Below are 130,759 nucleotides of genomic sequence, written 5' to 3' on the forward strand. Positions count from 1 at the left end.
ATCTGTTGTGTTTTTTTTTAAAAGAAGTATCCTTTTAGGTCTCCAGACTTGATTTCTACTACAGCATTATTCAATCTCCCACACATTAAGCTTGAACCAAAAGAAATACAATCATAATATTATCTAGAAAATTAAAAATAATTAATACAATGTCAGTGTTGTCAGGGTTTTTCCAGCTCAAATCAAAACAGTTAAAAGTTTCAGATCAGAATCATCAAATCATTTTGTTTTCATGAAAAGGTTGAGTAATGAACCCTATTCCACGGATAGGTGCATATGGACAGCACATTATTATAATTAATTCAGTTATTTATTGGATTCTTTTTAAAATTAAAATAGCAACATGAAATTTCTTGTACAGGCAAGACAATTCAACTCACTTGTACTTACATCAAAGCCTGTTGGACACTAATTTCAAACAGCAATGGCCTTCATTTACAGAGGTACACAAACATCTACTGAGTGGTCAGTGTTTTATTAGATAATGATGAGAAGGAAAAGACTTAACATTATTACATTACAACAGATTTCATCAAAATTTCTGTAATACTAAAATCTCAAGTTTTTTGTTTCTTGAAAACAAGCAGGTGATTGTCACAGTACAATCTGTATTTTAGCTATTTGGCTGTTTAACAGCAAGACAAAAAACAACATTGGCTCTATCAGCAAATGAAATGCAAAATGTTCATGTGATTGTACATTGAAATACAAATTTTTACAGCAAATAGTATAGCTTCCAGTGCTCATTAATCACATGTCCTTGCATTCCCACATTAGACAAAGATCCTCCAGTTACACAAGCTGGTGCATTCTGGAATTAATGCTTTTCATATTTACACACACATGGTCAACTTTGGACTATGTTTTAGGATAACTCATCACTCCCTTAAATATTTTTGATGATGAAGTACACACTTTCCTGGTTAAGCAGGTTATTAAATTGGAAGTAAACGTAACATACATTGTAACACTTTTCTCAAACTTCATTGCGACTGTTCTTAATTGCCCCCTCGTGTTTCATCATTCAAAAGTGGTGTGGTTTAATGTACATGGTATTAATAATTGCTTCCAACACTGGTCAGTTATTAATACAGACAGATACACCCTTCCCTACAATTAAACAGGGCTGATTAATAACGGTGTAATACATTTACTTGGAGCCGAGGTGACTTGAAGAACACATATACACAGCAGAGTCTTGGAACAACCCAATGGATTTCTGATGGATGAAAGCCAATGCTGTTAGCACAAGCCAACCAGGTCACCAATAACAAGGCTCATTTCTAATCCAGAACGGTTGTAGCCCTTAGACCTTGTCTTAAAAGCTGAAGACAACTTTCTACAAAAAAATCAACTCCAAGAGAAAAATATATCAAAATTACCCAACTGCAGTAAAATTTCTGCTTGATGATTGCAAACATGAAGCTATTTGTAGTGATTGAAAGTTGAAGTTATTATAGGCTGAACTGCATTAACTGCTCATATAGGTATAGACAATCTTCATTACTCAGTAAGATAACAAATTGCACTCTCAAATACAACATTCTTAGAATCAATTGTGATATTTTTCAAAAAAATAACACTCGAGGCAATAATAGGAAGACATCACACTAGATCAAAATGCTTGATTTATCATTTTATGTTTACTCAAAGAATATTTTATCAACTCTGAATATCAATTTTAACCATCGCTTTTGAGGCCCTCATTTCTTTCATACCCCCTTACCCTTCATATATTGATTATGACACCATTTTTGTATGACTTGATACTCAGTGTCATGTGTAAAAAATTTGTGACAGACTATTTATGCCAATTGAAAAATTGTGATAGGAATCAAGTATAGAATGTACTGCCTTTCTTGGAGAAATCAAAAGTACCAACAGTAACCATCACTGAACTATCCAGGATGTAAGGTTTAGGGCCAAGGTGACACGTGCTTTCCATCAAATTCCCGACAATGTTTTGTTCACTGGTAAATACAACCGCAAATTCCGTGCACAAACTTGACATGTTGCTTTCAAATCACATTTTACTAAAAACACAAGTGACTTTTAGTGACCGATTCCCAATATTCTGATACTGCATTAAGTATGGAAGAAACAAATCTTAGTGCAAATTTTAGTATAACTACACAGATGCTTAAATCAACAGGAGAATTCACCATTTAAGGGAGCACCTGCAAACTTTCAAACCATCTTGTGTTCTGTGGTGGATCATTGGAAGGGCACTAATAATCAACTTGAAATCCTATCAACAGATGCAATTGTACAACAGTGCAACAATTTAAAACGTACAATATTCACAGCACCAAGTCTAAAACTATTACGCATTGGCTTGTCATTGGTAGTGCAATGTTACTATTCACCATGAAAAGAATGAAAATTTCTACTACATCCAGAAGCTGCTTTGAGCTATCTCTCAGACATGAAATATACAGTCCATGCTTCATTTTACTCTGTAAAAAAAATCAAGTAATATACATGACTGTTTCCGTGGTGGTAATCAGCTGTTTCCTATTGTTGGTAATTTCCGTACTGTGCCTGTGAGAAAGAAAAAAAAATTACATCAATAAATTGGCAATAAAATTGACCAAGTAAATACATTTACATGGAATTAACCATAATATTTGATTTAATCACTTGAAGCTGATCTTTTTTTAATACACTTTCATTGTATACTCTAAACATCATAAAGTAGGTGACAATCCAAACAAAAAATTTTGTAGAGCATATTCCAATGCCTATCAAATACTCCTGTAAATCTTTAACAAGAACACAAACCACCGATTCTATCTTTTGTTCCATGTGGCATGATTAGTGTAGGAGCGACACGATTAGTAGAGCAGTTACCACAACACTCTCACAGCGGTAGCAGTTTGGGTTTGAATCCAGCACGTCTGGAAGGAGTTTGCACATTTCCCCCATGACCTCTTTGTGTTTTCTCTGGGTGCTCCCGTTTACTCCACATTCCAAAGACGTACAGGGTTAGAATGTTAATTGGATGTATTTGGGCAGCATACCATGCTGTATCTCTCAGAATAATATTCAGCAAATTTTAGCATTTGAAAAAAAGCACAGCACAGCCATTGTAGCCTTGTACCAGTGCCAAAAAAACATTCTATTCCAAATCATGTTTAAAAAATTTGCATTATAAATAAAGCAGTAAATTCTTCTTCTTCTTTGGCTTGGCTTCGCGGACGAAGATTTATGGAGGGGGTAAAAGTCCACGTCAGCTGCAGGCTCGTTTGTAGACAACAGGCAAATAGTGCCTTTGGAAGACTACACAAAAGAGTCTGGAAAAACAACCAACTGAAAAACCTCACAAAGATAAGCGTATACAGAGCCGTTGTCATACCCACACTCCTGTTCGGCTCCGAATCATGGGTCCTCTACCGGCATCACCTACGGCTCCTAGAACGCTTCCACCAGCGTTGTCTCCGCTCCATCCTCAACATCCATTGGAGCGCTTTCATCCCTAACGTCGAAGTACTCGAGATGGCAGAGATCGACAGCATCGAGTCCACGCTACTGAAGATCCAGCTGCGCTGGATGGGTCACGTCTCCAGAATGGAGGACCATCGCCTTCCCAAGATCGTGTTATATGGCGAGCTCTCCACTGGCCACCGTGACAGAGGTGCACCAAAGAAAAGGTACAAGGACTGCCTAAAGAAATCTCTTGGTGCCTGCCACATTGACCACCGCCAGTGGGCTGATATCGCCTCAAACCGTGCATCTTGGCGCCTCACAGTTTGGCGGGCAGCAACCTCCTTTGAAGAAGACCGCAGAGCCCACCTCACTGACAAAAGGCAAAGGAGGAAAAACCCAACACCCAACCCCAACCAACCAATTTTCCCCTGCAGCCGCTGCAACCGTGCCTGCCTGTCCCGCATCGGACTTGAAAGCAGTAAATTAATAATGATAAAAATAACATGAAGTTCTGGGAGTCTAGAAGAACTTCTTCATTAAACGGGATAACATGATCATAGTAAACAGCCCAGTTTGATTAAACAAGGACAAGAGGAAATAGTAGTCACTGTTCCAGATCATTCTTCAGTGGCCCCTGCTGCAAGATCATGTTCTCAAATAAGAGAGGAGGATCTAGTGTCTCTGTGATTGACTCTTATGAAATAACCAGCGACACTCTCAACATCCAAAATAATAGAGAAAAACCATTTCCTCTCACCTATATTTTTAAATGACTATGCGGATAAAGTCATCAAGGCTGAGTTTTGTGGCCCTTAGAAGGCACTAGAGGGATCCATTCACAATCACTGAACCTTCCTCAGTGATGAAGTGCAAATTTGCTAATTAGATAATGGTTTGCAATAAAGAATCAACCATATTGTTATCAGGTGAAATTCACAGGTGCATCTCTTACAGTAGGCTTGTGGAAAGAATTGTATCTTTTAGTGCAATTCAGTAACTTCATAGTTGTACTTATTGACACTAATTTACTTTTTTTCATATTGAGATTACTTTAAACAAAATTAAACACTTTCAAACTGATTTGGTAGAATTCAAACTTATGTTCTCTATATTATTAAACCAGATTTCAGAAAGCATTGATATAAAAATTCAACTTCGGTCAAACGTGCTAAATGCATTATTGTTTCCTAATTATGAAGTTCAATTCCACTGAAGTCAATATAACCAACTTTCAGAAATAGTACAACTTGAATGGACATGCAAATGAAAACAAACTTCTACTTACCACAACATGGAAATAGTACTTAAACCACAAATGTCTCAAAAACACATCACCACTAAGTTTAAAAAAAATCAAATACTGGTGTAGTGGGATATATTTCATTGATGTACCAAATACTACAGGAGAGTATGGAAAAAAAGGGATGGGATAGATCTAAGATGAAATGGGAAAAGGATATTAATTTTATTTTTTCCGAGGATGACTGGTTAGATATCTGTCATGATGGTGTTACTAGATTGATAAATGTTTGTTAAGCAATGGTTAATTACAATTTTTTACATCAATTGTATTTAACACCTGAAAAGTTTTTAAAAATATGGTTTTAGTGAATCAGAGTCTTGCTTTAGATGTGGTAATTCGGTTTGAACTTTTTTTCATGCTGTTTGATTATGTGTACATATACAATCTTTTTGGAAAGCAATTCAATTGTTTTTGGAACATTTGTATAAGATTAAAATACTTTTAGACCTGACAATATTTTTATTGGGTAAATTGAAGCCTTTGAAAGATTTGGAATTAGATAAAGCTTTTGTATATTTAGCTTTATCTGTAGCAAAAAAATGTATAGCAAGTACATGAAAAAATGCTAATGTGATTGATATTAATAGATGACATAATGAGATGAAAACTTGTTTGGTAATGGAAAAAATTACTTATGTTTTACATGATAATTATTCTTTTTTTCTTAATAAGTGGTCTTTATATTCAGAATATTTACATTTAAATTTGTTTTGATTAGACTTTAGTAAATATTTTTTAGTTTATATCTTAGTTTTCTTTCTTTTTGGCTCTCCTAAAGAGAGCTGGCTGAGAGGGGGAGGGGTTTATTTTTTCTTTTTTTTTCATTTTCATATATATATATATATAAAAAGAATTATTGTTCACAATATGTACTTTTTCTACTGAATGTAATAACCTTGTTGAACGAATAAATAAAGTTGTGGAAGTTGGTGTAGTACTGTATTAATATTTCTAGCTTTCTAGTTCATCATATGACTGTGCAGAACATTTAAATAATGATTGTTGTTAATGGCAATGTAAATCTTTCCATATGCTTGATCAAAAGGTTCATAGTTAAAATTATTTTTTATTAGTTTTGAAATATTAACTGTTTCTCTATCCATATATGATGCCTGATCTGTTGATTATTTTCAGATTTCCAGCATCTATGATTTTTAGTTATTAAAAATTATTTCTTTATAATTTAATTGATTGTTGCTACTTCTCTTCCAGAAAAAGCCACCCTTGATGCAATTCGCCTCCTCTCACTGACAGAATTTACATTTTTAAAAATCATGTTCTCACTCAATGGTACATGTTTCATTTCTTGACTTTGATAAAGTATTAACGATGAAAAACTGGCAACCTGAAATATTAACTACACTTCTTTCTCCATGGACATGGCGGAGTTTTTCCAGCAATGTTTTTTTTTCTTCTCCTACTTTCTACCATCTACAGCTTTATGCTTTACATCAACTCCCAACTGCTGTCCTGAGCACTGTTCCCCTCTAAGCTGTGCGCGTGTGCACACGCAAACACACGCAAACACACACACACACACACACACACACACACACACACACACACACACACACACACACACACACTCACTCTGCAACCAGCATACAAAGGAAATTAATGTGTGCACAAAAGGTCAGTTACCCAAAATAATGTAGTCATTAACAATTATATTTTGTAGAGTACAAATCAAACTTGTATTGTATAAAACATGCCAATATAGTTTTATCAGCCATGAGAGGCAGGTTGTGCCAAAATTATCTTGAAACAATTGCAAGTGCGCACAGGAAAAAAAATTGCACAAAAGATTTTTCCACAGACTAACTACTAAAAACATTCGAGGAAACATGGTCCTGACGTACAAATGACCTAACTATACATTTTAATCTCATCTCTTGTAAACATCAAGAACTTATTCTTTCCACTTGCAAGAATTTGCAATTTTTAAATCACTCATGCAGAAATTGTCTCCCTCAACTTCTATCATTTAACCAAAGGGCTGTCAGGAATTCTGCTTGCAACTTCATAACCTACCAGCTAGGTTGAATGCTCCCAACTGTGCTTTCCATTCAGGTAATTTCTCTCAGGGTTTAAAGTCCCAGCCTATCCAACCTTTCCTTATAATTCAATCCCAGTAAAATTCTCTTCTATGCACATGGTTGCAAAATGTGTTTTCTCCAAAATATCTCAACTCAAGAAGCAAATTGCTTGAATTGAAGTCCCAATTAATATCATTTTTCCATTACATTTATTCGGAACCTTGATTATTTCCAAGTGAAATCATGCAAATATTTTATGCATTTCTCTTTCTTCATAGAAATTAGAAGGAACCCTCAATCAAAACATGGAACCTTCAATCCCTATAATGGACCAAGAGCACCAAACAGTATTTGTTCCCAAATCGCGGTATCTGTAGAGAAAGTGACAGGTTTGGGTAGGGTATGGGAATTGATTCCTGAATTAATCTGAAGATAATGCAAAGTTGAGGAAGATGTTCCCCTTTTGATTTCCTCCCAATTAAAAATGTAAAACGCATGGCTAGAAATCTCCATGTTTCAGAAAGTTGATTACTAAGGAAGAAGAACTTCAAGTCAGGAATATAAAAATTTAAATAGGTGCATCCATTGAAATTGTGATCAGCTCCTCTTTGATCAATGAGAATAGTATTTGGACAATTTGTTAATAATGGATACAAATAAATCAAAAAGAATCCTTGCTTGGTTGCTCTCATATCCTAGAATGACAAAACCTTTTCATACAGCATTTTATGTTCACTGCTGTGTATTTCAATGGACGAAATTGCACTTGATAGATAATGCTTTGGCACTTGCTCTAGCATTGTCATTTCACCACCACAGTTATTTAAAAAGACTACGTTCTAAAGAATATCCTGTTTTTATGACAAAGAAACAGCAGATCTTCAAATGCTTTTTTCTCATTAATTCCTCATGTTCAAATCCAATCAATCATACAATTACAACAAGTCGACATAATGTGTTAAAGAATCTGACTTGAATCCAGGGAGGGATTGCTTTCAAGATATCTTTAATTCTACACACCACTGAGTGCTCTTCAAATGATGATTCACAATGAATTTTTGCAAAGAAAATGTGGGAAACATTTGCAGAGAGACAATTTTAAGTACCACTCTCCTAAGGAAGAGAGATACATTTCTGGGGGTGGGGGGGGGGGTGGAATCAAATCACTGGGGCATTAATACCTCTTCTACTTAGTCCCAGAGTTTTCAATAATCAATGGTAAAGGTTGTGATAAACAGAAAATGTTGTCTCTGTATGCTTGCCATAAAAAAATTGGATGTTTCCAAAATCAACAGTAATATCTTAAGAATATGTTGGGTTAGGGACTTGTACCCTTCAGCATCCAACCACGCAAATTTAAATTTTACCCAGAGTAGATGGCATCAGTTATGTGTGTGTGAGTGAGTGAGTGTGTGTGTATGTGTGAGTGAGAGAGAGAAATTGTGGTATCATAAAGTTGGAGAGCAGTTTTTCATATCATGCACTCTCTCATGCCTAACTCATGCCCAGCTTCAGGCATGCATTTAATAATCACACACCACACATTTCCACCTCACTGTAAATTGCTGATCAAAGGTCCCCAATATTACTGCCATGGAACAGTGTCACTGGAACAAATTAAGAATATCAAAGATAAACTGAGCCTCACAGCCATGCAGCAAATCCTAAAAAGCAGCACAAGTAGAAGGAGCACCAGGAAACTGGTTCCCTACTCAGTATCCACAGCCTCATCTCCTATCTGGATGGAGAATGGAGCCTGCAAAATTATAGTCCCTAATGCACACCAACTAATTCTCTCCATTTCATATGTTACCACCTATCTGGTATAATCAGACAAAGATGCCCAGATGACATCTAAAAATCTCTCGTATCCTGCATATCCTTTTTGCATGGATTTTCTTTTCTTTTTAAAATATTTCTATTGATTTGGTTGAGAGAATTATTATGTTACCTCCATAACTTTTATATAATGCAATACAGAATGCGAATCATATGAATATAAGTGATTTATACATTGTCTTGTACACATTGCTCGAATAAAAAGGAAATTCCCTTATGAAAACTTCACCTTATAATTTGTGGTCAAATTATGGCATATTCATTGTTGGTTATCTAATTGGACTAAAAAGACCCTCCACCCCTATTCTAATCCTTGCACAGATTTTTAACATTCTTACAAATACTTAAATGGATTGCTAAAACATCTCTGTATTTCTTGATAAAAGACTCAACATTTAAATAACTTAGACCTCTGCACAAATACCCTCTAAGCATCAAATATTCACATTGTTTCTTATGCACAGGCCATTGTAGCAACCACCTTATTAAAAAAAAGGAACAGGATCCACTTTGGAATCCCCATGAATCATTGCAACAGAAGTTCAGAAAAAAATTAGGATTTAGATCAGTTTTTATAAACTATCAAAAGGGTTTTTGCATTTTTTTTGTTTGATTTTAACAATAAAATTGTTGATTAAATGGCTGTCCTGATCCTCAAGACCAAGATGGGTGTCAGATAAGATCTGATACTATTTATTGTCATGTAATAAAACATAAATGTAATATTGCAAAAAAATGCCTTTAGTCTGCATAAGGCAGACAAAGACACCATTAGCAATGCCTGGTGCCCCTCACAGAGTCACAGAAAGAGAAGGAAAAGAGAGCCCTCCTCCCCCCTACCCCCACAGAGTCACTTAGCATGGATTTGCCTCCAGTGCTTCTCACGGCCTCACAAGACTAGTCATTACTTTCAATCAACAGTATGACTGACCATTGGTAACCTGAGCCCAGATCTAAGCCTCTGACACAATGAGGAAGGCTTCAGCATCCAGAGCCCTTCGAGTGCTATGGATCAGATTTCAAAACTGCCACCTTCACTTTCATCTAAAAGGGATCTAACCTGGTTAAAACCACATTTTGCACAGTTATTGGAACTGAGATACTAAAAGTGGCACTGCGGGTCTAAAAACTTACAGGGACAACCAAATTATCCATGTGAACAGTGAGGGACCAAACTGTCTCTGATATTCTGGCACAGTCTCACTGAAGGTTTAGCTGAAAGGATTACAGATTGGACCACGATCCCAAAACAACGGTGGTTCTCCATAATTTTGCAACTGCAAATAGGTTCAACAAAAAAAAAGACAACATAAAGCTGGTGACTCAACAAGACAAGTTGTGAATACAGGTTGGAGAGCCTCGAATAGCAATCTTACACAATATCTCCAGAACTGGAAGGCAGGAAAAGAAGAACTATTTTGCTCTGTGACTATTTAATCAGTAGTTCTTCTTACCAACCAGCAGATGACAGAAAAATTGGAAAGCAAGGATCAACTCCCTCCCCAGTTTCAACATACTACAGCAATAAGAATACAGATTACAAGTCAATCCAAAACAGATTGCTAAGTAGGTCCCTGAGTAACGTGCAAGAGAATGCACAATGAAAATAACTTCTGTCGGCCACAAGAAAGAGTCAGAGTATTTAAGAAAATATATAATGCCTTATTATATCTGTTCCTTTGAACCCACTTGCTGACTGAAATAATTCTTAATTAGGTTTCATTTAATTATAAATAATTTGGTCTTTCAGAAAACTAGCAATGCACCAAAATCCTAAAGTTTAGTACTCAGAATTATCTACAATATTCCAACATATCTAGAATGATTTTATTCTATTCCTTTATCCATAATAATTTTTTATTAACCACCTTGCCAACTTGCCCTTAAATAATCTGCAGATAAAATTCTCACTGGTCATTTTCAAAAGTATGCCTTTTATAATCACACAATTCTAGAAATTTAGAGAGCCCTGTCATATTCCTGGACGTGCATAAACAATAGCTGACCTGTCTGGACAAGTAAAAATCGAGTACGGTATAAAGGGAAAAGGAAACCCTGCTGCAACTGTGAAATGAAACGCACAGTAGCTGCTCAAATTACTCAACGGATCAGACAGCATCAATGCAGCAAGTGAAAATGATGAATGTCAAGTTCAAGTTTATCATCATCTGATTGCACAAGTACAACCCGACAAAACAGCATTCTCCAGTCCTCAGTGCAAACCATGCAGACACACGATGAGACATAACACATATACAGACAAACAGTACATATGCAGGACAAAAATATATTCAAAATAAATAAATATTCTAATAAATAGTGGTGTTTCAGATAGTTAACTTGAGCAGTTCCAACATTCTCACTGCCCGTGGGAAGAAGCTGTTTCTCAGTCTGGTAGTGCTGACCCTGGGACTCCTTTATCTCTTTCCCAACCGGAGCAACTAAAAGATGCAGGATGGCAGGTGACCTCAACAATTTTGCGGTAGATTATATCAAAGTTGGGAAGGTGGGGTAAGAGCAGAAGACCCCAGTGATCCTCTTTGCCATTCTTACAGTCCTGTAGATTTACCTCCGATCCGATCTTCTACAACAACTACACCGCGATACAGCCGGCCTCGATAGAGATCCTGTAGCAGGTTGACCTGACGGAGGCCAGTAGTCTTGACCGCTTCAGTCACACAGGAAGGGCAGTCACTGTTCTGCCTTCCTGAACAGTGAGGAGATGTTGCGTGTCCATAGTAGGTCACTTGTGGAATGGGCTCTTAGGAATTTGGTGCTCTCTACTCTCTCCACTACTGAGTTATTGATGGTATTCCTGAAGTCCACAATCATCCACTTCATTTTGTCCACTTTGACACTCAGGTTGTTATTCTCACACCGTAAAATGAGATATCCCATCTCTTCTCTGCGGTGCAACTCATTGTTGTTGCTAATGAGGCCTACGACTGTGGTGTCAGCTGCAAACTTGTCGACTCTGTTGAAGCTGGATCTGGAGATGAAATTGTGAGTCAGTGGAGCGGGCCGAGCACCCAAACCTGAGGTGCATCAGTGCTCAGTGTGACGGTGCTCGACATTCTGCTACCAACCCGAACAGACTTTGGTCTTTCCATTCGGAAGTCCAGAATCCAGTAAACAGAGAGGGGTGTTGAGTCCCAGCAAGGACAGCTTCTGCACCAGCCTCTGGGGAATGATCATATTAAACACCGAGCAGAATTCGATGAACAGCAGCCTGGCGTAATAGGTGTCATTCTCCAGGTGTGTCAGGATGAAATGGAGAGACAAGGCTATAGCATCATTAGTTGAAAGGTTTCTTCTGAAGGTGAATTGAAATGAGTCCAGTATCTTTGGGAGGTATGCTTCAATGCGTTCCATTGCCAGACACTCAAAGTATTTCATAATGGTGAAGGGTCAGTGGCACGTGGCAGTAGTTATTGAGGACTGTTACTGATGCCCTCTTTGGTACTAGCATCATGGTAACTGTCTCGAAACCTGCAGGGACAATGGGACTGCCGCAGTGAGGTGATGAAGATGTCTGTAAAGACCTCCGTCAATTGGTCTGCATAGTCCTTCAGTTCCCGAGCAGGTTACAAGAATGTTACTTATGAATTATCTGTTATCAGACACAAATACAAAAGACTGGTTGGTCTCGATGAGCTACACTCTGCCTTGATGCAAGATCCATTATTGCTCCTCAAGCTAGTGCCATGGCTTTGTTGGAAAAAGAAGGCTGAAGAAATTTTCTGTTCTTATGTCAGATTTTTAGTACCTATAATTTTTTTTTGTTTTTAAAATATCACTGACCCAATAATGTTAACTGACCTGTTGACAATTGTAAGCATTTTCTAGCCTTTTTTCAGACTTTCAGCATCCGCAGTTTATTTGTCTTTTGTTTAATTTCTAACAATATCACAGTATTGTTTTTAAAATATTTGGGGCAGGAGGTGGGAAAATGCTCCACCCCCAATGCCATCACTGACCTCTCTCTGTTTGTCGCAATCTTTAATCTACTTCCATAATTGACCACACACCCAACCACAAATTACTTTCCTCCATCTGGCAATGCTTCCCCTGTTAACCCCACAACACATCTACCACAAAAAAGGCTGCCGCTGCTGATCATCAGAACTGGTTGAGCACTCAAAAGAAAGTGACTTGTACATAAAAGTTATTTAGCAGTCTGCTTTATTTTCTAGTACTGTTCTCTAAACCAAATACCACCAAATCTCCAAGCTCTTGTTGTACTAAGCAATTCCTCGGTAAATGCATTTGTACAATGACAAGCAATTTTTCTTTTTATCACTTTTAATAGCTTTATCCTTGAAGTTGGATGAATACCAAAGAATAACTGCATACATTATCTGTGGACAAGTAGCAAAACCCATTCTTTATAATAGGATTGCCATGAAAAGAGCTATTTAAAAAAAAGTTGGAGAACAAGGGACTGGTGTGACCTTGAAGCCATAATCTCCACTGAGGGAATGCTAATAAAATGTGTGGAGAAAAAAATGAAAGGAGAAACCTAGGAACAACTAAAATAAATATATCAAATTATTAAATTTTCATGACCTTATCTAAGATTAAAAAATGGCCAAATTGTCATTTACAAGATTAAGATAGATTCAGTCATTAGTTGCAGTCTCCAAAACATACAAATTCTACAAACTCTTAATTAGTCTTAGCATGTTGGTTGGTAAGAATGTACTTTTAAACACCTTAGAAATAAGCTTCAACATCCGAACCTGACTTGGAATGGGATTCAACCCAAAAGGACTTCATACTCCCAATCAGTTTTCCCATTTACAATGCCATGCATTTTGCACCCACTCTCCTTCCAATTATCCCCTTTGATTATAGAAGAAAAGCATGCAGTTTTGGCTTCATGTAAAGGTTATTCTGGACCTCAGACAATGGATTTTAGTCTTGGTGCTTTTGTTAAACAGGAAAGTAAAACAAAGAGATAGAGCCCCTCATCCTTAAATTTCAGAACATTTTCAACGGGTTTAATTTTTATGAAAGAGGGACTGATCCAGAGTAAATGAATAGTCAGCAAAAAAGAATAAAAATCAAAATAAGTGGGGCTCTCAAGAAATTTGGTCAACTGCACATAGGGGTCATCCCAATGAGCTCTTTCAATTCATTCAGATGTTTGTTGTTTCCAATAAACATAGTATATCCAAAGAGGATAACCATCATAATTCTCTAAAAATATATTTGTAAAATCATCTGATAAAGGATGTAGCAAACATAAATTAGATGATGGATGTGAAAGTATACATTCTTCCAAGAAAGAATTGCACATGGCGCTTTTTAAAACATCGAGGTGTTTCAAAACGCTTCATAACTAAAGAGCCACTGTTCAAGTGTACTTCCGGTTGCATTATAGGAAATGCAGCAGCCAATGTACACACAGCATATTTCCATAAGCAGCACCAAATATAACCACCAAAATAATCATTTTTTAATATTGAATGAAGCTAAAGCACATGGATAATGTTCCTGCTCTCTAAAAAGTGATATTAGATCTTATCTGGGTGGGCTGATGGGGCTTTGAAATAATCCCCTTCTGAAAAAGAGCATGCTTAGTACCATCATGAATGTCCATCTAGATTTTTATACTCAAGTCAGCACAGGACAGTTAGCGTAATAGTTAACAAAGTGCTATTATAGTGCCAGCAACCTGGGTTTGAAACCGGCACTGTCTGCAAGCAATTTGTACGTTTTCCCTCGTGTCTGCATGGGTTATTCTCCAGGTACTTCAGTTTCCTCCCACATACCAAAGTTGTATGGGGTTGGTAGGTTAATTGGTCCCATGGGCGTATTTGGGTGATGCAGACATGTGGGCCAGGGGGGGGGGGAAGATCTGTTACCGTGCTATATCTCTAAATTAAATAAATTTTACCGTCTGGAGTGAAAGTAGTTCCTACAATGTTTTTCTTCCAGCTAGAACGCTAATAGTTGAAAATGATATCAGAATCAGAACATTTTGGTGGTTGCAATCATAATTCAATTATATGTAGCATTATCACTAAAAAGAACAGACAGAATAGGGGTAAAATTCTCATATGATGAAAGGCCAGTTGGGCTCTGCTGTACATGATATAGCCAAAATGGACTGGGAACAGAACCCAAACTAAATCAGTATTATACAATGAAAGCAAGGAAATGAGAGTTAAGGTTCGGAGCTAAGAGATATTCTTACAAAGCATCCAGATTTACAGATCCCTGGAATATTCATGGAAGAATTAAGGATCCTGCAGACATTGCTGCTTATATAATGAAAGTAAAGAAAATGCTAGAATAAAAGTCAAGATTAGAGAGGAAAGGGGATATGAGGAAAAAGTCAAGTGAATTCAGAGAAACTTAAAAGTCATAAAAATAGAGGTTAAATAAATAATCTATCAGAAACTCATGTGTGGAGGTGAAATACCTGGATTTTGTACTTAATAAATACTTGGTCTGCCTTCACACACACAAAAGAAATTGACAGCACATTAAGGAAATGTAGCTAAGGAAGTGAAATATAATATTTGAGGGGATAAACAAAATGACAGAAAATATTCAAGGTGTTATCATTGTTAAAAGTAGCTAAATTAATACATTTATGCAAACACCCCAGACTGTGAGAATCAAGAAGGAAATACTAAAGATTATTATTTTCTATCCTCTCTAGAGGTATAGTGCCAAAGGACTGTCAACCAAGTAAGATTGTTTTAAAAAGGAGTAAGGTATGTAGAGAAGGCTTAACCTAATATTGGAAAAATCATTGCGGATCAGTGTTAATTTAAAAAGCACAGACTAATCATGAAGAGTTAGAATTGATCAAGAAAGGGAAGCTTCTATTAAACTAGACTGAATAAGAAATGATGAATGAGAAACAAGTGTTTGATATGGTTTACATGGATTTACCATGGTTTTGATTACATCCCACACAGTACACTAGACGCAGGATTCAAAAGAAAATCATACATTTGGTTCCACAACTGGCTCTTTGGGTTCATAAATAGGTTCATTCCTTTTTTGTGATATATGGTCAATGATCTAAGATTTAAAAAGGAGGGTTCTTGATTAAGCTTGTGGATAATACAAAAATGTCCATCTTGTGACGGCAACATGGCCAAGAGAGCAAATGAGTGGAAAAATAGAATTCAATCTAGAAAAGGATGGGAAGAAGAAAAAAGCTAAGATATTATAAAGGTAATTGGTATGAGAAGAAGGGAAATAAGGAGAATGTTCGTGAAAAAAGAAGAACATGCATTAATAGTGCTGTAACTGAAGCAGTTGTGAATCAAGAGCTGGAAAGTTGGATTAAGAGGAAGACTTCTCTGGATGCCAAGGACACAATGGTTTAAAATAGCTTTGTTTTGCTCTTAAGCTTTTTATTCAGATGTTTGAAGTATCCAGATGTTCAGGGGTTCTTTTAAGTTATTTTCCTCCTGATTTATTTTGCAAGAACTCAGCCATGTTTTGATGCCCAAACATGGCAGGAGTACAGGGTCACAAATGACTCCACTGAGCTAAAAGTAGTTGCTCTTGGTGGTTCACAGAAAAATGATTATTGAGATTGAGTGAAATCAATTGAGGAAAATGGGAGAGTTAAACAAGAAAGTCTGCAGATGCTGGGGTGGAGTGTAATACACAGAGAAAGTACCAGAGAAACTCAGCAGGTCACATAGCATCCATCGAAAATAAAGGGTAACTAATGTTTCATGCCGAAAATGTCAGTTATCTTTGTTTCCTATAAAGGCTGCATGAGTATTTTTCCACCACTTTAGTGAAGAAATGGGAAGGACGACAATCGTCTGGATTTGATGATCTGCCCAATTAATGCTATTTCGCAAACTACAAACTGCTTTCAAACCGTTTCATCATCTTGATCAGCAGGTGTTTATCACTGTTCATAACAAAATCTATAAATGACCGTGGTCAGCAATACAGCCAGGTTGAAGCAAAGAAGGGACGTTGTGGCATAAGAACATTCCTCCTGAACATACTTAACTGTGGAATAGTTTAAGACAGGACATCAAAAGGGAATGATTTCTTGAGAGTTGGAGAACCTTCAAGGGTATCTGGACAGTCACCCTATGAACCCACTAAAGACGCTGTCTCTGATACCCGAGATTGTGCTGCTCTCACCTGTATGCAGTACCTCCAAAGCTGTGCCAGAGGTTCGTTTCTGACTTGAAGTCATGGTGCTGGCTGTGTTGATTTGCAGTCCCACACTCACGTCTAGTACCTCAGATGGATTATTGCACTGAGCACAAAGAGAAAGAACAACTGAGGAAATGCATCTTCCAGAGTGTGGGAACAAATCATCAAAGTGATTGATTTTTTTCACCACTCCTCAGTATAAACAAATATCTTGTAGAGAGGAAAACGCCTCATGACCACAACATCACATCAACAGGATTATGCTTTGAGCTCTTAAGAGGATTGTCAGACAAACACTGCAGTGACGCAGACAAATACATTGTGGAATAAATCATCAAATGGAAGGTGTCAACATTAAACAGGGAGCGCTGTTAGGTTTAAGAGGGAATGTTTGAGTGATCCTGCTTTTTTTAAAATGATATATCTGCTGACTATCTTTGGAGATTTGCATTTACCTCTGTGAAGAACTAGGTAAGGAAATAATAAGTTCTCTTTTTTCATGATGAACATGACAATTCTTTTGGTTTAAAAGTGAAAATTTGGGTCAAGAATCACTCCTCTTAAAATTTATGAAATTCTAAAGGAAAATGTGTATCCCGGAGCACTATACATTAAAATCTATATCAATTAGTTTGTCTAAAATATTTTTTTTTTCCAGAAGCATTTTACAGTGCATTTAAAAGAAGTGCACCAATTTTCAATGACTCAGTCTTTATCATCTGAAAATTCTTTCTCAAACACAGACAAATTTAGAGTCCGAAAATTAAAGCAAAGATTTACATATTTAAACAAAGGTGAGATGAGATTTTAAATAACAATAAGGAGGTCTTATTTCGCATTAAAAATAATAATTTTACCAAGGCAATTCAATAATGACTACAGTAATTTACCACTCAATTTCCAATGAAAAATGAGATGCAAAACAAACTTAAAAACTGCAGTATATGAAGGCTTAATGAGAACATAGGTTAAAGGTACAATCCTAATTCAAAACAGAAGTACACATTTGTTGATCTTCTTGATAATAAATACCTCTTAAATGTATTTCATTTGCTTAGACATTTTAAAGACATTTGAATAATTACCACCCTGCCTGATCACGTTACAATTCTGTAGTCTTCCGCCAAAAAGCTCTGTAGCTTGACAAAAATGATTCACCTTCTGACTCTTTTTCCATAAATCACAATTTTCCCCAGGGCCCTGCACTCTCTCTGCACCCACTCTCTTCTTTTTTTCCAAATCAGTTGCTTTCTCTATTCATCATTCAAAATATATCCAACACTCAGCTGAATCACAAAATATCATTTTCCAAGCTATTAAATGATCAATCAATACACCTTTCTTTCAACTATTCCAGAATTATGCTCTTTGTTTGTCCAAATGTCAACTACCTAACATCCATACATCCCAAACACTTTATTTTCTTGACTCAGACCGTTACCTGCTGAGACTTTTGACAGATTTCTTTAGCTCCAATGCTTTTTACAAGAATCTCCATTTCATGTTTGTATATTATTATTAATAATTCCCTTACTTGGTTAACATTTACAATATTTTTACATATCTAGAAAGTAGGCCCTTTGTATCTCTTATATTCTTTAGCAGGATACAATGAAGTGCAAGGAGAATTTTACACCTTAAAATAATTATTCCTACCACATCTATTCCCACCTTGATTCCCATATTTTTTACAAGAATAAGGTCAATAGCATACATACAAAAGTCTTTCCAATAGTATGTTGTTGCAATGGAGATCCATTGTAGAATCTGGAATGAGCCAAATGCACAATCTATTGCCTCTCAATAAGCCATGGGAAAAAAAAATTAAAGTGCTTAGATAGATTTTGAGGGAGAGGTAGCTAGTTAGTCTACCTTTCAACCATTAAAATCATATCCATTATTTTTTTTTGTTTCTTCCACATCTTCTCCTCCAGCAACTGTGTGTGTTACGAGAAGAAGAAATTCCAACTGCATCCTTGCTATAATTTACATACATTAAAATTGTGGCTGAAACAATGGCCTTGGTTCATTTCAAGAGGAAGCATATTTTGAATAGATTCATTTTAATCCCTCACCAAACAATTATACTCAAGGACTTGAAAAAGCAAAGGACTGCAGATGCTGTAAATCTGAAATAAAAACAGAAAATACTGCAACTTTTCAAAGGTCAGGCCTCATTTGTGGGGAGAAAAGCAGTTAATATTTTGCATTCATAATTTTTCCATCAAAGACCATTAGGTTTCTCTGTAACTTAAAATATTTTTCCATCTTTTTCCAGTTCCAATAAAAGGTATTTCACCTGAAAAGTTATATCTTGTCCTCTCAAACACAAATGTTACCTGACCTGAGTATTTTTAATTTTTAAAAAAATTCATGTTCCAGGATTGACTGAAAATATTTCCATTCCTGGAGTAAAACTTAGCTCAGTTATTTAGTAGACCACCCTCCATCTTCCACAATCCAATAGAATAAATACTTCTGAAGCCATTCTACTCTTCATCTTTTTATTCTTGTTTCCATAAATGAGATCTGTATGCTCTGCTCCTGCAGTATGTGGTGGGGGGAGGTGGGGGGGAAATAAAGACTCACCATGCCCCTTTAAATTACTTGGGATCTCAGAAATATGGAGCTTCTTATTGAGTGTGTTCTGTTCCTAACAAACCTACAGATGTCTAGAAACTAAAATCACCAGTTTATGTCAGCTTCCTTTAAAACTGCAGGTGGAATGCATCATTTGGACCTTGATCTACCTTTGAACAATACATTTTTAAAATGAAAGCAAGAAACCCTCAAGAATCAAAACATTCATGGCGTTTACATAATTCAAAATCTCAGCATAAGTGGTCAATGTGTTTCTGTAAAGAGAGAACCATAACAGTACATCAAGAAAAACTGACAATGTTACAACAAAGGAAACAGTTCAACACTTCTTTTAAAAATATGTAATGTATTAAATATATCAAACATTAGATAATTAAAACAAATATGAAGTCGACAACTGGAATGATCACGAGAATCTGACTGTGTAATTTAAAGAAACAACCACTGAACAGCAACCATTTCATTACCTCCCCCCACAACTTTTCAAAACCAGTGTCGTAGCCAATAAAATCACACGTTAAGTGCAGTATTATTTAAAGCTGTGTGTCAAAAATTTCCAGAACAAAATGTAATTGCAATCAGCTCTGGATCTACCAGATTCTTCTGATCATAATTCGTCATGTGCCTAAGATGCAGTTGCTGAATACAGAATGTTTTTAGAGCTTTGCTTGGGAAATGTTATCTTGTCCCAAGGAATGTCCATTGGTGACTACTCCTGGGACAACCCCGTTTTTCTAGAGGTTCTAGCTGCAAAGAAACACTATTTAAAGCCGGCCTGCAAGAGTAGAGCCCAACAAAGTTTAACACTGGTATATTTAAAATCCTTTACTTAGACTAATCTCTAAACCAGTACAGCAGCCCCCATCCTCCTCAACACCCTAGACCCAATCTCTGGTCATTATCCCACTTATCGCATTATCTAATCCCCAGATATCCTAACTGCTCCCCCCCAACTCCTCGGGTTTAGATCTCTGGCCTTCCCTATTCCATAATCAGGGCATGAGACTTGATCCAAGAGGCTAGTTGGAGATCCAAGGTTGAGGTCCCAGCCAACATATACTGTGTGCAAAGGATATACACTGGAGAGTAATGTTGAGTACCTTGAGCATTCCTGAACCTTGCAGTGACAGGCCCTCAATCAAATCAAGCATGTCATTTAAAAAATTTTTAAAAATTAAATTTAGACATATAGTACAGTAACAGGCTATTTCGGCCCATGAGTCCGTGCCGCCCAATTTGCACCCCATTAACCTATACTCCTGGAGAAAAACCATACATAGGAGAACATACAAACTCCTTACAGACTGCCCGGGATTTGAACCATGGTCCAGTCCCAATCACTGGCACTTTATAGGTGTGGCGCCAATCATTACACCAACTGTGTAGCAGTGACTCTTTTGTTTGTTCTTAATGGAGTAGATCAATTCCTACGTTCACCATTTCCCCCCCCCCAAGAAAATTTAAACTAGTATTAAATGGATTTAGTTCCAATACCTTTAATTATATTCTATGTTCTTAAATCTCCCAAGAAACTCCAATAAACACTGACGAGCCACAAAGTAATCTTATTTTTATATGTTTTTATCTGGTTTTGAAAACAGATAAAATATTTGAACAGAAATTGTAAGGAAAAAGGATGTTGCAAAATTTTGAGTGCATTTTGCTTTTGTGTGCTTTTATTTTTGAAGTAAAACATTTTTAAAAACTGTTGAGGAAAAAATAAATCACAGATAGTCTATCTTGCCTGTTCATATCCATAAGGCCTCTGTTGCTGAGCTGAGGGCCCTGGCTGAGCGGTCCTATAACTTCCATATTGCTGACCTTGTCCCTGCTGGTAACCTGGATATTGAGAAGAAGCTCCCTGTGTTGCACCTGTAATTTTACAGCAGGTTTTCGTTAAGACAGATGGTTCAGCATAATTTTTAAATTTCTTTTAAAAATAAGAAATGTCACGTTAAATTGCATATAACAGAAATATTCAAACATCAACTGTTAACAAATCTTTTCCCGCAGATCAAATTAATCTGTGAAAATAAGCATAACCGTACATCTCATTTTCACAAGTTATCCATTTGTCATATCCAGAGGATTCACTGCTAAATGAGATCCTATTATGAGATGCCATATTGAAATGGAAGATACCTTGTGTGGTTGAATAGAGATTTAGATTTTAAAAAATCAGTTTATTGAAGTAAACCAGTCACAAAATAGCTGACCCGAACAAGGGTGCTATAATCATTCTCAAATTGAAGATATGGATTAGGTGCAGAGGTAAGCAGTCAGCCGCTCAACCTTGTTCCACCACTTGATACGATTTCATTACAGCAAAGAAGGAGTCTATGTCGACTCTCAGAATATTCCTACCAATCCAACCCCCCCACCCCCCCCCCCCACTTATTTCCCTATCCACTATCCTTTTGCACATGCCCATCAATTCCCTGATTCTCCTACCTCCTGGCTATGTGAGAGGCAGCTTACTGTAGTCCATGTCTTTGAATATGATAGGAAATAGAAGGGGAAACCCAAGCTGGAACAGGGAGAATAGGCAAACTCCAGAGGTTAAGATTGAACCAGAGTTTGATGCAGCTATTCAATGGCAGTCCTAACTGCTATTCCAAGATTATGGCTAATCAAGCTATTTTTGCAATTCCACCTGCCTTAGGGACTCATTTAAAGACTTATTTGTGCACTTTATTGATTTTTTAAAATTCTCTCTGTATTGCAGTCAGTTTGTTTACATTTATTATCTGTTTACAGTTCTTCGTTTTATTTTTTTTGCACTACCAATAAGTTGTAATTCTGCATCACCTGCAGAAAAGAAAAGAATCTCAAGGTTCTATGTACTAACAATAAATCTGAAAAAATTGAACATTCTACTTCTTCCGTTTGAAGAGTTCAAAATACTCATAACTATCTAAGAGAGAGGAGAGAAAAGAAAACCCTTTTAAGTCTAAGGGAATGCCTAATTAAGGTAGAGGTGAAATACATACATGGTGAATTCCAATCCTTCAGTCTTCCTTAAGCCTATTTTCGGCCCATATCTCCCTAAACATCCATGTACCTGTCTGAATGTGTTTTTTTTCCCCAATTCTACTAGTACTTCTAGAAACTCATTTCACCGAATCTTCAGACATATTAGATCCACCTTCAAATCACTGCACTTTCTCTCGAACATCTTGAACCTTATTTTCCAACTTATCCATTCTTTGTGAAATGTTATTCATCATCTTCAATGCATTATCCACATTAACTGTCAAATCTGTTTTAACTTGCTTCAGACAACAATTTAAAATCATTTTACAAAGGAAAATTAATTTTTATTTGAAGTTCATCTGAACTTGACGCATCTTCTTTACTTTCATACTCTTCAGAAGCTTCTTCCACTAGGCTTCTATCTCCTTCATGTTCTGATGTTGAGATGCCGGACTACCCCTTTAAAAGAACGAGGTTTTTCTTTTCAACATTCTTTTCTATTGTTCCGTGTATGCCCAACTTCTCCAGTGCCATCTTTACGAGTCGACATGAAGGCAGCTCCGGAGGAAGGTCCCTCTCCTGGGTCCTCACCGGCAGATCCAGAGAATACCTTAGTGGCCTACTTCGACGCTAAGGTAGGCCCAGTTTCTTTTTTCTTCTTCTACTCTTCGGACTTCTTAGTAGGAGTTAGTTTAGGCATTTTTTTTTTCTTTCTTAGGTGACATACTCAATTGTACTAATTTTAAAGTAATTTTCTTTTTAAAAAAATTTCTAAATTGGTACTTTTTAAAAAACTAATCTCACAGGAGTCATGAAGTTGCATGTCATCCCTCACAGCATCATGTAACGCAAGATATGGATTACTTAATTATAATTTTTTTTACATCAGTTATATATTAGACCACATAAATTGAATAGATGGAAAGTGAATACATCGGATCAATGCTTGAGATGTGGTGAAGATATTGGAATTTTTATTCATTCCAATTTTTGTCATCTTCTTATTCTATACCTCATTGGTTTCTATTTGCATCTTTTAGTGATATTTAAAATATCTCTATAGTGTAGCAACCTGCCTTAATGCCCATCAACCAGCAGCACTTAGATCAACAGTGACTGTCTTTTGAAAGGCTGGTGATGAAGTATATCAGATCCTGTCTGAGCGATGACATGGATACATTCCAGTTCACCTATTATAGTAACAAATCTAAGGTGGATGCCATCTCACTGGCTGTACACAAAGCCCTGGAGCACCTGGACAGCAAAGATGCATATATCAGGATGCCCTTTATCGACTACTATTTGACATTTAACACCATGATTCCCTCAAAACTGATCAATAAACTCTAAAACTTGGGAGTTAACACCCCACTGTGTAATTGGATCATAGATTTCCTCACCTCCAGGCCGCAATCAGTGAAGTTTGCCAGAACCAGGCACCACAGGGTTGTGTTCTTAGCCTCCTGCTCTACTCACTTTACACCTATGACTGTGTGGCTCGTTACAACAACACAATCTACAAATCTGCTGACGATACGTCAGTAGTGGGTTGTATAAAGGAAGGGAATGAGTCAGCAAACAGGATGGAGATTGAAAACTTGGCTGAATGGTGCGCCAACAACAACCTTGCACTCAATGTCACCAAAGCTAAGGAGCTGACTTCAGGAAAGCCAGAGATATATAATCCAGTGATCATTGGGGGATCAGAGATGGTGAGGGTGAGCAAATTTAAGTTCTTGGGAGTCACTATCTCGGAAGATCTTTCCTGGACCCAACACACCAAAGGCATCGTGAAGAAAGCACGTCAGTGCCTCTACTTCCTCAGGAGTTTGCGGAGGTTTGGTATAACACCAGAAACCCTGGCAAATTTCTACAGAGGTGTGGTTGAAAGTGTGCTGACTGGCTGCATCATGGTCTGGTATGGAAACACCAATACCCCTGAATGTAAAGCCCTCCAAAAGGTAGTGGACAGCCCAGGACATTACAGGCAAAACCCTCCCCACTATTCAGCACATCAGAGAGGAGCAGCAATCATCAAAGCCCTCACCACCCAGTGCACATTCTGTTCTCGCTGCTGCCATCAGGAAAGAGGTATGGGTGCCACAAGACTCACACCATCAGATTCAGGAACAGCTGCTACCCCTCCACCATCAGACTCCTCAACGACAAACTCAATCAGAGACTCATTTAAGGACTCTTAACTTGTGCTCTTCATTGATTTTCTTTTTTATTCTCTCTATATTGCACAGTTGTTTACAGTTTTTTGTTTGTTTACATGTTTTACGCTATGCACAGTTTTGTTTTTGCACTAACAATTAGTGGAAATACTGCCATGCCGCCAGGAAAAAGGAATCTCAGGGTTGTATGTGGTGGTCATGTGTGTACTCTGACAATTAATCTGAATCTAAATGTTCCAGATAGCTTTCAGGTAGTTTGCATCACACAGGTACATAAGTATTAAATTAAGTTATCCCAATGTGCAATTAAATAAAAAATGATACTAAATATAAAAGGATAGATAAATAAATTCAGTTAGTGATGATAAAAAAAAACAATTCTGACAACACAATACTGCAGACAGATCTTTTCTTAGTCCTGGAGTAGTTTCTGGTTAGGGCAATACAGGGAAGCTCAAGAGCCTTTTTCTATTTGAAGTTTGGATTTTAGAACCGAAACTCAATATATCCAAGAATAAATTTCAACAGTGAATTCATACAATTAAGGTATCATTATTAATTTTGCTAATTTCTTGTACTGTAAACCAAAAGGCTTGCTTCTTATTTTATAGCCTTTCCTAATCAAGACTTTAGTTCTCTTCCAATTTTTATCTGGGTAGAAGCTTGACTGTTATATGTTCCATGTGAAATTGATAGCGTAGTGGATGGACCTTAATACAACCTACATGATTGGTTACATGTCCCCCTTCAGTTGCATCTCAAAGTGATAATCACAAGATCTGAAAATGAGGATGAAAATAGTCAATCCTGGATCAGACGTCCTGAACAACTCCACAATCACTTTTTTTCAATTTATTATTATTATTTTTTAATTATTTTTTTAGACATTCAGCAAGGTAACGGGCCTTCTGGCCCATGAACCCGTGCCATCCCAATTAATCTACACCCCCGTTCATTTTTGGAGGGTGGAAGGAAACCGAAGCACCCAGAGGAAACTCTTTACAGAGAGCGGCAGATTCAAACCCATGTCACTGGTGCTGTAATAGCGCCGTGCTAACCGCTATGCTAACCGCACTGTAGCATCCAACTGGTGAAACACTAATAGCACTCACACCCATAAGCTCTCTGTTAAATGATTCAACTAAATCAGTAAAGAGAAAACCACTCCATGTACAGCCACTACTCAGCATTATGAAAATAAAATAAACAGTATACTGAGCTATCATTTGGAATATTCAATGTTGTGGTTTTGGATGAAATTTCCAAACAGTTCAAAATTTTAAAAAAACCACTGCCATTGCAAGGAAAATATGTAAGTTCATTATCCATTGTTTAAACAGAAACAGTTTATTTGAGTAATTCCAATTTCTTTAGTTTTAGTATTTATCCAGTCGTAGAATTACAGAAAATTTATAGTGAGGGTCTTTGGTGCAACAAGGTTTATCTATCACAGGAGCTGTAGTTCTATTTCCACATTTCCACTCTGTTCCATATCCCTTACACATTTCCTTTAACCTTTTGCTCTCAACTGGTGATATCTTTCTACTTGAGTCACTAGTTCTACCAGTGAATTTTCACAGCATGCTATCGTAGAAATTTCATAATACATAACTACATATAGGTCCATGTGTTCTACATGTCTCAATCAGTTTAAACAGTTTCTACCCATTTCAGGTTAACTATAAATGTTCTATTCAACATTTTAAAATCACTTTCTGATTTGTACTACTTTGTTATTATAAAGTCCTGGTATCTAGACACAAGGTCTAATTTATTGCTCATTTCTGTCCCCAAGAAAGAACCACCTTCTCAAACCAATGCGATGAAATTTGAATGGCTACTAAACAACTGCTAGCTAGGTAGTGAGTCACAAGGATTTGACCAAATGATCATAATTAAACAACAATATGCAAAAGTTTTTCAAGCCAACAAGATGTAGCTTAAACAAGAATGACTCTCCTATTATTTCAAAGAGGTAATTATCTGAATTCAGACTTCATTGAAAGTCAGGTGTTTACAGAGAAACTGTCACCAATTGATAGAACTAACAGTTACTTTCATTCAGTAGGTAATAACATCATGACTTGTTTTAGGAGCTCTGGTTTATAAAATCATAACAAAATTAATATTAAATCTCCATTCTTTAAGAATGACTATAGTTCAAAATCAAATTAGAATGGGGAAAATAATGGGGAAATACCAGGAACATGATGAGTTGAATGGTTTCTGCTTATGCCGAATCATTCTCTAATACAGGAAAATCCCTGGTATCCAGCACCTATGCATATGTTCCGGTTGCTTGGGATTGCATGGTTGCGTGAATGGCAAACTAATGGTGAGGTGCGCCAATTTTAAACGTACTTTATTTTCCTAAAACCTATTTATTTTCTGCTATTTTTTTGCCAGGTGCTTGAATTCCGGATATGAGTTTTACTGTACACAGAACAGAACCACATACAACAATAGAGTACAGCACAGGAACTGGCCTTTCAGCCCCATGATGCCTGTGCTGAACACAATGTCAAATTAAACATCTTCTGCCTGCACATGATACATTCCTCTCTACTCCCTGCATATTCACATGCCAATCTTAAAACCTCTCAAACACAACTATATCTGCTTGCACTATTAACCCTCATGGCTGCCAGTTCCAGGCAGCTCCCACTTTCTATGTGAAAAACTTCCCCCACAGATAATTTATATTGAGAAGAGGAAAGCTTTAATGATACTGACTGTTTGCCTCATCTATGCCCTCATAATTTTACGTATCTCTATTAGATCTCCCCCTTAGCTTCTGATGCCCCAGAAAAAAACAACCCAAGTTTGTCTAGCCTCTTGCCATATCTCACATCTTTCAATTCAGACAGCATCCCGGTAAATCTCCTCCATATCCTCTACACTTTTCCTGCAATGAGGCAGCTTTGTAAAGGGTTACAGACCGCTAGCCAGAATAACACCATTCCACCACTCCCCTTTCTCATCTATGGGAAAGCCAATTCTGAATTCAAATGATCGATTAACCATGGATATCACGCATCTTTACCCTCTAAATCAGCCTATCACAGGGTAACTTGTTAAATGCCTTTCCTGACGACCATGCAGACAACATCAACTACCCTTTCCTCATCAACCACTTTTGTTGCCTCCTCAAAAAAACGATGACATTTTAAATTATGACCGAGTCCACACAAAACCAGGCTGACTGTCCTTAATCTGATCATGCCTTTACAAATGCACATAAATCCTATTCTGAAGTATCCTCTCCATCAGCTTCCATACCACTGATGTGATGCTCACTGGCCTATAATTTCATGGATAATTCCAATTTTCCTTCTTCAACAAAGGGATCGTGTCTGTTGCTAATGAGCAATATCTTTATCAAACCCCCAGAAATCTCCTTCCTTCCCTCTTTCAATTAGCTGGTGTATATATCCCATGATCTCCTGGGGCCATAATTTCCCTTCAAAAGATCCAGCACCATTTCATTCCGGATCTCAAAATGCCCCGTCACAAGGACCTTCTCCACACTGTTCTCACCCTCTTCCATTTCTTTCTCTGTATATCGATGCACTCCCTCTAATTCCAAGTTTAAATACCCTCCTTTGTCCTGAGTGGTCCTATCCTCCCCCTAGTTTCTTGTTTTTAATGGTAGTTATAACACCAAATTATATTCTTTATATGCCAATTGCAGAACATTTAAAAAGGAGTAACAGATAATGATGAATTTCCACTCACTGCAAGAAATAAATGAGATACTTACTCCCATATTTCTGAGTCAAATAGAGCTTTATTTAGGCAAGTGTTGTGCAGCTTTTTACAAAACTTAAATCTGCACAGCCACAGAAGTTGCAGTATCAAGGAATCGACCATAAAAAAACATGTGGGGGGGGGGGGGGGGAGTGGGGTAGGGCCAGCAGGATAAGGAGAGGATGAAGGAGAATTTGCAAGAGCTAAGAAGGGCTGGATGCTGCCACAAGGATTTAAATTTAAAGTAGATGTATATCTACATGATGTGGGTTGTTAGCAACAAACTCAGCTAAATCTTCTTTAACTTGCAATGAAACAGGTCTCAACCATATTGTGATAATAAGCTGCTCTGCAAGAATGGTCCGTCACCTTAAGAAACTTTCACAATTCATTTTGTTATTACTTTCTCCCACTCACCATATCCTTGCTGTTGTCCTGGATAGCTCTGTTGGGTGGGATACTGCTGCTGGGAGTAAGTCTGTTGCTGGGTCGGTCCCTGCTGGTAAGCAGTTTGCTGTTGGGCATATTGAGCATTTCCTGGATAAACGATAGAACAGGCTATTAACCCTCATTGTTCTTACTTTGAAAGTAGTACAACATGTCAATTCAAAACCTGCAATGTACCTATGTTTTCATTCCAAACCAAACTCCGATGTAATACTATGGTTGCTGCAGTTTCTCCCCTTTGGGAAGTTAGGCATTATCGAGTAAGAATGGTATTTGACACAAAAACATGGTGGAAACAGCCAGTCATGCAGCATTTGTGGGGAGAGAAACCAAACCAATGTTTCAGGTTAGGAACCTTTGATTAAATCCTTTTGTGCTCAAGACATTAATACCTCTACACTGGAGAAGCTAGATGCATATCGATAGACACTTTGTGGAATACAACTTTTCAGTCTGCAAGGGCCACCTGGAACTTCCAGTCATCTGTCACTTTAGTTACTTGTCCCACTCAATTCGGACCTCCACATCTTTGATCTTCTACACAGGTCCAGCAAGGGCTAACATAAGCTTGTAGAAAGCATCCCACCTTTTGTTCAGACACATTACAGCCCTCAAGATTTAACAATTTCAGGTAACCACTCTTATCTTTCCTGTTGTCTAGAACTGCCAGTTTTGTTTTTTTTTAAAATTGTTATAATGACAGCTTTGGTCTGTATCCCCTCACTTACATTCCTTGTGTTCATTCCACCCCTCCTCACATTTGCAAATTAAAATTTGCTCATTTTACTCACTTTAATAGTTCTGAACCCTAATAAAATACCTCTTCTGTTTTTCTCTCCACCCTCGGTGGGGAGGTGTTGGTGATCAGCGGCGGCCAGCATTTTTTTTTGGTGAGAATTAAACATTTAATTTGCCATGTGTGGTGGTACACCACCGGCCTACTTCAGGGGGCAACCTCTGTACCTGCAGGAGTGTAAGGAGACAGGACGACAACTGGCCTCCTGCCAATCAGTCGGCCTGAATGGATCAAGCCCCCACCTGGCCGGGTGTCAATCACCCTCCGAGATATAAGCCTGCGCCGGCCTCCCGAGGCCTCACTCAGAGTTGCTGCAGCCACAGTCAACCTGGCTCTGTGCAAGTCTTTGTGAATTAAAGCCGGTTGTACAGTCTTTATCTTTGTGTGTGTCTGATTCTGGCTAACAGCGCACCTCACATCTAGCATTTTGTTTCTCTTTTGGATTTCAAGCACCTATTGTTTTGTTTTGCTTCAAACATTATATCAGATCACTTGACTGCTGTCAATACTCATTTACACAACACAGTGACAATGCTGCTTCCTATTCAATTTTTCTCTAATTTCTGAGCAAGTTATTTTACCTCTAGCAGGACTGGAAATTTGGGTTGGATTTTAGCTTACGGGAAGTTGGGAAGCCAAGAAGAAATTACGCAGCTTCATTTTCCCCCTCACGTTTCCTGCCTATGGGTAGTCTGACAGATTGTATGGAACCTATCAAAATAAACCAGGAGCACAGCTGTAAGTGAGGAAAGCAAGATAGAGGTATACAAGATTATGAGAGGCATAGATAGAATGGACAGCCAGCAATAATTGCAAATTCCAGAGGGCTTCTGCTTAAGGTGAGTAGAGGGAAATTAATGGGAGACATTGAGTAATTTTTTTTATATAATAGAGTGATAGGTGCCAAGTGTGGTGATGGAGGCTGGTGCAATAGGGACATTTTAAAAACTCTTAATCAGTACATGGATGTATTAAAAATCGAGGGTTATGGGTGTGAGATCAGGAAGGATTAGGTTGTCGTGATGCAAATTTATATAGGTAGGGACAACATCATGGCTCTGTACTATGCTGTAATGTTCCATGTTCAATGAAATGCCTTTCAGCTGAATATAACTAAAAGACAAAAATGCAGTCTAGTCCGACTGCAATCAAATTCAATCTGGCTCCAAAAAGTGTAAGAGCTGCATTCCAATCTTTCCGAACCTTCTAGTGTCTAATTCTTTTCCCATTTACCATTTTTACATTCCCTACATTATAAAACATTAAATGTCATGCAGAGTTCACCAAAACATGACTGATTGTTTTTGTCTTTATTACATTATCAGTTAATGAAAGTAATGTTTAACAGGACTAGATCATCGCACAAGAGGATTAAGTAATTATGCAGATGGAAAAGGCCAATTCCCTTGCTGACGTCTGTCCATGGTCTCATGCGCTGCCAGACTGAGGCCGCTCACAAATTGGCGGAGCAACCCCTCATGTTCCGTCTGGACCCCTCCAACCAGATGGCAGTAACAGCAACTTCTCCAGTTTCCATTCACCAACACCAGCACCACCCCCACCAACCAACCCCCACCCCCACCATCACTCCTTTCCTGGATCTTTTCTCTCAGTCTCCTTTACCCCAGGTCTGAATTCACAGAGCCAAAATCCTCTTTCCCTCCAGTAATTTTCACCTTTTCTCTCTCCTTTTTTGAATATTTTAGTTTTGATTTTTTTCAAAAATTATACCCACTAACATTTTATTTAGACAATATATTAAACATTTTCTCACAAACACAACAAGCAAACAAAAAACAGTCCCTCCCTTCCATGCATACAGATCCATTCACCGTCCAAGCTTACACATATTTTAACTATATAGAGTACAGTTTTTGTGTATTAGATATGTATATATAAAATAGTTACAGTAATATAAAGGAACAAAGATGGGTATAAAGGTATCTGGGCCACTATGCGGTCCAGGTATGGCTCCCAGACCTTTACAAAAGAGTCATATTTATTCTTTATATTTATTTTTTTTTTCCTCTCTTATATAAAAAAAAATTAAATTTCAGATAAATGAAGATATCTGATACAAATCAGAAATCTTCATTTACCTGAAATTTTTTCAGATAAATGAAGATATCTGGTACAAATCAGAAATCTTCATTTACCTGAAATTTTTTCAGAGCCGAACTGCCCGCGGACCTCGGAGCCACCATTTTTTTTTGGGGGTGATAATTAAACATTTTTTTTAATGCTTAAAAAAAACCTTCCCTTGTTGTTTGCCGTTGTTTAAACACTGTTACAAGTGATTTACTGTTGCTACTGGACTCTTTTCAAAAAAATGGCCAGTCTTCAGAAAATAAATTTATCCGACATAGGTCCGGTCCTGACCATTTCAATTAATCGTGTACATCTTTTATTCAGACACTGCTTGCTTCTTCCCATAGCTTGAAGAAGGGCTCAGGCCCGAAACCTCGGGAATATATCATTACCTCCTATGGATGCTGCAAGACCTGCCAAGTTCCTCCAGGTATTTCTGTGTTTTTACTAAGGCCGATTAAAATTGCTTTCCTCTTTTATCATTACAGACTTCTTCTCTACCCTCATAAACCAAAAAGCTACATGTATTTAACTGCTGTCATGTATTCAGAACCTTGCCAATCTTTCCTTTGTCTCTATCTCCTAGTGTTGGTATCATTTTTGACCCAAAACGGAAACCCTTGCCCTCTCTGAAACTGAGATACAGTTTGGAGGAACTGCTCACATCTACACAGAGCTCATAACTCTATCCACTAATTCACCATACACTTTTCACTTTATACATTTCACTCAATGGTTTCCTCACTAACCTGCTTTTCACAGACCCCCACAAACTTGACTTCAACCATAGCAATGCTGCTAATTTTCGAACCTTCTTTGATTTTAATCATTTCACAACTCTGCCCTTTCCCATTCACAGGGACTGATCTTGCGCATTTCCATAATTTCCACTATCTGGCTCCAGCAATTTTGAAATCCATGTCAAAGATATTCTCTTTCACCTTCCAGGAACATATTTTTATGTCCAAGCTTTAGATCATCCACTAAGTTGCTTGATTGTGGTCTTCAAAACAGAAGTAATAAATTCCAGTCTTTTCTTCAACCTGCCTAATCACAGAATAAATTAAAGAATACAAGTCCTGCAAAATGAAAGAACTCACACAAAAAAAAATCAACGTGCAACTTCATTCAAGATAATTGTTGATCAGGAAGTTAATTTGGCTGATGAAAGCATGTCCATCAAGTATGTATGATCCCATAATAGCATTAATCTCAATACTTGTGTCAATCATATGTATGAAATGCAAAAAAAAAAACACAAATTATTTTCCAAAATATAATCCTTCTGCTTGTTGAAGACCTCATAATTGTACATAGAAGATCAGGGACATCAGGAATACTGGAATCAGTGAAAAATCAATTCCAAATCTGCATCTTAGTAGTCAAACACTGGATTTTGCTGATCTTCCCCTTTGACCATGCAGATAAATTCTATTCTGTCAGGTAGATATGGTTGTTGTATACCATGGCTGCACTCTTTAAGGCTTCTTCAATGGCTCCTTCCAAACCAATGACCTCTACCACAAACAGGCACATGGGAACTTTACCACCTGAAAGCTCTCCTCTAAATATCCTTACCTAAAAATATATCCCACTTCTTTTGTCATCACTATAATTAACCCTAAAACTCCCTGTATCACAACACTATGGTAGTACTTCCTCCAGGCTGCAGTGGTTCAAGGCAGCTCATCATAGTTTTTCTGATAGGTTTTCAACAATGCAATAGATAAAAGGTTTGCTTATTATGAATGCATTTCATATTAATGCAGCTTTAGATCAGAAATATTCCAGTTCTAGATCCCCCCCCCCCAAATATACATCATTCTCTTAATCGTAACGTGTAATGTATATTTTAGCATATGAGACTACCTTGAAGCAAGCACCCAAAAATCACAGCCAAACCAGGGGTTGTCTTATAGGCCAGATAAGCATGATCTTAAAATTCTACTCAAAATACTATAACCCACTCAGACCCCACACCATACCACAAATTTTTAAGACATTAGAAAGAAATTTTTATTGTAAACAAAACAATCTAAAATCCTTCAAAATCACTATCTGAGGCAAATAATTCGGCAAGCACATCCAGAGCCTAACTGTTTACAATGTCATCATATGGGTCCCATTTTGAATCCAATGAGTCAGCTTCTGCTTCATCGTCAGTGTCCCTCGATAAATCATCCATTGCACTAGATTCCAGATTTTTCCCGTCCATGAAACAGCTGCATCAGCCCCACTGAACGTTAAAGTCTCTACTGTGTTCTAGGTTTGACCTTGCCCACTTCAGTGCAAATGCTCTGATTTTACTTCTTGTGACTATGTAACAATCTTGCCTCTGTTCATGTACCCATTCTGCAACTCTGGCCCACGAATGATTCCCCTTCTCATCGAACACTGTTTCTTTGGTACTCTTCTTAAAACATCTTCATTCTTTTTCCACTCTCTTACCATCTTCTCAGTTACGTCAAATCCCCTTGTAGCCGCACAGTTGGTAGATGCCTTGGCCACTTCGATGGCTTTTAACTTAAAACTTGCTTCATATTTTCTTCATTTTACAGGATCTCCAATGTAACACCCACCTTCCGGCCATGCCCCACAGCTCAATCAATGCGACATCAGCTCAGTCAACATTTTTTGGGGGGATGGTTGTCTTACACAAAAGCATGAAATTCAGGCTGAAATTGGGGACCCACCTTACCTGAAGGTTGCTTTATATGCCAAAACATATGGTACTTTAGATGCTATGTCTCTTATTACCTTTGCAAAAATTATTTAGTGCATAGAATTAATGGATGACCCTTTGGTTTTTAACTAAATAATGATATATATTTGTTGAAATTACCTCCTTCGTAGTAATGCTGTGAGGATTCCTCAAATGACCTCTCATATCCTTGTTCTGCATAGGACTGTTGATATGCATATTCACTGTGTCCTAGAGAGCATTTACAGGGAAAAAATGTATCATTTTATATTATTAGAAAATTTAAGGGCTTTTAAAAGCAGTATTTCAATGAAATGCATTTTCAAGTCACCTCATAGGAAAAATATAACTATTCTACTTTTTAAAAATTATATTGAAATAGTCATGTCTCTTATGTTCAAAATATACTTGCTTATTAGCGATTATCTCTCGTTTAAAAATTGCAAAGATAGAGTGGTCTCACCAATCATGTAAATTGCTGACCATACATCCAACAATCTATTAAGTCAGAAGTTACTCATGGCTATCCTTCTCTCTAAATAGAAATAAATAATCTTTAATTCAGGAAAATTAAAACCACTGCTGTTTTGATACATGATTATCTGGTTTTGGATAATTTCATATTTTAAGGATGATGCAAAACTTGGAGAAGTAGTAAACAATGTAAAGTAAGAGACCTTGGAAATTACGGTGAATTGTGCAAACATAGGGTTGAAAAATTAATGCTTGGAATGATTCATGGTAGGAATAATGAAAGACATCATAAACTAAATGATATCATTTAAACAAACTGTGTAAGAGAAGAGCAATCCAAACCAGGGCAAATTGAGAGGCCTTGAAAAGGCAATGTACTTTTCATTTTAAGACAGCGTCATACAAAAGTTAGGCTCAACCGTAAAATACCGCTTAGGTCCAAGTGAAGTGCTGCAAAACTCTTCTTAATTGCAGTTTTATCATGCAGGAAGTAACTGATTTCAGGGAGGCAGCTTCTTAAACATAAATGAATGGGGGGGGGGGGGTGGATTAGAGAAAGAAATTCTATCAAAAACAGGTCGCTACATGCAATTACATAATCCAGCAACCAGTAATGAATAGAAAAATTTAAGGGGAATTCTTTTGTCCTACATCCAGATCTAAAGTCAAAAAAAAGGTTCTTTACAAAAGATTAAGGTTGCTACTCTATTTAAAAAAAAATTCTTTGAAATTTACAGAGAAAGTAATACTTCCTTATTTACACAAATTGACACCACACAAAACCAAAGGTAACATTATAAAACTCATCAAAAAACAAACATCTCAGACTTTTAATACTATGCCGCTTTCATGTACTTAAGTTAGCAGATTGAAGAGGAATTGATTTTATTGGCAGATAAATATCTTTAGTTAGATAAAATCTTCAAGTTACAAACATGAATGGCAGTCTAAGGGAAAAAAGATGTACCATCAGGATAATATTGTTGATTAATGGTATCTGTGGGTCCTTGGGCATGTCCATATTGCTCACCATAGTAATCTTCCTGTCCAATGTATTGCTGAGAAGACCCTACAAAACAAAAGGAGAAACAGCCACCTGATTGACATTTTCTTTGCATTATTTTATGTTCCATGTCATTTTCTACACAATTTATTCAGCCATGTTTTCTCTGAAAACTCCATCATTTACATATTTACAAGAATATTATGGAATGTTTTCTGATTATGCAAATAAAAAAGTTATCTGATAAGGACCAAAATATTTGATTAAGTTAAATGTTGTAACAAACAACTGATATAATTTTGTACCAATAAGTAGTATAATAACTGACAGCAGTGAGTTTCAAATGGATTATCCATGCACACCATGTATTCATCTTCATTTCACTCTCCAGGTGTCTCTGCCAGAGGTGTCTCTAACAACATTTATCTTTAAGCTCAATAATAAAGCTGTTGGTTTCTCAAAAGTTGGTGCAATGGAACATTTGCTCTGCTTGCCTAATCCATCTGTGTCTCTTGGAGGACTGAAATTTATCTGTTTTTCAACTGAGACAACAAAGAGAAAACTATTTACTCTCTAATTAGAAGTATTTAGGGAGTTTACTCCGGATGAATTGATGCACTGATTAAGATTTATGTTTCAACAAACATCACTGAAATATTAACTTATTCCCGTTTCCAAGACCTTAATATATGCAAATTAGCTACTGCAATTTCTCACCAAATAATTTGTTAGCGAAAGTACTTAAGAATGCTCCAAAAATGTAAGAAAAACTATATAAATATTGAACAGAGGAGCACATGAGCTAGCTATTTAAACATGATTCCAATTTAAACCAATTCTTCCTGCCTGCCCAAAGTCTATGACTTTCTGTTCCTTGCCTTATGATGTATCTATCCATCTGCATCTTAAATTGTTATTATCACAAATACATTACCACTTTCCTTGGCCACCCATTTCAGGCACCTGCTACTCTCTGTGCATCATAAATTTCCTTTGAACCTTCCACCTCTTATCCTAAACCTAACCCTAACCTTAGCATTTGACATTTCCATCCTGGGAAAAAGATCGACCATCTATCTATTCCTCTCATAATTTTATATGCCTCTATCAGATCGTCCCTCAGCGTTCTAAATTTCAAAGAAATCAATGCAAATTACTTCTCCTTGTATCTAATACTCTCTAACCCAGCTATCATCCTGGCATCTTCTTCAAACCCTCCAAATCCATCCTGCAATGCAGCCACCGAACTATACACTATACTCCAAAATGACTTCACCAACGTCTTCTCCAGATGCAACATGCAAATTCTTTTTTTTTTGCTTTTTATCCTCAGACTCAAAGTTCAATGTACTCAAAGATGCTGGAGAAACTCAGCAGGTTACGCAACACTGATAGAAAGCACAAGGCAGTCGTTTGAGCTACTATTTTAATAGATGTGACAGAGACAGAGTGAATCACCTGGGAAAGTATTTAAAGTATTCCCAAGGGATGATTTTAATCTATTGAAAGTATGCAAGGCAGGAGACAGTGAGACCACAGTGTTTTTATTATCTCTTCATATCTGTATTTTTATTGATTAAAAAAAAATGTACCTATTGGCCTAGAAATAAATCTCCAAGGTTCCTCAGGGCAACACTGTGCACAGCTATCAGTGCTGGTTTTTCATTGCTCCTGGGATCTAGGGTGAATCCTGACCTCGGGTCGACATCAAGCTTGCGTGTTCTCCTTGTGATTGTGTAGAATTTCATGGACCACACCCTCCCCCCCCCCTCCCACACACAATGTTCTCTCACATTCCAAATTATGCTGGTAGGCTAATCAAATGATGTAAATTATCCATTAGTATAAATGATATGTGGCAAAAGAATCAAGTAGAGTTATTGAAAATGTGAAAAAAAAATATGCAGGACTGTAGGGAAATAATGGAGAAAGGGAGTAATGGGACTCCTCTGCTGGGAGCCGCATAGGTCCAAAGGTCTGAATGGTCTCCATCTACAGGAGAGTTCAGTGGTGGCCCATTTACTGTTTGTCATCTTTACCAATGATTAAGAGGAAAACATTGGCATGATTATTAAGTTTGCAGATTAAAGTTTCTGTTATTGTAGCTAGTGAAGATGATTGCCAAAGATTGCAGCAGGATCTAGATCAGTTGGGTAGGTGGGCAAAGGATGAGAGAAATGTGAGATGCTGCATTTTGGGAGGTGCAACAAGGGTCAGACCTATACAGTGAATGGTCGGGATTTGAAGTAGAACAGATGGACCTGGGGGTAGAGGTAAGTGGAATCACAGGTAGTTAAAGTGGATGAAAAGGCTTTCAGAAGATTGGCCTTCATCAGTCAGAGTAATGAGTGCAGATGTTGGGAGGTCACATTGCAGTTGTGCAAGTTGGTGTGGTCCCATTTAGAATACTGTGCTCAATTTTTGTCATTGTGTTACATGAAAGATGTTGCCAAGACACATGGGCCTGACATAGTGAAAAGTTGTGCAGGCTAGCATTTTCCTCTTTGGAGCACAGGCCTTGATAAAATAGTTGTTACAAAGGAAGTAGTGATGGAGAAACTAATGGGACTAAAGCCAGACAAATCACCTGGTCCTGATGATATGCATCCAAGGGTTCTGAAGGAAATGGCAGAAGTTAGAGTTGATGCATTGGTGGTCATATACCAAAATTCCTTGGATTCTGGGCAGGTCCCGGCAGACTGGAAGACAGCAAATGTCACGCCACTTTTTAAGAAGGGATGTAGGCAGAAGACTAGAAATTATCGGCCAATTAGCTTGACGTCTATGGTTGGAAAAATGCTTGAAGCTGTCATTAAATGAAATAGTGAAACTTTTGGAACGTAAGGGTTCAATCAGACAGACCCAGCATGGTTTTAGAAAGGGAAGATCTTGTATGACAAACTTGTTAGGATTCTTTGAGGATATAATGGGTGCGGTGGATAGAGGGGAACAGGTTGATGTTGTATATTTGGATTTCCAGAAAGCGTTTGATAAGGTGCCGCACAAGAGGTAAGTTACAGGAAAGTGGAGTCCGGGGACGTCTATTGGCGTGGATCGAAAATTGGTTGTCTGACAGGAGGCAGAGAGTCGGGATAAGTGGGAGTTTTTCACGTTGGCAGAGAGTGGTGAGTGGGGTGCCACAGGGGTCGGTGCTAGGCCCACAACTGTTCATCATTTACATTGATGACTTGGAGGAGGGGACAAAATGTGGTGTAGCCAAGTTCGTGGATGACACCAAATTGAGTGGAAGAGCAAATTGTAATGAGGATGTGGAGAGTCTGCCGAGGGATATAGTTAAGCTGGATGAGTGGGCAAAGGTCTGGCAGACGGAGTACAATGTTAGTAAGTCTGAGGTTATCCACTTTGGCAAGAAAAATAAAAGAGCTGAATATTATTTAAAGGGTGAAAAACTATAGCATCCTGTTGGGCAGAGGGACTTGGGGGTGCTTGTGCATGAATCGCAAAAAGTTAGGTTGCAGGTGCAGCAGGTTATTAAGAAGGCAAATGGAATGTTGGCCTTCATCACTAGAGGAATTGAATTCAGGAGTAGGGAGGTAATGTTGCAACTGTATAAGGTACTGGTGAGACCGCACCTGGAGTACTATGTCCAGTTCTGGTCTCCATATTTGAGGAAGGATATACTGGCTTTGGAGACGGTCCAGAGGAGGTTTACCAGGTTGATCCCTGGGATGAAGGGGTTGACTTATGATGAAAGATTAAATCGTCTATGATTGTATTCGCTCGAGTTCAGAAGAATTATGAAGGGTATGGATAGGATAGATGTAGGAAGGTTTTTTTGAGCTGGCCGGGGAAACTAAAATGAGAGGACACAGTCTCAAGATTCGGGGGAGTAGATTTAGGACAGAGATGAGGAAAAATAGTGTTTCCTAGAGAGTAGTGAATGTTTGGAATTCTCTATCCAGGGAAGTGGTTGAGGCTGCTTCATTAAACATATTTAAAATTCGGTTAGACAAATTTTTACATGATAGAGGAATTAGGGGGATATGGGGAGAAGGCAGGTAGGTGGAGTTAGGTCATAAATGAGATCAGCCATGATCTTATTGAATGGCAAAGCTGGCTCGATGGGCCATTTTTGGCCTACTCCTGTTCCTACTTCCTATGTTCCTATGAGACTGAGAGGTGATTTCATAGTGGTGTAAAAAAAACCATGAGTGTAATAGATCAGGTGAGCACATAGTCTTTTTCCCCCAGAGGTTGGAAAACACAATACTTCTGAATAAATGAATGCGGCAATTAAAGAGGAAGAGACTAACAAGGAATCAGAGGGACCGGAAAAGCTGGTGAAGAAAAGTCCCCGCATCAGACATCTTTTTTCTATAAATGCAAATGGAACTTTTGACCATCCAGAACCACAGCCAGTGACTCCTGGCAAAAGGTCAGCAGGGAGATCACTCTAAGGACACAAGGATTTTCCATCAACACCTACACTTCAGGAATACCTACAATGCAAACAAACACCTGTGCCAGCTCTGTAGCTACTTGCTCATCAGGAAGGAATCTTCTTGGTGTCACGTTACTTGCGAATTAAGCCCAAAGTGACAGTGAACTCCATCTCAGGCTAAATAGTGATGCAAGACTGATGCCACTACCTACAATATCCCAATATGCTGTTACATGAAATTAGTGCATAGGAATCTGTAATGATAGAGTGCTAGTAATCCTCCAGACCACTAGAGGGAGTCAGACACTAGTTTGATGCAGCTCAGTTGAATTCAAAATGGATGCCTCACATGGTCCTGAGTGAGTGCTTTAGCTAAAAAGGTATAGTTGCTTTAAAAGAACCCAAGTTTCTTTATTACAATAAAAAAGAAACATCACATGGTACCAGGAGTGGGGTATGAAGGCATGCCCAACTTGAAATGTGTGCAAGATGCAAAAGCAGTTTCTTTTTACAGAGATCATTGTCCTGTTCTAGGTGAACAAAATTGGATCTGAAACCCTGGTGGCCTACAGATTGGTGATCTTGTAAATATTGATCTGGATCTAGAAATTGTTCAGTCACTTCAACATGGGCACAGTGGATGGACAGATGGCATGTTTGAGATATTAACTACCACTGGTACAGTCTGTGGTATAGACGAAGACCATGACATTGTTGTGCAGTATCCAAGGGGGAACAAGAGGACATTCAATCCTGCAGTTCTGACAAAGACTAATGTGGTTAGAATTGGAGTCAGAGAACAGGGAGCAGAAGGTAGATCATCACCAATTAATGCTGGTGATCTGGTTCAAATTTGTTATGACCTGGAATAAATCAAACTTCTACAAAGAGGTCATGGCGAATGGGCTGAAGGTATGCTCCCTATTTTGGGGGAAAATGGGCATCTACAGCAATTTACTCTGATAGCGATCTGAAAGTTGAAGTGTGTGGGACAACTTGGACTTACAACCCCACTCCTGGTACCATGTGATTTTTTTTGTAATAAAGAAACTTGGGTTATTTTAAAACAACTATATTAGCTACAGAACTCACTCAGGACGGATACTTGAAAATGGCACATCATCCACTGAGCTTCTGATGGGACATAGACTATGCACCACACTTGCCTACTCTGCAGACCCAAACAAGAACAGAGATATCGAATGGAAACAAAAGCGTCTGCAATGGAGACAAAAAGCAAACTATGACAAGTCAGCAAGAAGCTTAGGGCCATTAACACAACATGACACAGTGAGGCTCAGATTCCCATACTTGGGACAAAAAGGCTCCTGTTCTGGAGGAAGTAAATCCAAGATCCTACACTGTCAGAACAGAGAATGGTTAAATACTGAGGAGGAATCGAAAGAGCCTGCTGAAAACAGAAAAAGCAAATTCAGAAAATCCAGCCTGCACAGCAACAGAGGAAACACCACCAGTCCTAGACAGTAGTGGACCAGCAGTCAACACAAGCACCTAAGTCATGAAGATCCACACGCATTATCAAAGCATCTGACAGACTGAATCTCTATAAGAAAAAGTGCACACTTAAGAAGTTTGTGCTGCTGATGTAGTTTTACATTTGTGTTGAACTTTAAATTGAAATGAACTTTAAATTAGTGTGTCATGTTGTTAGATTAAACATGTCAGAGAAAGGTGATGTAATGATAGAGTGCTAATGATCCTCCTGACCACTAGAGGGAGTTGGAGACTAGTTTGTTGCAGCTCAGTTGGATTCAAGATGGATGCCTCCACAAGGTCATGAATGAGTTCTATAGCTAATAAAGTATAGTTGTTTTAAAAGAACCTGTTTCTTTATTGCAAAAAAAAGCAAATCACAGGAAACATAAGTAAAATAAAACTAATCACTACTGCACAATTAAGAGCTTGTTTAACTACAGCAACAAGAAATTACAAACAGTTGTCACACTCTATACACCTTACTTTGTACAAATTACAATCTAATAATCTTATGAAAAGAAATATGGTGGCCACTTTAAGCCTACAGTTATCCTCTAAAAGCTTGATTAGATAACCAAGAAAATCCAGCAGCTGCAACAATGTCACAGATCTATTTACATCATCCCACATAGGAAGGTAACTGGCCAAAACAGTCAAGCAAAGCAATTAAACAAGGAGCTAGAAATTGCTGCCAATACCAAGCCACCTGCCCTCACTGCTGACACAAGTATGCATTTACCTTTTGCTGATCCCTTGTTAGGAACTTGCTTGCTGAAGATCACTCAATCCAAAATGATGAGACCATACACAGCAGCAAGGCCTCAGGCAACATAATATTGTTAAGATCAGGTCAGAAAAAGCCAAACCCATGAAACAGTCAGCAATTACACTCTTATTGTAGCCAATTATCAAACCTACACGACACTCAGACACACCAAAAAAAAACCCCAATAAAAACAAAAATCCTTACAAAATAAAAAAGGTAACATTTAAATTTTAATTAATTCATAGACCTTATCCCTTTCCTTCATAACTGTTTGCCTTCATTCAAATGAATGACCTTCTGTTTCTTCACTGGAATCCTGCCCTAGATTCATTCACCTGGCAACTTCCCTTGCATGTTTCGAATTATTAATATTCCAGTTCTTAAGTTATTGTGCATAAATTTTCATGTAAAAGAATCAACTTTCCAGCTAGTCTTGTTACAATATTTCTCTACAATTTTGATATTCTTGATCATAGCTTTATGGGAGTCTGATTAATGTAACCACCACTTACTCAGCAAGTTCCAGCACTTTATACTCCACATTTTCAATGTACTTTTGAAAATTCTACACTAGGTCAGCTGGTATGCAACGATGTGTTGACTCCAACAGATACATTTTTCAAGTTGCAATAGAGCCCTTAAGGAGAGTGGCCTTCAGATACAAGGGCCAACAATTTTCTAAAATATGGTTTTGTCATTCTTTCACAACGTTGAATGAAATTGCTGAAATAGCAACCTCTATCATTCCCTGATAGAATCTAGAAAAAAAAGCTACACAATGGGAAAATGCATCAGAAGTCAAACTGTATCCATGCACAGCATACCTTGTTGTGTTGATCTATAAGGCCCTATTGGCCTTTGCCCCATCATGTTGCTGCCTTGGTTACTCTGTCCCATCATTCCCATAGTCGACTGTCCTTGGTAATGTTGTCCACCTCCTTGTGGTGTATTGTAATGTGGGGTTGCAGCTTGCTGGTGTATCATGGGAACTGAAAAATAATCTTAAATGAGTAGTTCTGTTAAATGCACATTTTGCATATTTAAATATCCCTTTATACTACAGAACTATTGATGTATTTTCCAATAAAAGCAGCACATTACGTCATCCTCATTTTGATGGACAAAACACAATAATCAATGAAATGACTAAATTGCATTAGTTAGTTGAATATTGGTTCTATTTAAAGTTCATTGAATTCATAACACATAGCAAGAAATAATATAACCAATGCATTTGAATAAGTACATACATCAGATCTAGTGCAATAGCAGTTAGGTGTCCAAAAAAAGCCACTACAGGCAAACAATAACTACAGTAAAATCCCTGTTATCTGGAATCCTTATCCCTGCTCAGTAAGAGTTGTCAAGGTCAGAGGCTTTATCTGAAAACTTTGGGAAGGGGAGCTTAATTATCTATAATGTTATTGTTGGTCTTTCTGTGGCTGCATCAAGGGGAAGGAATCTTCAGATGCAGCGATGGTTAAATGTTTTCAAAGAATGTGACTGAAAATAAAGTAAAATGCTTTAAGGTTTATATACTCATGTAAGTTTGTTCAGTGCAAGTACAGAATAATATTTTTGTCTTTTAAACTGTTTATTCTTAAAGCAGGTGTATTAGTCAGGTATTGTAAAAGTATCAAGAAACTGGAAAATTCACTTATCCGGCATCTCCCACTCCCCATAGGTGCCGGATACCAGGGGTTTTACTGTACTAACAATGTTCAACACTGGTCACAGTTTGATGGTTTAAAAGGTCATCAACAGTCTTCAAATCCCAAAATGTCATTGTACAATTTAAGGCTCGGAACTTGTCAACAACATTGAGACATGTATATATATTTTCTTTTCCATCTCAAGTATTGCAACACAAACAAACATGAACATACAGTAAATATGAGCTTCGATCACAAAAAAAAACTACTGCTCCTACTCCCCAAATTCCTCTCTACTCTTGATGACCTACGATTGAAGCCATCAGACTCCTGAACTCCCAGAACATTTGGGGATTGGGTACCATGGACTGTTAATGTCCAAGTCTTAATATTTTAAATGTGTCTAACCTATATTTATGTACATATGCTCCATGGTCCTGGAGAAACGCTATCTCGCCTTTACCGTGCGAGCATGGTATGAACGATAAATAAAGGTGACTTGAATGAACCTTGGTTCAGTGAAGTGGCTGTACTCATACTTAACTAGATAACCACAATGAAGCTCAATGGGTCAAAGTTCAACCCTCTCCCCTCAAACATGTAACATTAATTAGCTACCAATATGAGTGATCACTCTTGGCTACTTCTGCAAATCCCATATCACCGTTCTCTCATGCCCCTGTTTCTCTAGCTCACGCCCCAAGAAATCCCCGGTCAACATTTCGGGGCTAAGTGCAAAGAATTTTCAACCACATAACACTGAATAAAACATTACAGAATTGAATTTTATTTTGAAATTCTACTCAAGGAGGAATTAAAACTCCCAAATAAATCCACATTAATATAATAGATTCAGCTCCAAAGGTCAAAAATAAATAATATCAAATTTATCCACTATAATAACATGTCATGGCAATTTTTAAATGTTTACCTTGACTGGTTTGCATGCTCATGTTTGTCCGGGATCCATAATTTGCCAACGACTGGCTCTGACCCTGCATCTGCATCCCTTGTGAAGAGGGCACAGAATGACTATAACCACCTGGTGTTCCATGGTTACTTACAGGCATATTCATTGAAGAGCTTGGTATTGTAGCTGGTCCTGATTGTTGCACTGAAACGTGAGTAGGACCTTAAAAAAAAAACCCACAGAACCAGACTCAGTCACCTCTGAAATCATCCATTTCTGTGGCATGAGTAGCCTGGACTCATTTGAAGATTAAGCCACTTATTCCACTTGCTTTCTCATGTTAATAAACAACAAACATAGCCGTGTCTTCAGACCTACATTGAATGCTGATCAAAATCAACACGAGACTGCGTGCATCAGATCTGGATTCAAGGTTCGACCAGTACCCCAAAATAAATCTAGGTGAATTGCAGCAATACATTCTAGCCCCATCACACTATAGATTAGCAAGTGGACCTCAAGACCATGGAAAATTTCTTTAAAAAACTATATTAAAATATATCAGAGCACATAAGGATTGACATCACACAGAAGCAGTTCCTTAAAGGACCACTGATAGAGCCACTTTATCAAGCATCAACTGGCACAACAATAAGGGATATCCAATGAACAACACAGGATCCCAAATTGATTAGTCCAAAATGAACCATTGAAGGAGTAGTGTCACCCTCAAGAAGGAGACTCCATCCCACCCTACCCAAGAGCTCGAAAAAAATATAATCTCGGAAAATATCCCCCTCCATGGATAGCAAGAATGTTTCATTTTTTTTTATTGTCATGTTTGCTGGATTTTACGAGTCTTCCACTAAAAAGACCAAATAATGTGGTTGATAGAAAGATAAAGATTGGTATCAGGAAAAGTAACTGCAAGCACTGTGTCACGTGATGATAACTGACCAACAACAAATTCACAGATTTCTAGAGCATGGTCTTGTGGTACCAACATCCATCACAAATCCCTATCTAAAAACCCTACTTACCATTTTCAATAGATTTCTTCTCCAATGACAGCCTATATTTTTTCCAATGATGAGAAAGAGGAAGGAAAAAGGTCATTTATAGATAAGAATAGAGGAGAAAGATAAATTTTAATAGAGTGAAATAAAGTGAAAGCAAAATGTTAAGGAAAAAACACAGGAGTGAGTCACAAACACAAGAAGGGATGTCAGAAGTAAGAAATTCTATAGTGTGAGCAATACCATGGCAAATCCAGTTTTTGAAAAAAAAATCTTTTCATACTCTAACCTACCAATCCAACTTTTTTTTTGTAAACAATACACGGAAGATGTAATTGTAGCTGGTCCTGAGTGTTGCACTGAAACGTGAGTAGGACCTTAAAAAAAACCCCACAGAACCAGACTCAGTCACCTCTGAAATCATCCATTTCTGTGGCATGAGTAGCCTGGACTCATTTGAGATTACTCATGTAATTAATTAAACCTCACCTCAACAAATAACCAGAATGTCAAACATGGTTGAATAGAGATTTCATAAAGGACAGACATTGTAGTCATTCTTCATATGGGTGGGTTGTACAAGTGCCTAACCAGGGGTCAGAGGGCCACTCAAGCCAGAGTGTCCAAAGGAGAGGACTTGTGTGACAGAAAGTCACTTGTTGAACCTAAAAAGGACTTCAGAGGAGTGAACCTCATGTGGTGTCCAGGTCATGGTAAAAATTCCCCGGGTGAAGAAAGAAAAGGTGGTTTTTGCCACGTTCAAAACTCAAGCCAGTCTCGTGTTCCCCTGACAGGGTTGAAAGTCTATAGGGACCACAGTCATCTAGATACAACCTCAAACTAAAATACCAGTGGACAAGGAAATAAATAATTCCAAGCCTGGAGACCAGATCCATGAGCTGTTCCTTCTTGACTGACAGACTTTACATGACAGACGTGGGGGTTTTTGGTGATTTTTTGGGACATTTTAGCCTGGACTGTAATGGTCTTGGTTTTTTTCCCCTCCACATACGCTGTATAATAATCTGCTGTTTAGATACAGTTCCATTAAGGCTGGTGTTCGGGTACTAAGTTTATCAGGTTAATTCTATTATTGTTAGTTTGTTAATAAATTTTGTGTTAAATTGTGTGCCTCCCAATTGCTGCTGGGGAGTGTAACAGTGGCGAAAAAGCTTCTGCCGATTATGCACCTGTTAATGCATGGAGAAATGCAACTGAGGTAACATTAAAATGTGCTTAGCGTAGACTTTGGCCTTCAACAATGTTCAATGAAAATTAGCTTACAGGTGATGACCTTGAAGGTTTTTGTGTCAGTAAAAAAGGAGGATGATTGTTAAGCTCATTGCCGACGCCAAAAATGTGGCAGCAGAAAATGTAAACACATTAGAGGCAACTCAAAGAAGTGCTGAACATTAACAATGATGCATCCTGAGCATTCCTTGAGTGATGGAGAAATCGCTGAAATGGTGTTACATACCAATAAAAGGAGGAGAGCAGTGATGGGGACAAAGACATTGGGCGCACAGGTGAAAAAATGCCCACTGATGATGGGGTTAAAGTGTCCAAACAGTTACTTGGTGGGATGGAACAACGTTCATTTATCAGTGAGATAATGGCTGCTTAATCAATTAAACAGAGACTGCTTAGATAGAAATCTCTTGAACTGTAATGTGCATTTACTGCATTTGCACTGTTTGAGATGTCTGTGATGTCCGAGCCAGTTTTATTTTGAAGTTTTACTTTAAAATTTAAAAAAAAGGCTCTTTTATGGTCTTTATTTATTTAAATTCATTTAACACCCCATGCCCCCTGATTTGTGTGATTTTGCAACACCGCTTAAAGGGATCGCCATTTAAAAATTATTCTGAACAATGGCAGGTGTCCAGTCCCGACGATTTCAGATGAAAGGTTAGGCACCCGTAGAGACATCATGCTCATCTAGCACTGCAGTGAACAATCTCATTTTCTCGACAAGTGAATTTATATTTGAAATAAAAGAAAGGCATTGAAAAGGTGTTCATAAATTCAAAGAAGCTATGGAATGATTTTTGCTGGACTGCCATTCAAATTCCATTGATCAATTTCAGTGGAAACAACAGTTGTGTGCACAGGATTATATCGACTTCCATTGGAGCAGAAAATCATGTCATGACAATCACATTCAATGTAAATGAACATAAACTCTGCACGGATTCCAAGACTTTCCTGGTTTCATGATTCAAACAGGAAATGATGACGATTAAAAAAAAAACCTACTTTTGGTGAGAATAACATTATTTTGGAAGAAACAGGAAATAATCATGAAGACAGGATATCAGCATTCTTAATTATAATCTCCAACAGAAAGCCAAAATTTTCATTGATTTTAATTTTTCCATCTAATCTTTAATTTTGCCACAATTGTGATGTTTAATTCTCTGTGGACTCCTCCATTTTTGTTAAAGGCACTTCTCCATTTTTGTTAAAGGCATGAGAATTGCAAATCTTCAAGTTTTAACACACAATGCTGTTGAATGAGCCTATACTGAGTTAGCAGATGCGGAGGCCAGTCTTTCCCCCCAACCGCCAAGGAAGGAATAATGTGCTTAATATTTCTTCTCTGAATCATTGTTCTAGCTAGAAAAGCAAGTACAACCTGGATCATGATTAAAGTGTGTCTTTGCCCCAAAGATTGATTAGCTCATTGGCAGCCATGAATAATGGCCACTTGGGTGTAATACCAGAGGCCACAACTGCCCTGGCACAAGACTTCAACATGAGTTTTCCACTCAGTGGGGGGGAAAAGAACGAACATTGTAAGGAATGCCATTTCAGTTTAACATAAACAATAATCTCAAACTTACCTTTCTACCCATTAACTTTGATAAATGTTCTAAGCTATTTAGTGATCTCCATTCCTAATGAAGATGTTAATTTCAAACCTTTTGCATGATCAGATGGTGTTATTACAGGAAGTCTTTTCTGCTAAATCTCTATATTAGGCAAATCTGAATTTTGCTATTTTAACCCTATGATATTTGAAGATCCCAACATCTTAGCAATGCTACAAACTGTAAATTAGCTCCATCACTTGAACTTACCATTGCTCATTTGGCTTTGCATTAGTGGGGAAGGAGGAATTCCTCCCCCCATAGTGTCATTGGGAACATTTTGTGAATGCAAAGCCTGATTTGATCCAGACAGATTCATTCCTCCTGGTCCCATCGACAGGTTTTGGGAAGGTGGCTAAGAGAAAGAAATGATGGGAAATTAATACAAAATTGCAATTAAAAACTGCATTTTAAATATACAAAACAAAGTCCATAATATTTCTAGAAAACATGCCAAAGAATTCAAATTAATTTCCAAAGTCACTGGTTTCAGACACACATGATTATCACAGAAATTATTTTAATGCAGAAATTACAATATTCTTCCACTGGACAGGAGATTACAAATGAAAAAATATTACATTGAAATAGAGATAACAATAAATTTGCATTTATAGAAATGCATATCATAGGCTCAAGAGAACCCAAAACATTCTATATTGAATGGATTTTATTTTTGAAGTGTGGTCATGGATAAATTGTGTCAAGCAATGTTTTGCATACAGGAAATGAATGAATAAGCAGATAGTCTGTTACTGGCAATGCACGATTGAAAGAGTAATGTCACTTGGCACACAGAGAATTCTTTGTGAAGTGCCATTGGATCTTAAAAAAGGTATACAGCATTCCCTCATTTAGTGTACTGAAATGAGAGTAGCTGATTGTGTGTTCAATAGCACTTGAGAGAGTCAATGTTCAATCTTTCTCAACAAGGAACCAACAGAGCAACTGATAAATATGCTAGTGTAAAAATTATGCAGACCAGAAATAGGTTTTGGTTTGATAGCCCCCTGATCTTGGACAGGACAATGACAAGGTGGAAACAACTGGCTTCAGTGGCACAGACTAGACAAGTCCGGGGATGTTGCAAATGTAAATGTTACGAGATCAAACCAGCAACCACAAAGAAGGCACATCACACAGGGATAAAGATGAACAATTACTTTATTAACAAAAAATCACCTTCAAACTTTAATTCAAAATCCCCCCTTTTATAACAATGCCTACTGGTTACTATGCAAATCTCTATAACAGTGTAAAACTAATAAATTCCCCAGCCTAAATATAACATATGTAACTAAAGTCTAAGTTATATTTCCAACCAGCACCACAGAAAAACTTAAGATACAAAACAAACACAAAATTTCAATCTCAATCAAAGCAAAGATCATAAACAAAATTCAGTTTCTTTGGTAAACTGAAGCCAAAAGATCTTTGAGAGAGAGCACAAACTTCGAAGTTCTCTTCTTGTGTTGCTCGCAGAGAGAGGAACCACTGGCTTGGTCCGGATCCTTCTGGCTGCCTTCAGAATGTTCATCCCTTTTTTGAAATCCCAACATTCTAAACTGTCCTCCAGACCACGACATGCTCTGGACCTTCTTCCACTCCAAGTCCAAGTCCAGAAATTTTTAGATCATTTTTCTGCACATGCTCAGTCCATCTCCCACTCTCTCAGCAGTCCACCTTCACCTTGGATCTCTAAGGCAAACTGTCACTTTTTAAAAACCACAGAACACATAGGCCAATACACAACACAGAACTCTGTAACATATATAAGTCAGGTTCAGCAGCAGAAGACCAACTACATCTGCCTCATGAAATTACCAAATTACTTGATGCTGATTGCCCAGGCTTTCACACAAAGCTCAAGCCCCAATACATTATATGTTAGCAACTTCACATCAAAAATTAAAACTTAGGATGAACTTCTCATACTGTCCTTGCTGAAACTCCATTTATTGTGCCAAGTGACATTGCTAAGATGCATGGAGAATAAGTTGTGTTTATTATTCTTGCCTTAAAAACATATGTTGCATGGTATCAAGACTAAGATTGACCTTATAAAATTTTACGAAAATACAGAAAATATTTATAAATGGATGAAAGATTTTTCCTTCAGGGTTCAGAATGCATTTGCAAGTACAGGCAGTCCCCAGGTTATGAATGAGTTCCGTAAAATAGGTCTGTCCATAAGCCGAATTTTTACACAAGGCAGAACAGGTACTTGGGGATCTTATTGACATTCGTGAGGTAACATTATGTGCATATATGCACATGCATGAACTGGGAAAACAGCCTGTTCGTAAGTACGAGTTGTTAGTAACCCAGATGTTCGTAAGTACGAGTTGTTAGTAACCCAGATGTTCGTAACCCAGGGACTGCCTGGAGCAGACGCAAGGGTTCTAACGACCACTTTGGCCATGAAGTTAAATGACCACTTGATATTTTAAGAGCTCTGAATTATTTCACATTGATAAATCAGATAAAATAAATATGAAGTAACCCTGAAGCTGAATTGCATGCCACATGCTCCAAATCTATTTCTGATCATTCTACTTGCATTGATAGTTCAAATAATTCAATGTTTAGGTACTCAAATCATCTAAGGAAAATAGCAAGGTTAAATTATTCAATGATGGAAGAAGAAAAAATTATCAGTAATGAGTGTATTGCATTATCCATAAAATCAGTAATCTTTTGCAAATGGAAAACACTAAATTGCAGAGTAGAGATGACAGCTAAGTGATTTAGTACATTTTCAATGTAGATAATTAATCTTTAGTTGTATACATCACAAGTGTGCAATGTTGGCTTCCAAAATTCAGTTCACTTGCCTCCAGTACAAACACTAACTTATATGCTTTATGTATTCAAAAACAAATTTTTACTACTACATTGAACTATTTTTAACTTACTGAACTGAGAAGTTCGGAATAGAAGATGTGATGCAAACCCTTCACAAAGACTTGTCATGTCAGCCCAGTCAGTTTCTATTACTTACAACATAATATAAAAAGGTCTAAGATTTTCTACTTTTTGCTTCCATTCCAAGAGGACAAAAACCTCTAGTGCAAAGAGAAAAATATTGGAGGTTTCCATTAAAATGATAGATTAAAGGAATCTGATATCCATCATTAATTACATCCCGAAGTGAGAGTTGTTCACCTTCCCAACTGGGATATTAAAATATCTTTAGCCTTACTAGAAGAAAACAGAAGTTCTCCAGGACCAGCTAACGAGCTTTATTCCAATCCAATTCAATCACCATCTAAAAATAGATGATTTGGTCATTTATTTTGGTGTTAGTTGTGGAAATTTGGTACATTTTCTATATAACCGTGACTATATTTTTCAAGTCTTTCACTGGTTGCAAAACATTGGAATATCCAGATGCCATTCATTAAATGCTTTTTTATAAATCAAGATTTTTCTTCCTTAAATGATTGCATATGATTTGGCAAAAAAGGATCTTCAACATTATAAAACATAAATCTGCTTTTGTCTCCAGTATGTTACCGAAGACACTCAAAATCTTCTACAGATGTACCATGGAGAGCATTCTGGCTGGTTGCATCACTGTCTGGGATGGAAATGCCAGAAAAAAATTCCAAAGAGTTGTTAACTCAGACTGAGACATCGCGGGCACCCGACTTCACTACATCGAGGGCATCTACAAGAGGCAGAATCTTAAGAAAACAGCCTCTATCCTCAAGCACCCCCATCACCCAGGCCATGCCCTCTTCTCACTGCTACCATCAGGAAGGAGGTACTGACCCTGAAGACGAGTACCCAGCAGCACAAGGACAGCTTCTTCCCCTCTGCCATCAGATTCCTGAATGAATAATGAACCACGGACACTGCCTCACTTTGACTTTTTCTTGCACTATTTTTATTTATTTTGTAAGATGGTTTATAAAAATATAATCTGTGATGCTGCCACAAAACAACAAATTTCATGACATGTTTTGAGAATAAATTCTGATTCTCCAGAAAACAATAACCTATTCCAACAATGAAGCTTGTGAAGAGTCTATTCAAACTAATGAAAAGATCATTTATGATTACATCTAAAGATCACGAATACTACCTAACAATGTAGGTAACAGAAATTATTACTTTATTAAAGTTCATTTTCATTTAATACTTTCAATGCTTGATAATGTACAAACTTCTGAAAATGTAAAGGATCCACAACATAAGAAAATTTCAGAAAAAAAAATCATCTGATCAACAGTTGGGTTAGGATAACCATTGAAACCAATGTTGCTATTTTCCAAGGCACAGTAAGTTATAAATGTAGCAAAGGATTATGAATGAAATTGCATGTACAGTACACAACTCTATGGCAATTCTATGCTACCCAGGCTGTTCTATTTTACACTGTTACCTGTTACATAGGAAGCAATTGAAGAAAGAGGAATTAATCTAAAAAAAATCAAAAAAATACAATCACTTTTTTCTTGGTTTTGCTACAACCCTGCTTGTGGAACCAATGGTATATTACTTACAGCAGGTAGCAATGACTGCATGTTTTGATTAGAATCTGCTATTGTTGCCAAGTACACCAAATTTCTGTGCAGCATCTGTTGATATCTAAGATAAAACAACAAATATAATTTCAAAAATTAAGAAGAAATACATTCAATACAAATTTCTGCAATGTGTGAAGATTAATGATAAACTCACATGTGATTTTCATTACTCAACACCTTGACAAATCTAATCAATAAAATCCATTATAATAAATGAAAATCAAAAATCTGCAGACTGAAATTTTGAACTAAAAACAGAAAATGCTGGAAAGACTCAGCAAGTCAGGTAGCATTTGTGGAAAGACAAACGGCCAGAAAACCATCATTTAAAAAAAAAGTATCACACAGAGGTTCTCAACCTTTTTCTTTCCACTCACATACCACTTCAAGTAATCCTATGCCAGCGGTGCTCTGTAATTAATAAGGGATTGCTTAAGGTGGTAAGTGAGTGGGAAGGGAAGGTTGAGAATCAGAGTTCTAGACCCATTTGTTACTGAAATATTTTGCTTGAGAAAAATTGTCATTGGCCCATTTCCTTTGGAGTTATGAAACCGTGCACATAACGAGTCAATTAGGTACGATTAAAACAGTGGTTTTCAACTTTTTCTTTCACCCACATACCTCCTTAAACAATCCCTTACTAATCCCAGAGTACCTATGGTACAGGGAATACTTAAAGTGGTACGTGAGTGGAAAGAAAAGGTTGAGAATCTCTGCTCCAAGATCTTTTTTTTTTTAAAAAAGGCCTCCAAAGACAGGACCAATCCATTAATACGGTAAAACCCTTGGTATCCAGCAACTATGGGAATTGGTAGACGCAGGTTAAATGTATTTTCCAGTTGCTTGAGACATACTCCTACAAGGCCTAACTAATACACCTACATTAAGAATAAACCGTTCAAAAAATACAATAAATATTATACTGTACTTACAATGAACAAACTTCACTTGCATGAATACATAAACCTTAAAGCATTTTACTTTATTTTCAGTCACATTCTTTGAAAACATTAAACTGACACTATATCTGCCGGTTCCTTCCCCTCATGGAGCTGCCCAAAAGATGAACAATAACATTATAGATAATTAACCACCCCCGCACCCCTTCCCCCCACCCCAAGTTTACAGATACAGCCTCTGACCAGGGCAACTCTTACTAAGCAGGGTTAAGGAGACACTAAAAGTTACCCCAATGGTGAGTGACGCCAACTAGTCCTTCACCCTGTGTGACGTCATTGAATAAAGTTGTGTGAAGCAGCAAACAGCTGTTATGAGCAAAGCATGACCAAGGCAATCTGCTGGCTGAATATTTTCTCTCACCTTCACCAAAGGTTTATGCGTTAATTCCGAGAGACATTTACAATTTTAAACTTTTGTATTTTTACCTATTATCTTATTTTTAGATATTTTTAAATTTATTTTGCTCTTTTTTTTTGCCAGTTGCTTGAATTCTGGATAACTGTACTTTAGATATGTGTTCATGCTGTGGCAAACTGTATGCAATTTTGTACACACTTCTCAATACCCGAGAGCCCATCAGGAAATTTGTCTCCTCACATTGGTAGAGCGTTAATTCTCATTAGCAATTTTGTTTTGGTGTGAAACTCCTCCTATGACATGAATAGATGTGCCACATACAAAATTCTTCTCACAAATGACAATTCTCATTTACTTACAAGGTTTCACAAAACATACTTTGCCTAAGCTATGCTATTGAAAGGAGCAACATTTAGACTGCATTATTTTTTAGTCATCAAGATCTGTGACCTTCTACAGAATCAACTGACTTGACTAGTTGGTCTTAGACATCAGCAATATTCTCAGTTTCCTGGGCTCAGGGCCATTTTCCAGGCTACCGTTGGCGAGCTCTGCCACATAGAACTCTACAGCAGAGTATAGTCCTTTAGGCCACAGTGTTGTGCCAATCTAATAATCTACTCTAACAAGTACCTAAAAGCTCCATACTGCATAACCCTCCATTTTTCTCAGTTCCATGTACTCTGTATTCTCAGGCTATCTTCTAATAGCCTCTTAAAAGATCCTACCGTACCTGCATCCGGCACCATTACCAACAGCACAGTCCATGCACCCATCACGTTCTCTATGAAAATCTTGGCTCTTACATCCCTTTTGTATTTAACTCCCAAGTATATGAAAATTATGCCTCCTGGATAAAAGCCTCTGGCCACCCACAAGATTAATGCCTCATCATCTTGTACATCTCCATCAGGTCTCCCCTCATCCTCTGTTGCTCCATGACCAAGTTCACTCAAACTACCCTCATTGGGCGTGCTCTCCAATCCAGGCAACACCACGTAAATCTCCTCTGCACCCTCTCTGTGGCATCCACATTCTTCCTGTACTGAGGTGACAAGAACTAAATACAATATTCCAAGTGGGGTCTACCAAAGGACTTGTATGGCTGCAACATTTCAAAATTCAAGATCCCTTTATTGCTCTGAAATAAAACAATATACAAATTTGCTTTAGTCTGCAACAAGGCAGCAGATTCACCATCAGCAGAAATTGCTTACAAGCCCCTCTTACAGTCAGAGAAAGAGAAGCAAAAGACAGACCCCATAGAGTCACAAAGTGTCTGTGGATTTGCCTCCAGAGCAACCACAGCTTCTACAGCCACATAGACTCTAGTCCAAACCATCAGTAACCTGAGCTCTAAATATGAACCTCTGACACGATTAGGAAGCCTTCAGTGCCCTCAGCACCCTCTCACATCCTGGTTCCAATATCTGGTACCCCTTCAGCCAGTCTCAAGCAGTCCACAGCTTGGTATGTATTTTTAATTGCAGCCACCAGCAGCCTGTATGGGTTCCTAGCCTCGTGTCATTAATAGGCTGCCACCTGTGTGTTCTTCAGCCGTCGAGCCCTTCACTAGTCCACCATCATGCCCGTGGGTTGCCTCCTCCATTTCTCCTTCTCAAATCGGTGGGGGGCCCCTCCATTTTCTTTTTTTAATTTTTTTTATTTTTCACACTATGAACCATACTGACCAAAATACGCACAAACATTTCCCTCTTGAATATACACAGCGTCATTTTCTCCCCTTTTTCCCCCCTCCTTCACCCCCCTCCCCACTCACTCAAGGTTCAACCTATATGATACATTAAACCCATTAAACAATGTCGTCACACAATGAAAATAAACAAGAAATTTGTGTCTTCTACTTTTACACACTGGGTCAGTTCATTTCGTCTTCTTCTCCTTCTGTCATTTTAGGTGGTGGAGGTCCGCGGTAGGACTCCTCTGTTGTGTTCCATGTTAAGTTCCCAAATTTGTTCGAATACTGTGATGTTATTTCTTAAATTATATGTTATTTTTTTCCAATGGAATACATTTATTCATTTCTATGTACCATTGCTGCATTCTCAGGCTATCTTCTGATTTCCAGGTTGACATAATACATTTTTTTACTACACCTAAGGCTATCATAATAAATCTTTTTTGTGCTCCATCCAAATCGACTCCAAGTTCTTTACTTCTTATATTACTTAGAAGAAAGATTATATTAAAATGAATATCTTCCCAAGGATACAATACCTATTTCAATCATTACCAATTCACCTAACAGAGAAATTCTTTGGAGCTAAAGAAAATAATTAGGAAATTCTTATGGAAAGGGGGGAAACTGAGGATAGCGCTAGATAAATTAACAGAATGGTACAAACAAAGGGGATTACAGTTACCAAACTTTAAGAATTATTATAGAGCAGCACAATTAAGATAACTATCAGATTTTTATCAAACAAGGGAAAAACCAGATTGGACCATATTAGAGCTAGATAAAATAGGGGAGAAGGTACCTGAACATATACTATATAAGTGGGATGAAAAGCTGGTGCAACATAGGAATTCACCAGTACTGCACCATCTGCTGAACATTTGGAAGAAGATTCACGTAGAAAGGAATAAAACAAATTATCAACTACCAAAATTAATATTGATGCAAAATCAACTAATCCCTTTCACAATAGATAACCTTTCCTTTAGAGAATGGGAGAGAAAAGGGATCAAAAGAATAGAAAATTGTTTTTCGGGAAATAAATTATTATCTTCTGAACAAATGAAGGACAAATATGGTATAACTCACGGTACAATGTTTGCATACCACCAACTGAAAACCTACTTGAAGGACAAATTGGGAAGCAGACTGAGGTTATCAGATGGAAGCAATTTTGAATATGTATTACAGACACAATGATAATTAAAAGATTTATAACAAACTTGTACATCAAACTGCAAGAGAAAGAGAACGAGGAAACAAGCTGTAAACCTAAACAAAAATGGGAACAAGATCTAAACATAAAGATAAAGAATGAAACATGGGAAAAGCTATGCTCCAGAACTATGAGAAATACAATAAACACGAGGTTACAGCTGATACAATATAATTGGTTACACAGGCTAAACACCACGCCCCAATAGTTAAATAAATGGGACCCAACAGTATCAGACAGATGTTTTCGCTGGAAGAAGGAAACAGGAACAACAGCACATGCAATTTGGGCATGTGAAAAAGTGGAAAAGTTTTGGGAAGATCTAAACCAGGTATTAAATAAAATCACAAAAAGCAACATACCAAAAAATCCAGAGGGCCCCTCCATTTTCAAGTGCACTGCACTGCACCAGTCCTTTGCTTCCCCAGAGTCTGCAACTCCTCAAGGCTGCTGCCAAACACAGGAGCTGGAATCTTTGGCCCAGACCTCGCATGTTTTTAAAATAAAGCACTATCGGCCCATTTAGCAGGCTATTTAAATCCTGTACCAAGCCATCGGTAGTTGGACTTGGCAATAGAATCCTCCAGAGGAGTGCTGTTTCCTCTCCTCATTCTCCATGGGTCCGTACCAGTGCCACAGATGGAGCAGCTCCGGTAGTGGTGCTATATTTCCTCCCTTGATCCCATGGTTAATGAAGACCAACAAATCATATGTGCAGCATCTTTGAGTGCCCTACGGACACCAACCCCAAGACCTCTCAGTTCATCCAGACTGATCAGTGTCCTTCCATTAACATTGCATTCTGCTTTCAAATTTGGTCTCCCAAAATGAACAATTTCACATTTTTCTGGGTTAAACTCCAACTGCCACCTATCAGCCCAGCTCTGCATTCTATTAATGTCCCTCTGTAGCCTCTGGCTTACCTTCACAACACCACCAACTTTCATGTCATCCACAAACTTATCAACCACCCTTCCTCTTTCTCAACCAGGCTCAACCTTCCCCCGTTGAAGCCATGCTGACTATCCTTGATCAGATTATGCCTCTCAGGATCTCCTCCAACAGTTTGCCCACCACTAAAAAGTAAGACACAGTGGTCTATAATTTCCTGGGTTATCTCTACTCCCTTCCTTGAACAGGGAAACAACATTTGCAACCTTCCAATCCTCCAGTACTTCTGTCCCTAGCGACAAAGCAAAGATCATCCAGTAGCTTAGCAATTTCCTCCCATAGTTGCCTTAGATAAATCTCATCTGGCCTTGATGACTTATCTAACTTCATGCTTTTCAAAAGCTCCAACACATCTTCTTTCTTAATCAAGTCATAGTTATAAAAATCTGATTGCACAAGTACAACCCTACGAAACAGTGTTCTCCGGTGCAAATAACGCAGACACACAACCAGACATAACACACATACAGAAAAACAATATATATGCAGGACAAACATTCATATATCCAAATAAATAAATATTGTTTCATAAATACGAGAGTCTCGAATGGTTAGTGCGAGCAGTTCCATTGGACTTTCAGCGTTCTCACTGCCAATGGGAAGAAGCTTTTTCTCAGCTTGGTGGTGCTTGGATCCTCAATGATTTTGCTTGCCCTTTTCAGAAAACAATCCTGGTAGATCACGTCAATGGGAGGGGGGGGGGGGGGGGGAGTGGGTTGGAGACTCCCTGCCATTCTTATGGTCCTGTGGAATTCCTTCCGATCCATGTCAATATGTTCAAGCGTTTCAGTCTATTTTAAGTCCTCATCAATTGTCAAGGTCCTTTTTTTGGTGATTACTGAAGCAAAGTGTTCATTAAGGTCCTCCTCCAACTCCATGCGCATGTTCCTATCCTCTTATCCACTTGTTCTTCTCACATGTAGAATCCTTGGGGTTTTTCTCAATCTTGTTTACTAAGGCCTTCTTTGGGCCTTTCTAGCTCTCCCAATGTTTTTTATACTTTATTTTAATTTTGTGGTCAAACATTTATCAAGAAATAACCATTACCTAAATACATAAATTGAAATAAACAAATCAATGGTACACATTGTCCTCATCTCCAAACAGACCCATCCACCCCCAATCAAAACCCCAAAACTGAAAAGAAATGAGAAAATAGTTAAGAGAGAAAGAAACAGATAAGTAGGAAAAGAGGAGGAACTGTCAGGATCTGGGATCCACTTCGGAGGATCTAATTCCTTTTCTTGCCTAGATTTCAAAAAGGGGAAAGAACAAGGACCTCAAACTCAGGAACAGAATAAGTATCCCTCAATATTCAATTCTGCAAGTATAGCTGCCATACCGGCAAAAACATTTTATAATTCTTCCTTAAATTACAAGTAATTTTCTCCAGGGGAAACACAACTGCATTTTCACATACCATTGGACTACATCCAGAAGGGAATCAAACTTCCAAGTAACCGCAACACATTTCCTGGGCACTGCTAATGCAATTTTAAGAAATTCTAATCAGTAGTTGGACAGCCTCATTTCGGTTCTTATGCATACAATATTTCCAAGGAGAAACAATTCTGGACCTTGTTGCAATTGTTTCCCAATAATCTGGTCTAATAAAATTCTTAAATTTTTCCAAAAGGTTTCACTTTAGAACATGACTAGGTAGAATGTCAAAAGGTTCCTGTTTCTTCACTGCATCCAAAACATATATCCGATATATTAAAATTGAATTTATGAAATTTCTGTGGGGTAAGATATAGCTGATGCAAGAAGTTATATTACACCAATCTATATCTTACATTTATTGCATTGGTCATGCTGTCCTGACATAATTCGGACCAGTCTTTAATCACCAATACTAATATTCAAGACCGATTCCCATCTTTGTTTTGATTTATATAACTTGGGAGTTCCTAATTGAAGTAAAGAGTACATTGCAGATGTAAACTTCACTGCACTCTGGTAATATTATCGCTGGTCCAAATTAATATCTGAAAATAGCTCAAATGAAAGTAGCAGAAGATTGTGTTATGAAGAATATAACTTTAAAAAAAAATTACTCAAATTACATAAGTTGTCCTTGCACATAACCATCTTCTATATACCTGATGCCTTTCCAGGACCACATATGTAGAAACTTATTGTTAAAGGAATTAATCTATTTTGAGTCAAGAGAATTTTTGAAAATATTTTCCATTTTGTTCCAATTAAATTATTTCATTTATACCAAATATTCAAAATATGGTTGGTTAGAGATGCTTCTTTTCCATCAGAAATAGATGTAGTGTCCCATTTGTATACAAGATCTTCTGCAACTCTTTGACTTTGTGCAATTCAATTTCCACCCATATGGTATTTCCAAGTTAATTTTTCCATGGAGACTCTGGCTAACTTACTTTTCCAAAGAAACTTCCTAACTAATTTATTCAAATTTTGAAAAAAAACTTCTGTGGTAATGGTATTGGAAGAGACACTGTACATGCTGGAATATTATTAATTCATTTTAACACAATTAACTCTTCCAATCAATGTTATCAGAAGACTTATCCATTTATTTAAATCTTCAACCTTCTCAAGCAGGTTCATTTTATATACATTTTTCAAATTGTTATCTGTTTTAATCCCCAAGTACTTAATCCCATTTTTTGGCCATCTAAATTGCGTATTTCCTTGACAGTTTGTATAATCCCCATCAATTAATGGCATAATCTCACTTTTGTTCCTATTTATTTTATACCCAGAGACCCTCCTGTAATCTTTCAGTGGCAAATGCAGCTTTTGCAAAGAATATTATGGTTCTGTCAGATATATTAATACATCATCTATAAACAGACTAATCTTGTGTCCATCTTAGTCTTCCCTGAACCCCTTGGAGTCTGGACCACATTGAATAATTTCCGCCAAAGGTTCCATAGCCAATATGAACAGAGCCAGAGATAATAGACATCTGGACAGTGGGAATGCTGGAGATACTTGCACAATTGTCACAACTCTGGCCATGGGTTAATTGTATAGGGCTCGAATCCAATTTATAAAGTTTTGACCTAATCCAAATCTTTCCAGCATTTTAAATACAAAATCCAACTCCAGTCTTTCAAAAGCTTTTTCTGTATCTAAGGCAACTGCCACACTTAAGTCATCTCTCCCAAGTTCTTTCTTAAGCTCTTTCCTGACAATCTTGTAATTCGCTTGAGCATTATCAGTTCCGATCTTTTTTCGAGAGGCAGCATACCATTAGAGAATCTCTATCCCTTCCACAGAGTCTCCTGTCTATTCTCGTAATCAATGAATCCCCTGTCATCTTTGCTCTTCCTTCTTCCCTTCTGAGCCACAGAACCATATAACCATTTACGGAGCGGAAACAGGCCATGTTGGCCTTTCGAGTCCGCATCGGTTCACTGATTTTGTGTGACCAGATTCTGTTGCAGAGACTTGGCTGCTGCAGCTTTTCCCTGGTAGGTCATCCCTCAACAGAATCCAAGATAACATTGTTATCAAAGGGAAGGGCCCTCCACTGACTGCCTGGTAGCCTGTAGTTTGGTGACAGTCACCAAACTACCCACTTCCTTCCTCCTCAGTGTGACAGCCTCCCTATAACTCTTGTTTATCACTCCTCCTGCCTTCCAAATGATCCAGCTCCCTAACTCAGTCTGTGCAGAGCTGCAGCTGAATACACTCCTCGCAGGTGTAATCATCAGTAATACCTATATGTTCCACATCCTGCGAGAGTATACTACTACTACCCTGAATGCCATCCCCACAGCTCAGGTTGCACAATAAGGTTGTAAATATTTTACCCAAACTCACTTGCACTTGCCTTTTTTCCTAGAGGACTGCTGTCCCTCGTTACTCTCCAACCAGATGGCATTCATAGCGACTTCCCCGTTTTCTATTAAACCCCTCCCCAGAGCCTCGTTCTTTCTGATTCCCTCTGTTTTTTTTCTCTCCATCTCTTTCCTTTCTATTCAGAGAGCTACCTCCTCCTTCGATCACTTATCAGTTTTTTGTTCTCTCTATTTTCCCATACTATGACATCTTACCTGTTAGCCTGTCTCCCTCCCCATCCCTTTCTCCTCTCCTCTACCCTCCTCACCTTTTTTACTCAGTTGCCTACCTGCATTTTGCTAATACCTTGATGAAGAGCTCAAGCCCAAATCACTGGTTACCTTTCACTTCCTATAGATGGTGTGTAACCTGCTGAGTTTCTCCAGTATGTTGCATGGTAAATGATCTATAGTGTAACATGTTTTTTTTCATTCAGCGGACTGTGACATAAATCAATTTTAGAAAATAAATTAATCAAGCATGTATGAATTGCAGGATGACATCAAGAAAATTATTTGTCTTCCAAATGATCAAAACAAGTCAAAGCTATAAAGCTTCCTTCAAAAAAAAAATTGGACTGCAGTTAGATATGATTCATTCACAAATTTCAGATGCAAGAATACAAAATCATCCTCATTTTCTCAACCTTCTCCACATTCAGAGAAATAAAATTATTAATATAAAGAAAGAGGAACAAAAGTAGCATGATCCTGGATTTCAGACAAATAGAGGGGTAATTAATATATAGATAGGCAATTCTGCATGACAATTGCTGATTATGTACTTCTCCACCTACTGGGCAGATTCAACAGAGATGCTGGCAATGGCAAGAAAGAGGAGCTTTTTTTTGATTGGAAAAAGTACCATAGTAGTAAGGACACAAAAATGCATTCTGGAATTGGTAGCATTGACAAAATCCACTGCTTTACTCACTCAAGTTATCCTTGTTGCAGATCTCAAACTCCCTACCTCATTCAGGACTGCATGGAGACACCAGGACCTCCATCCTAACTTGGAAATATATCACTGGTCCATTATCAATGGGTTTAATCCCTGGATCTCCTGCCCAAAAAGCATTGTGGTTGTATCTTCACCAAAAAGATTGCAGTACAATAGTTCAAAAAAAGAGCAGCTCACCCACACCTTTTCAAGAGCAATTAAGGATGGGGAATATACACTGGCCTTGTTGCAATGCCCAAATCTTGAAAAAAAATTTTTAAGCATCCGGTGCTTCCACTGCAGTCTACTCTACGTCGGAGAGACTAGACACAGACTGGGAGATGATTTTGTTGATCATCTTGGTTCTGTCTGCCACAACAGCGGGATCTCCCAGTGGCCATCCATTTCAATTCCCTGCCTATATGTCTGTCCATGGTCTCATGCACTGCCAAACTGAGACCACCTGCAAATTGGAGAAACATCCCATCTGGGAACACTCCAACTGGATGGCAATATCAGTGCCTTCTTTGGTTTCTGTTGGACAACCCCCTCCCCCATTCTATCCCTATGTCACTGTTCCTCTAGCTCTGTCTCTCTTTCTCTCTCTCTTCCATCTGTTTCCTTTCCCTGAGCTCTGCTTTCATCCACCCCCTCAATTCTCACCAGTCTTCATTTCAATATCCAATTAACATCTTTTATCTGTTCATTTGTAAACTTTCCCCTACCCTTTCTTCCCTTCTCCCCAGCCTTTTAATTCAGGTGCCTGTCTGTTTTTAAAAAAATTCATATCTTGATGAAGGGCTCAGGTCCAAAACATCAGTTATATATCTACCTCCTATGGATGCTGTAAGGTCTGCAGAGTTCCTCCAGCATTTCTGTGTTTTTTTTTTAATTAACATCGGTCTTGTCAGGAAGTCAATCTTTGAAGCCCCTATTACTGAGTGGAATGGAATGTATAAATTCAGAAGAATTAAAAAGATGGAATCGAGAATCAAATGGAAGATAAAGTTTCAAGAACATTGTCATAAGTCAGATTTTAAATATAAAGTGTTGAGTCAATTGCTAAACAAGTTTTGATTGAAAATGACAAATGGTCAAGAATTCAATCTGAAATTTAAAATTAAGGGGAAGTTGTTGTGAACTTCCAAAAATCCAAATCTAATCAATTCTGCAAATCATTTCTAATTAACTTTGGATCCATAGGAGCATTTCCTCATATATCTCTCCCTTTACTGACATTATATAACTTATCTTGCATAATGTATATATGGTATTAACATTTTACTAAGTTCAAAAGTCTTATGAACTTTCAAAGTGGCAGTGGACTACAGTAAGTCTTGAATTTCATTCTGCCATAAATATTGTTTAAAAGTAAATAATAGCATCATGCTTTTCCATGAGTTAATACGTTAATTATTACACATTGATCCAATCTCCAATCAATCCAATGTCAACTGAAAGCCGATGACAAAATTATTTCTAGATATTCCTACAAATGTTATCAATAACTCGGAAGGAAAATATCATCATCTACAGGAAATCAGTGCTGCAGCACAAGATAGATTTGATGCCTGAATTATAGCCAACATTTCAATGCAAAATACTTTAACTCATAAGCTAGCGAGCATGCATGAATTTACAATTATTTTGCCTCTAAAGTATCTGCACCCATTCTAGTTAAAGTCATGTCTGAAATGGAAGATGGAGCCTCTGAAAATGTAAAATCCTTTAAAATGACAGATGGCATCAGCTATGTCGAGGGAAAGTATACTCCTTTCCTAGAACTATGGAACACAATTGATAAATGCAATGAAGGAAAGACAAATGCTCCCAAGTTAGTGTTCTTCCTGTCCCCAACAAGACGAAGCTAGAATATTGTGAATACATAAAGTTTCAAACTGACTCCAGATCTACTGTGAAACAAGTTAACGCCAATATTTGGATTTATCAACCAAGTACAACTACCACAACTGAACTCGGAAGTTTCTGTTTGCTACCTGCTATTTCCCCATCAAATAATGCTCCCACAACAATGAGTAAAATTACATCAGAAATTCTAAACTTTAAATTGTAACTATTAACCCCATACTTTCCTTTCTCATTAAACTTTTATGATCTGGCAACAGCATTAAAGAAAATGCTTAATTCACAAGCAGTTATTCTTCATCTAAAGATTCTACTCCCTAATAAAAGGTTCCCATTTTCTAAGGTATCGATAAGGAGCTAATTAGTTTGAATGGCTTCCTTCAGTGCTATAATCATTCTGCTTCAATAAATCTTTGAGTTTAAGATCAGTGAGGTGGCAATAATAATTGGTCAATATCGATTAAAAAAAAAACCCCTGAGGTCCTGCAATGGCAAAAAAAACCAAGCACAGTACTGCAATTAAAAATTGCAACAACATGCAACTACATGAATAAAATGATCTTATGATTAAGACACAGAATAGGAAAAGTTGGGATGCAAAATTACAACTTTCCAAAACACTGGTTAGATTACATGAGCATAAAGCCCTGCAAAAGGAAGTGGACATAGCTCAGGACATCACAGGTAAAACCCTCCCCAACATGGAGAACATCTATGGGGAAAATCGAGAAGATTTACAGGGAACGTCACCGTCAGAGAACAGCAGTATTCATCAAGGATCCACACCACCCAGCACATGCCCTGTTCTCGTTGCTACCATCAGGAAAGAGGGATAGGTGCCACAAAACTAGCACCACCAGGTTCAGGAACAGTTGCTACTCCTTCACCATTAGACTCCTCAACAATAAACTCAATCAGGGACTTATTTAACGACTCTCACTTTTGTACTTTATTGCTTTTTTTCCCCTTTCTATATCAGTTTGTTTACGTCTTTATTTGTTTACATGTGTACACTGAGTACAGTTTTTTTTGCATTACCAATAAGTGGTAATTCTGCCTTGCCTGTAGGAAAAAGAATCTCAGAGTTGTATATGATGTCATGTATGTACTCTGACAATAAATCTGAATCTTGGAGTATCGCATGCAGCTCTGGTTGCCAGGCTAGCCCAAAAATGTGACTGCGCTGGAGAGAGTGCAGTAAAGGAAGATGATCATGGAATGTAAAGTGGCATTGATAGTTAGAATCTTTCCCCCATGTTTGGAATATTTTAAAAAAACTCGAAGGAAAAGTTTTAAGGTAAGAAAAGGGGAGGTTTTTTTAAAGGGAATTTGACAGGAAAGGCTGTTTTTTAAAAAGAGATTACCATCTGAAACCTGTTAACAGAGAAGGTGGTGGAGTTAGACACAATCACTTTGTTTAAAGGATATTTAAACAAGCACTTAAATAGGCAAGACAACTATTGATACAACCCAAAATGAGCAATAAGGATTAGTGTCAAATGATAAAAAGATCAGCTGAAGAGCCCATTACTGTACTTTATGACTCTAGGTCTCAATATATCAATGCCAAAGCCTCATACTTGCCAATCATTTTCCCCATTGATGCCAGTTCGCTCGCATTGTGCCAAATTAAGTACAATTCTGGAATACAAATTTTTTTAAATGGGAGTACTGCTGGAGCTGCTGCAACAGCAGTGCTGCTACTGGTGTGGACCCGGGAGAGCAGGGAGCAAAATCACTACGCTCTCAAACAGGGTTATACCACCCAGTCCGACTACCATCTGCTCAGTACAGGTTTGAAATGGCCCGTTAAAGGAGCTGATGTTTAACTCTGCCTGACTGGTAGTGACATGGAGACTCCAATTCAAAATGGGATTTGTGTAAATTTATCTCTAGAATGTGTTCCATAATCCAAAGTGAAGGCCTGAAGCCAGGTTTACATTAGTCAAGGGAAAGATAGGAGTCAGACTCAGGCATAACAATTGATGAATGATTTGTGTTTGAATAGCCTGATGGGAATTTTTATAATTTTTTGAGTCAGTTATACCTCACACTGATAAAATTACACAAGTCAAAGCCAGAAATTTCAGAAATGTGGTTTAAGTGCGGTGTGGAGGTGTGTACAAGGGTGAGATCCTTCTGGGAAAACCTGAGGGATACTCTGAAATAAATTACAAAGGTGGATTTTCCCACAGGATCTGGAGTTGTACCTTCTAGGCGACATTGAAGAAATACAGTCCAGACTGTCCAAACACCAAATTCAGTTTGTGAAGATCGCAAGGAAGTATATAGCGGTTACGTGGAAGTCCAACTCCCAGCTAAATACCGTATGATGGACTATGGAAATAGAGTGTTGCATTCCCTTGGAGAAAACCACCTACAATTTACTGAAGAGATATGACACATTTGTTGAAGTGTCGCAACCAGGTATCAGAGGTACAAAGATCCACAGATATAATTCGCATTCCCCTCCCTCCCCGAATAGGAGAAAAGAAACAATCCGTCCCAGCAGGAAAAGGATTAAGAGTATGAAATGGGGAATGCGGCGCAGACGACATGTGTTTTTGGCCCCTACCCGTTTTTTTTTAAATCCGACGTCCTCTTGCCTCGAGGAGGATCATTCTCTTTGTTGGTATTTGGGTGGTTTTTGTATTTGAACAATTTAGGGAGGGGAGGGTGTAGGGAGGGGGAAAGCAAGGACTCTGTAAATCATATTATGTGGAAAAAGAATGTAATATTTTGTTTTGGGGATTTGCATGAGTCTTTGAAAAATCAAAAATAAATATTCCAAAAAGAAGCGGACTTTTTTTTTAATTGAAAATCCTGCAACCCCGTGATCTGCGCCCAAGAAGGCAGCACCTATGATAAGCAGCACCCACGAGGAGTTACATAGTCCAGGAAATCAAAGGACTGGTGCAGAGCATCAGAAAACAGGGAGAACACCTCCCCCCCGCCCCCCCCCCCCACCCCCACTGTCTGAGAAGGAGAACCAGAGGAAAGGAACCACGGCATCGGACCAGTGAGGGGCTCTGTGGCTGAAGAACCCAAACAGGTGGTGGGCTATTGGTGACTCGACGAGGTACCCATGGAGGCTGTGGGCTGCTGGAGACTGCAGTTAAGGCACTAGTGTCACTAGGGAGGTAGTGGGGTGGTGCGGATCATAAGAAGTGTAGTTGGTTATAACAAAAACATTTTTCTTAAGCCCATTATGCATGTATCAATATACCTACAAAGCTAAAATTCTATGCTAATTTACTTTTTGAACCTTCCAATGCACTCCAGTCAGAGCCCACCACCCTGCACAGTGCTGCTGCCACCCCCTGCCCTACTCAATGCCACTACCACTCCCCTGCTCAGCACTGCTGCCAACCAAACCCAACCCCCCCCCCCACAACCACCTGCTCAGTGCCACCCCTGCCCTGGACATACAAGGAACGCACACCTGTTTCTTGTATGCTCGGTCTATGGGGGGGGGGGGGGGGGAGGGGTGGTGAGGTAAATGACACCAACTCTAGTGACACTACTGAGTCAAGGGACTCACACCAGGCTGCGGACTGCTAGACACTGATTCAAAACTGGCTGAAGAGGTACCAGGTATCAGAACTGGGATGCAAGAGGGTGCTGAAAGGTTTCTAATCACATCGGAGGTTGGGATCTGGAGCTTGGGTTGCGAAGTTATGACTGGACTCTGGGTGGCTTCAGAGGCTTTGGGAGCACTGGAGATGAATCCACAGATACTCAGTGTCACTGAAGGGACTCTCTTTTGCTTTTCTTTCTCTAACTGTAAGAGGCACTTCAGGCAATTTCTACATTTTTGTGCCATATGACACTTTATAATAGGAAAAAAAAATTATTCTCGAAAAGCAAATCCCATGCCCAAAAACACCAATGCAAAGAAAACAAACAATATATTAAACTAGCCATTGTGCATCAGAGCAAATACCCAAATTATCTTTTTAGCTGCACGACAGTTTTAATTTTAAATGGACACAGTGCTTCACTTCAGTGGAACATAAGCTGTAAACTGTTTTTTTTTAAATCCAGAATTTTTTTAATATTTCTTTCAACCTGAATGCTTTCATGAAAGAAAAATGGAGGACCTCAGTGCACTTTCCAAAAAAATATAGCTGTAGAAAACAATACGAATCCTATGCCAGTAATCAAATATCTGCATGAACGATTGCCGATAAAATTCTACTTTTATTCAATAGGCACAGAAGAACATACACATGGGAGAATTGTTGTGTCAATTATAGGATTTTGCAACATAGCAAACCACAAAGCAAAAGGCAAATAGTTTGTACAATTAGCAACACCATTCATTAAAAGAAGCAGATTTTCAGAAAACTATAATTTTCTTTTCTTTAGTTGTAAGCTTTTCAACAGTGATCTGAACATCTAATTTCCACAGTAGTCTTATGATCCATCAGGCTATGTAATGGGAGAGGAAAAAAAAACCAACAAAAATACATCATCACTTGACATCAAAGACGCATTGACTGAGCAGAGCTAGAAAAATGGACCCAATCCTCTGCAAATGGTAATAATCATGTTTAAAAGCCTTAACATTTAGAAGTTTCAAATCACAGTCAAATCATAAACACTGTTAAATCCAGGAGAAACCTTTTGATTTGAGTAATACCAGATCTTTCACTGTTGTTATAATCCTAATGTCATTAGTCCTAGCCAAATCACTCTCCAAAATAGACCAATATTGATAAAGATCTCCACATCAAGGCTGTACTAATTCACAGTTAACTTTAAAAAAACTGACACCAACATCTCAGGAGAGAGATATAAACTGATACCAACTAATAAATGTCAATTTTAAGAACATGTCTTAATTAACTATATTATAATATTACTAGACATTTTACTTCAATGTCAAAATATTTCCTAAACAATTTCACTCAGATCTGACAACCTCTCCAGCATAAATATTTCAGGCCTTTCATAACGACAGATCAATATTTTCTTGTCTTCTGGTACCTATGACATTAACGGAGACATTTTCACTCAGAACAAACTTAAAAATGACATCAAAACTTACTGAGAACACTCTGCAGTTTTGCCTTTACTCTGGTAATCCATGATACACTGTATCAAATGGTTGTTTTCATCCAACATCTAAAACCAGAAATCATTAGAACTTTTTTTAGTTACATTTGAAAAGACAAACCACAAATGCATTCACATTTAGATACACTAGTAAATTGGGGTGCAGTTCTGATGGACTGTTAAAAATACAATATTTGTGGAGAACAAAAACATTTACAGACCAGCCTCCTTTTTTAAAGCAATGTATGATTTTATTTTGTTACAAACAGTCCACCAAAGAGCCTTGTTTTCAATTATTTATCTTTCTGCCCAAAAGCAAAGATAAAAATCAGTTTCAAACTCTACACTCTTGGAACTACAGAACTTTGAAAATTGTCTTCTATTAACAAGCTAAAAAGCATTTTGAATCTTCAAAAAAATTGTTTTCTGATGGCAGCTAGGAGAATCTTCAGTTAATGGCTGGAAAGCTATCACTGATCTGACATACCCAAATACCTTTATAACATTCCATATCAAAGTCCACCCCAAAAAAAGTCAAGGTTTTCTTGAATGCATTCTTTGATCAACTGGTCCAATTATCGATTCTTCAAAACGGAAGAACAAGATTTCTCTTCTGGCAATCTACGAATTATGCACTACTCTTCATTCAGTCCTGGCAGCAGAATTCCATCAGACCAAGCCAATTCAGTTTTTATTGGCAGTTATTGTGCTGTGACAGATAACCAACCATCTGTGAAGCATAGTCAACACACCCTCAATGCACATGTGTATTTTAGTTAGAATCTACTGTTGGTGATTCCACAACCCATGAAAATTTGGAAAAGGTGCACTGCATTAGAAGGTATATTCCTGCTCATTATTACTTATATCCATGCTACATTTTCAAAGGGCTCGTTTCCATTTACAATTTCATTATTTGAATTTTCATTTGACTTTACAATAAATAATATGATCAACACCAAACTTAATTGCTCACGATAAAACTCTTCTCAGAGGATGTATTTTCAGTATTTTATGCTGGAGAATTAGACAGTTAAGACCTTGCAATAAAATAGCTGCACTTCAGATCAAATCACGAAGGGGGGGGGGGAGAGAAATCAAACAGTTATGTAAAAGTAATGGCTCATTCGGTTTTATATACATGTACAAAATAAAACATCATCCAACTTTACACTATGTTCTCGTATTTCTCAGTTCAACTGGAAATCTTTTCCTACTCTCCTCCAAATGGTTGTCTGGAAATCTAACTTTTCAGATTATTTTTAGAAAATGAAATGGATACATTTCAAAATCACTAACATTTTCGGACATTACACGCAATGACTTCTGAAACTCTCCGGATTCATTTGCAATTCCTCCCCCCCTCCAAAAAAGGCAGAAAATTACAGAAAGAGGGAGTGAAATCATGCAAAATATTAACGATAGAGGTTACCTGCAAAATCATGGATACAAAAATCCAACGAGAAGCCTTTTTTTAAAATTTGCCATTTGATTTCTTTGTGCTCTGATCATGGGGTGGGGGGGGGGGGGGGAAGATCCGTTCAATCCTGCTACAGATGGCACAGAAGCAAAGTATTGATCGGGTTGACCAATGACACAATTTGAGTGGAGATCTGTTTGCCACGCATTAAGCATGAGCAAGGTTGCTCTCATCGGCAGTGACAGAGACAGATGCCAAGTGTTGGGTGTTGAGCAACAAGGCTCCCTGTCCATCGGATGGCAGCACGATGGTTTGAACGAGATGCTGATTGCTGTCTGCACTGACACCTTTTCTTCTTCGCCATTATTAATCCGCCAAACGACCCGTCGCCCACCCCGGAACCTTCCCCACCTTGCACTCCCCTCCCCTATCCCAGGTCTCCTCCCACATCAAAAAAATTAAACCCCGCAGAACTTAATACCAGGCACCATCGGGATAAAGTTTGGCTTTTATTTTTGCACGTGTGTGTGCAAATGTTTCATTGCCCACAACATCGCCACAGCCAAGGAGGAAAGAACCCGGTGATGCAATCCCACCCCCCCCCCCCCCAAACGCAGGAAGCCATCCCCAAATTGCAAGTTTCCTAAATTGCAACATTCTCTCGCTATTTCAATGATAAAACAAATACATCGATTTGCAACACGCCCCCCCCCCCCCCATCCCTCTCTGAAGTACACTTTGATGATACAATAAGACTTGGCCTTATTTGTAAAAAAAAATGAATATCACTCAGGGATTTTATATTCGGAATTTCATTTGTTTTCGGGGGAGGTGCGAGAGAACATGCATTTCAGGCATTTCTTTTGAAATTGCATTTGTTTTCGGGAAGGAGTGCTGAGGAGGGGGAGGACGGTTTATTGGCATCAAAACGCTGCAAAGGCAAGAGAAGTAACTGCTCAATCTGGCATCATTTTGGACGTTTTAAAAAAAAATCACCTGTCAATAATAAGGTTGGGATTAGATGCGTGTCGGCGTCAGTTTTATTTTTGCAAAGAAAAGATTAAATGTACGTAACGATTAAAAAAAAAGATATGAAGCCATGCACTATCTCCTTAACCTCCGTTGCCCCATGTGTCTGCACTAACATCACACCTTGCTTTGTTCAGAGCTGCTGCATTCACAATACTGAGAGTTGAGGGGGTGGGGGTTGAATTAGAAATCATTACTGTCCCCAATCACATCTTTAAGAGATCAAATCCCGCATTTCCAAGCTGAAACACATCTCATCCGAAGGGGAGGGGGGGGGGGCAATTATACTCCAAGCAAGAAATTGCATTTTAAATAAATGATTGCTCTTTGCAGATTTTCCCCCCCGTCAAGGATAACAGGATCAAATATAAATAATCAGACGCTTACCTTTTGAATGGTTGCTTGAGTGACCTCTCCTTTCCCCCGCTGGCGAGCTGATGCAAAGGCCACGGACATGACGGTGATCTTTTTTCCACCAGCCTGCGTGGTATCTTGGACTGAATTCGAATCCTGGCCACCCTGACACGGCGCCGGTGACTGCACAAGGCAACGTGCGGGCAGTGGCAGAGAGCGGCGGCTGCAAAGCGGACGGGGGCAGCGACACACGGACGGCTCCGCCTCCCTCGGCACTCCAGCGCCCACCCCTGCGCGGCGAGTGGTCGGCGCCGCGGCGGAAGGGGCGGGCGAGGGGATTGGACGGTTCTGGGGGGGGCTGGCGGGTTTCGATTTCTCACTCGCGCTCCCTGGTCCTTGATCGGATCCCGAGCTCGCCTCGCCCTCCCGCCCCGCTTCGCCATGAGCGCCAGTTACGACCGCGCCATCACCGTCTTCTCCCCGGATGGGCACCTCTTCCAGGTGGAGTACGCGCAGGAGGCGGTGAAGAAGGGCTCGGCGGCGGTGAGTGCTCGAGGAGATGGGGAGGTGGGGGGCCCGGCGCCATTCACCGGCCTTGCCCGGCCCATTGAGGCGGCCTTTCGCTTTCTTTCCTGGTTTTGCAATAAAAAATGCAGAGTCACCGGGACTTTGCACCGGCTTCAGGGCCAGCTTGGGTTTCCGGGGAGGCAAGCTGGTCGGTCCCGGCCATCCCAAACCCTGCAACTTGTGTTCATCGCTGGCTCTCCCCCTCCCTCCCTCCCTCCCTCCTCGGATGAGTGTGACATTAATGTTGCCATTTGCAGTTCCTTGTGGTGCCCAGCTCCTCCAGTGCTCGCTGCCCGAACTGCACCCGCCGTCCTTCCTGGTCTTGAGGTTCCTGGATAAACTTCATGCAAACCCGTTCACATCAAGCTTAAAGGGGTTTGTTTTTGCACGACTTTTATCTTCACGGCCCGCAGGAGAAATAATCCCGGGCTTGTGTGCACGACCTCTGACAATCCATCTGAAATAAGGTTGCCTGCTGCCTATGGGGGCGAAAGTTCTCATTCTTCAAAACTGCTGCCCTCCTCTCGCAGAGATGAGCTACTGTCTTACTCCTTTTCTACTTTAGTCTGGATCCCAACCCGAAACGCTGACCATGGACGCTGTCTGACCTGCAGAGCGTTCTTCCAGCACTTGGTCTGTACCCACGGTTTGTGTTTTCGAAAACAATGTATCTCAGATATGAGGTGAAATGGCAATGCTATTTTTTTTCTATTTCAGTAGGCGTAGATGTCAAAAGACGGTTATTTTCTGTGGTTTCGTGCGATTTAGTGAGCTGAAGCAGAGACATGCATTAAAATATAATAAATCAGCCTTCAGAAATGGGTACCAGGAAGTTGTTCACCCTATCAAATCTTGCCATATTTGATGCTCTTTGCATTGGGATTCAAGCCACTGCCCATAGTATTTTTTAAAATGTTGTATATTCTTTATCAGTGCATTTTGCCTAATTATTAAGCATTTTGGACTGAACCAGTAAAAAATAATTACTGAATATTTTTATTCATTGTACACAAAAGGCAAATTAAATCCACTGATCAAACATTATCTAAATGTGTCTCATCTTAACTGGAAAGAGGCCTTAGAATCTCCTGCCCAGCTCAGGAGAGGGAGAAAGTGATTTCAAAAGAAGAGTGTACACATTTAAATCCTGTCACGCATGCAGATTTTAACAGTACACTTCATTTTGGGCAAATTGCATTCATGCCAATGACCCATTCAACGGCAAGATAATTGTGAGACTAATATTTTGATCTTTCACGTGATAGGTGAGTGTGCGAGGAAAAGGAATTGTCGTCCTTGGAGTGGAAAAGAAATCTGTAGCCAAATTACAAGATGAAAGAACTGTAAGGAAGATATGTGTACTGGATGACAATGTTTGTATGGCCTTTGCAGGTTGGTTCCAATGTTCAATGTGCTCATTTAGACTTTGAAAACTAGTTAAAGAGCTTTTCTGTTGTTTTGAGAATCTTGGTTTTGTTTCATGATTAATTTTAGTGCATTCTCACATGTTCAGAGAATGTTAAAATAATTGTGCTGTTCAGGTATTACAAAAAAGTTGCCACTCTGGGCAATATTAGATTTAAAAATTCACAGAAAACATGAATGAACAAAGTAACAAGATTAATCATAACAATGTTCAAAGGTTTCTAGGATTTTAATAAACCAATCAAATTCATTCACAGTAGCTTCCTGCCATTCCAAAAGTTGCTCGATTGCTGGTGGGTTTAAGATAATCTGGCAAAAGTTGCTGCATGCTGTCAGTCATAATCCCTTCTATTCATGGAGGCGAAAGCAGTCTGCGGTCACATTAGCGGTCCTGTTTCCAGTACCCACCTGGAGTGCTCATCACGCTCTCTCTGGTCTCAACTCCGCTACCCAAACTACGGCCTCTCCTATAATTGCCCTGACCACCTTGGCCTTGCTTCATTGTCTCAAAGATAGAGCAGAAAGTGAAGCAGCTCATTAAAATGGGATTTTGTGGGGGAAAAAAAATATAATTGGCATCTTTCATTAGAATCGGGTTTATTTTCATGAACATGTCATGAAATTTGTATTGCCGCAGCAGTAAGGTGCAAAAATTACAACTTTGTAAATACAAGTTTTAAAAAGAATAACCAGAACTAAGAGGTGATGTCCATAAGGTTATTGTTCTATTTAAAAATCTTATGGCTATGGGGAAGAAGCTGTTTTTGTAATGTTGAATGTACGATTTGTTTTTACAAGCCATTAATAACTTTTAAAATGTATACATAATTGTAGGAAACATTAGATTTGCATACAGCAATGTGCCAGACTAGTTAGTTGGCTCATGGATAAATATTGCACAAAGCAGGCTAATATCAAATATATATTAGAGAATGCATCTTGAATTTTTTTAGTCTTGTAGGTCTAGAGGAAGAACACAGAAACAGTCTATGCTGTCCACCATGGTAACTGCATTTTATTCTCCCAATATTTCTATTAACTTCCACCTTCTACTACTTACATACATTAATGCCAGACCTTTGCATATTTCATTGTAAAATCTTGCCACATGGTGCAGGAGACATGATTTATGCAACTTGTAAATGTTGAGTTGGTGGAGAAATGGGAGCTGTGGTTTGTAATTTTGTACTCTTGCCGTTTGCGACATGATTTATTCTAACACAATTTATTCTTGGTGGGACTATTATCTTTTCACAAAGGCAAATTAGACACAGGCAAAAATTGCTATAGGTTATTATTGCTCAATAACAGCCTAAGTAAAATATAAATGTTGTCTCAATATCCTTTCTGGTAGGACTCACAGCTGATGCCCGAATAGTGATAAATAGAGCTCGTGTGGAATGTCAAAGCCATAGACTCACTGTAGAGGATCCAGTCACGGTTGAATACATCACACGCTTTATTGCCAGTTTGAAACAGGTATTAGTTTACAGATACTCTATTTATGTTGTCAATAAAAATTATTGTAATCATAGAGCTTGGATTTTGTTGTCATGAAGCAAAAAACCATAGAATTTCTGGCAAAAGTAATTAACCAAGTAGTTTTTTTTTTGCTTAATTCGCTTTCATCTTGAATTCCTTAGTTTAATTGTATGAATTTTACCAAAATGTAAAAAGTAAGAAAATTGTAGGTTAGACCCTGAACTTGTCTAACTGCCGACTCTCAATAATTAAACTACAGGTGCACCAAATGATGCAGTACTTTTTTGTGCAGGGTAACTGCTCTTATTTCTCAACAAGTAAATGCATCCTGTATGTCTTGATATGATTTGCATTCATGACATTGCACACCTGCTCAGTTTTCTGCAGCTTGCAATTTTCTCCATATTCTTTTGCCAATTCTATGCCATACATGCTTTGCTCTTGTATACCTTAATTTGTTTAAAAGGATAAATTGTGTACAAATGATACTGGCTGGAAAGGATTTAATGTGACATCCACTTCCAAACTGTTCACAGCGTTACACGCAAAGTAATGGGCGCAGACCATTTGGTATTTCTGCCCTGATTGTGGGTTTTGACTTTGATGGAACACCAAGATTGTACCAGACTGATCCATCAGGAACCTACCATGAATGGAAGGTAAATTGTCTGAGAAATTTCATGTCCAAGTATAATTTTTTAGCTGATTTTTTTCCTCAAACTATTAACATACTACTCCTTGTATCGTGTGGTTTTTCTATATTTTGTATAGGACATTGTTACTAGGGGTCTTTTAGAAACTTGGGAGGATTTTTTAAAATTCCAAATGGGTACCAATGTTCGAGAAACTCAGCAGGCCATTAGTGTCCTTTATATTGCAATGGTAATAATACAAAAGCCCTTCATCAAGCCCAAAACGTTGCTTTTGTATTTTTATCATTGCTATATAAAGGACACTAATGACCTGCTGAGTTTTTCCAACTTTGCTTTTTTTTTCCAGCTATGGTGTCTCCAGATTTGTTTTATTTTGGGCTAGATTTAAATGAGATGAAAAATTGATATGCTAATCTATCCATAACACCTGAAGGGATATCAATTTAATACCTAATAGAAGATAGAAAGTTGGAAAATGTAAATTCATTAATTTTTCTAATAATGAATAATTTAGCTGGTTTTAAAACTTAAAAATTTTCATTTTAAGAATGAATATGCAATTTATATTCTTATTTTGTGTTTAGGCCAATGCAATAGGAAGAAGTGCAAAGACTGTCAGAGAATTTCTGGAGAAAAACTATACTGAAGAAGCTACTGCCACTGACAGTGGTACCATAAAGCTTGCCATCAAAGCTTTGTTGGAGGTGAATTGTTTTTAGTGGAAATACAAACTGGGTAGAGTGACAATGAAAGCAGTATCACACTGCAAAATGTCTCTGAATAAACAAGCTCACAAATTTTATTGCAGTTTATATTCTCATTAGTTTCAAATTGATTCTGATTGTTCCAAGTGTTTGTGTTCATTTGTTTGTGTCATACCATTGTTTAAATTGTTTAAAATAAAACAGAGGGAAAATAGCTTACCTTTACCAAACTTTTTTTTAAAAAGGTTGTGCAGTCAGGCGGAAAACACCTTGAATTAGCAGAGATGAAACATGGACAACTCTTAAGGGTAAACGTCTACGTCATATACATTGAATTAATGTTTTTTTTCTTATGGAAAAGATACTTTATTCTGACCAACTGTTAAGCAAAGGACGTCTATGATTTCCATCTGTAAAATACACCTGTTAATGAATTGCTTATATAATTCTAATAGAGATACAGCTAAATTCCATGTATTTTTGCTTTTGCAGATCCTAAATCCAGAAGAAATAGAAAAGCATGTTTCAGAAATTGAGAAAGAACGGGAAGAAGCTGAAAAGAAAAAGGCACCAAAAACCTAATGCACTTTTAAAAAAAACTTAGTAAAATACAATGCTAATTTTGATAATCACTGAAATAAACCGAATTGTGAGTCAACTGAATGTTTGATATTGAAATAGACTCTCCTCTGCACAAGATTTGGACCACAGTCTGGGCTAACAAATGCTGGAGCAGAAATTCAGCATCTCAATTTGATTAGTTGCACTTGATCAAGGTAGTGATTAGTATTTGTTCATCCAAGAACCTGATTAATTTCAAAGTGCAGATAGACTTAATTATTAAAAGTATAAACTGAGATACTGTTTACCAAGAATGCTACAATAATAAGCTCACATTGGCTGTGAACTATGGGCACCAGTTGAAGAACAAGTGTTTGGCATCTACACTTTATCCTTGTCCTTTGAGTGAGCATTGTTTTAAATATTTCTTTTACAATAAAATTGGTGAGCTGATGACACTGATTCTACCCAAGGTTCATCTCATTTACACGTTTTTTTTTGGTTCCACATTGGCAGCAATTCCTGCACTCAAAATGAAATTTACAAATCCTTCTATTTCTCCGATAAGCACCTGGAGGAAATGCATGGTTATAAGCAGAAAATTCAAATTCCACAAAAGTCAGGTTTGAATTAGTTTCTGGAACTATACCACGGTGTGTAACAAAGATATGAATGGAATGGATTCACATTCAAATCAGGCAAAATCAGAATAGCATAAGCAGACTGGAAACATGTTAAATCATCCCATTTCTGAAATCTACAAATTGAACTACTCCTAGGATTTATCAACTTCCTCCATTGATATTGTTAGAGTTAGTAGGTTGTTCAGATGACAGCTCAGTTAATACAGACATGCATTCAGTTATTTAGGTCACACTTGCTACTTTGAAGGTGACAAATAAGAGGTAATTCTCAAATTGCATTTTTGGGATTCATTCTCTTGCTCAAGTTCAATACAGCATTCAAACTAATTTAGGCCTTTTTAAAAAAAAAACAAAATATGCAATAATAAAGCCACCAAATAAAACAATTTCTTGAAGATCAGTAACTGGGGAAAGCCTTCAGTTCTTGCAGCAAGATATAGGTCTCATTCTTGATGGAAATAGAACATCTCTATTCCACCGATCTGCAAGAGGAAAACTTTCCATCTCTTCTGGGAACATTTACAATTAAGGACATTGCAGCATTTAATCTGAAGTGCAAAGCCCTTAAAATAAGACAAAAACACTCATTGCTTTGTCATTTATTAAATCACTGGGGAATGTGCCCAATGTTAAAGTGTATTTCACACAATTTATTGCTACAACAGTGCAGTTACCATGGCTTTGTGAGTTCAAAATTTCAAAAACTGTGCACAATTACAGGCTTGCATATTAAACAAGAGTGCAGATACCATGGCCTAGTGAGTTCAGAATTTCAAAAACTGTGCACAATTACAGGCTTGCATATTGAACAATTAATCCACCAAAGGCAGTGATCTTTTCCCAGATCAACAAAGTTGTTTTAAACAAAAAAAATACAACTTATTCAAACACCTACATATATGAGGATATTCAATGTTAGCTTTGTATAGACAACTGCTGCACATTTTCTTTTCAAAATAACTCATCTGCACACTGCACTGAATATCCAGATGAGTTTCATCTCAGGTATTCCATGCAATTCTTGGTGCTTACAGAAATAAAGCTCAAATGTTTCACAGAAATACAAGTCCAGCACATTCATAAATTGGATCTTGGCCAGACAAAAACTATATGCACATGCTCCATCCCAGAAAATTTAAGAACCAACCAATGCCTCTGGAGAAAATTCTGAGCAGTTGGACTTCCATTAGCATCACCCCAACTTCATTGTACAAAAAAACTGCAGCTTGTAAGGAAGGCTTCCTGTTGACAAAGTCCATTGAGAATATTTACACTATCTGAACTGGCATGTCCAAATAAATTTCAAATTAATTTTCACTTACAGTAATTTTACAGTGGTATAATCAGATACCAACAAACCAGCATCCTTAAGCCACCTCACAGCAAACGGGTGAAAATTCAGCTCCTTTATTAAATCCACACTGCTGGGAGAATTGGATTGATTCTACAAAAGTTGAAGGAATCAAGTTTAGCAGTGTACAAGGATATAGCCAGATATTAACTGATCTCCAGGAATCAGAAAAAAGTGTACCAAAATGAAATACAGTATCAAATAAATGCACGATTAGGAGAAATAATTTTCATCCTTGCAGATAAAGGTAAACTGAAAAACAGTTCCAAATTTTGCAAATTGAAGTTGGGAAACACTGAAAATACGTCAGATTATAATTCCTCAAATCAGAAGAATATAGTAAATATTTAAATTATGAAAGATGCAAAAAAATTGCTCAATTCAAAGTGTATCCAAGAAGCAAAATAACTTCATGCCAAATCTGTTCACTATTATTGATTATACCCTCATTACTGCTCATAACAGACACAAGCCTTGCCCTTTAGTACCACGTGGAGCTGGTGTCAATCTGCAGGGGTGAAGAATGTTTTTGATACTTAAAGATACAAGATGTTTTCCCCCCCCACCCCCCCCCCCCCCCATGGTGATGGGGTTGGTTCTGGTCACTTCTGACCATATGCAACAAGTTACAACAGGGAACTTTGTTCTAAATAATAAATTAAGCTTTCCTTGCACAACTGGGTAAACAGGCACACTTCAAACAATCAATATGCTCCTCTTTCACCTGTTAAACAATTAACCCAAAATAAATACATTCATCTCCTCCTGCATAAAGGAGCTCAGATCATCAGTACAAAATCTTAATTGATAGGGGACCAGAAGCAGTATTCGATAACTAGCTTTGCCAGTTACTCCTTTGGATTTCTTTCAACAAAAATGTATTCCCATTAGTTCACAAGTAGCATTCGTAGTGCCAGTTCTTTTGTGCATATATACATATATATATACACACACACACACATACAAAAAAAAACTTCTTGCCAGTTTCTGAAAGGTAAAGAGAAAAACAAATTAATATGATGCATATCCATTATCTTGTTTTCAGCTACTGATTTAAAAAAACTACAAAATATTGCATTTAGAAAATAATCATTTCCTCTTCATCAATATGTAAATTGTCCATTTCACAAATGAAAAGCCAAATATTACAAGTTTTAATGATGCCGTTGCAACTTAAAATGGATCTTGGTTATCAAAGATTTTTGCTGACAAACACCCAAATAAATCCCCTTCATCTCAATTTTAGGAGCGACCTACTACAAAAATAACTTAAAATCATTGGAAAAATTCACATAAGGTTAAAAAAACTGAGATGTTTTAGATGACTATTTTTTTAATAAATAGCCTTTATATCCTACAAAAGAGTAGCTGAACCTAAAGCGAGAGCGCATCAATTTAAAGAGAAAAATCTGAAGAGCATTCTCACAGAGTGGGATGGATACATACAATGAGCTACCAAAAAGATTGGAGAAGCATAAACACTTATTCTGCTCAAAAGACATTTAGACAGGTACATGGATAGGAAAAGCTTAAGAGATCAATTTTCTAAGATAGGGAAACTCAGAAGTTTGGTCAAAATATACTACTGTTGTAAGCATACACAGTATACATTCCAAGCAGTTGCAAGAATTGTAGTGGAATTGCATAACACAGGGAAGTGATAACCCTACATGTGGTGCACGATGAGACTATTAATGAATATATCCACAAATTTAAAATTATAAGCTTTTTTGGAAGCTAGTAATATGCAATTTTCATTTTATTGAATGTCCAATCGGACATGTTGCACTCAATGTCCACTTAGCTACAAGGAAACTAGGAAGGCAAGTACAGCCACAAAAGGTTGAAGTTGACCACAGAGAAAAGTCTACAGAGAACAGCAAGTGATGGAAAGCAGACAGTGAATGGCTGTCAAAAAGAGCAAAAAATGTTGAACAGGGAGATGTCCTGAAACAACAAATACTCTAATAAGTGGTTTACAGTCTTCAGTAGCAAGTAATTCAGAAAGAGTTTTGTGTAGTTGATACAGGGCAGGTAGTTAGTTCACTGTTATGTTTGGACAACTGTTGTAGAAATTCACCAAAATGAAAGGTGAGAACACTGGGTAGACACTGGAGTGAGGCCATTTCTGTCAAGCTGGTAGATACAGTGGAACAGGCTACATAGGTTTACAGCATCCAATGGTCCCTTTGTGGCATTCTCTACATCGGAGAGACTGGTTGCAGTTTGGGAGATCGCTTCGGTCAGCACCTCCCCTCCGTTTACAATAACAGCAACCTTCCAGTGGCCAACAATTTTAATTCTGAATCACACTCTCACGCTCACATTTGTCCATGGCCTTGTGTACTATCCCACCCTGACCACCCGCAGATTGGAGGAACAACGTCTTATTTTCTGTCTGGGGAGTCTCCATCCAGACAGCATGAACAGACTTTACTGCTTTCCACTAAACCTGCTCGCCTTTTCTTTACCCTCCCCTTTCCTGTCTTTCCAGTTCTTCCACTCATCCAGCCATCTCTCCTCCCCCTCATTGCTGCTGTCCTCTCCCTCCTTTCTTCACCTATCATGTCTTTGCCACCCCCCTCCCCTCACCTCCCCTTTTGTTCAGATGCCTGCCTGCATTTTCTCCTACTTTGATGAAGGGCTCAAGCCTGAAACGTCAGTTCTGTATCTTGACCGTTGCTCCATAAAGGGCACCGCTTGACCGTTGCTCCATAAAGGGCACCGCTTGACCGTTGCTCCATAAAGGGCACCGCTTGACCGTTGCTCCATAAAGGGCACCGCTTGACCGTTGCTCCATAAAGGGCACCGCTTGACCGTTGCTCCATAAAGGGCACCGCTTGACCGTTGCTCCATAAAGGGCACCGCTTGACCGTTGCTCCATAAAGGGCACCGCTTGACCGTTGCTCCATAAAGGGCACCGCTTGACCGTTGCTCCATAAAGGGCACCGCTTGACCGTTGCTCCATAAAGGGCATCGCTTGACCGTTGCTCCATAAAGGACACTGACCTGTTGAGCTTCTCCAGCATTTTGTGTTTTTATTTCAACTACTGTCTACGGATTTTTGTGATTTACATTGGTTGTGGAAAAGACCTTTCCTTGACACCAATGACCCTTTTGAAGTTAGGAAGTCATGGCCTTTCCCCTTCTCTCTCTCTGTTCATGGAGCTCCTAAACTAACCAAATCAGTTTCAGACCTGTGCCTTGTCAGTAGTTTGGGTTACTATATGATAAGTGATTAAAATGCTCTGAAGATCTCACACATGATGTTACCCCAGTCTCGATGTACTGAAGTTAGCTGAATACACTGCAACTAAAGTATTTTGCAAAAGGGACTAGGAAAAGTAATGGCCTTTTGTACTGACCAGAGAGAGAAGAGGAAAGGGCATGACTTCCTAACTTCAAAAGGGTCATTGATATCAAGGAAAGGTCAGTGTTCACAAGAAGCTGAATTCAGAGTTGCATTATATAATGTGCTTGAAAGCTAGGAAGTAGAAAGCATTCAAGACAATTTCTATCATTGGGAATGTCTTGGAGACCATTTAATGTTAAATGCACAATATACTTTTTCTACTATCAAGATAGCTGAAGTAATCTTTTAGTGCCAGATGTGAGATATGTTAGCAGTGATGTTTGAGGCAGGAGCCATTTATTAGGTTAAGTAGAATCAGAAGCACACTTTTGCATTTTTAATGTGTAGCGTTAAAGTGGAGAGTATTGGTGGATTTTTACCTAAATTTATGGCTGGTGACTGTGTTTTGTAATTAGTTTTTGTGCAATTTTATATTTATAGCTAATTGATAACATAAATAATTGTTAATGTCATGAATTATTCTAGGGGATTAATATAGCTTATACAACTTTTAACTACAGGGAGTACCAGTAGATGTGTTGTCCATCAACAATAGAGCTCATTTGATTCAATGTTCAATCCATTTATCTACCATACTTAAAAACAGCAGAAAAAAAAATATGGAGAAGAACTAAAGATGTGACAAGCATAAAGATTCTAGAAAGTAATCAATTAAGGATCACAAATCTACTTAAATCTTTGCTCTAACAAGTAGATTCTTTTCAGAGAATGGTAACAATTCTAAGATTTATAAATATATATAAAACAAACTTTTTTCATCATTCATAGCATTTTAAGTTGCAATGCAAGTCATCTGTTATAAGCATGATGTGACTTCAATTAACAGTACATATTAGTTATCATGGAAGATGGCTTCAAATCTTGTATTACAATGGATATAGTGGGTTTTTTTTTTAAAAGCCCAAGACAAATAAAAGCAGTCAATGAAAGTTCTCTCCCTATCCTATTATCTATAAAGTAGTACAGCTAGTTGATTCATAGCCTAAAATAATCTACAGGCTTCTGAAGAGTACACACTAAAAACTCAGTACACAATGAAAACCACAACAGAAAATGACTAAGTAGGTAAGATAGAAAGGGAAACAATGGCTTTTCATTAGGTACACTGTTCCCAGTTACAAACAAATTTCAAAAAGATGCTGAGAAACAGGGAGAACAAATGAGACATTTCACATTAGGGTGGAAAATAAGACAAAAATGGGAAATGTTGCAAGTTCCAGAAGTGTGAATGCAGAAATTATCTGCAATTAGCTAAAACTACTGATCTCAGTGCAGAGTCCAGTGCCTTTTATATTTTGGAGTCTACACTGCCCATTTCAAATTACTCAAAATATTCAAGCAATGTGAAAATATAAATGACTTAATATTGCAAATCCTAGAAATCTGAACCAAAGAGCTCCATTCACCCTTTCACCTTCTCAACAACTTGCTTATATTTTCTCATTCTCAATTTTGACCTGGTTTTCAACCTTAAGGGCCTATCTCACTGGCCTGGAGACTAGGTGGAGACCTGCTGGCGACTCGAACCTCCGCTGTTTGCGGAGGCGTCTCCTGGAGACTAGCCGGGTCGCCGGGGGAAAAAAAAGAACATGTTCAATTTTTCTGGAGACTTTTTCCAGTCTCCAGCAGGTCTCCGCGACGTCTCCATCAGTCGCGGCGACTAATGTTGCCTGCGACGGGGAGACGTCTCTGCGACCTGCTGGAGACCAAGGAGACTGAGGAGAGGTCGCGGCCACGCCGCGGAGAGGTTTCTCCAGTTGCAGACATTAGTCGCCGCGATTGATGGAGACGTCGCCTTGGTGAGAACGCAAACCATGTTTTGGTCGCCCGAGTTGCTGCGACTAATCAGTTCCGACAACGTCTCTGCCAGTGAGATACTACCTTTAAATAACAACTATTGTTTTGCTTTCCACAAATGTTGCCTGACCAGCTGAGTGTTTCCAGCATTTGTCAGTCACTATTAACTGTATTGAGCCACGCTTTAACAAGCATTTCAAGACTAGTGCTGCTGTACCTCACTAGACCCTGCTGCCTCCACTATTTCTTGGCATTGAAGAAGTTCTTCGTCCGCCTCCACGCCCTCTTCCACCACGGAATCCTCCGCGGAATCCACGACCAGGAAGAAATTTAGCAGAAACCCCAAATGTTTCAGTGTTAAGCTTTCTTTCTTCAGCCCACGTGCGCCTGTTACAAGTTGGGGGAATAAAAAGGAAGCAATCAGTGAAGTCGGCAATTTTCCAGTTAAGGAAACAAAACCATTAGCCATCAAATTAGAATGCCTCAGGCCCACTCAGCCCGCTTCTGGCCACGATTCAGAGGTGGAACTGTCAAGAACAGCCATTCTCAACAGGGGTGCTATGACACCCCCACCCACCACCCCAGGCCAATAGCACATTTAAGTAAAAGTCTTGTTTTCACTTCATCTAACAAATACATTTAAAAAAAAATGTAGTCTGTAGGAGAGAAGTATGGAAGAAACAGGGAAGGGGGCCGATAAACTTAGAGCAGCATCCTAAGGGGGCCATTGCAAGAGAAAAAGGTTAGGAATGGCTGGTCAGAGACTCAATTTTACACTATGGTTTTACCACAAACTTATTTCTTCCTACTTTAACTTGTTCATCTTTACATTGGATGTGTAATTCTCCACCACCCTATCCAACATCAGCAAGGTTTGAGAGCCCTCCACTTCTTTCTTAAAGAGAACCCTACTTACTTCTCCACCAAGTTCAGCCTGGATAACTGCGTCCTTGAACAATTCATTGAACAATTCCTTCAACAGTCATTTTCTCCAGGTTAAAGGCATAACTATGAGAACTTATTAGGGCCCAAGTTGTGCTGGTTTTTCTTGAGAGATGGAGGGTATGGTCCTTATTTCAAGTCACTCTAGGGCCCATTTTCTTAACTCTCTTTCCAGTACATTCATGACTTAATTGGAGATGCTTTTACACTCAATGAACTAGAGTATTTTTTTCTGACAAATTCATTTCCTGACTGTTCTCCCTTTCTGAATCTATCTCCATCTCAGGGGATAGACTGGTCAGAAGTATACGCAAGACATGCAGTTATCTTGACAATACTTCCTCCCACCTCGTCCTCCTCTTCTGACTCCTTTTCATTTTCCCAGTTTCCATTGCATTTAGTCTGATACTGAGAATTCTGAACAGATGCCTCTGAAATGTCTTCCTGAACAGTGGCTTCCTCTCTACCATAATAAACAGCATTTGAGCACATCCCAGCTGTATCAAGCATTTCTCTTCTCACCATTTCATCTCCTAGACATAACAAGAACACCCCACCAGCCTCCACATTCAATGGATTGTCCCTCACAATTTCTGCCATTTCTAGAAGATTCCACCACTAGACATAGATTACACCTTCCCCCTTGGCAGTTAAGGGATTGTTCGATTCCTAACTACCTAGTCCTGTATTCAATCCATACCAACGACTCCCAGAATTGGGGAACATCCCATGCAAACAGAGGAGATGCAACACCCATTCTTTCACCTCTTCCCTTCCAACCACCCAGGGATCCAAACAGCCTTTCCAGGCAAAGCAGCAATTCAATTGCACTTCTTTCAGTCAAGTGTACCATAGTATTCTCAATGCCGTTTCCGCTGGACTGCAGAAATCAAATGCAGACTGGGGAAATCAAATGCAGATTGGGTGATCACAGTGAGATGTGTCTGCATTCGGTTGGCAGAAATTATCCCAAGCTTTGAGTTGCTTGACACTAATTCACCATTGCCCTCTGGCCTGTTTATGGCCTCTTGCACTATTACAAGGTCCAATATAAGTTTGGGGAACATTTCTTCAGGATCAGGATCCTTGGTCTCAAAAATGGGCTTAAATTTGAAATGTTGACTGTCCATAATCTCTCTGTGGATGCTGCTTGACCTATTGAATCTCTCCTGCTCTTCTTTTCATAGTATTCCAGCATCTGCAGTCCTTGTATTTCTCCCTTTAATTCTCATGAAAAGTTTAGAAACCCAAATAATAGTTATTGCCTGAACTGCTGAGTGTTTCAAGCATTTTCTGGTTTTATTCAATGTTTCCATAAACTACTTGTTTCAGTTCATCTGTTACTAAAAATCTGTTTCCAAAAATCTCCCATCCAAAATGCCATTACTTTAACTTTCACCAATAACATTCATTATTGTAATCTCACGATAAGCAGCCAAATATTATAATTCTCACCTGTTTGTGGATCTCTCAATGGCCCCTCTCCAATTCCTAATCATCAACTTTGCAAGAATCTTGAAATATGAACTACCAGGACTCAAATTTTAGAGCGATCCCATCCCCAACTTTAAGTCTTGCCACAATCAGAAACCTTAATTATAACTCCCAAACTATAGCAATTCTTCATTAAAATTCGCCAGCTTATTATCCTCCAAGAAATTTCTTAAAACATGCCTTTGAGTAAGCCTCCAATCATTTTCCCCAAATATCTTGTGATTTAATGCTAAAGTGTTAGACACATACTTGTAACAAGCTGCGCATAGATGCAATATTAATACCAGATGTACTGATCTGCAATAATGAGCCAGCAGGAATCACATGCAAAAGCTATTCAGCACATTTTCTAGTCAACATCTGATGAGCACTAAACATCTCCCTGAACATCCAGCATTTGGATCAAGTGCATTTATTTAGATTTAATTCTGGATTCCGATAACCACAGAAATAGAACTTGGTTGAGTTACAACACATTTTATGGATACTTCTATAAAGCTTTGCTAATTTTCATTAGAAAGTAAACAATTCCTGCCTCCCAATGGCTTCCTGAAAACTAAAATTTGACATTCGTCTTTTAGGAATTTGACTAATAATACATCTTGTCCACAAAGACCAAAGGTTTACCTCTTAATCGAGGTTACTCAAGATCCTTCTCTCCTCTCCAAGTCCCCATATCTCCAATTTTAAAAAAAATCAGCACAGTACCTCATGCGTAAAATTGCACAGTTTTAATTGCCTAAAAACATTACAAGTGTGATTGTACTCAACAACTAAAAATGTAATCCTTTCTTGGTGCCATCAATGCAACAAGATGGCATTAATCAAGCAAAATACAACAGCAATCACTCGCATCTGATTTAAATGGAAGGGAAAATGCCACAAAAGAATGAAAGGAGGTGATAGGACACCACTGGCTCCCTTGTACTGCCATTCATAGCTTATTTTTCACCTCAGCAGGAATGTGCACCAACTGTATCTGACTGGATTCCCTCCATAGCCAAGCAGAACTCCAAATTTAGAAGTTATTCAAATTTTGGAATAACCTCCAAAAGATGTGAAAATTCAAACTTATAAAATTAGTTTCAACTGCAAGCTTGAATCATTGTGAAACAAATATACCCACCAAGTTCTTTACTCATTCCAATCTAATTAATCACAAACACAGTAAACTGTAAAAGATTTACCTTGTCTTTGGCTCTGTAGAAATATTATCAAAGAATGATTTTGTTTTGTCATAGTAACAGTTGGGTCCAAGAGATGGCTCTTCCTTATTTCCTTCAGTACTTAGTGATTCAACAATTGAATCTCCTTTCTCCTCATGGAGGCCAAGATCTCCTTTATGTACAATATCATCTAAAAATTTAGAAAAGTACTCCATTTAGTACAATGCTAAAATTGCAATTGCACCCTAATAGGGTACCTTTTGGACCACACACAATCTTATCCAGTATCTCTGCAGAAACTGATACCCAAACAACATGTGCCAGTTCATATAATTTTGAGTTTTGTTGGTTATCTTGAATCTTTCATCTCACCCATACCATCAATTAGTATACAAATCCCAAGTCAAATCCTTTTCGATCATCTACTGCTTCATATCAGAATATTAAATGTATGCCCCGTCTCCTGCTTAATCCAAAGTGCAAGATGTGCTCTTTTGTAGTACTTGGGGCACCCCTAGAGTGCATTAGAACAGATAATATTCACTATGCAGAAAGTGAGAAAAAAAGATGTAGGAGGCCTAGCCTCACAATGCAGTGAATCATGGTTAGACACCTCTTCCTTATGGACAATTAAGATATTTGAATGAATAATTCAAAAGAAAACTTGCCAGTTTGTAGCAACTTCAGTTCAAATTTCTTTATATGCAACAATAATTACCTTTTATTTTCAGTTTGTTTTGGAATTCCTTTTCAAACTCCTCCTTGTTAAACTGAGCATTTGCACTTTCAAAATCAAAATCCCTTTCAAACTTCATAGTTGCTTCTTTATTACTTCCAGAAAAATTTTGTCCTCTTCCACGATTTCTGATTCTTCTATTGCCTGAAATATTACAGAATAGGAACTTTTCAAATAGCAGTCAAGGGAAACAGCTACAACAATCAGAACAAGGCAAGTTGAAAGCTTACATTCACATTGCATGTTAGCTATGACTAAGAGTTCAGTCGTCAGTAGCACTAACAAGAGTACCAGACATGTCTGCAAAAAGCCAGGTCACCATTTATAGCCATACTCAGCAAATTCTCTCAAAAGCTATGACAGGATTTTGAAATATGCAAGCTTTGAAAAATACAGAAAGAATCATTCTTGTTAAAGAATCGATCATCAACTAAGCTTCATACACAGAAATTCTGATTTATTTTTCCTGAAGAATTGCTAGATATCTGGATTATAATACCAAATAACTTGCTAACCCGATGCTCTTCCGTAAATATGCACTGTTGAAACACATTCTGTAATTTTTTTCCCCCCTCTCCCTTACTTCCTTTCTTTAGTTCTTACTTATACATTATTTTTACATCTTTATATGTAGCTTGTCGTCATTCTTTGTTCTTGCTACATCTCTTCGTCTCTCTTTCTGTCCTGCAGGCATTCTGCAAATTCTCATGCTTTCTCTGGATCCGAGAACAGTCTGTTTTGCTCCCCCAGGATAACTATTTTAAGCACCGCTGGATATCTTAACATAAATTTATAGCCTTTTTTCCATAGGATCGATTTTGCTGGGTTAAACTCCTTCCTCTTCTTTAGGAGTTCAAAACTTATGCCTGGGTAAAAAAAAAAATAAAAAAATTTCACCCTTGTACGCCAATGGTTTTTTGTCTTCTCTAATTTTATTCCTTGCCTTCTCCAATATATTTTCTCTTTTCGTGTGTCTCAGAAATTCTACTAAAACGGATCTTGGTTTTTGTTGTGACTGTGGTTTCGGGGCTAGTGTTCTGTGTGCCCTTTCTATTTCCATTCCTTCCTGTATTTCTGGCATTCACAGAACTTTTGGGATCCATTCTTTTATAAATTCTTTGATATTTTTGCCTTCTTCAACTTCCTTTAGGCCCATTATCTTTATATTGTTTCGCCTACTATAGTTTTCCATTATATCCATCTTCTGATCGAACAACTCTTGTGACTAACTTTTTTGTCACTTTCTTCCAATTTTCTTCTTAAGTTATTCACTTCCATTTCTCGTTCTTACACATTTTCTAATCTTTTCCCTATTTCTGTTATGACCAGCTCTATTCTACTCACTTTTTCTTCTGTACTTTTCATTTCACTAAATTCTAGTGTCAACCATTCTTTTAATGCTTTCATTTGTTCTTGTAATTTTTTAAAAATCTATGTACTGTCCATTTATTTTACTTTCTATTCCTCTGTGCAGAGCTTGGTCTTCTTCTTCTTCTGTGTCGACTCTTGGGTTTGTGTCTTCCTTGTATCGGTGTCTCCTCTGACTTTCTTGTTGAGCTGCTTGCCTCAGTTTGTTGGGTGTTTTTTTTCATGGTTTCTTGATGTTGGTCTTCTTCTGGGCTAGTTATCTGTTGGGCTTCCTGTTACTGTTTTTCTTTCTTATCACTCCTTTCCTATTGCTTTCCTCTTCTTCCAGCTGAGAGCCCTGCTGGTGGGCATCTCTCAGCTGGTCGCACTGTTTAAGTTCACTCCATAGCTGGGACTCCCTCCTGTCTGTATTTTCCTTTTCTTTGTGCGCATTGTGCACTTCTGTTTGGCTCAGAGAGCCATTTTTGCAGTCCTGTGGTCGGGAGGTCGCAACCCTGTGGGGTCTCCACCAATCTCGGGGAGCTGGCTCCTCTGTCCACGGCGGGTCTCTCCTTCTTCATGCAGGTAAGGCCTTCTCCTTTCTCTTCCAGTGTCTTTCCTTCTTTTTTCCCCCCATTGTTTTTTGCTTTTTCCTTCTTTGGTGCCATTTTCTTTCTTTTCTCCACAGCTTTATCTTTTATTTGTAGTGTTTTGTGTTTCTTGAGCTTTGCATTTTCTTCACTTTATTTCTTCTTTTCTGGAGAGGGCTGGTATTCTCCTACCAACCACTACTCCATTACGTGACTCCTCTACATTCTGTTTAAAATTTATTTAATTTAAAACTCCCCATTGCTCTCAAAAATGAGATATATTGGTCAAATGAGAATTTATATTGTCTAAATAAAGCATTTTGCTTGCAAGTTTATGGATGCTTCCAAGCAGCAGTGACAGCTTTGTATTTTGTTTTGGCTATCCCTGAATTGCAGGTGAGAGGATAGAAGTTGTGCCATGAATATGGTTAGTACTGCAATCTTCCATAATGCAAAGCCACATCATCTACACATGCATCAATAAAAGAGTTTAAAAAAGTGTTGATTTAATTATTTCTCCCTACCCCCCCCCCCATATAAATTCCATGATTGTGAATTTCACTCCATGTGGGTAACGATTTATGAATTCTATAAAGGCAAACTTCTGTCACCCAGACAGCCAAAACAACTGTATCCAGTCAATTGTTTCACAAGCCAAATGCTAACTAGATAGATACAAGATGATTAAAATTGGCTCACTATTAATCTCTTGGGCTAATGAAATTGGGTGAACTTGTCCATACAGAATGCAAAAGCTACTTCTATAGAAATTGTGGCTTTGTCAGGTTCTTAAACTAAATTTTTGATTTTCAATAAAATGCACCAATATAGATTTAATATGCAGTAGCAAGTAGCATATCTTAAGTCAGGAAAAATCAAACTTGTATTTATAAACAAAACATTAACCAACATCCATTAAAATTGCGTTTGTGGATTGGCTTGTGTGAGCTTGGGTTTCAAGTCCCGCAGCTTCTGTGGAATGCACACAATTCATGCTAATTTAACTGTTAGCTTTCTTCACTTTGTACATTGGGCAAGTTTTTTTTTCCTACTGCTGTTTCTACCACCTCAGTGGAGTAAGAAAATATTTACCCGAACGTCTCCTTTGAGGTTGAGGCTTTTTATTCTCATCATTCACTTGAGCCCGACTTTGTGCTGGAGGCAATTGGACAACTGGAGGGGGAAAGACAGAAAATACAAATTCACCACCATTACTATTCCTAAACTTAAAACAGTTGGCATGTACAGGACCATATGAGAGCCTGGGCTCAAACTTTGACTACCAACTGAATGGCTGCATCAGATTCAGTAGTCACTGCAAAACATGCAAATCACAAACTGAAACCTCCATTCTACACAATGTAATACAGTATGCAGCTTTCTCATTAGGATGCAAGAATTTGATGTGGCCAGTAATGCAAATCTGAAAAATCTCCTACCTTTCCTTTGCTCAAGTCCAATAGATTGCTGATTTATGCTCGTAGGGATTTTATCCTGTTGCAGGTTCTTCTGATTCAGGCCTTCTGTCGGACTTGTCTGCACACCTTGTTCCACCATAGGACTTTGCCGTGGTGGCAAGAACGGAAAACCAGATGCTGCTAAAAAGAGACATTTATTTCTGCAACTACAAACAGGGATTTAACATAGACTACAGCAAGTGTGCATGCAAAATAAATATACGAGCAATTATTAATCAGCATCAAAATGATTACTGGTTAGATAACTTATTTTAAAAAGTGTATTAAACATTGACTGGAAATCAAAGTACACATTTCATCAAATATTGATCGTGCTCCAGAATAATTAGAAAAGTTTACTACATTTTTAAAGTAATTAAGATAATATTCTTACGAATAAATTGTATTAAATAATACCCAATGCCCAACAGGTATAGTGAACTAATAAGCAGGTGAAAATATTCCTAAGTGATGTTGCATGTCTTCCACACACCCATTATACTCATCTCTGCAGATTATATAATGCACTCCAGGCATTGTAAAGGACATATTTTGGATGGGCAGACAGATTAGTTTAATCAATCTTCCAAAAATATTACTAAATCATCCAAGGTGATCTTAAATCAAGATGATAAACAAAGGAGTCATTTGGAAATCAATTCTTTTTGCATATCAATTCTGATGAAGGGTCAGTCATTACCTGAATATTGGAAAGGTAGGAAATGGCAGTGGTGAAATGCCAGCATCCGCAGCCATCCCTGCCAAGTACACAATTACAGAAGTCTCCAGCTTGCCACATTTACTTCCAAGTGCTCCAATTCTGATGCTGGAGTCCAATAGTAGAACAGGATCTTGCTGGATCACCCATCATGTACACTGGGGAAAATCGACTCAACAGCCAGCCCAGGTTCGAGCTGGTGCACAATTCACGAGCCCAATCATCTGAAGTGACACGTCATGGCTAGGAGGAAGAACTGCTTTATTCTGTGTTTGCCCAAATGTTTTCATTAAGAGATTGGGTCAACTTTATATTAATAGTATTTGATTTTGAATAATCTGATTTCACTTTAATGTCTGCAGCAAAACCTTGGCAAAGCCTCCTGCATTGCAGTCTACCAAAGCCGCCATCTGCCAAATATTTTCAGTCTTTCCATACACAGGCTTCTCTACATTGCTGGTTTATAATGTGCAATCCCCTACTACCATGGTCCTGGTTTGCAAGTTACAAAGAACAACTGTCCAATTTTAGCTGAGAAGTGCTTTTGGCAAATATCAAACTGTTAATTCTCAATACCACCAATTCCCCAAAATGAAGAGAATTTCCACCGTTTACTATAGATTTCCAGGGTCCCAAGTATAAGTGACAGCAAATCTCAAATAATTTTGCTTCACTTCATTGAATACAAACCATTCATGATAGATCCACTGATCTGCCTCTGCCACTTTATTCTTTTGGAACAATAAACTAATCTGATGACCCCTCACTTTAAACATTCTCCCTTGCCTCACAGCTATCAAAAGCAAATGTCCCACAGGTAATGGCAACATCCAGCTCTACCTCACCACCTCTCTCAGTCCATCCATTATCAATGGTGTCCCACTGCATATTCAGCATTCTGTACTAATGAACAGAATTTTCCAAATAACATCATTTTGAACCCATGCCTCATTCAATGTATTTAAGATAAAATTTGATAGCTTTTCGAATAGTAGGGGAATTAAGTGGAGCCGAGTCCAAAGCCAGATCAGCCATGATTTTATTGAATGGCAGAGCTGGTTCAGTGGGCCAGATGGCCTATCACTGCTTCTATTTCTTATGTTCTTATTATAGACTGATCCCAACCACTAATTCCACTCGTCTCAGCCACCATCTGGTGAAATGAATGCAAGATACCCCAAAAGCACGAAAGCTTTAAATACATTCAGAATGTGTGCTTCGCAACAAGATTAAAGACTGAAAGTTATAAAATGTCAACACAGACCCTTGGTGCTGATTAGAGCTGAGCAATATCCAGAAGAGAAATTTACTGAAGGAGGCACATTGATTCCTTTTTGTCTTGGGTCTATCCAATGCTTCACATGTTCATTTTCTTTTTCTGCAATGTCTCAAGCAGCAGTTACTTATTACAGAGTCGGCATGTCACCAGGAGTAATAGCAAATGGTATCGGAATCGGAAGAAAATTAGTCTTTTGACACCAGATGATAGCAAAATTTGCATCGACAGCATGAAATAAAATGATGGGTGCTGAGATGCAGAGGTTTTTTTGGGAACCAGTATTAAATGCTGCAATTGGAAGAGTCTTTTAGTCTCCATTATGAATCATGCACATTGATGTCACGACTTGAGATTAGACTCACAGAAATACAAGAGATTAAGCAATCTCAAACAATAATTTGAAACACGAAGATTCAACAGGTCAGATAGAAATGGTGGGGAAATTAAGGGTTATAGTCCAGATTGTTCAACTAGCAAGCATCTTGGATTCATCATAATGCACTAATTTTTTTAAATCAGGTGATGGAGCGCAGTAACCAACCTGATTGGAAAACATTTCTGTGGCACTTTTGCTAGATCAACCGCCATTTTAAAACAAGACTTTAGCATTAGTTAGCTCCAGTCATTTGGATCAAAAAGATTCACAGTGGATAATTAATACAGAATAGTTCAGACCCTTGTTCACAAACTAGATTAGCTCCAAGTTTTGATTTATTTAATTAGCTTGTAGTAAATATTTCAACTTCATTTCACCTCCACCCAAAGCAAAATGCACGATTTTAATGCCAACAGACAAATTTGTGGATGTTAATCAGGAAAATTGTTTAGAATGACTGTAGATTGCCTTAACAATTAACCAATTCAAAGGAGACAAGTTAAGAGAACCTGAATATTTGATTGTCCTTAAATCAGAAGCAGTAAATGGAAAAAAAAATTTGTAGATTTCAAATGAAAAGCTAAGGGACACATTTGTCTAACCGCGCAAGGTATAAAACAGACTAATTTTGGATAACTAAGTGGCATACAGCATCAGGTGCCTTTAACTTAAAACTTGCCATCACTGAAACAAGTGCTCTCACAGATTGGACAATAATGTAATATACAACTACTACAAAATAATGAAGCACAAGCAAATGTCCAGACTGTTAGGTAGGTTAGCCAGGGCAGTCAAGCGAAATCAACTTTTCACATGCATCCTGAATAAGGACCCATTTATTAACCACATAAATCAGATTTACTGGTTTTCATAAAAAAGTGTATTGTGTCATTGGAGACTTCATGAACCTAATGACAATTCAAGGAGAAAAGATATAAAGTAATAACAGCAACTGCACTGTTAACAGGACAAATACAGACAAAAACCATCTTCCCTTTGCTTCCATCACATGTTCACTGGTATGCCCATGTTCCACTGTTCATTTACAAGTACAAGAGTAAGCTGAACTTAGAAGGGGGAGAATTACATGGTCATAGTCTATAGATGGTCTGTCTCCCAAGATGGAGACAGAACAAAAAAGGGGAAAGGTGTTCCAAAGATCTACAAAGTAAATTTGAGGTCAGGGTGAAAGTTGGCACCAAAGCAGATAAAATTGACAAGCACTAATCATGGGTGTAGTCATCGATGTAGCGGAAAAAGAGTTGAGGAGCCTTGCAGCATGGATTGTTCCATGTGACTAATAAAAAGGCAGGCATAGATGGGACCCACACAAGCACCCAAGGCATCACCTTGGACTTGGACAAAGTGCGATGAGCTAAAGGAGAAGTTATTGAGGGCAAGAAGAATTACATGGCAGCGTCGTTCATTTATCAGTTGCTGTAAAATAATGCAGCTTACAAATCACACCAAAATATCAGATATAGAGTTAATTTTGTCTGACATGCTCAAGAGATAAATCATGTCCCTATTACAAATTAGTTTCAATCAGAAACACTATTTTGGTGGAGCAGTCAACTGTGTAATTTGACATCCGAACAAATACCTCCTCTGAGATCCCAAATCTTAATATTAAATAAAGCAACACAATTACTTCACACTGCTCCAGGAATATTAATACCAGAATCCTACAAACCAATAATCATTTCTTTTCAGGTTATAGTCCTTCACTTAGGTGAAATTGGAATTTACATTTTGTTTCCACATTGAAATACAAAATATCTTCTTGTTTGCAAAATGGACTATTCCACAACTATTCACAATTAAATAGTATAACACCGGGTGTAGCATTCTTTTGACATTCCCATCCACCTCAAACATCTTATATATGTCATTACAGACAGGTGGAGGTGGCAAGGAAACAACTTTAATAAAATAATAATCTTGTTACTACACAAATTAGTACCAAAAAATATTCGCATGGAACTGCTTCATAGAAATAGGCCAAAGCCCCTGACACTCAGGATTGAGACAAGCTATTCAAGTCAGTAGTTAGCTATTGATGCACTCAACATTTTTGCCCATTTCAATGGCATTTCCAGCTCAGAACCAACTGCATCTGAGAATACAAGTCACTACACAGAAACCAAATCAGCAAGGATATTCCATGTGCCCAACACAATATTAATAATGCAATTTCCATTATTTAGAAGTAAAACTAAATCATTCAGAAAGCACAGGCAGCAATTCCAATTGTAATAAAACATTCAAGTCCATGAAATTGATGAAATATTACAAGGGGATCACATTTCTCCAAATTGAAAGGTCGCATGTGCTGCTTAACATACTGTCCGGACGGAGGCTAATATGTTTATTTTGATTTTCAGGATGAAGAAATTGAGAGAAATCATAAAGGATCACTAAAAGTGCAAAATATCATTAACAAAAATCTCTGAGGAATGAGACAAGCAGATCATCAATCATGTACTTACTCACAAATATTTAATATCAACAAGGCAATAATAATGGAAAGAATGGACATCATTTTAGATGATAAAAATCAATTAGGCAAAGCTTGATAATCACAAGAATAAATGGAATCCACATGGACTGCTGTTTTGGAATTAAAAATACATGATATGCTTCTCTCATTGTTTCAGATCACATTTATAAATCAAGTAAAATTGGTTCAGTAAAAAAAATTCCAAACCAGTACTACATGCTGCACAAAGATGCATTCCTAAATTAGACAAGATTGAATAGCAACTTCCTAGCGGAATAACAAACAGCCTTAAGCAGACTACAGACAAACGTTACCCTGAGTAATCAGTTGACTTTTCTGCAAAGGTGCTGGATCGGGTGGTATTTCAAGCTCTGTAAAGGCTGGCTGAGGTGAGGGAGGACTATCAGTGCTGGAGTGAGAAACAGTTGTGATTTGAGAGGGTGTTGAACATCCTGTTGAAGTGCAGGAGAGAGAAAAAGGGAACCAGAGGATCAATGCTGCTAATTCTAATGCAAGTATCTACAAATTATATAAAGAAACTTCACAATAACTTTGTTTGACATTCACTGAGTAGGTAATACAAAGAATAATCACCCAGACCAATTACATGGTGTAATACAGTAACACCCCATGTATTCTGAATTCAAGCAACCGGGAGCCTCAAGCAACAGGCAAATATATATATAAAAATATATAGAGGAATGTAAATTTAAAATATTAAATAAGAATAAAATAATAGGTAAAAAATAAAAGTTTAAAATTGTAAATGTTCTCTGAAGTAATGCATAAACCTTTGGTGAAGATGGGAGCAAATATTCAGTCAGTGGAGGGCCTTGGTCATGCTTTGTTCGTAGCAGCTGTTTGAATAAAGTTGTGCGAAACAGCAATGGCGTCGATCAAGATGGTTCATGCCAATCAACGTTGGGGTGACTCTCTTAAAGTGTCTCTTTATCCCTGCTTAACGAGTTTCCTCTCCTCAGAGGCTCTATCGGTAAACTTGAGGGAGGGGATTAATTATCTACAATGTCATTGTTTGTCTTTTGGGCAGCTCCATGGAGGGGAGGAACCTGCAGATGCAGCAACAGTTAAATGTTTTCAAAGAATGTAACTGAAAATAAAGTAAAATGCTTAAAGGTTTATATATTCATGCAAGTGAAGTTTGTTCAGTATATTATTTTTGCCTTTTAAACTGTTTATTCTTATTGCAGGTCTATTAGGCATTGTAAAAGTCAGTCTCAAGTAAGGGCAGTACAGTTGGCACAGTGGTCAGCACACCACCTTGACAGTGCCAGTGATTGGGACTGGACCTTTGCTGCCTTTAAGGAGTTTGAATGTTCTCCCCATGTCCGCGTGAGCTTTCTCCAGTGGCTTCAGTTTTCTCCCACCTGTCAAAAACGTACCGGGGTGTAATTTGGACGGCAGACTCATAGGGCCGAATTGGCCTATATCTAATTTAAATTTAACCAGGAAATCCGGCATCTATCAATCCCAACAGGATACTAGGGGTTTTACTGTACCAGAATAAAAGTGGAAAGGTGGAGGACAGCAGAAGATGAAAACACTGAATAATTCCAAAGAATTTACCACCAGAACTTTCCAATTTCCAGCAACAAATAATTTTAAAAGATGGATGAATGGAATGGATTAATATTTACTTCACAAGGCGGTCAAAATTCTATATTTTTTCCCCCAAAGATCTCTTGGTTAGGATGAAGAATGATTCAGTATTCAGTTTTATAGCAAATCAAATCTCCCAACGTTTCTCTGTAAGGAATAAAACTTGCACACAAAACTTAATTCAGTTTTAAAACAAATGATTTCATATTAGGGACTTGTTAAGTTTTAAGGTTCTCTGTAAAAACCAAATCGACAGGTGAAGTTCAGATTCTCATCTCAGGAATACATCTTAAGGTATTACTGCTATAAAATTATAGAAACAAACCAGATCTCTAAACAGACTTGTAAGGATTGTCATTATTTGACTATTTCAGTTTAAAAAACACAAATTGTGAAACTAAGAATATCATTAGTTTTCTAATCACAATCGAATTCAAAACACAAGTCAATAAGCAATTTAATGAGCAATATTCAAAGACACTGTTTACGAGCCAAAGCACAGCTACAAATTTACATTACACCTTGAACCATTTGATCTGAAGCTTCACTAATGAACAATTGAAGAAACCCTAGTAAATTACTTCCCCTGTGACTAAATTCTACACGTTATTTTATTGACGCAAAATATAGATTAATCACCAGGGACAAATGGCAAGGTATGCAGCAATAGGTTTAATTTAGCAACTGTTTAGTTTTATTTGCATTGGGTTCATTTGAAACTACAGTTGGAAGTTATATACCAAGTCCCAGTGAACATTGAAAAAGGCTTAACAGTTTAAGAGCAAAAAAAAAAACTTCAGATATTTACCTATAAAATAGCAGGGTCGTGTTGTTAAGGTTCTGGGATTCACAAGGTATAATCAATATTTAAAAATGTATGCTAAATTACTGGACACAAATTATGGAGGAAACAGTGTACTAACCTAAACCAACAGAGGCACTATACTGTTGTCCAACCATGGATCCTCCAGCAAATTGGCTATATGGAGTCATACTACGGAAAGGACTGTATGACGCAGCAGGTTGAAAGGTAGCATTTGATGAAGTGCTCAATGAAGACTAAAAGGAAAAAAAAAAATCATTGTTGATAATATTAATGGTACAGAACACAGTTTTTAAATAGATTACATGTTCTATGCATACAACGTTTCACACGAAAGGAAAATGAAATTGGGAAAGAAACAAAATAACTCAAAAACCATGCAACTTATTGTATTGATCCACATACCCAGATTTTAAAAAAAGATGAAATATGCAAATGAGATGCTCATTCAGTGATTTTATTCACCATTGCAGCCATAGGCCCTTCTGAGTTTCTGAACCAACCCATCATCAGATTTTTTTTTAGAACAAACCTCAAAAATATACAGGCCCAAACTGATAAGATTCTTGTGATCTTGAACTGAGGTAGGAGACTTTATTGAGGAAGCATCAATAGATAGGAATGGCTTGCATCAAAAGGAATGATTAGTTTAGATCAGGGGTGTCAAAATTAAAAACAGAGGGCCAAAATTAAAAACTTGGACTAAGTCGTGGGCCAAACTAAATATTTATTGAAAATTTTCAACAACATCTGCATGTTTTCTCTTCTTTCAACATATGTAATGTTAAACTTTTTCCGATTAAAATAAATGTTCAATAATAGTTTTGGTTAAACTTCTGGAAAGAAGCATTAACAAATGAGAAATAAAATATAAAATAAAGTTTGTTGTAAAACCAGACTTCTTTTCATCTCCTCCACCTTCTGGAGCTTTTGCTTCTCGTTCAGATCCTTATACGTGTCCTGGTGTTTCGTTTCATAGTGTCGTCGTATGTTATATTCTTTAACTACACACACAAGACAAACAGGTTTGTCTTTTAAAATGCCTCCCACCTGTCTTGAAAGGTCCTGTTTTCTGTCTTTGGTTTGGCCATTTTTCGTAAGGGGTTTATTACATGTGAGTTGGGCGACAGGTCACAGATGCCAATGAAAGTAAAGAGAGGAGGTGGGGGCGATTATTGGGCTGATGGGCCGGCGCCAATGCATTTGCAAAGCATTCTGGGATTTGTAGTATTAGCTGTGCATGTGCTATACTGGCACGGCGGCCAGCGGGCCAGCTCTAATACATATTGATATGATCTTGCAGGCCAAATATAATTATATCTCAGGCCAAATTTGGCCTGCAGGCCTGAGTTTGACATGTGTGGTTTAGATGATCCCTGAAGAATCCAGCAGCAATTTAAGTAGAAGGTGGAACATTTGAAATGCAATAAAAATTACTTAAAAAGGAAAAGGTTTGTTTAAATAGAAATTTATGTTGCTCTTCGAGCCACCCAATTAATCACACCATATATTATAATAATTTAGTGAACAATCGACAATAATTAAAGTTTGTTGAAGTTGTGCACTGAGTTGATATGCCAACTATGCTCGATAGTCAGTTAATTTTATTAAAAATTTTACACATTCACCTGTACAATGGCAGGATCTTGGGGTTGAGGCTTTGGAGGTTCACACACAGTAATATCTTTGATATCACTGCCTCGGAAGATGATGTACTCATAGATTTCATCTCTTGGAGCAACAGGTCTGTCTGTGGGCCTATCTTCTGTACCAAATGATCGCACTATCAAAACATTTCAAATATTATGTGAAAAATAATGAAGCAATTCCATAATGATCACAAAAATACTTCCTAAAACTACTCTTGCACTGTTATCAGTTAGTGAACTGCATTACCTCAATTAATTTTCCCAAAGAGGTGCAGTCCGCATCTAACCTTCCAGCAATGGAATTAGAGGACAATTTTTGACAATGCTTATATATATTTTCTTTTAATGCAGAAAGGACAAACAGATACAACATCTCAATTATATCAAGATTTCAGCAAGAAATTAGCAGCCTTGCATTGACCTTGCAATTATTGGCCTATGTACAACCCTAGTTGCTACATCCATGGAATAATTACCTCAACTACGTAACAATTACCATTAGACAATAAATTCCATGAACAAATAAATGCAAAACCATGCTGGTTAACAAATTAGACACTGTTTTACACTCTGCCATTATATCCAGTGGCGGACCATTTCTTTTTGATCAAAGTATTCATTCTACATAGATTACAAAATAAATGATTTTCAGAGCAGGCTGTTCTCTGAGGGCTGTAACCAACTAATAGCTTATCGACAAATCTGTGACCATTTTCATCAGTTTACATCCAAGAGGTCAACTCTCAACATTTTCTGCCTTTAATTTTAACCATTCTTCAAAAGCAAATAATACCACAATGCATCATTTAGATCTTTTACATTTTTGACAGGGGAGATGATCAAGGCCCGCATATGTATGGGGGGGGGGGAGAGAAAGAGGCCCCCAAAGCCCGGCGTGGTGGGGGGGGGGGGGGAAGGAGGCCCCCAAAGCCCGGCGTGGTGGTGGGGGGGGGGGGGGGAAGGAGGCCCCCAAAGCCCGGCGTGGTGGTGGGGGGGGGAGGAGGCTCCCAAAGCCCGGTGTGGTGGGGGGACGGGGAGAGGAGGCCCCCAAAGCCCGGCATGGGGGGGGGGGAAGAGGCCCCCAAAGCCCTGCGTGGGGGGGGGGAAAGGCCCCCAGCCCGGCGTGGTGGGGGGAAAGGCCCCCAGCCCGGCGTGGTGGGGGGAAAGGCCCCCAGCCCGGCGTGGTGGGGGGAAAGGCCCCCAGCCCGGCGAGGTGGGGGGAAAGGCCCCCAGCCCGGCGAGGTGGGGGGAAAGGCCCCCAGCCCGGCGTGGTGGGGGGGGGAGGAGGCCCCCAAAGCCCGGCGTGGTGGGGGGGGGGGGAGGAGGCCCCCAAAGCCCGGCGTGGTGGGGGGGGGGAGGAGGTCCCCAAAGCCCGGCGTGGTGGTGGGGGGGGGAGGAGGCCCCCAAAGCCCGGTGTGGTGGGGGGGGGAGGAGGCCCCCAAAGCCCTGCGTGGGGGGGGGAGGAGGCCCCCAAAGCCCTGCGTGGGGGGGGGAGGAGGCCCCCAAAGCCCTGCGTGGGGGGGGGAGGCCCCCAAAGCCCTGCGTGGGGGGGGGGAGGTCCCCAAAGCCCTGCGTGGGGGGGGGGAGGTCCCCAGCCCTGCGTGGGGGGGGGGGGGGAAGGCCCCCAGCCCTGCGTGGAGGGGGGGGGGGGAAGGCACCCAGCCCTGCGTGGAGGGGGGGGAAGGCACCCAGCCCTGCGTGGAGGGGGGGGGGGAAGGCACCCAGCCCTGCGTGGAGGGGGGGGGAAGGCCCCCAGCCCTGCGTGGAGGGGGGGGGGAAGGCCCCCAGCCCTGCGTGGGGGGGGTAGGCCCCCAGCCCTGCGTGGAGGGGGGGGGAAGGCCCCCAGCCCTGCGTGGAGGGGATGGGAAGGCCCCCAGCCCTGCGTGGAGGGGGGGAGGAAGGCCCCAGCCCTGCGTGGAGGGGGGGGGGGAAGGCCCCCAGCCCTGCGTGGGGGGGGTAGGCCCCCAGCCCTGCGTGGGGGGGGTAGGCCCCCAGCCCTGCGTGGGGGGGGTAGGCCCCCAGCCCTGCGTGGGGGGGGTAGGCCCCCAGCCCTGCGTGGGGGGGGTAGGCCCCCAGCCCTGCGTGGGGGGGGGGGGGAGGTCCCCAAAGCCCTGCGTGGGGGGGGGGAGGTCCCCAAAGCCCTGCGTGGGGGGGGGGGAGGTCCCAAAATCCCTGCGTGGGGGGGGGGGAAGGCCCCCAAAGCCCGGCGGGGTTAGGAGAGGGAGGAGAGTGGGGGATGGGGCGAGTCCGGTGGGGGAGATGGGGAAGGGTACCTCACTAACAGCGGTGTGAATGAGTGCACCCTGCCGTTGCCTGAGTCCGGGGGCAGGAGGCCCGATTCCTGGCTCCCCCTTACCCTTGGCGAGGGCCACGGTCGAGTTGTCCGTGTCGATCGTGTACAAAATGCCCTCGTAGCGGATCTGCGCCTTCGAGATGAGGCTTATCTTGCTTCCGATATACGGCGTCCCGCCGCTCATGGTGACGGGCCTGGAGAGGCTGGCTGCCGAGCCCTTCCTTTATTTCTTCCCGTGGCGGGGCCGCAAGACAAAACACCGACCACCGCCGCCGCCTCACCGACCCCGAAATGCCTCCACCCTCCTCCCCGCGTCGCTTAAATAGGGCGTGCGGACGTTCGCCTCTCCGCGGAGCGCCCAGCCCACTTCAAGCGCCCCCTGCAGCTCCGCCCTCGGCACTGCAGCTGATGTGTGCAGATGATTCTGGTCGGGCTGTCTGTCTCCTCCTGCATTGTCTTTTTAACCTCATCCACGGGGTCTGCACATCTTCCCAAATTTCTGACACCGTTGACCCCAGTTCTAGTCTTCATTGCCATCCTATCAGAAAGGAGTATGACACTCTTGATGACCATTATTTCACACCCACTGGGGATATTTTTAATTGCTACATTTTCTTTCTCGCTGTATGAGCCTCAAAATATTGAAACTATTTTATCTTTGCTTCGTAGCAATTTATCTCTCTCTGTGACTGCACTTTTGTACTACGTGTGATATGTCTTCACGGTCTCTCGTCAAACAGTCGTCTGGATCTTGGTAGGTGGGTATTAATAAACTTAAGACAAAAAAAAAAACTGATGGGCTCTTCCTACCGGCTTTTAAAACAAATCTAGTTGCTCATTCTCCATCTGGAAATCCCGAATACATTTCTCCAAGCCATTACTAATCTGATGAAAAGAGCATTCTTCTTTGCATTATCCATAAGGCAAAGTATAAGCCACTCCCCAAAATATCTTTAAGTAGCCTTTTTCAAATTATGAGCATCTTAGTTAAGATAGTGGGAAACTTCAGAATCGACTGTCACAAAATTCACTGTTTTGCGGCAGTATCTTCGTGCAAACTTTCATGTTACAACCATCTTACATTATTAAAAAATGCATAAAACGTTAAGGCAGTGTCTTTTGATTCGTTGATTATTCAGGAATCTGATGACAGCTGTCCTTGTGCCTTTGAGTGCCCACCTTTAGGCTCCTGTACCTTCCCCCCCCCCGCCCCCGATGGGTGGTGAGGATAGAGGCTGTTTTTTTTTAAAAGAAACACCACCTTATGTAGATGCCCTTGATGGAGTGAAGTCTTCTTCCATTTATGAAGTGTCTTCGACCAGAAAGCACACATTGAAGGGCAGGGGTAGAATTTTCAAAGGGAACTTGATTTTTTATCATGTGCATTGTGGTGGTGGGGGGGGGGGGGGGGGGGGGGGGAAAGAGGGAGGCAGAAAAGCACACATCCTCTTAAAATTTAAGTGTGTAAATTACTACTTGACGCACCACAGCAGAGATGGCATTGGGAAATGTGAATAGAGTAGATAAACAACTAATGACCCAGGCTAACAGTAAACATAAGAGCTTATTGCTATATTATGGCTAATTTTCCCTTCTACATGATATAATTTTGCTTGGTTATACTATGCTCTTTGTAAAAAAAAAAAATCTTCTGCACGACAACAGCAAAGTTAAGCTACACACAGAATTCTGTTTGGTCTCACCAATGTCTTAAACAGCTGAAGCATGAGGTCTTACCTTTTAGATTAAAAAGGTGGCAAGCATGTACACCCAAGTTGCCACTTCCACAAATTATGCACCTGAGCCCCAGGTCTCTGTTCCACAACCCTTTCCAGGGACCTGTCACTTAGTTTGCAAGTTTTGCCTTATTTTGACTTACCTTACACTTGTCAGAATTACATTCCATTTGCCATTCCTTGGCCCACCTTCGCAAATGATTTTAATTTGCATATTTGGATATCCTTCCTCACTATCCACACCACCACCAGTTTTTTGTGTCAGCCACAAATTTACATGTTAACTACATTGCTATCTAACAATGATTTGGATGGCAATCAGTGGACCACCACTGGCCACAGGCCTCCAATCAAAAACATTTCTGCACCTCTCACTTGAGTTCTTTCATAGCCAATTTTGAAACCATTTAGTTCTCTCAATCTCAAGTGATTTCACCTTCCAGATCAATCTGCCATGAAGGATTTTGTTGCTAAAGTCCATAATATGGAAGTACCCCGCCCTTAATTTTTTTTGATGAGGACAAGTGAAGATTATCCAATGAATCTGACTACACGCAAAGCCATCCAGTCAGTTCTTGCCAACCCAAAGGCTTGGAGATCCAGTCCCTCAGAACACTATCGAACCAGCCTCTTTTGTCAAGTGTACTGGTCTGTAATTCACTGGCTCATCCTTGCTGCCCTTCTTAAATAGCAGCACAATATTAGCCAACCTCCAGTCTTTCAGCACTTCTACAGTGACCAGACACTGGGCCTCTGCAATTTCTTCCCAGGTGTAGACCCAGCACACTTGCCCACCTTAAAATGCTCCAAGGCTGCCACTACCTCCTCCCTAGTACACAATGTTCATGACATTGTAACTTGTGTTCTTCATTCATTAGATTCCATGATCTTCTAAACAGTAAAGGCTGATGTTTTAAAATCTCACATCTCCTGTGGTTCCTCACAAAGGCAGTCATCTTGATCTTTAATGGATACAATTCACTCTTGCCACCCTTCTAGTTTTAACATACATGTCGAATCTCTTGGGATTTTATTTTAAACGACCTACCAGCATAATCTTATGTCCTTTTAATTTTCTTAAGCATACATTTATACCAAAAGGAATAGTTTAATCTGGAGTGTTGAATCCAAAATCTAAAAAATACTGAAAGCACATCTCTACAATATAAACAAAAAATTATTTTAATGCATTATTACTTATCACATGTTGTGCTGTTATTATGCGGTCAGTCAGTGGTAGTAATTATTCATTTCATTTGTGACTTGCGTGTGAAGAAACAAGTTTGATGAGTCTTAAGAGCAATGAGTCTGAATACAGGTTTGCTAAATAGTGGTTTTTATTTAAACACATAGGGGAGACAAAACAGGGATAAAAGACTCAATCATTCTGAGAGAAAGTTTTATAATCAAGTTACAACATACAATAACCACCATCCCTTGATATAGTGCAGACATAGCTCTCAACCACTAATCTGGCGTCTGTGATTTCTGGACCCACAATACACAGCTCCCAACCTATCGTCTTCACACACCTTACCAACTACTCTCCAGAATCACCCATGGTTCACAACCTAGAGTAGGTTATCAGGTTTGCCCTAGAAGAGGCAGATGGTCCACAAGTAATGGACTTTACAGTGCCATTGACTGGAGAGTCCAGCCAAGGTATCAATGGGGCCAATGACGAGATGTGCCCTAACCTGTGGGCAGGGCTTCACCAGGATTGGTAGGCGAGGGTGATTTCCAACTAGGTTCCAGCCAGAGGACATGACTCAATCCATGCTGCAATGACAATTGGAATTTAGATTAGCACTTAGAAATGGGTCAATAGCATAATTACATCAAGCAACACAACTCAAATAGCATAACATAGCAGAATAATTTAGAAGATTTTGGCTAAGTCCATGGCAAGAAACATCTAAACTCTGTTCAGCTATATGATTTAAAAAAATCTATCACATCTAACATTTAGTTTTGGTGTATTATGCAATTATTCTTCTGATGGTTAACTATAAACCTAGTTTCCTTTTTTATAAACCATATAACCATTTACGGAGCAGAAACAGGCCATGTTGGCCTTTCGAGTCCGGACCAGTTCACTGATTTTGTGCACCCTCTTCAGGCATCGGTTCCGGTAGATCTTCATTCAATAACAATGGACGAATTCAATGCAGGTGGAATCAGACGTAGAAATGTTTGTAAAACGTGCAGTTCAATACTTCTGGGCACATTCAATACAGGGTCAACTAGTCCAAGAAATGTATTTATCAGTATCCAACCACCAGATGTCAAACTAAAATGTCTGCAGTTCATCCTCCAGGCCCATTGTGCCAATTCACTGCCAAAACAATTCAGGCACAAGGAATTTGTCCAATTTCTCCCTATACCTAATAATTTCCCCACCATCTTCATTACTTTGTTTCTTATGTACTTCCATTTGTATAGCGAATCTTCGGTAAATGGATTGGTGCCAGTTGATCTAAACTCCATTCCTGTCCTTCTGCATTTCATTGCTTGGTCCAACTGAATAGGTTTCTTTCATTGATGTTCACACTCAAGAAATCACCTCACTTTTTCTTACATTAAAGCCCTTCTGTTATTCATTTGCCTTTATAATTTGAACTATAATGTTCACATCATTAATGTGCAAAACACATGATTAAATAAATTTAAACCACTTCCAGTGCTGAGCCAAATATGTATACTGAAGTACAGTGATTGTATTTCAGTAACTTTTCTCCAAAGCAAGCAATATATCCTATTAAACATATTCTGTAATAATTCCTCATAGCACATGCAGGATTCCTCTTAAGCCTTCCAAGTTACCTTGGTGAATGCCTGAACGTCCATCCAAAGCAACTGCCTATTCTGCAATCTTTAAAATAAACCATTGTATGTCATACAAACTAGCAAGGCTAGGCCACTTATCCCAAGCCAAAACTATTTAGTGATATTTTGACTGATCAGAATGAACTTTCAACCAGTGCTTAAGCACATCTAAAGTCCCTTTGATATTCGCATGTTCAGTGTCCTGGGATAGGAATGGGTTTTTTTTGCTGTTCACACTTGACCGCTTTTAACTGGGACACTGCACATGTTCACACCAGCAAGGAGCCACCCCTTCTTCCATGATGCATTGAGCAATGATGGACCTGCCCTAAATTCTGATCAAAATTAATCATGCCTAATTATAACAAGCTTTATGTACAGCACAGTATGAGCACTTCAACCTCCGTTGAAATGCCAACCTGTGTAAACTGTGGGAAAGTACTAGCAATAGCAGAGCATTAAAAAAAAAATATATTTTTAAAATAGCATGGGAAAGTTGGTAGCACTATTGCGCACAATTTATATCTATCGTGGGGGAAGCCATGGTGTGCAGCAGAGAAAGGGCTGCATGCACGGAGCACCCATTGATGGGTTTCTCTGCTGCACAGCATTCTGGGAGGTCAGGTCTATCACTTCCCCCGTTTTTAAATTGTGCGCGATAGCACTACCAACTTTCCCATCCTGCTGCTTATAAATTATCCACTATTGGTAGAACTTTACTCTCTCCTACTACGACTTTCCCCACAGCAAAGTTTACCTTCATTTCAATTGTTTTCTTCCTTGTACTCACGCAAAAACTTGATCATTTCTATTCCAGAAAGCAATTGCCTGTTCTACACTAGCCTGATTGCAATGCTCACAGGCATTGAAATTTTCCTTTTGCATTATACCCTTTTTAAGCTGATTAAATGTAGTAAATGCTTTCATTCTGACTGGTTCCAAAATATCCCTCAGACTTTTTCACTGTACACGATAGTTATAGCCCTCAATTGAATGTCAACCACTTCTGAATTACAACTACAAACCCAGCCTATCCAATCATTCCTCTCAAGACAACCCAGCCATTCTGCACATCTCATGCAGAGCCATTTCCAATGCAGTACCTTGCCTTTAAGAGAAACTTTAGAACAAAATCAGTTGGAATCCATGTATTCTTAAAATATTCATTATTTATTTTAAATTGTTTCTTTATAATGGGATCTTATTCATTTTGTCAAATTCAGCTAACTACTGCTGTAAAGTAGTTGCATACATTTTGCCCAATACTTTGTGCAGCTGTATTGCTTGTGTATCTTACAAGTTCATTCCTTCTCTTCTCATTTCAACTGCTACAATGTGTTGCTTTTTTATAAAAGCTGGAACTCTGAATGTTAAGTCATGTGCTGAGGCATATTTTCTGAAACAAATGATCAACTTTAAAATTTGAGAATTTATTGAGAACACAATTCATCTGATTGATTAATGTTTGATTTGCAATTCTCCATTGGAAATGACCTGCTAGATGGAAATTACAATGCCTTCAGACTCAAGTGTACAGTGTAAAAGTAGTAAATGATCAAAGGTAATCAATTATTGATGTTCATAATGACACAACTTAACCATGGGTCGGTTTTGAATATAGTAATTAAATTCATGAAAAAAATCCAGTTGAAGAGCTAACCAATCTATTTTCATCTAATGTCAATCCTTAATATACAAAGAGATAGGGATTTCAGTTTAAAAGTATGAATTGATCTTTTTAAAAGTCTATCAGGTTTAAATATGTTTTTTTTTAACCTCAAGTAAAAGTCTTCCCTATTCATTCCAAGGACCCTCACCTTTGTTAGGAAATGCAGTTTATATTTTGCAATCAATTCCATACCTTCCTGTAAAACTCCAACAACAAAGTTAATGCAGCAAAAGTTTTAAGATTTAGATATAGTGATGCTAAAGAACTTGGAGACACAAGATGTAGAAAGGTGTTTCCCCATGGTAGGATAGTCTAAGAGGGCACTACTTCAGTATTGAAGGGTGTCCACTGAGAACAGATGCAGAGGAATTTCTTCAGCCAAAGAATGGTAAATTTGTTGCCACATGCAATTGGAGACCAGGCCATTGGGTGCATTTAAGGCAGAGATTGATAGGTCTTGATTAGCCAGGACAAAGATTATGTAGGGAAGACTGGACAGTGGGAAAATGGATCAGCTCATGATTGAATGGCATGGCAAATGTGATGGGCTGAATAGCCCATTTCTGCTCCCATGTCTTCAGGACTTAAAATTTTCAATAGTGCACATTGTGGTCCTAATGTTTTTAGCATGACCATGTATGCTGTACTGAAGATATTCAAGTTAATGATCTGCCATGCTTCCCTCAATGTCTATCCATGATGGAAAAATCTTTTCTACCAAGGGAATTCTCATGTTGTACCTGTATCTCCAAGTCCCACTGTCTGTACATTTCCACTATGATATAGTCTTGCATCTTCATCCCATTACCATCCTATTTTGGCAAGTTTTTATTGAGAACTGCCACTTAACCTCCAGCCCTGGTCAGGAACAAGCCCATTCTGATAGACAAAATACCAAGTTAATGTGCACAAAAATGACTCAAATTACAAATCATGCAAATGAAAATCAACCCTCCATCCCAGGTGACACCACTCCACATCCTGAGATAAACCATTTTAGCATGAAGTTCATGGTGAAAATTTTCTAGCCTGTTTTTCTAAGAAAATGATCCAACAGCATTTTTCTCAAGGTACTGAATGGCTTCCAAATTAATGGACAGATGGAATGTTAACTGAGGTTCTCCAATGTATATTTGTTAAAAAAAAAATTAAAATGTTAGTAAGCCAGGAACATTCATTCTTCACTCAACACCCCCAAAATTGGTTGGTGGGCCTACTGGAAAATTTAGCTTATTCCTAAAATATTAATTTAAAACATAATACTGTAAATACTCAAGTCACCAAGAAACAGATTTATTGATTTTTGATCTTTTATTAATACACACCACTTTTAAAAAAAACACTTCATTTCTAGCATTAGAAATAGTTAGCAGGTTTCAATGTCAGTTTGTCTTGGTGAAAAATTCTCCATCAGTTAACATCCAAAACCATTATAACATTTAGACAAGCACAGGAGCAATATTACAACTACCAACTATTAACCTGGTATTCAAACATTGATTTTAATGCAACTAAATAACTGCAAATTATTCAATCTGACATTTTACAGTTTGATATTTTATACCTTACATTTAATGTACATTGAACTAATTCAAATGCTTACAATAGCAGCAGAATTTTTAAATGTTGGAAGATCCCCAGAACAAAATTAGAGCATTTTCTGTTGTAGTACCAAATATATAGAATGTTGGCTACAAATTCTTGTTCTACAAAAATCTGTGGATGTATTTGAACCACAAAAACTGGTAGTGGTCTTCATATTTTCCCCATTGTCATTGCACAACACCAGTGCCAATACATCAGTAACCTATATTAGTGTGGAATTTAGCAGATTCAAACCTAAATAACTCAAGATTAATACCACAAAATGAACCATTATCAAGATTTTACAAGTGGATGCTTGTGAAAATTTGGGTACTTTGCTTGCAAACAATACAATGATTCAAACAGATCAGCCTGTTGCTTGCATGCAATTACCAATTGGTAGTGCAAAATTGGTTGTATTTGGCAGTGCAAAAAGTAACTGTACACCTTCACACCTCTAATTAGTGGTAACTGTGCCCACAGGGAAAATAAATCTCAGGGTTGTGTGTAAAGTCATGTATGTACTCAGAATTCTGAATAGATTCCATACAGGTAACAAGTTACTGTTCATGGATTAACAATAGCTTCTCATTCTGAACTGGCTTTGATGGTTTATACAATCAGGAGGCTCATAAAGCCACATGATCTTCTGGCTACACTTCGGTCAAGGCAATATTTAGCTATTCCTGTAATTATAGATCATTTTATGGAAAACATGAAAACTGTATATCCATAGGATGCAACACAAGAGACTTCATAATGTACTTATCTTCATAGTTAAGTAATACAATTATTTTGTTATTCCCCATCAGTTATGATCGAGCTCTCAGTTGCAGAGAAGTTTTAAAACCAGCTAAAGAAATTAGATTTTTATATTCAAGTTAGACAAATTCATCATCTGATGGCACAACAGCCTGAGACAACAGGATTCTCTGGTCATCAGTGTGGCACTGCAAACATAATACATAAATATATTTTTTCAAGTACTATGTATATATTAAAATACATACATATTGTTAAATAGTTGAGTCAGAGTGTTTGTATGATCTGTTCATTCAGCAGGCTTACTGCCTGTGGAAAAATCCATGTCAGAGCCTGGTGGTACTGGCTCTGATACCAAAGTCTCTTCCTCCCCCCCGCCCAAAAAAGCAGCTTTCAAATAGGGCAGGGGAAAGTTTAGCTTGAGAATCAAAATGGCACCCAAATGGAAGTAGGTTTAACCTGCAATTGTCTTCACTAATTGCAGATTCAGCATAACTTTCTACTGGGTAGTAAAAATTGCTGCCCTCTTGTGCTTGTGGTCAACCAAAACAGACATCTCAAAGCACTTAATGATGCATTTGTAAAATCCTTTGACTGGAAAGCCAGCAGATCAACGTCAGCATCTTCCTCCAAATCTTAGACCATCAGGTGGGTTGGACAGATAATTTTGATGGTTTGAAAGAAACAAATCTGTACTCTTCTCATGCTGTTACAAAAGCAGGTAAAAAAGATCTTATCAAAGCCAGCTTGTTTAAAAATCCCACCCACTCATGAATCACAACTATATTTAGGATGGCACACAGAATAGAGCCCTTGCATTGAGAGCACATGGAAGGCCAGAATTAACTGAGGAAGAGTACAGCACTTTAAACTGCACATCTGTGCCCTGCAAGACACCTCCATCATCTATGATGGTACCTGTGGGACAACACTGGCCTTTCACCTCAAAAAGTAGAAGTTTTCAATCCCAAGAGATTGGCTGAGAACAGGTCTTGACTAGTTTTGCAATAACCATAGGGAAATATTTAGTTTGCGTCATGCACTATTTTTAAAATCCAGTGCCAGATCTATCATCCAAGATGTTCAGCGACCAGATATTTAATTGGATCCTTAAAAATCTGCTTCATTGATTTGCCCCCATCCCCAAATAGCATTGTGTAATTGGATCATGAACTTCCTCACCTCCAGCCCACAGTGAAAATTGTTAAGAACATCTGATTATATCTCAGTAGTGGATTATATAAGGGAAGAGGACAAGTCATCATACAGGAAGGAGACTGAAAACTGATGAATGGTGCACCAACAACAAACTTGCACTCAATGTCACCAAAACCAAGGAGCTGATTGTTAACATCAGGAAGGTAGAGGTAATATAATCCAGTGATCATTGGGGGAAATTAGAGGTGGAGGGTGAGCAAATTTAGGTTCTTGTTAGTCACCATCTGAGAGGATCTTTCCTGGACCCAACACCAATAGGATCATGAAGAAAGCCCATCAATGCCTCTACTTCAGGAGTTTACAGAGGTTTGGTACGACATCAGAAACCCTGGCAAATTTAGAGGTGGTGGAAAGCATGCTGACAAGCAACATCACTCTGGTATGGGAACACCAACAAATCTGAGCACAAAGCCCTCCAAAGGTGGTGGACACAGGCAAAACCCTCCCCACAATTGAGCACATCTATTGGGAACACTGCCATCAGAGGGCAACAGCAATCAAAAATCCACACCACTAGCACACACTATTCTCACAGCTGCCATCAGAAGAGGTAATAGGTGCCACAAGACACCACCAGGATCAGGACCAGCTGCTACTCCTCTATCAGAATCTTTTAAGTCAGAGACTCATTTAAGGACTCTTACTTGTGTACTTGATTGCAATACAGAAAACAAAAATCAGTTTGCATGTTATTTGTTTCCATAGCAAAAATGTAAAAACTAGTTTATTTTTGAACTACTAATTAGGGATAATTCTGCCATACCCACAGAAAAAGGAATCTCAGGGTTATGTGATATCACATATGTGCTCTGACAATAAATCTGAAATCTAACCATTTCAAGATTCAATCCTTCCATAAATGGATCATAACTGCAGTGATTACAAAATTCATTGCATCATCTTGCTCAGGCTCTTAAAATCTGGAAATATCATCTGTCATAAAAAGTAGCAGATACATAGAAAAAAGTTCACAACTGGGAAATGTACCAAAAGTTTGGAACTCTCCCCAATAAAAGGATAATGGAAGCATTTTCATGGTCAAGACAACTCTGGTACAGAGGTCAATTAGAAACAAGCATTGTATTGTCCTTGTTAGGAGTTCCTCCCACAAGCATTATAAACAAATTAAATAGAAGACATTTAAATACACAAGCTTGACAGTTTTCATCATTGGATAAAGAATCTTGATTACAAAATCAAAATTTAATGCAACAATTCCAAAATAAGGGATTTCTCAATATAGATATCCTTTACATTGAATGCAATTTGTCATGGCTTTTTTGATGCCCAAAAATGAGTCAGGAAATGCAGAAAATTGTTCAGAAACATTTAAAGCCTTTATTTGCAAAAAGCTAAGACAAATCAAAGCTTAGACTCTGAAATGCCTGTTGCTTATGAGAGTGGCTTTTTAAAAAACAATTTTTTTTTAGTTACTTAACATTCAAATTTGATGTTTTGTATCATTAGCTCATCCTGAGTTAGTTATTCAGTCATTTTACTCTTATCCTTGCACTACTTATCTTGTAACCAGCCAGTTTCAGAATAAATCACTTGCCACTATGGTTTCCCTACCTTGTCCTGTCCAACTTCTATCTGATCTCCTTTTACTCCATGATATCCTGTTTAAATGTTTATTCTCCTGGTGCCTGTAATCACTATTATTTTCTTAGATTTGAATGCATGACCTTGATGCTTTCTCTCTGAAAGAGTTTTAACATTAAGTTTTGTGTAACCTTGGGGATGAAGATATTTTCCCAGTTTTAAAGTTAGCAAGCTTTAGAGTTAAATTCTACATGTACTATAATCAGCCAACTTTTCTATATACTGTGGCTGTTACATAATTACAATATTTTCCATCCAGCGTAGTTGAAATACATAGTAAATTGTTACATAGTAATGGATTAAGGAATACATAATAAGTAGTACACAAGTAGATTTTCCATAAATTCAACACCAGCTCAAATTTTCATGCACAAGACTAATGGATTTACTAGCCTGGAAGATAATGTTTTCCTCACTTAAAACAGGTTTCCTTCAAAATATTCAGGGAATATATAATGTTCAACTATCAAGACCTGTCCAGAAGGCACTTTACACAAAGTGACCAGATGCAGTACACTTATTCAATGAAAATGTTCCCATAATATAATCTGGGCACAAGAGTCTAGTCCAATCCCAAATTGGAAAAGCGTGATTACATTGGAGTAGAGAGGAGATTTACCAGGATATTGCCTGGGATAATGTTTCCATTTAGGAGGAAAGACTGGGCCTGCTTTGTCCAAACATGATCTACAATTTTGGACATTCAAATTGTGACCATCTAGTCTGCAGGAAACTTCCCCTCTTTAAGTGAAAACTAGTGGAGGGCAAGAGATTTAGAAGATATCCAAGAGCCTTTTTCAATCTGGTAGCAAGCCCATGGAGTGCAGTGGACAGTGTGCCTGACAGCATCTAGTGTTTAAACAAGTACTTACATTATCTATGTATAGAGTTCTGAGAAATGGGAATAATAGACCTGCTTGATTATGGACAGTGCACCAAATGGGCCATTGGTACATGTACATGGCAGAATGCTGAGTACTTTTAAGAATTTGAAATCCTTGAAGTTGGTGGGAATGAAACTCCATGCCAATAGTACAATTTAACTTATAATTAAAATCTAAAGTTAACTGGAAATTAGTGGATCATAAAACTAAAACTACTGTCCCTTTGCAAAGGAATTCTGCCATTTTTCTCTTTATCTAGGTGAAGTGCCAGTTGAAGAAGTCGACAAAGATGATGTGGTCAAACAATAATCATGGCTTTTATTAGCAGAAATTCATGGAGCAATAATGAAAGACAATAGATGCATATACAGTTATATCCAAGGGGAGTGTCCTTAACACGAGATAATGCACAGCCAATGTTAGTACAGCAAGGCTCGCCAGAGGGGAGACAGGCAGCTTGACAGACATTCACCACACTAGGTCACTGAATATTTTGAGAAGTCATTTCAGACCCATAATGGTTGACCCATAACCGTCTTGTTTCAAGTTCAAAGGAGAGGTAGTAAAACATTATGTAAACAATTTAAAATTCAAAGTTAGTCTCCAGTTAATTTCACTTTAAATGGGAAAACAAACTAGGATTGCAAATTCCCTCAAGTTCTGAGAAAATGTAGAATACACAAACAGTGATGGTTTGAGGTAATACATGCAAGTTTGCTCAATACAAACCCACATAGCCCAAGAAAGTCAACAAAATGTGTTAAAATATAGTAGATTATGTGTAAAGGAGAAGGCAATTGGTTGTGGAAAATTGAGGTTATTTTCTTATACAGGTTACAATTTGAAAGATGAAGTAGTATTGGTGTACACAGGAACCCATACTATTGATGAATCAATTAATATGCAACTACAATTTGGAAGATGTGGCACATTGGCCTTTATGTGCAAAGTCTTAATTATTCAAGATTTTGGCAAGATCACTCCCAAAATCCAAAGTTCATTTCCACCTTCTGTATCCAAGTATTACCTTGCAAATTAACACAAATTCTTCTTCGGCCTTCAAACAATTTTAAGTTGAAGCATGTCTGGAATGCTCAGAGCTGGAAAACCTACCCCAGTGTTCTGATAATATTCTTAATCAAAAAACATTTAAGGGACTGGAACTATTATTTGCATTTCTCTTAACATTTAATTGGAGTTGGAAGTATAATTTATCTGATCAACATTACCAAAGATTTTTATTTTTGCTTTTTATTCTCCTTCATGAAGTGCTCAGTCAAGGTAACCTCAGTGGCAAAAGCACAGTAATTTGACTTAAAGCAACAGAAATCATTCAGCTGTTAAAACCTTTAGATCTTGTGCTATTTGGAAGATCATGAACTCTACTCATATTGAAAATTTTACTTAATCAAATGACATTTTGGAATATAATACATTATCCTTCAATGCTATTTAAGCAATTCAGAAACAGGTCCAAGAGATTGGCACCATTGAGGATTTAAGTAATTTAAAATGACACTAAGCAACTGACACAACCAACTGAAAAACCTCACAAAGATAAGCGTATACAGAGCCGTTGTCATACCCACACTCCTGTTCGGCTCCGAATCATGGGTCCTCTACCGGCACCACCTACGGCTCCTAGAACGCTTCCACCAGCGTTGTCTCCGCTCCATCCTCAACATCCATTGGAGCGCTCACACCCCTAACGTCGAGGTACTCGAGATGGCAGAGGTCGACAGCATCGAGTCCACGCTGCTGAAGATCCAGCTGCGCTGGATGGGTCACGTCTCCAGAATGGAGGACCATCGCCTTCCCAAGATTGTATTATATGGCGAGCTCTCCACTGGCCACCGTGACAGAGGTGCACCAAAGAAAAGGTACAAGGACTGCCTAAAGAAATCTCTTGGTGCCTGCCACATTGACCACCGCCAGTGGGCTGATAACGCCTCAAACCGTGCATCTTGGCGCCTCACAGTTTGGCGGGCAGCAGCCTCCTTTGAAGAAGACCGCAGAGCCCACCTCACTGACAAAAGGCAAAGGAGGAAAAACCCAACACCCAACCCCAACCAACCAATTTTCCCTTGCAACCGCTGCAATCGTGTCTGCCTGTCCCGCATCGGACTGGTCAGCCACAAACGAGCCTGCAGCTGACGTGGACTTTTTACCCCCTCCATAAATCTTCGTCCGCGAAGCCAAGCCAAAGAAAAAGCAAATTAGTTCAGAAACAAAAGTTTATGCACATGAACAAAATGGGCTACTCAACCAAATTTAGAACTCAAAACTTCAACATGGCAATTTGAACTGGATACATTACTAGCCAGAAAGATTGTATATTGAGCTGATTTATCCTATACAGAAGTTAAAGCATTAATCACCTACTTACCATGTTTAATATGGTTAAATGAGGGCTAAAGAGATTGAAATCAAGTTTCTAGGCACAAATTATGACCTCTAATACCCATTGCTTATATATAAAATACACACATTAAAGAGACAATACATACAAAAGACAATACACATTATCCAAGCGAAAGAAAATGGTGACTCTTTTCTAATGCGAGATTGTTAGTCTAACAGCTCTTGAACCCAGAGGCTCTGCTGAAACCAGTAGCAAGAATTTCTGACTAGGGTGGTGGCAGTCCTACAATGTTGTCTACTTGAGGCAACCCCTCACATTGACATCTTCAAAGACAGGCTGTGATGACTTTGCCATGTTTGTCACCTTAGGTGATGCAACCAGTTTAATATAGTTTGCACAGTGCATCTATGTAAAAGTGAAACACAAGCAAGGATGGTAGAAGCAAAACTGGAGCAAACAACCTCTTCAACCACAAGTTTTACCAGATTCACATGTTAATAACAAAATCAAAATGCATATCACATAGAACAGTTCTAAAACCAAACTATTGGTTATTCTAAATTACTGGCTAGGTGTGAATAAATTGTATTGCATGAAAAGCTGAAAATCAAAAAAATGCCTAAAAATACTTGCAGAATTTCCATCCCAATAATTAGGCTAAGTGTCAGTATTACTGCTCAAATAGAAGAGACAGCTCATTTGCATTCTAATATCTATAAAGTTAGAATGGTTAATTATACAGAATACATGTCCTGTAAAAATTGCTCTCACTGCTGATGTGACATCCCCTTAATGAAATCCAGAGACACTGGAAACAATCTTCAACCTTGCAGGTCAACATCCTGAGATAGTTGGGAGAGATTAATTTCCATTAAACTATTAATGTTCCTTACTTGGTTAACTACAACTTGTAGTTATTTTAAAAACTAGCACTGCTTCTGAGATGGACCAGAAGAGTAGAATCATAGCTCAGCCACTAGTGTGGACCTGGGAGAGAGGGTTCAACTGCATGGTCCAAAAGCCAATACCCCTGTACAGGCATTTAACAGCCTGTTAGAGTAGCCAACAGCATTCTTAAAATCCTGAAACCATGGGTTTGTGCCCAAGATGGCAACAGCTTGGCTCAGCAGCAGCACAAATGGGTTGCAGACTCTAGGGAGCAGACAACTGGCAGAGGGCTCCAGAAGCAGAATACCCCCACCCATCACTGAGAAGGAGACAACCTTACACAACAGTGACTATGGTGGTAGATCAATGAGGGGCTCTGTAGCTGAGGAACCCATACAAGCTGCTGGAGATTGGGTCACAGATGCAGAATTCAAGAGGCTACTGAGGGAAAGAAGGGTACCTGAAGGGCCTTGAGCACCAAAGGCTTTGATTATGATGAAGGTTAGACTCTGGAGCTTGGGTTGCTGATGGATCAAACAGTCTGCAGATGCAGAGTCTGGAGGCAATCCATGGTCACTGACTCTGAAGGGACTCTTGCTTCTCTCATTCTGTAAGGGTGCCTGGCAACACTAGTAACTTTGTCTGCTTTATGGCAGACAGAAGGCCATTTCATGTATTAAATTTCCATTGTCATGTAACATGTAATGACAGTGAAACAGCATAATTGAGGGAAAAACAAAGTCGCTCTCAACCGTATACTAAAAATTGTAGGAATACAGCCAGCAGCTTAGGCAGAACTTTCAGTAAGATGAACAATCTTTTAGATTGCAAAAATCCCTTTATCAGAACTACAAGAGGGAATTAAAGCTTCATTTAATTTCTGATGAAGGGTCAGCATTTCTTTTACTTTCGATGCTGCCTCAACAGATGTTTCACACTTTTTTTTAAATTCACCTACAGATTTGAATTTTCAATTACTACTCATGCTATAGAGTGTAATCTTTTTACACTTGAATCCCACTAAAATCAGCCAGTGACCCAGGAATTGGAATGGTATTTTGCTGTTCACACTTGACCACTCTTAACTGGGACACTGCACATGATTACACTTGCAAGGTGCCATCCCTAGGTGAGCACCATTCTACCATCTACCAGTGACATGATAGATCAAACGAAGGTGGACCTGCCCTAAATCCAGATCAATGTATTATGATCTGGTATTTGAAAACAAATCATGCTTAATTATTACAATTAAGCTTTCTGTGCAGCACAGTAGGAGCCCTTCAGCTCCTGTTGATGTGCCAACCTACATAAACTATGGGAAAGTGCTAGCAACAGCTAAATGCTTAAACAGGGTGGGACAGTTTGTGCACAATTTATAAAGACCATGGGGAAAAGCAACGCCAGATCTGCCCTCCCAGAATTCTGTGCGGCAAAGGGCTGCATGGAATTCTCGAAGTCTGCCATTGCTTCCCTTCCTCCAACCCCCACCTTAGTCTTTATAAATTGTGCACAATAGTGCCAACTTTCCCATGCTGTTTATGACTTGTCCACTATTGCCATTTATTGCTAGCACTTTTCCCCACACCCAAAGTGCGTACCTTCATTTTAATCTTTTCCTTAATGTCCCTCCACTCACTGAAGAGCTTGGGTTATTTTTGTCCTAGAATGCTATTGCCCATTATACACTTGTCTGATTGCAACACTAGTGTCTGCAGACACTGGGGATTCACTGTGGTGAGGGGTTGAGGCAGTCTATTTCTAAATTGAGATAACATCCCACTAAACCCTTTTAAGGTTGATTGGCCATTAATTCCTGGGACCTCTTGAGAGTGTGAAAGGGCCTTTTGTAGCAAGCAATTTCTCATGGTCTTAAAACTTGATTTAAAAATATCAAGTCAGTGCAACAAAATTCAACATGTTTAAAATATCACCATTACCAGAAACCTTACAACTGCAAAACTTTCACCTTAAAATGAAATCATTTAAAATGCAATCTGAATTTTGAAATGTAAACAGCACAGCAACAGGCCATTTTAGCCCACGAGTCCATTCTGCTCAATTTACACCCATTTGACCTACACCCCCAGTATTTTTTGAAGACGAAGGAAAACAGAGCCCCAGGAGAAAACTCAAGGATAATGTACCAACTCTTTACAGACAGCATTAGATTCAAACCCTGGTCCCATTGCTGTCATTGTAAATGCATTGGGCTAACCACTATGCCAACCAGCTGTCTCCTTAGATCAAAAGTGATGTGAGACTGCTTTTTTGTTTTATTGACTGCTTATTAGCTTTATTGGTGATGGATGCAAGAGGTTGATTGATTGCATTACATTACAAGGAGGATTTTGGTAATAGTGGGTATGTAGATCAGCACAGCCAAGGAAAATGATTAATTGACTACAAATTTTGATAAATTTGTTATGATACATTTCATACAAGGGGCTATTTTGCTAGAGGTACTTTAGCTCTTCTAATGGTTTCATCTTAAAGATTAATTTCAACATCAGATACAGAATTAGAGATGAATCTGAGGATTTGCAACCAACTGAGGGCAAGATCAAGGGCATTTAAGGCTGGGAACCTAGATCTCTACAAGCAATTCAGTCAAGACCTGCAGAAGGGTCTGAAGAAAAGGCCAAGGACCCTGTGATACCTGTCTCAATGTCAGAACATTATTCAAGAGGATAAACCCACACAAGGTGTCAGGCCCTAACAGGATACCTGGCAGGGTACTGAAAAATCAGCACCCACCAACTAGCTGTTGTATTTATGGACATTTTCAACCACATTGCTGCAGTCAAAGGTTCCATCGGCTTTAAAAAGCCAATGTCTAATTACCCAGTAAAACTAATTTCTACTGTGATGAAGTGCTTGGAGGCTAGTCATGGCCAGAATGAATATGTACCTAAGCAAAGGTCTGGACCCACTGCAATCCACTTATCACAATCACTCCAGAGCAGATACAATATTGCTGGCTTTCCACTCAGCTCTGGATCACCTAAAAAAACAGCAGTGGCTTTTTTGTAGACTACAGCTCAATCTTCAACAGTAGTCCCTCAGCGCTGGAGAAGAAATTACAAACTGGGCCTCTGCACCTCCTCTGCCACTGGATCCTTAGACTTCCTCATTGGAAGACCACAATCAGTATGAATTAGAAACAAATCTCTACAGTTCACTGATTATCAATACAGACACACCTCAAGGATGCATGCTTAGCTCAATGCTCTACTCATTATACACCATGACTGTATGGCCAGGCACAATTCCAATGCTATCTACAAATTTTCTAACACCATAGTTGACAGCAGAATCACAAACAACAATGAGGAATCATACAGGAGGAAGATTGATCAACTTGAGTGGTTGATTAGCAAAATCAAGATAACTGCAGACTTCAGAAGGAAGTCAAAGGAACATGACCCAGTCCTCAGAGGGCTCAGTAGTGGAAAGGTCAAGAAATTAACTTCCTAGGTGTCAACATCTCCAAGGATTTGTCCTGGAGCCTCCATCTCAATGCAATCACAAACAGAGTTTAAACTTTGTGTTTGAGGAGATTTGGTACATCACCAGACTCAAACTACAGAGGTACTGTGGAGAGCATTTTGGCTGGCTGCATCACTGTCTGGTATCAAGGTGCCAACTCTCAGGACAAGAAAAAAAAACTTGTGTAGCAACTACTCGCTACCAAAACACATACACAAGGTTAGTCAGCCAAAGACTGAGTTTGCCCTCCTTTTATATCTCTCCTGTCTGAGCTCCACAGGACATGGAGGTGACATCACTAAATGTTTGCAGGTCTGGTTTAAAACAAACATTGTCGGAGCCCCACGCCCACTAGAAAATGACATACCAACCCAGCGTGCTGCTACACAGCCTGTAGTACTACATGTACACAATTCATTGCCCAGGTGAGTGCATAGAGGCCCAGCCCATGGCTCCACACATCTGCTGGTAAGCTGCACCAGCAACTGTTTGCAATACCGCTACACTACCCCCCAGAATCAAACAAATGACCTTTGGCAAACACTCACTGCCTGGCTGGGGCAAAGATCCAATATCCAAAGTGTACACAACTGTGTCCTTCTTAACCACGTGGAATAGGCCATGACGGACTGTTCAAGAACTGCACCCATCGCTATATTTGAGGTGTCAGTGGTGAGTGCCAGGGAAGCGCTGGGATTAGGATGAGTGAACATTGCTGCATTGGCTGGAGCATCTTTGGCAGTTGTGAACACAAGCTCTGCTTCTGTGGTCCAAGCAACTTACTTACAGTTTGTGGTGAGGAGCTGAAAGTGGTCAAAGAATGTCAGCATCTGCTGGAATGAAGCAGTGATAGAGAAATTTATGCCCAAGAATTTCTGCAGTCCCTCAACTGTGGTAGGCTTTGGAAAGTCACCAACCTGATCCACTTTGCCAGACAAGGGACAGACACCTTTAACCATGATCTTGTGCCCTAGGAAATAGATTGACTTGCCAGACTGGCATTTGCTAGGGTTGATGGCAAATTTGAATTCATCCACCCATTGGAACAGGTGACAAGTGCAGGTGATCTTGCTCATTGATTAGTGATGAGGATGTCATCCAAGTGGATGCAAGCAAACTAAATCCCTGCCCAAAGCATCCATAAGGTGCTGGAATGTTTGCACAGCATTCTTCAACCTAAATGGCATCCCAAGGAATTCAAATAGTCCAAAAGTAGTAATAATTGCCATTTTGGGAATGTCAGCTGCATGGACAGGGATTTGATGATATCCCTTGATGAAACTGACTGGATAAAGTCAGCAATTGTGCAGATGGACATTGAAATCTTGTGATGAAAGTGGTATCTATCAGGTGTAGTTATATTATTGAACTTGCAGTAATCGCCGCAGGGCATCCAAGAACACTGGTGGATGCAGACCATCTGAAATGGTGATATCCAATTCTTCCATAGCAGTAAATTCTCCCTTCACCTGCTGCATCTTATCTGGCAGGAGACTACAAGCCCTGGCATAAATCAGCAGGCCTGAGGTGTCGACGTAATGAGGTATTGAAATTAAGAGATCACACCAGGAAATTTATTGAGCAGGGCAGCAGAGGTGTCTTTGTATCAGGTGTCCACCCTGAGCTGGAAAACTCACCCTTTACTGCATATCAATGGGTTCATTTACAAAGTGTGGCATTAACTAAATTCCCCCGCTTCACGTCAACCAGCAAGTCATGGGATTGTAAAAAATCTGCACCCAAAATGGGCTGTACGATGGAAGCCAAAAAATCTCAATGGAATGTCACTCTGATCCTAATCATGACTTTCCACATGCCAAAGCTAGGAATAGAAGTCCCATTTGCAACTTAAAGAGCAAGGTCTTGTCACTTGTGTCATCTCAAAGTTGGTTGGAGCAAGCTGACCTCAGTACCTGTGTCTCAGAGAAACTTGTGTTTACTAGCAGCAACTTGAAGATGCAGGAGGGCACTACTAACAGCCAGTCATGTCATTTCTGGACTTTTTTGTGGTAGCTACATGGAGGCATGTATCTACAGGCATTTTTTTCCCCACTAGCGATAGTAAAAAAACCATTCTCAGTGCCCATCTGTACATTCCTCCTTTGTTTGAACTGCAGATGCAGGTAGCGCGCAGGGCATGGGAGAGGTATCTGCTGTGAATAGTATATGTGAGCAGTCTCTTGCACTGGCATATGGTAGAGTGTCAGCCTCCTGGGGACAGCAGAAATCCAGGTTAGCTATTGGTATTGAGACATAACCTGAGAGTTTCAACAGGAATAGAGTTTCAAAAGCAATGAGAATGACTATCTGCTGATGAGTACCTCATCAGATTGGTTGGATTCCTGACACCTAGCTCCTCCATATTCAAAAGCTGCATGCCACACATGCCTGGTCAATTCTAGTATGTCCAGGTACTGGTAGAACCTGATGTATTGGTAGATGCTGTAGCTGCTGCTGTTCCATCCATGACAACTGTAGATTCAAGCTTTGGATGAATTTTGCAGTTGGGATCATTAATTGTAGCAATTATTCCCATAGAGCTATTAACACATACAAGGTTAGTCAGCCAAAGACAGTTTGCCATCCTTTTATATCCCTCCTGTCCCAGGCTCCACAGGATGGGTGACATCACTAAGTGTTTGCTGCCAATCTGTAGGGCTGGTGTTCAAACAAGGTGGGAGCCCCATGCCCCTCCAAAAAGGCCTAGCAACCCAGTGTGCTGCTACTCAGCATGCAGTATTGTGTACGCAGTCCATTGCCCAGGTGAGTGTATAGTGGTCCAGCCAGTGGCTCCACGTGTCTGCTGGTGAGCCACACCAGCAACAGTTCGCAATACTGCGCCATCACTGGCACCAGACTACTTCATAGAAGATATCTATGTGAGGCAGTGTCTTAAAAGAGCCTCCATCCTCAAAGACCCCACTACCACCCAGGCCATGCCCTCTTCACTGCTAACGATCAGGAAAAGGTATAGGAGCCTAAAGACAAGCACTCAGCAGCACAAGGTCAGCCTCTCCACGAACAATGAAGCAAAGACACTGCCTTCCTTTTATTTATTGTTGTAAGGTGATGTTTATGAATGCTATGAATCTGCTGCAAAACACCAAATTTTGTGACATTCATGAGAACAAAATCGATTGTTTAACCAGTTCTGCATTGAATTCTAAAATTAAGTTGGAAGAAAGCAGTTGCAGATCATATGATGTGACTAAGTTTCCTGCATACCATCAATTTATATAGTTAAGAGTGACTGGTCATCTTTTTATTGGATTGCAAGTGATAATTCCATTCTAATCAATTGTCCAAGTGTTAATCATTTAAATCTCACGAATAAGAGAAAAAAATGACAAAATGGCCAAACTGTCACCTGTAACATTGGAATTATCTTTAAGATGCAGTGAATGGAAGATTTAATGCCAGCTCTTCCATAGTAAAGTAGCCTTTAACAAAAATGCAGAGTTCAAACTGGAGGAAAATTTTATAGATTCAAGGAACAAAATAGCTACCACAATTGATAACCTGTCCAAGGCTCATTTCAGGTTAGCCCATTCAGCCATTTGTTTTACCGGAGTTTGGTAATGTCCCAAAATAGTTCATTCTGTTGTTTAAAAAAGTAAACCTGATAATTATAGGCCTGCGAGTCTAACGTCAGTGGTGGGTAATTTAATGGAAAGTGTTCTTAGATGGTATATACAATTATTTGTAAAGACAAGGATTGATTATGAGTAGTCAATTTTGTATGTGGTAGATTATGTTTAACAAATCTTAATTTTTTTTGAGGAGGTTACTAAGGTTGATGGGGGGGGAAGGCTGTGATATTGACAATATGGACTTCTGTAAGGCTTTTGACAAGGTTCTGCACAAGAGGTTAGTTAGGAAAGTTCAAGCATTAGGTATCAACGTTGAAATAGTGAAATGGATCCAACAATGGATGGGAGATGCCAGATAAGTGGTGAAAATTGTCAAATTGGAGTGCCTCAGGGATCAGTATTGGGTCCCTTGTTTTTCAATATATTAATGACTGAGAGGGTGGTAAATTGAATTAGTAAGTATGCAGATATGAAGATTGATGATGTGTACAGTGAAGGAGGTTATCAATGTTTGCAGTGGGATTATAGGGCAGTTAGGAGAGTGAACTGAAAGATAGCAGATGGAATTTAATTCTGATCAATGTGAGGTGCACCATTTTGGTAGAACTAATCAGCAAAGGTCATACATGTTAAATGTTAGATAATTAAAGTGTAGTAGAACAAAGGGATTTAGGAATTCAGAAACAATTCCCTGAATGCAGTTGGGATGTCATATCTTGTCCAAGCCACTGTTGAGGTTAAATTTGGAATATTGTGTGCAGTTTTGGTTGCTGAATTATAGGAAGGATATAAACCAAACAGTGCAGAGGAGATTTACAAGAATCTTGCCTGGGTTTGAGTTACAGGGAAAGATTAATCCCTAGAGAATAAAAGATCGAGGAGTGATTTGATAGAGGTATTTAAAATTATGAAGGGGACAGAGTCAACGTGGATAGGCTTTTTCCATTGAGTGGGGGAGATCCAAAAAGGACATGGATTGAGATTAAAGGGGAATGTTTAGGGGAAAAATGAATTTCTTCATTCAGATGGTGGTGGGAGAGTGGAATGAACTTCCAGCTGAAGTGGTAGATCAGAGTTTGATTTTGATATTAAAGGAAAATTTGGATAGGTAGATGAACAAGAGGTGTGGAGAGTTATGGTTGGCTGTGGGTCAATGAGACAAGGTGTCCAGCATGGACTAAAAGGGCTGAACTGGCCTGTGGGCTGCAATTGTTATATGGATACAACCTGCAGCATCAGATTTATGATCAAGCCATGAAAGTTACATTAAGTCACAGGTTGCAAGGCTGATGTTCTATGTCAGTTTTGGAGTAATTTCAAAACAATTGAACTTGAAGCAAGTTTAAATAGGTCTTAACCCAATTTCAATGCTAAAATTCCAAACTTTACAAATTCCCAAAATCCAAATACAACAACTTTAACAAGGATTATGGAAATTTGTTTGTTCATTAACTGACTTTTTTGCATTGATTGCAGAGCCATGAGAAAAGCATCTTATTTAATTTTCTAAATATTTAAAGCAAGGCCAAGTTTGAGGGGCAGTTAACTAGCAAAAACTGGGGCAAGATTCTTGCAAAAATGGAATGGGAAAGAAGCCACCAGATCCAGTGAAAGGATGAAGAGTTACTGAGTTTTAAAACCACGAACAGACAGATACAACATGCATATCAAATTCAAAAAGTTAGATTTCTCCCATTTTGGATTAAACACTAAAATAGAATTTTTAGATATGCAAATCTTCAAAGAAATTGCAAAGCACTGATTTCTAAGTGAACAGTTAATTTTTTTTTAAAATTTATAGGTTAGCTACCTTAATCTCCAATATGCATATAGCAGAAAATATACAGCAAATGTTCTTTTCAAATTTCAATGAGATTACCATGATAGAAAATGTGGTTGTCCAATTGTCTCTTCAATTCACCCAAGAACTTATCAAAAAGTTATAAATCTGGGGCTTGGGTACCTAAAGAAATGCACTGAACCTTAAGGAAAGTAAAATTTAGTGGACCCAATATCCAAAACCAGGGTAGGGATTTTATAGTTTAGCAAATAAGGTAAGACTCTTCATTTAACTTTTATATTGTGTATCCTCATTAAAACAAGTGCTAACAATTTAACGTAACCATTTAATCTGTTTTAAACAATTTAAACAGACATTTGTGAACTGTTTCTCTTCCCAAATTCAGTACTTTTAAAAGTTGAACTTCAAAAGTGTTCAAATTAAACTATCAAACTGAATAGCAACACAGCAAATTCAAAACTACCTTCTGCAAAAGGAAATTGAAGAAAGTGATGTACAAAACCGTACAAATAATTTACATAGTCTACATTGCTCTTGTTACACCTCATTGAAAGACTACTTCATTCTGACAATACCCAAGTCTGGGTACAATGCAATTCCTGCAGCACATCTTTCACCAATTGTACCAATTTCAGCAAGTAGCAGTGAAAAATTGACACTGTTGCATCCACTAATTTGGCATCAATGACACAAGGCATATATTTACACAGCAGATGTATTATGTCTAATCAGTGCTCAATAGCAAGGCAAGGATTGGTTAGTACTCAAAACACAGAAGTACTTGCTATTTGGCAGAATGCAAATTGCAACTTAATTGGTTCTAGTTTTCATTATGTCTTTAATAATAATCCTAAATCTAAAATGTGCTCGTTGGGTAACGTGGCAAGTAGCTGAAAATTTACAAAGACTACAGAGTGAACAAAACCAGGCTGACAATTCAAATTAGAAAATAAACTCCTTAAACTCCAGGAAGTTTTCAAAAATCTACAAAAGGTTCCAAAATCTGAATCAAATTTTAACCCATCCACAGAATGGAAACATTTAACCTATAACTGTGTTTCAATTAGCTTCTAGGACTTGCCTTGAAGTATTGCTCCAAGCCTCATCAAGAAAGATGTACTGGCTTTAATATTAGAACGACAATGTTTATAAGTTAAATTAGAATATAACCAAATAATTTGTTTACTTCATTCAGCTAGATGCTCAGGACTGAGAAGTGGCTCTACCACCAAACCAGATGCATAACAAAACTAAAGAAGGAATTTAGAACGTTAAAGGTTTAAATATCAAAGTACCATACAGCAAATTTAGACACCTATTAAAGGTAAAGCAATTTCAAACTTTTCTACTACAATGACAACCTGCTGCTCTTCAGGTATCCAGTACTCACTTCAATTCACTGAATCAGAATTTAAACATGTACGCAATGAGAATTATGGCAAGTAGCTGCTTTCCTCTACATCAAAAAAATTCCACATTGCAGAGGGGTAAAATAGTTCAGCTCATGACTGAATGGCAGGGTAGACTCTAAGCCTGTTTCTTCAGCTATGTCTTATGGCCTTAAAATATTAAGCCATCAATTTTCCTAGTAGTTCACATGAAACAAATCAAAAACTCATTTAGACGCTTTCCGATTTACTCATTACACTAGTGCAATGGAGAAGAGCAATTGTATGAAACTGATGTAAAACACAAAGTTCTGCAGATTGGATGAAATAAAAAGTGCTGG

At 38.7% G+C, this 130,759-nt stretch overlaps 3 protein-coding genes across 7 annotated transcripts; 1 reads left to right on the top strand and 2 right to left on the bottom strand.

The window, feature by feature from the left end:
• Positions 1 to 322: 322 nt before the first annotated feature.
• On the bottom strand, positions 323 to 73,823 carry LOC138735768 (calcium-responsive transactivator-like). Of its 2 annotated transcripts, XM_069884147.1 has the most exons (12): positions 73,109 to 73,823; positions 70,265 to 70,341; positions 53,381 to 53,465; positions 49,083 to 49,227; positions 45,008 to 45,208; positions 43,249 to 43,413; positions 35,724 to 35,825; positions 34,424 to 34,513; positions 28,668 to 28,787; positions 21,098 to 21,225; positions 16,738 to 16,855; positions 323 to 2,541 (listed from the first exon to the last, which is right to left on the bottom strand). In XM_069884147.1, exons 1-12 carry the CDS (start codon positions 73,175 to 73,177, stop codon positions 2,504 to 2,506), a joined length of 1,338 nt encoding a protein of 445 aa, XP_069740248.1. In that variant the 5' UTR covers positions 73,178 to 73,823; the 3' UTR covers positions 323 to 2,503. The 2 variants fall into 2 exon arrangements, with proteins under 2 accessions (XP_069740248.1, XP_069740247.1); XM_069884146.1 differs by lacking the exons at positions 323 to 2,541; positions 16,738 to 16,855 and having other exon boundaries at positions 21,041 to 21,225; positions 35,787 to 35,825.
• Positions 73,406 to 78,920, top strand: LOC138735770 (proteasome subunit alpha type-7-like). The gene is made up of 7 exons (XM_069884148.1): positions 73,406 to 73,618; positions 74,908 to 75,034; positions 76,422 to 76,546; positions 77,086 to 77,208; positions 77,787 to 77,906; positions 78,152 to 78,214; positions 78,399 to 78,920. Exons 1-7 carry the CDS (start codon positions 73,517 to 73,519, stop codon positions 78,486 to 78,488), a joined length of 750 nt encoding a protein of 249 aa, XP_069740249.1. The 5' UTR covers positions 73,406 to 73,516; the 3' UTR covers positions 78,489 to 78,920.
• Positions 78,921 to 79,695: 775 nt separating this feature from the next.
• Positions 79,696 to 104,937, bottom strand: lsm14b (LSM family member 14B). Of its 4 annotated transcripts, none has more exons than XM_069884143.1 (10): positions 104,683 to 104,937; positions 102,306 to 102,460; positions 100,778 to 100,913; positions 98,552 to 98,689; positions 93,347 to 93,502; positions 93,000 to 93,080; positions 89,953 to 90,114; positions 89,256 to 89,424; positions 85,850 to 86,019; positions 79,696 to 81,449 (listed from the first exon to the last, which is right to left on the bottom strand). In XM_069884143.1, exons 1-9 carry the CDS (start codon positions 104,801 to 104,803, stop codon positions 85,854 to 85,856), a joined length of 1,284 nt encoding a protein of 427 aa, XP_069740244.1. In that variant the 5' UTR covers positions 104,804 to 104,937; the 3' UTR covers positions 79,696 to 81,449; positions 85,850 to 85,853. The 4 variants fall into 4 exon arrangements, with proteins under 4 accessions (XP_069740244.1, XP_069740243.1, XP_069740246.1 ...); XM_069884142.1 differs by having other exon boundaries at positions 93,347 to 93,505; XM_069884145.1 differs by lacking the exon at positions 98,552 to 98,689.
• Positions 104,938 to 130,759: the final 25,822 nt, after the last annotated feature.

Source organism: Narcine bancroftii, chromosome 6 (assembly GCF_036971445.1).
Source record: "Narcine bancroftii isolate sNarBan1 chromosome 6, sNarBan1.hap1, whole genome shotgun sequence".
Taxonomy (NCBI): domain Eukaryota; kingdom Metazoa; phylum Chordata; class Chondrichthyes; order Torpediniformes; family Narcinidae; genus Narcine; species Narcine bancroftii.

Bases quoted from the DNA above. Each gene is read 5' to 3' on its own strand.
- LOC138735768 (XM_069884147.1), bottom strand. From the start codon at position 73,177: ATGTCCGTGGCCTTTGCATCAGCTCGCCAGCGGGGGAAAGGAGAGGTC. The intron at 45,209-49,082 runs GTAAGTTCAAGT...TTTTTTTTTAAG, and splicing joins GCAAAGCCAAATGAGCAATG to GTCCTACTCACGTTTCAGTG. The intron at 34,514-35,723 runs GTACATCTTTTT...AATGCTCTCTAG, and splicing joins TCAACAATATTATCCTGATG to GACACAGTGAATATGCATAT.
- LOC138735770 (XM_069884148.1), top strand. From the start codon at position 73,517: ATGAGCGCCAGTTACGACCGCGCCATCACCGTCTTCTCCCCGGATGGG. The intron at 73,619-74,907 runs GTGAGTGCTCGA...TTCACGTGATAG, and splicing joins TGAAGAAGGGCTCGGCGGCG to GTGAGTGTGCGAGGAAAAGG. The intron at 78,215-78,398 runs GTAAACGTCTAC...TTGCTTTTGCAG, and splicing joins AACATGGACAACTCTTAAGG to ATCCTAAATCCAGAAGAAAT.
- lsm14b (XM_069884142.1), bottom strand. From the start codon at position 104,803: ATGAGCGGCGGGACGCCGTATATCGGAAGCAAGATAAGCCTCATCTCG. The intron at 100,914-102,305 runs GTGAATGTGTAA...TTTTCCTTTTAG, and splicing joins AAGATCCTGCCATTGTACAG to TCTTCATTGAGCACTTCATC. The intron at 98,690-100,777 runs GTTAGTACACTG...GCACTTCAACAG, and splicing joins TAGTGCCTCTGTTGGTTTAG to GATGTTCAACACCCTCTCAA.